This window comes from Oreochromis aureus, linkage group 3 (genome assembly GCF_013358895.1).
Source record: "Oreochromis aureus strain Israel breed Guangdong linkage group 3, ZZ_aureus, whole genome shotgun sequence".
Taxonomy (NCBI): Eukaryota; Metazoa; Chordata; class Actinopteri; order Cichliformes; family Cichlidae; genus Oreochromis; species Oreochromis aureus.
The window spans coordinates 36678576-36822754 of NC_052944.1; the positions used below are offsets into that span (position 1 = coordinate 36678576).

Genomic DNA, 144179 nt, shown 5'->3' on the forward strand with positions numbered 1-144179 from the left:
GTGGAAGAGAGAGGTGAGTAGCTTGAATAAAGCGATATCAATTCATTAACGGATTCCACACAAAGACGTAAACACACAGCGGACCCGACGCATCAGAATCAGCTTTGTCTTTCTCGGCTTTCTCACCCCACGGCCCGAACACGGACACGCTGTCGGAGCTTAGCGATTCTGATGCGTCGGGTCCGCGCTGTGTTTCCGTCTTTTTTGCGCTGATTCTGAGCTGCAGGTTTTGTCTCTCCAACCAAAATTCGCCGAGCCAGCAGCAAAGGAAGCAGCAAACTACGCTTCACATTTGATCAATGTCGTCATGAATTCCCTCTGACTTTTGCTGTTTTGCTTCCACCACGATAAAAATCACACTTCATGCACAGCTCTCTCTCTCTGTACTTCAAGAACAGTTTCCCGTCTCAAATCTCTGTTTTCTTATTCATTCGCTTATTACCCACCAGTCTACCGTTGTTTACAGCGCTGTCGGCCGCTGTCTTTTGCTTTTCTTTTTTTCACTTAAATCACCTCGGACTAGAAAGCCTAATTTCTGCTGTTCAGTACTGAAGAAATTTTAACTTCTTAAAATTATGCAGAATTGCAGAATATTGCAGAATATTTTTAAGGTTATCTGCTATAAAACGCCAGACCAGGAAAATCTCCTTCATGTTTTTCTGTGTTTTATTCTCAGTTACTTTGACACAAAGGCATCTGCTGTGATGTTCACAATTCTGATGAAGTCTCATGTGTATCAGTACTGATAAATGATCAGAATTTATATATTTCTGACTGTCTGAGGCTAAATTGAATCGAATCAGGACTTTGAGAACCGGAATCGAATGGATTATAGAAATCAGTGATGATACCCAGCCCTAGTGAGCAGCCTAGGCCTGACAGAAGTGGATGTAGCTGTGGGTAATAAGAAAAGATGAAAAGAACTATTGATAACTTTTGTGTTAAGTTAAGGACTGATCCGTCTGAAATTCATAGCCAGCTCTGACACGGTGCCATCAATATTTGAATGCTGAAAAAACAGCAGTGTATCCAGAAAACACATTATATGCTGCAATAAATGCACTGCCCAAGTGTCCCCTCTCCCCACTGCCTTTCAGCAGCAGGCAGCAGCAAACAGGTCATCAGAGGAGCCAAGATGATGATTGAGTTGACAAAGCAATTTAAGCACAAGTTTGTTAGTTAATAATTTAGAAATGAATATTGTCTGTATGGACTTCCCCCCAAAGAAAGTGCACATGTAAAACTGCGGTGTTAAGCGATGCGGTTGAAAAATTTGAGTGCGCCTAACTTTTGTGCCGGTACGCCTAAATTTTTAAAGTTAGGCGTACCGGTGCGCCCATGTCAAAAAGTTAGTCTAGAGCCCTGTACCTGAGTTTTTTCTTTCAAAGAAGCACCTTATATCCATTGTTGTGTTCATCAGTACATAACTGAAACCGATTTAGAGTGCTTTGTTTAGCCGTGGAGGGTAACAACTGAAAATATGAAATAAACACACATGTAAGCTAATACTCTAAAAAAACAGCATTGTTGTTCGGCTTTTCATTTCGCCATTTGTTGATTCACTTGAAGAGCAAGTAACGTAATATGGGTCAAGTGATCAGTTTGATATCAATCTTTTGTGATACACCGTCATATTTACATTATTTGTACAGTACGAATGATTTGCTGATTGAACTGTGACTGGACTGACAATGTGGATTAAAGTTTTGACTGACTTGATACTGAGACAAAGACTGGACCAAGGTTAGGATTAGTAACTGTTGACAAACAATTCACCACGCCAGTAAGAAAAGGATGGATGCTTTGTTTGGTGTTGTTTTTTGCAGGAGTAGGAGGACAAGAAAGACCAGAGGGGGAGACTGTAGTTTCATGTGAGACTGTGGAGCTGCAGACTGAACCCTTTGGCTGCTAAATTTGGGTTGCTGATGTCTGGATTAAGAAAACTGGGTTTATTGGCTGTGATTGGGTCTTTGTTGGGAAATGCTAAATGTTAAAATGGGAAAACAAAATGAAAAGAAAAAGAAAAACGGTGTTGCAAATGTGAAGTTCATATTAATCAACAGGTTTTGTTTTCAGGCATGGGCGGTGTGGAAGAAAGCTCGAGGAGTTGAAGAGATTTAACATGATAATTAAACTGATTTCATTTCTTAACACAGGTTTGAAGGCCCGGAGCAAATATACTCTGGAGGAGAATTGCTGAGGTTTTCAGACAAATAATATGACTAAACTTTTTCTTTTAATTTCGTAATGTGGTGAAGCCTTTTCATTCTTTGACACATGAGAATGTGTCAAAAGGGGGAATTTTAGGTTTAATTTGAAACAATGGGTTCCATGATCAGTGTATGACTTTCTGTGCGTTTGATAATTTAGGTACGGTAAAACTTACGCATAAATCATTATTTTCATGTTTAAGCTTAACTGATTAAAATAAACTGAATCCCGTTTAGAAGATAAAAGACCTGTGTTCATGAGAAGCTGAGTACCACACTGAAGGGGAAACTGTGGGACAGCAGGCTGAATGAAGCAAATGCTTTTGTGAAAGAAGGGAAGATGTTAAGATTGAAAATGTTTGATTTCTTTTTGATTTCTTCTACTAAAATAAGCGGTTATAATTATTTTCATTCACATATTGCAATCGTGAAGGACTTAGAGTGCTGAGAGGTAAATACAAACACGCTTACACACATAAATTATATTTAGACTAATCCTCTAGATCAGAGAGTCCCGAACATGATATTCTGAACTAACTTTGAATAACTACAAGAACAATGGATAACCACATTAGATTATTGAGGCTTCGCAGAGAGGTGTTTTCCTTTTCTGTCCTTTACAGAAGAAGGAGCAGATTCCAGAACCACAGCAAAACCACAAAGAGGTTGGCGAGAATCCAGGAAGCACCAGACCGAACGGATCTGGCCAAGAAAGGGGGACACGGATGTGACCCAAAAGAAGCATAGATCCCAGAGAATCACCCGTCCTAGAAGATTAGTTGTTTAAATTGTAATAAGGTCAAATGTTTGTTGGACAGAGGTTCTAGTGTGAGCACAAAGTAATGAAAACTAATGGGAGGATTAGCTTTAGTAATAGTTTGCATGATTTTTATGTTATGTCAATTGCCCGAACACAGTGGTCATGCCCGAAATAGTCTAGCCGTTAAAGGGGGACAAAGGGACAATAAAGGGAACTGAAAGTTGTGTGCTTAGAAACCAGAAGTGCTTTTTAAAGAGGAAACCGGTTAACTCTATAGAGACTGTTTCCACAGATTGACAAAAAGAATCTAGAACCTTTTACTAGGAAAAAGCTAATTATATCTGTTTGGATTTTACAGTGAGCAGTGAGGGAAGTCAGAAGCATGTTTAAACTATGATGCGGGGTGAAAAGGGGGTGTCAGGAAGTAAGGTAGGACAGCTCACAGCCCGGCGTAGACGTGAGGTGCTGTCTTAGAGCTTCACTTATTTGTTTGATTTATTTGTTGTGGATAGAAGTAGTAATGCCACAATAATAAGTGAACAATGAAAACACACAACCCGTTGAGGGGATGTATGACATCTTTGTTTGGGCAATGGAAAGGTTTCATTTTGTCTAGTATGGTTTCTCGTGCTAGATTGTTGGCTATTATTTTCACATCCAAGTAAAGTTAATGGGACAAATCAGGAATTATGTCGTCTCTCGCTAGAGAGACGAAAAGGGGAAAGCTGTTAAGGTCAAATATATATTCTTAGTGCTTATTTTCTGATTATATTGTTTTATGTAGGCCAGTATGGTGAAACAGGCCATCTTTCTTTCATAAAGTGGATGAAAGGTCTTAGTTGGCTGTTCAAGACAGGAAACTGTTCAGAATGAGACATTTTGTGCAGAGCTGCAGGGTACAGGATGTAGACAGGAAGCGAAACTAGGCAGAGTGCACTTCAGAGTTTTTTTGATCAAAACTATGTTTCATGTATAACAGAACTATATCATACGCATCCAGCTTACTGCTTCAGATCTGCAGAGGGTTTAGCCTCATGCACGTCCCTTTCCGGAAAGTAATGATTGAATAAAATAATTATAAAGCTTTGACCACACTGAGTCGTGTTGTCTCTGTCCAGTAGAAGAATAAAAGAATCGGGTCAAATAGTAGCTACAATGGCTAAACGCACTCAAGACCGAGTGGATTCAGTGCAAGCCGCCACACATGAGGACAGATGATCGGTTATCGATCTGAAGAAACAACTTGACCTACTCACGACAAAGCTCACAGATCTTGAGGACAGGGGTCGCAGGAATAACATCAGGCTTGTTGGCTTACCAGAAATGACGGAGGGCTCCGATACAGTCGGCTACATTACGGCTAATCTCCCCAAGTGGATTCTGTTGCTGGAGGGGCGCTTCATCGACATCGAACGGGCGCATCGGGTGTACGACGGCCGCAATACTAATACCAAGAAGCCTCGTACCCTAATCTTCAGATTGCTACGGTGGCAGGACAGATCGGCAATTCTCAAAAGGGGCACGCAAAGCATATCCAGTGAAGCATGCCACCAACACTACTCTTCTTTTCTTCCCTGACTTCAGTCTGACTACAACAGCAAAGAGGAAGAGTTTCTTTCCTGTCATGAAGAAGGTTACAGCTATGGGCCTGGAACCATTCCTCATTTACCCCGCCATGTAGTACCAGCTTATCATGGTCCAACATTTGCTTGCTATTTTATTGTACATATATAGGATATGTTTATATTACTTTATTTTATTTTTTGCTTATTTCTATATTCCTATATTTTATTTTCTCATTTTATAAGATAATTTCACTCAATTGGGAGGGTGTAGGATATACTTACCCACTTAATTTTTTGTTGACTATGTGTGCACATCTGACACTGTACTGTAGTTTTTGTGTTGGAGTGGAAGGACCGGTCACGAATCAATCAGAAGTTTATGTTCTAGCAGACCTATGGAGGGAGTTCTGTGCGGTCTGCGCCAGTTTTTGTATATAGTTTTTTCCTTCCCTGTCCCCTCCCTTGCAGACATATCTCTATGCAATGCTAAAATTCCAATAGTACTAGTGAAAGATTACAGTACCTGGCAGGAATATGGTGGCCTTATATTTTACTACGCATCAATGTTCCTCTCTTGCTATCTTCACATTGGGACCATTCTTGGACATTTGCCGCACTGATGCTACCATTGATTATTCTGTCACTTAATGTTAATGGTCTTAACTCCGCCATTAAGCGCACATGTGTCCTTGAGTACCTTTACCGCAAAAAGGCTGACATTGCTCTAATTCAAGAAACACATCTGAAACAAGGGATATAACTTTGGGATATAATAGGCTCACTCCTGCTTGGCTCATTTAATTTTGCAATCCGGAACAGGTCTTTCCACATAGACCAGAAAACAGCACTTATTACCCTTCTCTTAAAAAAGGGAAAGGACCCTCTTGAGTGCTCTAGTTTCAGACCAATACCTCTGCTCACAACTGATCTCAAAGTATTCACAAAAGCTCTCGCATTCCACTTGGAAAGAGTTATCCACGTTTTAGTCAATGCAGACCAGACAGGATTTATCCGAGGGTGGCTTGCATCTGATAACATAAGATGGCTGTTACATATCATAGATGACGCTAACGGTTATCAAAATCCATGTGCAGTATTCTCACTTGATACAGAAAGTCTTTGACAGGCTAGAGTGGGATTATATGTGGATGGTATTAAAACACTTTGGGTTTAAGCAGAAATTTGTTGCTATGATTAAGACATTATATCACTCACCCCTTGCTAGTGTCTTAACAGGGGGCCTGATTTCTCCCCCGTTCACATTGCAGCGTGGAACGAGGCAGGGTTGCCCTCTCTCTCTCCTCTCCTCTTCTGCCTCTCTCTAGAGCCCTTAGCGCAAGCCATTAGACAGTCCACAATTTCTCCCATCAGAATTAGTGGTCAAAATCATATCATGTCTCTATATGCAGATGATATTATTCTGTTTTTAGACAACTATGAGACGTCCATCCATCCATTAATTAAAAAGTTTGATCATTTCAGTTCTCTATCTGGCTACAAAATAAACTGGTCGAAATCTGCCTTGATGCCTTTGAACGTTAAAGCTACAGAAATTTCCTTACCCGGGTGTGTTCAGATCAAAAGCACTTTTACTTATTTGGGCATTTCAATTCATAATAGTATTCCAAAGATAAACAAGGACAATTTTACTACTATGCTAAATAAGATCAAATCCGAATTTCAAAGATGGGACAATTTAAAAACTTCCCTTCAGGATAGAATCAACACAGTAAAGACGAACATACTACCACGGCTTAATTTCCTTTTTTTTTTATGTTGCCACTCTCACCTCCTCCAACTTACTTTAAAGACATTATTTATTTGGAATGGCAAAAGGCCTAGGATATGTTTGTCAACATTGCAGAGTCCCAAATTGTTTGGTGGCCTGGCAGTACCAAACTTTGAGTTTTATCACTGGTCATTCCAAATCAGGGCGCTTAGTACATGGGTCAAACCAGAGGCTACTACTGCATGGAAAATGATCGAATCTGCCAAGGCAGCAACGCATAGACTACAAGATCTCCTGTTTTCTAATACACCTGCCAAAACGCTCTGCAACAACAACAAATTTGGACTTGTTATTGCCAACTCTATACAGGTGCGGAGGAAAATAGAACGACGGTTAGGTGCTCCAGTGAAATTTTGTAAAAGTTCACCATACTGGCATAATATGAAGTTACTATGTGGCAGCCGACCATTTGTTCAACCCTCTTGGTTTTCACTCGGGATAAACCTTTTTGATGATCTATTCAATGCCCAAGGCCTTTGTTCATTTCAGGACTTAAGGACGCGTTTTTCCCTTCCTGCATCTTCTTACTTTGTGTATCTGCAGCTCAGATTAGCTTTAAAAGCATATGGTGTCCCCTGGGACTCTCCTCTCCCTTATCATCCCATGCTGGAATGGATCTTGCCTAACTCTGGCAGACCCTTTGTTTCCAAAATCTATAACAAATTAGCCGAACATGGTATAAAGCCCCTGCCCATTGAATCTATTTGGGTCAGGGAACTGGGAGAACTACAGGTTAATATAGACTGGGATACAGTGTGGTCTAATCTGAGTTTGACTTCTAGGAACCTGGCGCATCAACTAATTCATTTCAAAACCGTACACAGACCATAAATTACACCCTATAAGAGATTCCAGATGAAACTACAGGCTACATATCACTGTCACATATGCAATGATTCGTCACCAGGCACGTTCTTACACATGTTTTGGGACTGTCCAGTTATATCCAATTTTTGGGTCTTTGTGAACTCTGTGTTATCTTAGGTGCTGGAAGTTTTTTATATTCCCAATCCTGGTCTTTGTCTCCTTAATGATAACTCTGAAATCTCCTTAAAACAAATACAATGCAAAATGTTGTTCACCGGATTCACATCTCCAAAGAAGACAATTGCAAAGCAATGGTTTAGTCCTGACGTTTGTATGGAATCATTCTGGATACAATGTCTTATCCGTATCATTAATCTTGAACATAACACAGCAAAATTAAATAAAGCTCAACCCACGACTGTCGAAGCTTGGAAAATCTTCTCATCCAAAGTTATCTCCTGGAAGAGGCAATAACTGGTTATAACTTTGTGTTTTTGTGTTTTTTCTTTCCTGTCCCCATACCTTGTGACCAATGTTTGCTTTACTACTGCAGTTTACAGTTGTGCTGTATATGTCTGTACACCCCCCTCCCCCCAACCCTGTTGTAAATCAATAAAATGTTGATCACAAAAAAAAACATTGAAGCATCCATGCCCAACTCTCCTATTTCTCTTAAAATAACACCAGTTACTGGTTTCCTGAAAACATCTCCTTCTCTTCCCATCAAGTACTTCTGAATAAACTGCAACCTGAAAGCAGCAGTTCTCCAGATGAACCAGTCCTTGTCCACCTTCTTCTTTTGGCAAAAAGAGCACAGCCTGGGGTATCCAGTGTCAGTTATCCCCCCAAAAATTGATCAACAAAGATTGAAGTCTACGGGGTGGCACCAAACAAGCTAATCGATGCAACAATACAGAAGCAACTTAGCTGTTTATAATCAGCACCCTCCCTCTATATGACGTCTGGGGTAAGAACCATCTCCACTTCCCTAATTTCCCCTCACCTTTCCCCAACACCCCTTCCCAGGTCTTATTTTCTGTATCTTCATCCCCCAAGTACACACCCAGATACTTCAAACTACCTCTTTTCCACTTCAAACCACCTGGAAGCTACGGGAGCCCAGCAAATAAATCTCCTAACTTATTGACATCTTGCTGACTGCTAACAAAAACAACAATAATATCATCAGCATATGCAGATGAGCTAAACAATATCTTAAAACCTGCTAAAGACATCCCAGCAATAGAACACCTAACATTATTTAACATTGGTTCAATACACAGAGCATATAACATACCAGACAAGGAAGAACCTTGTCTAATACCTCTGGTTACTTTAAAAGGTTTACACAAATAACCATTTATTTTGAGTACACGTCTTTGTACAACACCATAATCTTGGCAATTAAGTCAGTGCCGAGACCAGACCTTTCCAACACACTCCAGAGGTAACAGTGCTCAACTCTGTCAAAAGCCTTTTCTTGGTCTCGTACATCCCAATGAACTGGAGACCTCCAAAATATTTCTGACTAGTGACACATTACTGACAATAGACCTGCCTGGCACGCAATAGGTTTGTGCTTGGTGGACAACCTGATCCATCACCTTTTTCAGCCTGTTCGCCAGCACTTTTCAGTATTTTATCATAAGTGCACAATAAAGAGACAGGCCTCCAGTTCTTAATAACTTGAAGATCACATTTCTTTGGTCACAGTGTTAGAACTGCTCTCCTGCAGCTCTGAGGTAAAGATCCTTCAGCAAAGCTCTCTTCAAAAACCTCCAAGACATTGTAAGAATAGACTATCGTAGTATTAGGGATTTAGTTGTATTAACGATAGTAAAGCATTATATTAATTATTCATTTAAGTAGGCCATAGGTCAAGCTGCTAAACATTCACACATAGAGCACATAGAACTGGGAGAATAGGTCAGAGGTGTATGTAAGAAGCAGAGACGACAGAGCTGCCGTTAGTGGGATGAGGATTTGGTAAGCCAAAGCAAGGAGAACACTGTGTGCGGAGAAGTGGGCTGCAAGGGCACGAGATAGGGAGGCAGGAGATAGAGAGGGACCCTAGATTGGAGAGACAAAGGTTGTTGATTTCTGTGTGTCATTCTATGCTGCTGGAACTGCCCCAGTGGATTTTGATGTTGGATGCTGAGCTGTAAAAATCCCCAAGTACATGTAATAAAATTAATTGATTGTTTATTTATTTAAACAGGAATTGAATTGAATATCACACTTTTTTATGATGCATTATACTGCTGATTTATAAGAAATGCTGTTTGCAGAGAATCATGGCCTTATTTGTCTGATTAGAAAGAACAAAGCATACTGCACAGGAAGCCAAGGTCATAACTTAGGCTCACTGAGAGAGAGAAAAAATGTGAATGCTTAGTTTGGAGGGGGGCTGAAGCTATAAGAATGTGAGAAACAGTCAGACACTTCAAGATTTTGCTGGACCCCCTTCTGTGCAAACACGGTGATTTGCTTCTTCCCATCGCCTACTATTCTTCTAAGCTTGACCCAGTGGCTGTAGGCCTTCCTGGATGCCTGCTTGCGGTCGCCGAGTGTGAAAAGGAGTATTCCCCTTTGACCGTGCAGGTACCCCACGTAGTTTCTGTTATTTTGCTAGAGCAAAGAACCTCACACTTGTCTAAGGCTTGCTGGCTCAGGCATTTTTCTATGTTGCTTGATATGCGTAACATCACAGTGAAGCGCTGCACAACACTGAACCCTGCCACTCTCCTTCCTACACAGGAGGGTGGTGAGCCACACAGCTGCATTGCTGTGTTGGCCGAAACCTGTACACCTCACGTTGACTTGCTATATGCCCCTCTTGGCAATTCTGATATGGTGTTGTATGTGGATGGCCCCTCCTCACGTGATTCAGGAGGAACCAATTGTGTGGGTTTTGCTGTGTGTTCTGATCATGGCATTCTTGTGTCAGGCTCGCTGCCCAAGCATTTGTCTGCACAGACTGCGGAACTTGTGGCATTGATAGAAGCCTATAAACTTGCTGAGGGTCATTCTATCACTATCTACACTGATTCTCGCTATGCGTTTGGTGTGGTGCATGACTTTGGCACCCTGTGGGGGCTGTCTTTTCAGCTTGTTTTAGCTTCATTGCCCACTCCTGACCTTACTGACCTTTCTGCAGTGCAGTCTTTTGCCCCTCAGGCAGAGAAAGATCTCTGGCGTAGATTTGCCTGCACACTGATGCAATCTGTTTGGCATTTTTCTGACGGCCGCCCATACCTGCCTAAGCATTTTTTCCCTTGGTTTCTTAAGTGGGCACACGGGTTGGACCATGTGTCCAAAGGGGGGATTCTACAGGCAGTAACAAAGCTGTGGCTCACAAAAGGCTTTTCTGCAGCAGCTGGACACTTTTTTTGTATAAAGTGTCTCATTTGCGCAACCAATAATGTGGGACGTCCAGCTCATGTAGACATCCATGTAGACATGGATGTTATTGAACTAACACCATCAGAGGGAAAGAAGTATTGTTTAGTGGTGGTGGACATGTTTTCCAAGTTTAGGTTTAGGTTGCGAAACATTGTGCATATCACCCACAATAGGGAGGTGCTGTGGAAAGAGTGAATGGCTCTTTGAAAACAAAATTGGCAAAGTGCTGTGAAGAAACTGGCCTTTCATGGCCAAAAGCACTCCCCCTTGTGTTAATGCACATGTGGGCCAGACCTCCAACACATCTCAGCCCTTATGAGGTGTTGTATGGGCGCCCTGCTAGAGTGGGGGCAGAACCTCCAAAGTGCTGAGCCATGTCCACAGAACTGTGTGACAGTGAAATGATTGTGTATTGTCAAAATCTCTCTAAGACTCTCTCGCAGATACACCGAACAGTGAAGGCAGCCATGCCTAAACCAGTAGAAGGACTGTTGCACCCGTTTAAGCCAGGCGACTGGGTGCTGGTGAAAGATTTCAAGAGAAAGCACTGGAAGGCAAGGTGGTGGCTCGGTCCATTCCAAGTTCTGCTGACCACGCAGACAGCGGTAAAGGTTAGGGAATGAGTTACCTGGATCCACGCCAGTCACTGTAAGCTGTTTGCAGGGGAACCACCACGGGAGGAGGGAGAGCGACCAGGTGAAATGTATGGGGCAGAATGATCCCCCCACCTCATCCAGGCAGTAGGCAGTCCACCCTCTACCTGCAACAATGCGTCATACTGAGAAGCAGCTCATCATCGGAGTGGCCCTGCTGCTCTTCACTGGGCTGATGATTGCCCTGTTGTGGAGCCTCTGGGGCAATCCGCAGCTGGGGGCGACTTCTCAACCCAGACGAGCGCGAGCGGCAGGAAACGGCGGACCTCAGACCAAAGTGGTGGTCACCGCAGTAAAAGGACAATTGACAGTTGCAGAGTTTGATTTGTGTGATGTAATAGGATGTTATGGTAGCGCCAATGTGTTTGGCGAGGCCACAATGTGTATATGTGTAATACCCAGCATATACCGCAGCACAAGATTAGCAATTCTGATTACTGGTTTCCGACCTGGGATCGGGTTCTTTGGAGCATGGGACCAGGTGGTTGGACAGCGACCCCCAAGGTAGGTAGTTTCAGTGCACAGGCGCAGATGTATTTCTCACTGACTAGGGCTCAGGTGGGAGGAGAAGCAGCCACAGGAAAGGTAAAACCATTGATTTTAACAATAAAAACACAACAAAACTTTGTTTTGACATAAGTTGTGAGAGCAGCGGATGGACTTATTTCAACTTGGCGGTAGATGTCGGTGTGAAATTTGGGATGGCCACACCAAATGCAAAGGTAACCAAGAATGCCTCCTCAGCCCATGCACCTGTGGAGCTGTCAGGACATCAGTTAGTAACTTATTTAAACATAACTGGACCTGAGGACGTGGTGCAAAAAGAGACAGGTTATGTAGATAAGAATGTGTGGCTGGATTGGATAACTTACACAGCCAAGTCTAATGACATGACGGAGTGTGTGGTGGTCAGGAGCTTGTACTATTGTAAGATTGGCACTGTGGCTTGCTCCACAGCTCGCCCCACACTGTTCACGGTGCCGGCGCCTTTATTGTTCTGAGAGGATAGGCTGGGATTTGAATGCATGTTGCAGCTCCACATGAAGGAAAGGGTCCACACTGATGCATTTGAAACGTTAACCTTTTTTTTTTTTACATATTCCACTCTCCGTATTCCACATGTTGCATACGCAGATTCTCATTTTCACCGAACATCGTCTCTTTCCGCCTTAACTTTGTCTCTGTGCTTCTGTAACATAAAGAACGACCTGACATTTTCCTCAGGACACCAGCGATCAGCTCAACAGGACCTCACTTTACCTGCATGCATCCTCCTCCTCACCTGTCAGCGGTTGTTTAACACCTGCTGCTAATTCAAGAAACACGCCCACATTACCTGGTGATAGTCACAGTTTAACTGGGCAGCCAGTGCTCGATATAACGGCGCATTTTTCTGCACAAGATAAGTAAATATAGTTTTTTTCCCGAGCGCAGAGCTGCTGGAGCTTGTTTCCCTACAGAGCATTTTATAGGCGAACCAGCTTTATCAGCGGCTGATGTCCAATCACCGGCACAGAGCTTTAAAACCTCACCTGAGTTTTAGCTCTCAGTGGTTAAACGCTGGACTTAATTCACTCAGGTTTTGTCTGTCGGGTCACGTTTACTTCGCTGTTTTATTTACAACTCAGCAAATCGGTTTGGCTGAGGTTAAAGTTACGTTTCATAACCTCATAGTTTTACTGAAGTTTAATGGTTCATTGGCACATGTGTTAGACTGAACCGTTCGCTTTTCTTTATCTGGTGTGTTTTGGATTTAACAGTGAATTTTGAGATTAAACTGACTTTTAAAATGTTTTTATACAAAGAGGAAAGAGAAGGCGCATTTCCACCGAGAGGAGCAGAGTTTGCAACAGCATGTTCATCATGAAGACTGCAACCTGGACAGAAATATTACATCATCTGTTTTTTAATAGTTATTCAACTGTATTCTAAGCACCAGCTGTCTGTTAGAATTTTTAGAGTTTACTTAACTAAAAATAAATTATTATTTTTTTTGCTTTTTCGGTCATGTTATGTTTAACTGTCAAAGGCTTGTTAGAAACTATGAAACACATCGTGCAGACTTCTGGACGTTAGAAGAAAACTAATACTGCTCATGAATGAGACTAAAGGCAGGAAGGTGTCCTTTAAAACTAAACATGTTAATCAGACCTCCCTATTTATATCATAGTTTATGATATAGCACGTGTATTTCAGTAATAGCCTACTTATTTCAGTGTAGTGGTGAAAAGTCACACAGCTCACGTGGGCGTTATCTGTGATGCTCCTTAACTATAATTTTTCCAAGTTAACTTCAGTTAACCATTCAGACAGTTCCTTTGCAATGAAAAACATAAACACTCATGTCGCCGGTAGGTTTCCGCAGTGCCAGCTGTTTAAATTACAGCTAATTATGCAGTAACCATGGTAACCACGGACTCTGAGCGGCTGGATCAATGGCAATAAAAGTGTTTTGATTTGATTTGGAGGTCAGACAACAATTTTACATATATGATCTTAAAACAGGACACATCCACTATACGTGCTGGCCTCATATCAAATGTGAACGCAGACCGAGTCTATGTTTGACGTTTGTTTTATGTTGTAAGATTTTATGTTTTATGTGTTTTTATTCGTTGTTTTATTATCTTTCATTAACAAGCATATCATGAAGTGTTCATATATTTCACAAGGTTTGCTGAACTTTTCCACTGTTGTGCAAGCTGACATTTAACCATGCAACACAAATAAGTTAAACAGGAAACAGATGCAGCACCCAAACCACAAGAGTTCAAAAGTGCACCACGTTTCCTAGAGGAAGCAGCCAGACACACATGTGACTCACACACACCCACACACACAACCATTGGTTTAGAGGAACTTGTAAAAGAGGAAATGTGATGTACTTGCATACGCGATGTAACCTATAAATAAAGAACTGTTGCCTGCACTCAGGGTGTGGGTCTCGCCAGAGTCCTCAGCCGTGCACGGGGTCTCGCCAGAGTCCTCACCCGTGCACGTTGCTGTTATTATATTCTAACTGTCTGAGTGTCTTTATTCAACCTGAAGAATGTCTTATTAAAAATAAACTCTTGACATTTTATATCTGATCTTCGCTCTCAAACATTTAAACAGCAGCGAGTCTGCAGCTGAGGGAATACAAACTCAAATTGTTGGAACAGGTTTGATCGTTTCCTGCGTGTATTAATTTGGTGATTTATTAAATGTATAACTGTTATTCTAATCTGCTGCTGAGTCTCTTACGCTGATGAAAACGCAGATAACACAGATCACCAACACCAGTTCAGCCAATCACTTTCATTCCACTTTGATCTGTGACAAACTGACGGTTCATCTCTGTTACAGTGTTGCGTTAGACTGCTATATTTTTTTGTTCTTTATGCTGTAGATTTCCACGTCTCTGGAATAGTTGGCAGTAATAAGGATGATTTTCTGTAAAATTATATTGATATGACCCGTGACATATTCGTAGATGACCGTTAGATTAGTCCATCCATCCATCCATCTTCATCCGCTTTATCCAAGGCCGGGTCGCGCGGGCAGCAGCCTAAGCAGAGAAGCCCAGACCTCCCTCTCCCCAGCCACCTCCTCCAGCTTATCCGGGGGAACACCAAGGCGTTCCCAGGCCAGCCGAGAGATATAATCTCTCCAGCGTGTCCTGGGTCTGCCCTGGGCCTCCTCCCGGTGGGACATGCCCGAACACCTCACCCAGGAGGCGCCCAGGAGGCATCCTTGTCAGATGCCCGGACCACCTCAACTGGCTCCTTTCGATGTGGAGGAGCAGCGGCTCTACTCTGAGCCCCTCCTGGATGGCCGAACTTCTCACCCTATCTCTAAGGGAGAGGCCAGCCACCCTTCCGAGGAAGCTCATTTCTGCCGCTTGTATCCACGATCTCGTTCTTTCGGTCACTACCCACAGCTCGTGGCCATAGGTGAGGTAGGGACGTAGATCGACCGGTAAATTGAGAGCTTCGCTTTTACACTCAGCTCCCTCTTCACCACGACGGACCGGTGCAGCGTCCGCATCACTGCAGCCGCAGCACCAATCCGTCTGTCGATCTCCGGCTGCCTTCTCCCATCACTCGCGAACAAGACCCCGAGATACTTGAACTCCTCCACTTGGGGCAGGAACTCATCCCCGACCCGGAGTGGGCACTCCACCCTTTTCCGGCTGAGAACCATGGCCTCAGATTTGGAGGTGCTGATCCTCATTCCCGCTGCTTCACACTCGGCTGCGAACCGTTCCAGTGCGAGCTGGAGGCCTTCACCTGATGAAGCCAACAGAACCACATCATCCATAAAAAGCAGAGATGAGATTCTGAGGCCACCGAAGCGAAAGCCCTCCGCCACTTGGCTGTGCCTAGAAATCCTGTCCATAAAAATTATGAACAGAACAGGTGACAAAGGGCAGCCCTGGCGGAGCCCATAACCCACCGGGAACGAGTCCGACTTATTGCCGGCAATGCGAACCAAGCTCTTGCAAAGGTTGTATAGGGATCGAATGGCCCGTAGCAATGGGCCAGACACCCCATACTCCCGCAACACCTCCCACAGGACACCCCGAGGGACACGGTCGAATGCCTTCTCCAAGTCCACAAAACACATGTAGACTGGTTGGGCAAACTCCCATGCACCCTCAAGTATCCTTGAGAGGCAAAAGAGCTGGTCCAGTGTTCCGCGACCAGGACGAAAACCGCATTGTTCCTCCTGTATCCGAGGTTCGACTAGCGGACGAACTCTCCTTTCCAGCACCCTGGCATAGACTTTCCCAGGGAGGCTGAGGAGTGTGATCCCCCTGTAGTTGGAACACACCCTCCGGTCTCCCTTCTTAAAGATGGGGACCACCACCCCGGTCTGCCAGTCCAGGGGTACTGCCCCTGATCTCCACGCAACATTGCAGAGGCGTGTCAACCAAGACAGCCCCACAACGTCCAGAGCCTTCAGGAACTCGGGGCGGACCTCATCAACACCAGGGGCTCTGCCACCAAGCAGTTGTTTAACTGCCTCAGTGACCTCGCCCCCGGAAATTGGCGGGTCATTCCCCTCATCCCCAGACTCTGCTTCCTCCTCGGAAGACGTGTCAGTGGGATTAAGGAGGTCCTCGAAGTATTCCTTCCACCGCCTGATAGTTTTTTCAGTCGACGTCAGCAGCGCTCTGCCAGCACTATACACAGTGCAGGTAGAGCACCGCTTTCCCCTCCTGAGACGCCTGACGGTTTGCCAGAATCTCTTCGAGGCAGTCCGAAAGTCTTTTTCCATGGCCTCTCCGAACTCCTCCCACACCCGAGTTTTTGCTTCAGCCACTGCCCGAGCCACATTCCGCTTGGCCTGTCGATACCTGTCGGCTGCCTCCGGAGTCCCACAGGCTAACCAAGCCCGATAGGACTCCTTCTTCAGCCTGGTGGCTCCCTTCACCTCTGGTGTCCACCATTTGGTTCGGGGGTTACCACCACGGCAGGCACCAACCACCTTGCGGCCGCAGCTCACTGCAGCAGCTTCGGCGATGGAGACGCTGAACATGGTCCATTCGGACTCAATGTCCCCAGTCTCCCTCGGAATGTTGTTGAAGCTCTGCCGGAGGTGTGCGTTGAAGATCTCACGGACTGGGGCCTCTGCTAGACATTCCCAGCACACCCTCACTACAGGTTTAGGTGCACCGGGTCTGTCCAGCGTCCTCCCCCGCCACCTGATCCAACTCACCACCAGGTGGTGATCAGTTGACAGCTCAGCCCCTCTCTTTACCCGAGTGTCCAGAACATATGGTCGCAGGTCTGGTGATACGATTACAAAATCGATCATCGACCTGCAGCCTAGAGCGTCCTGGTGCCACGTGCACTTATGGACACTCTTATGTTCGAACAAGGTGTTTGTTATGGCCAAACTGTGATTTGCACAGAAGTCCAATAACAAAACACCGCTCGGATTTAGATCAGGGAGGCCGTTCCTCCCAATCACGCCCCTGCAGGTCTCGCTGTTGTTACCCACGTGAGCATTGAAGTCTCCCAGCAGGACAACAGAGTCTCCAGATGGGGCACCTTCCAGCACCCCCCACCCCCCAGGGACTCTAAGAAGGCTGGGTACTCTGAACTGCCACTCGGCGCATAAGCGCAGATGACAGTCAGGACCCATTCCCCGACCCTAAGGCGCAGGGAACAAACCCTCTCATCCACCGGGAAAAACCCCAACGTACCGGCAGCAAGCCGAGGGGATATTAGAATACCCACCCCAGCCCGCCGCCTCTCACCAGGGGCAACTCCAGACTGAGACAGAGCCCAAGCCATGCGTAGAGGTGAGCTCGACTATATCTAGCCGGTACCTCTCAACCTCACGCACTAACTCAGGCTCCTTCCCCACCAGAGAGGTGACATTCCATGTCCCTATTGCCAGTCTTGGCAGCCGGGGATCGGTCCGCCAGGGCCTCCGCTCCTGGCCGCCGCCCAACACACAATGCACCCGACCCCTATGGCGCCTCCTGCGGGTGGTGGGCCTCCGTGAATCGCTACCTTATCGTGGTGGAGGGGTTTGTGTGTCCCAGGGATCCCAGGGGCTATGTTGTCTGGGGGCTTTTGCCCCCTGGTAGGGTCTCCCATGGCAAATTGGTCCTGGGTGAGGGACCAGACAAAGAGCGATTCAGAAGACCCTTATGAAGGGCCTTAGTCCATGGGGCCCGGCTGGGCACAGCCCGAAGAGGAGACATGGGCCCGTTAGTTTAGTCAGCTGGGAAACTGTGTGTTAACTCAGAGAGCTGAAGATATCGTGGATATGCTGACCTCACTCCGTGGTGTACAGGGCCGTTTACCCTCATGATTAATGTTCACAATTAAAATATTAGCCCAACATCATGAAGTCTGTATGTGTTTCATAGTGTCGAACCACCTTTGTACAGTTAAAGCAGTTACTACATGACAGAAACACCAACGTTATCTCTTTTATGCGTTTATACGCAGGTCACGCTGACTACTGAACAAAAACCCAAAGATCAGCTGTTAATCGAATTTATTTGCTGTCTTTCCTCCTTAAACATGTTTTTAATGTTAGTTATAATTCAGAATTGGCGACTGAAACACGTAGGACACATAAGAACATCAGAAAATAAAAACCCGATAAATATAACCTCAGTAAAAGAAGTCAGTGTCAGCGGGGGTTATCACAGCTGTGTACCGGGGCCTGCGCTTTGTCGGTGGTAATAACAGCTCGATTGCTTGCGAGGTGAGCGGGTCTATCCCACACTTTGCCGTGAGACTGGGCTGGGCAGACATCTCCGAAATCATCGAAGCACTTTTGCAAAGAGGCTATATCTTGACAAACCGACCAGACATATGAAGATTAAACCGCTACATTCTCGGCTAAAAAAATATTAAAACGGTATTTGGTGACACACAAACAGGGTTTTTCAAAGTTCAGTTCTGTTAGTTTCCACATGCCGGTTGTTGTGTGCTAAAAACAATGGCCACCAGGCCAAAGCAATGGTTTTGACTCGATCAGCGTTAACCCCGCCCCCTGGGTTTGATGGGTGAGGTTGACAGATAAAATTATTTCATGGTGAGACCTGAAGGAGTCAACTGTGCCAAAATGAATTAATTAATTAAATACACCATTAAATAATTATGTAAATGTGGCAATAATTAATTAAAATGTGAAATAAATAAATAATTAATTAAATGTGTCAATAATTAATTACATGTGTCATTAATTAATTAAATATGTCAATAATTAATTAAATGTGTCAATAATTAATTAATTACATGTGTCGTAAATATTTATGTAATTAATTATTTCAGATTTTAATTAATTATTGCCACATTTCATTAATTACTTAATGGTGTATTTAATTAATTCATTATGGCAGTCCTGGCGTTCCATATTCCTAGAGGTGTTCCTGATGAGTATAAATTGGCCAACCAGGTCGCAGAAGGGTTTGAGTCCATCTTCCTATCGATAACCCCAAATAAGAATGTAGATTGGATAAAATATGTTCATTATAATGTTCAGCGACTGGCTAATTTGACACGGGATGCAGTGGCGGGCCTATCTGAACAGCTGGCTGCCACTTCCCTAATGGCCCAGCAAAATAGGATGGCCTTGTATATGCTTTTGGCTGAGAGGGAGGGTGTTTGTACTATGGTAGGTCCTCTGTGTTGTACTTTCATCCCTAACAACACAGCTCCAGACGGCTCTGTAACAAGGGCACTGGAAGGGTTGAGGACACTGTCCACCCAAATGACAGAGGACTCTGGTATAAATAATCCCTTGGATGACTGGGGTTTTTTTGCAATTATTTTGGTAAGTATAAAGCCATAGTGGTGTCTTTGTTGATGTCCATAGCCACATTTTCTGCCATACTTACATGTTGTGGCTGTTGTTTCATCCCGTGCCTTCACACCCTAGTGCATAAGTTGATCACAACTGCGCTGACAAAAGAGGATGAGTCTCCTAAATTTAATGGGGTTGTTATCACAAAGGGGGGAACTGTACTGGAAATCTCTTTATTTTATGTATTAATCGCATCACTTTAGTAATAGTAGTAATGCTTTCTCAACTCAATGTAGAATAATCACTCTTGACACCAGTTGTATGCATGTAAAATGTTATCAGGTGGGCCACAAGGTTTATTGCCTTCTCACAGTGAACCCATTGAAGACTTAAGGGTCTCCAGACATCCTGTTCTAAAGGAGGTGACAGTTGGTGACAGTTGATCTTTCTTAGACTAGGAGAGGGTCAAGGATGAGCTGGACTGAAGACACTGAAGAGGTATAAAAGGGTTCAGGGTAGTGTCTTTCCTCAGAAAAACTGGTTTGATCTGAACCTTTTTCTCCACTGCAGTGTTTTTCTTTTCTTTTTAATAAACCTAACTTCATGCTACATGCTCACCTGGTGGTGCAATTTTATATGAGATTTTCCGCGACAGCAGGTTTCCCCAACCTTGTAAACAGTACCCTTGCACAATTACTGAAACTTGCACCACTGATGAACAATCGCCTGCGAGTCCATGAGCATTGATCACCATTAATTTATCAAAGACCACTCATCAGTGACCATTGGGTGGAATAGTAGCTCATAGTCAAAGTAGTCATTTACTTTATTGGAATCTCTTCCTTCCTTATGTCGCCATCTATTTTCTGAGCACCCTAATTGCACAGCGAAGGTAAGGTAGAGGCCAGTGCCATTAAGAGATTTGATTGGGCATTCCAGTCTCAGTAATAAAAATTAACGAATTGGCTTATGTCAGTGCTCACTTGCGTCCGCCCACCAGGTACATGCCCAGTATGCCAGAAATTTTTTTTTTTTTTTTAAACCTGTATTTTAACAAACTCAAAATTCTGTAAATGAAAATACAGTAGATGAAAAATACTACAAATCTTGCTACTGTAGACGTTGTAAAAAAAAAAAAAAAGCTGTAAAAAAAAGTTACTGTAAAAATTTCAGTAAAGTTACTGTACATACATAAGAGCTTATTGCTCTTATGCATAACAGCAGTAAGCATGCAGCAGCTATCAGTAAGTCAGTAATCAAATTTACAACTCTAAATTACATCTGTTTACATTGTAGAGTTGGATCATTAGACAGATATATTGGCTAGGTGTGATGGTTTTTCAAGTACATTCTGGCTCTTATTTTACTCCAAAAAACATTATATTTGTAACAAATCTAACAATTCACTGTGATAATTTTTTTGCAAGTTGTTTTACTCATTACTTGTATTCCAACAAATAAGAGATGTCTAACTGAGGCAAGAATAAGCACTCCCACTAGTGTAGAAAGGCAATTTAAAGAAAAACGGGTACAGATACAACACGAAACAAACAAGGTTTAGCAAAGTCTTGCAAAATTGTTCTTGGATGCTTACCAGACCCCTGTGAATGACCATCTGAAAAATGGAACACAAAGATAAACATGATAAACCAGTATATTTAAAAAATATGTGAAAATTCAACTTGGACCTACTCTCTTGTCTAAAGTGATTTTGTTGTTGTTGTTGTTGTTGTTGTTGTTGTGAGCACTTTCGATTAGAGCTTGGTAATAAAGGGGTAATTGTAGGGTAACAAGGAAGAATGTAATAATGTGGTAATTTCTAAGTTATTACAACTGCCAAAGTAATAACCACTTAATATCCAACTTATATCATTCTAGCAACACTGGTTACAATTGAGTAATATTAGGCTGAAATGTATGTAATTTGATAACAACAGCTCAGAAACTCGGGGTTGTGAAAGCAGACAACAAAGCAGCAAAATGAAAAACTCCCTGTTTTTATTTAATAACATTTAATTTAACTTGGCCGCTGTTCAGCCCCTGTTGAAAGTTCAGACTTCAAAGTATACATCGCTTTTTAAATTTTAATGACAGAGTTCTGATAAAAAAAATTTACATAAGCCGTGCTTTTTTCTAAATACTATTGTTTTGTTTTTAAAGCATCTTTTAAGCACAGCGTGAAAACAGTAAAGAAAGAAAACAAAGTCACCTCTTTCCTATTGGTTGAAAAATGTACCATGTCAACCAATTTTTTAAAAAGTCAACATGTGGGTTGTTTAGGAAGAGGGGAAAGTTTTGGGAGTGACAATAACAGCAGTGAGACAGAGCAAGCGAGTGAGAGAGAGTTTTGAGATGTGGGAGATTTGTGACGTTTAGCGTGGAGTGTATAGTTAGTGTGTTGTGTAGTTGTTGTTTTGTTTTGTGTGTCGGTGAGGGCACTAATGAATGTCAGAAAGGCAGAGTGCAGTGCAAACACTGTCTCTAGGTGGATAAGAGGACTGATACACCTCCTTTTACTGGCACAAATAATTTATGGGGCATTTTATTGTGACATCTGATTGTTCTCTCATTTTAGTTAGAGTAATATTTTTTAATGGTTGTACCAAATTTTTATAGTTGTATATGTTTACTAAATGTGTGCATAAGTTTTCAAAATGCACAATTTATATTTGCATTTCAAGTAATAAAAATGATTTACTCAACATGTCTGTGGGTTTTTTTTAATGTTTTTTGTATGATTTCAGATCAGTTGTGTTAACACAGTATGTCAATGAAAAAACAACTAAATTTAGACACGTGAGGTTGAGCTGAAGAATGATACCAAACAAGGCAAGGAAAAATAAAATAAAATAAAACAATTTGAGGGTGAAATACAAATGTAAAATCAAAAGGAGTCAAAAATGTCCAGTTATATTTTGGACCTCAGAGGGTTAACCAAAGAAATCGTGAAAAATTAGGTTTAAATTTTTGTTTATGACAGTGCAGATTTCTGACAATTTGGGTAAATGTAAGCATTTCACACTTTTTTTCTAACAATAAAAGTATGAAACTTCAATTAGACTTGTTTTTGTAAAGTAACCACCCCATGTTGTGTAGCTTTCTAGATTTTAGACTTATTGGGCTACATATTTATTTATTATACAGGCTATACAGTACATAAAATCAGAATTTACATGTTTTATGTAACTAGTGTTTAATGATGTTGGCTACACAAAAAAATGAAAAACATGTATACTTACTGTATTTGAATCATTTTAACCATATGTAACCACCTGTGTATGTTTGAAAAAAAAGGCTTCGATTTTGCCACCCCATTTGATTTCCTTGCCACCCTAAGAAACTTTCTCTAGATCTGCCCATGAGACAGGACTCAAATTATGGCAAGCGCCGTAACAGGCGTTTTTGCATTTTGCAGAGCTGTTTCCTGCTTATTACACAGAAACTACTAGAGATATTTTCAGGTAATAACCACACTTCTTTAAGTTAGCTTTAATAGGTAATTAATATGTTATTAAATGGAAACAGGCGGTTTTGTACTTTGCAGTACAAAGATGGCGGCCGACCAAGATGGCGGCGCGTGAACAACGCGAGGCTCAGTGTCTCTCCAGAATCTGCTATTTAGCGGTTTTTTATCTACTTTTAACCAGATTATTCATCCAGAATTGCTGTGCGTTGCTGACCTACAGCAGACAAGAGCTTCTGGACATCTGGACTCATAACTCCAACAGTTTTATTGCCGATCTCCGACTCATCCCAGAGATCTCCAGAACACCGGAGGCTGCCCACTCTCCCCAGCCGGGCGGAAGTGCACGTAGACGGCGCCGAGAACGTAAACAAAGGAGAGGTAGGCGCGGAGGGCTACGGGCTAAGCTAAAGCTAACACCACATCGGCTGCCTTTACCCAGTATTTTCCTCGCCAATGTCCGTTCTCTGGCAAACAAAATGGATGAGATACGGCTCTCCATCACTAACAACAGACGGATTATGGACTCAAATGTCATGTTTTTCAACGAAACATGGTTGAACAACAGCTGCCCGGACAATGCTATCGAGTTAGCAGGACGCCACACACACCGAGCCGACAGGCTAGCAGATGACTCCGGCAAGACCAGAGGTGGAGGTTTGTGCATTTATATTAACAATGCTTGGTGCATGAACTCCACTACTACTGAGAGTCACTGCTCACCTAATGCGGAGTTTTTAATGGTCAAATGCAGACCTTATTATCTCCCCAGAGAGCTCACTTTGATCATACTCACTGCAGTATATATGCCCCCCGACGCTAATGCTAGGTTGGCCATGAAAGAACTTTCTGCAGCCATTAACAAACACCAGAATAAACACCCGAGGCTGCTTTTTTTATTGTTGCTGGCGACTTCAACCACACCAACTTAAAGACAGTCCTCCCAGATTCCACCAACATGTCTCCTGCCACTCCAGAGGAGACAAGACTTTAGACCATGTTTATTCCAACTTGGCTGGAGCCTACAAAGCAACACCCTCCCCACATTGGACAATCGGACCATCTCTCCCTGTTCCTCACACCTAGGTATTCACCACTCATCCAACGTGTGAAACCTGCTGTGAGGGACAAAAAAGTGTGGCCAGAGGGACAGACGCAGTGCTCCAGGACAGATTTAAAAACACAGACTGGAATATGTTCACCAACACAGACCTGGACCAGTATGCCTCATCTGTACTGGATTACATCTCCGAAACCACAGACAGTGTCACCACCCAGAAACGGATCACCATGTACCCCAACCAGAAGCCTTGGATGAACCGGGATGTTCGTCTCCTCCTGAAGGCCCGCAACACCGCCTTTAGGTCAGGAGATGCACACGCCTACAGTACAGCCAGGGCTAATCTAAAGAAGGGCATCAAAAAGCCAAACACCATTACAAAAAGAAGGTAGAAGAACACTTCTCCAACTCCAACCCCGACGCATGTGGCAAGGACTCCAGACCATTACAGACTACAGGACCACCAAACCCTCCCCACATCCTCTGATGCCTCCTTCCTCAACGAGCTCAACAACTTTTATGCTCGTTTTGAGCGAGGAACCCCACAACCACAACCATAACAGACATGACGCCAGACCACCAACCTCTGACTCTCTCCCCACCGATGTAGGGAGCGGTGCTGAGCAGGATCAATGTCCACAAGGCTGCAGGTCCTGATGGTATCCCAGGCGTGTTCTCAGAGCGTGTTCTGGGGAGCTTGCAGGAGTGCTCACAGACATATTCAACCTGTCCTTGGCCCACGCTGTGGTACCGGCCTGCTTCAAATCCACCTCCATCGTCCCGATACCCAAAAACTCCAACCCATCTAGCCTCAATTTACCATATTATGATGCTTTTCTTTCTTCCTTGTTACCCAACTATTATCACTTTATTACCGAGCTGTATTCCTATACTATAACCACCAGTTTTTAGGTTCTTATTATCCTATTCCATAAATTTCAGGGTAATATCACTCAACTGTAACCAGTGTTGCTACCATGATATTACTTGGATATTAAGTGGTTATTACTTTATGTTTTTTTAACACATTGTTACCTCTTTATTACAGAGCTGTAATAGAAAGTGGAACCTTTTTTTAATTAATATTTTACAAACTCTATTAAAATGACTACTATAATACCAATTTCAGCATTATAATATCTATTGAAATATTTTAGATGAACCACAAACAATTCTTAATTGAGAAAACTTTTAGTATTTCAACTTTACAGCAATCATTCAGATAACATTACTGATTTACAAACCAGTTCAAAGTTATAATAGCTAAAATTAAAAACGAAAAGAAAACAGATACCAATTACTTGCTGGTTAGATTCGAAAATATGTAGGGTGTTTCAAATAATAGGTTGCAAGCAATCCAGGGATGTTAACATATTTGCTTTTGGTGACAAATATAAAATAAAAATAAAAAATCATGTCTTCTCCTGGTACAGGAATGGTAACTCATTTTATATTGAGTGCCACATTCTACAAAACTCATCTTGCATATCATCATGCCACAGTATCAAGATATTATATTTATAAATATTACATTTTTAAGTATTCATAGTTTTTAAAGAGCTGAATGTAAACTTCCAAATAACATTGTACTCTCTCCATTCTTAGGCTAAGTAATAAGACAAATGTTTATAAATATTTACATTTCTTTCTCACCTTTGCAAAAGAAAATGATCATCACAGAGAAACAGCACACAAACCGCTGAAGAGCCATCACTAACTACCCCTGTTTCCATTTGACTACAGCTATTAAACACTGCAAACTTGCTCAGCTCCACCCCACACCACCCCCCACCTCCCAAAAAATGCCGACAGGTCAAAAGTCTTGAGGCCTGTGTTCATACATTCTTTATATTCTTTAATGTGCTAAATGTGAAAAACTAAAAACACTGGGAAATATGTTGTTTTGCTTCCAAAACATGTCAGACCCATGGAAGCAAGGATGCAGGAGCCTTTGAGAACTCAGTGGAGATGTCAAATGGCAAGTGGCTATGGGACATCAGTGGATCCTTTGTGTCCAGTGGGTTACAGGTTTGAAAGAGTTTTAAGAATGTGCCTTGGGCTCTATACTATATTTGGGAGCAGATGTCACAGGTTGACAGCTTTCATTAGTTTACATGGTTCTCTGTTAAGAGCACAAAATAATAATGTAAGATTAGCATCTCTATATAAACAGTTTCAAAACAATTAATTTTGAAAATAAAAAGAAATGTTTTATTATTTAGCCTTTTATTTAGTAGAGTGTTGGAGGAGCTTGTGAGTGATTCTGTTTTGTAAATGTGGACAAATGTACTAATGATAAAAGAGGGAAAATAATGGTTTGTGAATTTATGGTGAAAACTGACTTACAGCAGGAGGCTATGATGATAATTATGTGAGGCTGATTCTAGAAGAATATGCAGTACTCAGACATTTAGTAGCAACTCAGATGACTCATCCCTCTCAATCAAATATACTGGGATAGAGAAAGAATAGTGACTGGCAAAGAGTGATGAATGGGGACGTTTTTCTCCGTATATGTGTGTGTGTGAGATTTGGAAATAAATTTTAGTGGCATGTAGTATATAAGCCATTCAAGAACTGAATCTTTATTCCCATGGTTTTACCATCCTCTTGTCTTTTTTCTGTCACACAGTAAAATTTACGATTTACACATTTGTCCTGGAACTGAAACTCAGTTCAGCTGTACTTTGATTCATGATATATTTTTTCCCTTGCATTGATGGAAAGTGACAAATTATACCAACTTTGAAGAATTATAATTTCACCTTGTGTTGCACAGCAAGTTTTGAGATACAATATTGCACAAAAAATTGAGCATGTGCATTGAAACTCTGAAACTAATCAAAAATTACTTTGAAAGACTTGTTTGTAAAAAACAAAACAAAACAAAAAAAACCAAAAAACAGTGGGTAATTTTAAGCTCACAAAGAGCACTTTCATAACCTTTTGATTATGAGTTTCCAGCCTTGGGCTGTGTACTGTATTTTGCAACAGATGATGTAACAGAGTTGATACATTTCGTTAATTTGCATGTTCATTTGCAAATAAACATCTGATGTACTACCATCCTCTCTGATGCCCCTGGCATGGTCCAGATAAGCACAAAGCAAGATTATAATCTGGTTTATTTCCTGTAAACATGGCAGCCTCGTGGCCACTGCCATTTTTGATAATAGTGCTCTCTTCTTTTTTTTTTTCTCCAATGTCCCTTGCGGGGCTCCATAAAAACATGCTTGAAGAAATTTTTTTTATTTCTGAGTCTGAGTACTCAAACCTTCAAATGATAGTCTTTTTATGGAAGTAACAAGGCAAAGTATTAAAAGAATTCACACATACACACAAAAAATGAACAGGAATAGATTCAGCAATTTAGGCTGGAGATTGTTAAATATCAACACTTCGCCGAGTTCTTTTGATTCCTCAGAGGCATCCGATGGAAGACACAACACTGCTCAGTTGACCATTTAACACTTTATTCTCTTACACAATTGCTTCTAGAAGGGAGATGCGTCCTGCATGACACGTTGCCGCAGATCTCAAAATGGAGACGGCCCTTGACAGTTTTATTACCGAGCACCCTATTCTAGTCTAAACAACAGCATTTCAGTAAGTTTCCACTACAAGATGGTTAGTTCCCTGTTATTTACTGCTCTGCAGGCAAGCATGGGGGAGAGTCTACAAGTGAAGGCCACATATTCTAATGTCCAATGCCTTTATTATTCAGGGCTGTGTCCATTTAATACTACACTATATGATTATATGGCAGTTTTGATTAATATGAGATTAATGTAAGGCACAGTATTAAAGCACTTCAGGTAATATCATTGAGAGTTCAGGGGTCATATGAGTTTACATGTGTTTAATAGCGTTTTATTTAATGAAACCATTATGTGTTTTAATTAAACTGTTTTTAAGGATTGTATAGGTCTCAGCGCTCTGTTATTTAGACAAAGATGATTTAATTTAGCTAGTTTAGGGGTATTTCCCTTTTCTTGTGTGCTCTGAAACACACAGAGGCTAATAGTTTCAAACAGAGTGCCACAAATGCCACATCCCTCCCTGCCTGGGAGGGATGTGAGGTGGGCAAATGAACTGAATTATTTCTTCAACAGATTTGATTCAGCCATGAGGCAGTCTCCAACATCGGCTGCAGACTCACCCACCCCCACTGTTGCTGTTCCACCTCTGACACCTCAGACACCTCCTCTATTCACCCTGCTCGCTCCTCCCCACCCCCAACAACAGCATCCAATACACAATCAACACAAGGCTCCAGCCTGTCTCTCTCAACCACCCAGGTTAGGAGGGAACTGAGGAGGATTAATGGCAAGAAGGCAGCAGGCCCAGATGGCATCAGCTCGAGGGTCGTCAGGTCCTGCGCGGACCAACTGTGTGGGGTGATGGAGCACCTCTTCAACCTGAGCCTGAGGCTGGGAAGAGTCCCACAGCTCTGGAAAACCTCCTGTGTTGTTCCAGTGCCAAAGACTTCACGCCCCAAGGACCTCAACAGCTACAGGCCGGTGGCTCTGACATCCCACCTGATGAAGACCCTGGAGCGGTTGGTCCTGGCTCAGCTTCAGCGCCTTGTGAGCTCATCACTGTATCCACTTCAGTTTGCCTACCAACCTGGCATTGGAGCGGACGATGCCGTCATTCACCTCCTACATCGTTCCCTTGCTCACCTGGAGACCGCTGGGAGCACTGTGAGAATCATGTTCTTTGATTTCTCCAGTGCCTTCAACACCATTCTTCCCTCGGTTCTGAAGGACAAGCTGGAGAACTCTGGAGTGGACCATCACCTCACTACCTGGATTCTGGACTACCTCACCGACCGACCACAATATGTGAGAACTCAGGGCTGTGTGTCGGACAGGGTCGTCTGCAGTACGGGGGCCCCACAGGGAACGGTTCTGGCTCCGTTCCTCTTCAACATCTACACTGCAGACTTCTCCCACAACTCCACCCAGTGCTTCCTGCAGAAGTTCTCTGATGACTCTGCTATAGTCGGCCTCGTCACTGATGGGGACGACAAGGAGTACAGAGGACTGACTCAAGACTTTGTGGACTGGTGCCAGCTGAACTACCTCCAGATCAATGCCAGTAAAACCAAGGAGCTGGTGGTAGACTTCCGCAGGCACAAACATCCTCCACTGCAACCACTGAACATCCAAGGTATGGACATTGAGGCTGTGGACAGCTACAGGTACCTTGGTGTTCATCTGAACAACAAACTGGACTGGACTCATAACTCAGACGCCCTCTACAGGAAAGGGCAGAGCAGGCTACCTGCTGCGGAGACTCAGGTCATTTGGAGTGGAGGGCCCACTCCAGGAGACCTTCTATGACTCTGTGGTGGCCTCAGCCATCTTCTATGGTGTGGTGTCCTGGGGCGGCAGCATCTCTGCTGGGGACAGGAAGAGACTGAACAGGCTGATCCGAAGGGAAGGGCCAGCTCTGTTCTAGGACGCCCTCTGGACCCAGTGGAGGTGGTGAGTGACAGGAGAATGGCGGCTAAGGTGTCATCCCTGTTGGACAACATCTCCCACCCCATGCAGGAGACTGTGACAGCACTGAGCAGCTCCTTCAGTGGGAGACTGCGGCACCCACGGTGTGGGACGGAGAGATTTCGCAGGTCTTTCCTCCCCACTGCTGTCAGACTCCACAATAAAGACTTTTGCAGCTGATCAAACACACACATGTGCAATAAGACTGCTATATGTGCAATTCTTTTTCTGACAAGTTGTATTTTTGTATTTTCCTACTCAGTTGTATATAGTATTTGTATTTCTATTTTATTCTATTGTATATAGTATTTTATTTTATTGTATTGTATTTTATTGCATTCCAGTGTTTTCTAATTTCTGCTACATAACATTGCACTTTTGCTGTAACAAAACAAATTTCCCACCTGTGGGACTAATAAAGGTCATCTTATCTTATCTTATCTTATCTTATCTTATCTTATCTTATCTTATAACAGGTATCCCTTTAGAAATAAACTTTTCTTGTGATACTTCTAAAAAACACATATTCACACCTAGCCACACTAGCACTGTATCAACCCCCAATGTTCCTTTAATGCAACTAGCCCTATAATTATCTACTAGTCACAAAAACAGTGCACTGTTATTTAGACATAGATGATTTAACTGCTTTAGGGGTATTCCACTTTTCTTTAGCGCTCTGAAAGACACACAGGCTAATAGTTTTTTAAACAGAATACCACAAAAAACATGTATTCCTTTAGAAATAAACTTTTCTTGTGATACTTCTAAAACTACATATCACGCATAGCTACACTCTGCAACAGTAAGACTTGATGATTAGACAGAGGGGGTTACAGGTAGGGCCGCCAACAGCCAACAAAACAAGTCATAAAACAATAAAAGAGGCTTCCTTATCAAGAGCATCCCAGCACACACATCCCAGCTGTAGTTCCATAGTTTCCACCTTTTCCTTTACAAACAGTTCCGTTATCTGACAATTACACCTCCTACTGACTAACCGAACCTCCATAGTTTTTCCACCTTTTTCTTTACAACCTGCTCTTTATATCTGCATCTCAGAGGCCAACTGAAACCAAATCCACCTACAGTGGCTTGCAAAAGTATTCGGCCCCCTTGAACTTTTCCACATTTTGTCACATTACAGCCACAAACATGAATCAATGTTATTGGAATTCCACGTGACAGACTAATACAAAGTGGTGTACACGTGAGAAGTGGAACGAAAATCATACATGATTCCAAACATTTTTTACAAATAAATAACTGAAAAGTGGGGTGTGCGTAATTATTCAGCCCCCTGAGTCAATACTTTGTAGAACCACCTTTTGCTGCAATTACAGCTGCCAGTCTTTTAGGGTATGTCTCTACCAGCTTTGCACATCTAGAGACTGAAATTCTTGCCCATTCTTCTTTGCAAAACAGCTCCAGCTCAGTCAGATTAGATGGACAGCGTTTGTGAACAGCAGTTTTCAGATCTTGCCACAGATTCTTGATTGGATTTAGATCTGGACTTTGACTGGGCCATTCTAACACATGGATATGTTTTGTTTTAAACCATTCCATTGTTGCCCTGGCTTTATGTTTAGGGTCGTTGTCCTGCTGGAAGGTGAACCTCCGCCCCAGTCTCAAGTCTTTTGCAGACTCCAAGAGGTTTTCTTCCAAGATTGTCCTGTATTTGGCTCCATCCATCTTCCCATCAAGTCTGACCAGCTTCCCTGTCCCTGCTGAAGAGAAGCACCCCCAGAGCATGATGCTGCCACCACCATATTTGACAGTGGGGATGGTGTGTTCAGAGTGATGTGCAGTGTTAGTTTTCCGCCACACATAGCGTTTTGCATTTTGGCCAAAAGTTCCATTTTGGTCTCATCTGACCAGAGCACCTTCTTCCACATGTTTGCTGTGTCCCCACATGGCTTGTGGCAAACTGCAAACGGGACTTCTTATGGTTTTCTGTTAACAATGTCTTTCTTCTTGCCACTCTTCCATAAAGGCCAACTTTGTGCAGTGCACGACTAATAGTTGTCCTATGGACAGATTCCCTCACCTGAGCTGTAGATCTCTGCAGCTCGTCCAGAGTCACCATGGGCCTCTTGGCTGCATTTCTGATCAGCGCTCTCCTTGTTCGGCCTGTGAGTTTAGGTGGACGGCCTTGTCTTGGTAGGTTTACAGTTGTGCCATACTCCTTCCATTTCTGAATGATCGCTTGAACAGTGCTCCGTGGGATGTTCAAGGCTTGGGAAATCTTTTTGTAGCCTAAGCCTGCTTTAAATTTCTCAATAACTTTATCCCTGACCTGTCTGGTGTGTTCTTCGGACTTCATGGTGTTGTTGCTTCCAATATTCTCTTAGACAACCTCTGAGGCCGTCACAGAGCAGTTGTGGAGCTGTTTTGCAAGGAAGAATGGGCAAGGATTTCAGTCTCTAGATGTGCAAAGCTGGTAGAGACATACCCTAAAAGACTGGCAGCTGTAATTGCAGCAAAAGGTGGTTCTACAAAGTATTGACTCAGGGGGCTGAATAATTACGCACACCCCACTTTTCAGTTATTTATTTGTAAAAAATGTTTGGAATCATGTATGATTTTCGTTCCACTTCTCACGTGTACACCACTTTGTATTGGTCTTTCACGTGGAATTCCAATAAAATTGATTCATGTTTGTGGCTGTAATGTGACAAAATGTGGAAAAGTTCAAGGGGGGTGAATACTTTTGCAAGCCACTGTATATAAAAACACCCCATCAGACACACAGTATTTTCCTCGGCACTTCACAACTGCCGCAAGGAATAGCGTTTTAACTTTTTATTTTTTCGGATCCCAGACACAGCGGTGTGAGGTAGTTAGCACACAGTTAGGCCATGTAGAAAACATCGTTTGTTTGGAACACATCAGCAGAGAGGTAGAATTCATAGCTGTTCATAAGAGTTTAATTTAATCAAACCTCACTTTACGGATCTAAGTGGCTCCTCATCACTAGCCAATTCACCATTTTATTTAAATATCTGAATTTTCGGAATGATGATCCAAGCGGGACACAGAGGCTGCTAGTTTTAACGCACCAGAATGCAAATATAAATAAAAGCCTGACTATCCTGAGAGCCTAGCTGCAGCGACGCCTTTCTTTCACACGGATGCCTGGATGTGCGTTGGAGCTGACTTTGCTACCCGCACAGAGCGTTTCTGACCTACGGGCGTTGCTTATACAACAGAGAAAAGCAACAATACAGCGTGTTTCTCTGCTCCAAGACATCGGTGGGCCTTTCACACGGTAAGCATGTCTGTTATACCCAGCGCATAAATGTCTGTGTGTTAGCGCTGACTATTCAAACCCTGTTTAAAATGTGACACATATGTTGTCAGAAAACAAATCCTCTAAATTTGCAAAGTCACTGATTTAAAAATATATTTTCGAATTTTTAGTTGCATGTCAAACATACGATAGACTCTTGAGCGTATTTATTTATATAGCTACATTCACAATGGTATAACCGTGCTATATAAAAGGTGCCCAAGCACCAATGCGCTCTAATGCAAGCCTCTGAACTGTATGTTGATAAGTGCATGAAGTGTACCTCTACCTCTACAGCTGAAAACAGTTTGTATCCGCACTCTGAGGGTCTGCTGAATTGTTTTTAATATTGCGCTTTTTCACGAACTGCAGATGATGAATTCCTCTTTATTGGAGAAACTGTCCCTAAGCTATTGTTGCTCATACTTACTGAGTTCCCTAGCTACTTCTTTACTATGTCAGTAATCTCTTTTGAACAATAAAAGGTATGGTAGATTTAAAGAAACATCCTAATTGAAGCAAAGGCAAAAAATTGGAATTAATTTTATGTGACTGTTCATATTAAAGCCAACAACAAGTGAAAATCCAAAACCGACTCCAAGCTTTTGTATTAATGATCTCTCTCTCTCTCCCTGTGTGTGTGTGTGTGTGTGTGTGTGTGTGTGTGTGTGTGTGTGAGTGTGTGTGTGTGAGTGTTTGTGTGTGCGTGCCCTCACAGAAGGAAGGTCACAGCAGGAGCTTTTCTGAAACGCATTACCAATCAGTTTATTTTTTACAAGAAGTGTAGATCATACGATGGTATAAATGTATTCTTTGCGATACTTTATAAATATGAAACTCTAAAGATTTTGAGTTCATGCACATTGTGAAACAAGAATCTAAATATTTTGTGTCACAATAATTTCTGTAAAAGCATGTTGTTTATGGCCATAATGTGACAAATCTTTTGCGGGCCCTATTAATGATCAATGGTAATTGAAGAGGAAGCTGAACCCAGGCTCTGGACATTTTCATGACAAGTGACAGCGCAGACATCTACTAATAAGAGAACATGTTTTATCATCATAAACACTGTGATATGAAGCATTGTTAAAGTGTCACTTCAGTAATGTTGACTCATGTTTTTAATAGATGACTTTAAAACACTAAACTCTAATTTCTGTGGTTTATTTTAAGTTTACAGAATATAACATGTGGTAAGACGATGAGTTTTACTTCTCACAGGTCGTGTTATGTGTATCTATTTATCACGTATGCTACTTTGCTCTGTGGACTGTAAAATGTTTCATTGTATTCATAAAATAAACCAGACTTTCACTGTTTGCATCTTTTACTGTTTTTCTGCTTTTGTTCACTCCAAGTTTGACAAAACCTACAGACATCCAGAGTTAACTCACTAACAATGTGGAGCAGTCTCACTGTATTTAGCTGCTTTTTCCCTAAACACAACCAACCGAGAGAAACGCCTGTAGTCCTCACTTTGGTCATTTTGAACGCTGAAGGAGATTTGTTCCATAGACACCTTATACTAGTGTTTCCTGCATTTAATCCATCACTACTATGTTCTATTTAAACCCAGATTCCTTTTATAGTTTGCAGTGAAATTTCTTAAACCATTGCTTAATGGTACAGAAGTACACATCACTCTTTACTAACACATTTGTAGATAAGATTATTGCTGAACCACACAGCTAGCAGTCTCACACACTCTTTAGGTTTTTGAAGTTTTGTGTGTAATGGTTTAGTCTATCAAACCTTACCCTTTTCTCCCCAGTATCACAACAGTATGACTCCCAAAGTACAGATCAGTAAACAACCAATGATTCTAAAGCCAGAACAGAAAGATACAGTTGGAAGATGCATGATTGTGTTTTTATGATGCATAGTAAAACTACCCCCTCTTCTTCTTCGCTGTGTTGTTGTTGTTCTTGTGTGTGTGTGTGTGTGTGTGTGTGTGTGTGTGTGTGTATGTGTATGCCTTAGAAGTTAAATAATACATTAGCCACACTTAAAAAACATCTGAATTTCATTTAGAACTGAGATTCTAAGTTGTAAGCAGAAATCTTGTGCTCAGCCAGAAACATGTTTCCCCACTTTCACAATGCTGAGGTGTCAAATCCACAACCCCCAACAGATGGTTTGTTACACGCGGGTGTGAAGGGCAAGCTTTACTCACACAGCCTCACACACAGTAGATTTTTAAAGTTTTTGGGTACAGTGGTTTAGCCACAGATGTAACTTCTACTGTTGATAAAGATCACTCCACCTGTTTATTTCTTAAGAAATTAAGCTCTTATTTATAAATGTCTACACAATAATAGACACCGTGTGCTCTGTGACATTATAGTCTTCTACTGCTGCTTCCATTGGTTTGCATTTTAAACTCCCAACCTTTCAGGTTGTTATGAACGACTTATATTTCTAACATTTTGTGATATAAAAGTGAACCATGTGGGGTTTTTTTATTTTCTGTGTGATGGAATGACTTAAGACACGAGTTATTTAAACACTTCTAAATGACAGTGTGATGGCCATAGTACTTAGTGCGTGTCAAATATGTTAAGGATAATGTTTATCAATGTAAAATTGCAAAGAACCTTTGGATAGATTATAACATCTTGTAAACAGTTACCTCAGATCCTGTACTGTCAGATCTATGTATGTAAGGTGAAACTTTCCACAGTACTTCCACTTAAGTAAGTAACTAAACACATAAAGTCACCCTCACCAATATCCGACTGCTCCTTAAAAAAAGTAGCACAAACAGACAACTGACTCAGCAATGATGAGTAGAGCTACCCGAGGCCGATACTCAAGCGGAAGAAAATTAAAAGTTTTGGTTTTTGTGGCTCGAAAAATTAAAGAAAATATGTTTAATAATTCAACAAGACCCACACTTTCAACACGTGTACATTCAAATTTTGGATCAGACTAACATCGCTGTTGTTCAATAGTTTTAGCCTCTCTCAAAATTCATTTTATGACCTTTATTTTTCCAGCCCATAAGGACAATTACTGCATTTCAAATGCGCGTCCAATGGCTTTAAACATCCGTTTTGTCTGTAACGACAGCATCAAACTACAGTGCATTGTTTTCACTAAAATTCAACATTTTTCAGATTAAAATTTGGCTGCTTTTTTTTCTCACTGTAACACCCCCCTCAATGCCATTTTTGTGATATTCTTGGAGATTTCATTTTTTATATTTATGCTTTTGGTGTGAGGGTATCTAATATACACGTTGTCACAGTGTTTTTGTGCTACCAGCTGTGAGGGCTCTGCTTTTGCTTTGAGCAGTCTGTTTTGGTTTTTTTTATTTTGTCTCGTGAGTGCGTGTTTTTCAAACGAGATCCTCGTCAGTTTGATTTTGTCACCACAAACTTTGTGTGAAGTTCACAACAGAGGTAAAGAGATTTAAACACCCCAGTTTAAGGAGGCAGGCAGGGGTTGGACCAGCTGCACAGCACAGATGAAGCAGAGAGTGTCAGGGGAGATGTACAACAGAGGCAGAGGGAACATTTTACAAGATGATAAATGGCACATTTAGATGATTAAGGATTTGTTGACAAGATTAAAAGACACATCCGTCAGAGTTCAACAACATTACAGTTTGATTAAATAAAAAGTTTTTAAACTACACAGGGTTTATTTTCTCCTCTGATAGTAATCATATTAAACATGTCAAGAAAGAAAGAGTATAAAGAAAAATAGTAAATGTGTGTCTAATTAAACTCTTCCTGTGAACCTTATATCATCCCTTAATATGTTCGGTGTTACAAACTTGAAGAAGCACAGAAAAGATCATCAGACATTAATCTAATCAGTTTTCAGCCTTCATTCATGTTGAAATGTTGAAATCTTCCCTGCTAGACCAAAGTGCAGCGTTTAACACCATTGGCCATAACATTTTATTACTGCTATTATTAAATGGAGAGGCCTCTTCACACACTGAGGTTAATTATGAAGCTCCACAGGCTTCTGTGCAAAGACCAGTTCTGTTTACATTATACGTGCTTTAGAAGCCATAGCGTACATTTTCACTGCTATGCAGGTGATACCTACTTTTATTGGTTAAACTGCCGGGATGTCTTAGACACATAATGAGCTTTAATTTTCTGCTTATAAGTTCAGATAAAACTGAGGTTATTGTAACGGGGCGTAAAAATCTTAGAAACACTGTCTAACAAGATCCTTACTCTGGACGGCAATGCCTTGAGTCGTCTGTTGTAGTGATTTGGCACATTATAAGTAAAATTGAAGCACACAATCCCGTCGCACAACATCAACATTTATTTATATACAAAAATAAAAATGCTTTTAAACAGAAAAGAATTGTAACTTCACAATTCATCACCGATTACGTGGGTACAGAGTCCTCATCCTTATCCCATAGTGATTCAGGTAATTCCTCAGGGCCTTGGAAGGGTGGCCAAGCCCAGTCTATTGGAATTCCACGTGAAAGACCAATACTGTCTGGTGTCTAAATCCAATCGAGAATCTGTGGCAAGATCTGAAAACTGCTGTTCACAAACGCTGTCCATCTAATCTGACTGAGCTGGAGCTGTTTTGCAAAGAAGAATGGGCAAGGATTTCAGTCTCTAGATGTGCAAAGCTGGTAGAGACATACCCTAAAAGACTGGCAGCTGTAATTGCAGCAAAAGGTGGTTCTACAAAGTATTGACTCAGGGGGCTGAATAATTACGCACACCCCACTTTTCAGTTATTTATTTGTAAATAATGTTTGGAATCATGTATGATTTTCGTTCCACTTCTCACGTATACACCACTTTGTATTGGTCTTTCACGTGGAATTCCAATAAAACTGATTCATGTTTGTGGCTGTAATGTGACAAAATGTGGAAAAGTTCAAGCCACTGTAATTCAGACAAGTCAAGTTCCAGTAAGGATCTTATGTACAGTGACATCACAGCATAGCTTTTTTTACATTGCATTTTTTAAAGTGTTTGTCTGCCTTTAATGAGGAAATTTGCCTTTGAGTGATGCCAGAAACGTCTAATAAAATGCTAATTATAATGTGAGTTATGTGGCCACTTTAGCTTTCAAAGCACTCTCCCTGTCTACGTCTTGTGGGCTCTACAACACAATCATTAAGCAACTGAGACCTTTTCCTATCCACTACTAATAATCATCTTCCAAAAGCTGACTATAGTTCTAAGAACAGGGCCTTGGGCTCTTTTCAATTCAATTTTATTTATATAGCGCCAAATCACAACAACAGTCACCTCGAGGCGCTTTATATTTTAAGGTAGACCCTACAATAATGCATACAGAGAAAAACCCAACAATCATATGACCCCCTATGAGCAAGAACTTTGGAGACAGGTTGGGCTGAGAGAAGAAAGACCGGATAGAAGACATGCTGTGGAAGAGAGACAGAGATTAATAATAAGTATGATTCAATGCAGAGATCTATTAACACATAATGAATGAAAAAGGTGACTGAAAAAGGAAAAACTCAATGCATCATGGGAATCCCCCAGCAGCCTATGCCTATTACAGCATAACTAAGGGAGGATTCAGGGTCACCTGGTCCAACCCTAACTATATGCTTTAGCAAAAAGGAAAGTTTTAAGCCTAATCTTAAAAGTAGAGATAGTGTCTGTCTCCCGAATCCAATCTGAAAGCTGATTCCACAAAAGAGGGGCCTGAAAACTGAAGGCTCTGCCTCCTATTTTACTTTTAAATACTCCAGGAACAACAAGTAAGCCTGCGGTGCGAGAGCGAAGTACTCTTGTTGGATCTGCGCCTCAGCAGGCCCGCTAGTTCAGACTTATTCCCGTGAAGAAAGCAAGACAGAACAGGATCGATTGGTTTTACTTGCTAGCAAGGGAAGGATCTCAGAGCAGCCCTCGATCTCAGACCACTCCATAAAACCAGCCCCACTTGCAGCCTATTTATTCTGTGACACACAGTTTACACAAACACCCACTGTAAACACCCCCTATGGTGACAAAAGGTTAAAACACTGTGTGTGTGTGTGTGTGTGTGTGTGTGTGTGTGTGTGTGTGTGGGTGTGTGTGTGTGTGAGCATGTGTGTGTGTGTGTATGTGTGTATGTGCATGTGAGTGAGTGTGTGTGAATGGGGGTGCGTTTGTGTGACTTCCTGCTGAGGATGTGCCTACAGCTACACTATAGCCCCCCTCACCATTCAACAGGCTGGGGAGGGAAACAGAAACAGAAGACTGTCTTTGATCATACAGTTTAAGGCAAGACTTACAAATTTAAGTACAATAATGGCAACACTTAACAATTTCAACCTAACACTCTAATAGGGTGATATAGTACTACAAGGTCATTAAGATAAGATGGGGCCTGATTATTTAAGACCTTGTACGTGAGGAGCAGGATTTTGAATTCAATTCTGGATTTAACAGGAAGCCAATGAAGGGAAGCCAAAACAGGAGAAATATGCTCTCTCTTTCTAGTCCCTGTCAGTACTCTTGTTGCAGCATTTTGGATCAGCTGAAGGCTTTTCAGCGAGTTTTTAGGACATCCTGATAATAAAGAATTACAGTAGTCCAGCCTGGAAGTAATAAATGCATGAACTAGTTTTTCAGCGTCACTCTGAGACAGGATATTTCTAATTTTAGAGATGTTGTGCAAATGGAAGAAAGCAGTCTTACATATTTGTTTAATATGTGCATTGAAGGACATGTCCTGGTCAAAAATGACTCCAAGGTTCCTCACAGTATTACTGGAGGCCAAGGTAATGCCATCCAGAGTAGGAATCTGGTTAGATACCATATTTCTAAGATTTTCAGGGCCGAGTACAATAACTTCAGTTTTATCTGAATTAAGAAGCAGAAAGTTAGCGGCCATCCAGGTCTTTATGTCTTTAAGACATTCCTGCAGTTTAACTAATTGGTGTGTGTTATCTGGATAGATAGAGCTGGGTGTCATCAGCATATTCTAATTGCGCTAATAGGATATTATGGTCAACAGTATCGAACGCTGCACTAAGGTCTAGCAGGACAAGCGCAGAGATGAGTCCACTGTCAGAGGCAGGCACGTGCAGAGGGGGGGGCGGAAGGGGCTTGAGCACCCGCCCCTTTCCTGATGGGTGCCCAAAGTGCCCTTTTGTTGAGGCAATTTTTTAAAAAAAAAAAATTTTTTAAATGTGTGTGTGCGTGTGGAGTCCTGTCTGTGCCCCTCAACAATAATATTTAACTATTAATCACATTTTTGCTAAATAAAAGGATCTGGCTGGCATCAGTCACATGATCACCATTAACCAATGATCGCCCTTGACGGCAGAACGCGCTGGTTATGAGCCGGGAACGAGCTCACAAAGAGCACGCGCATTTTTTGCGGTCCGGAGCTGTAGGAGAAACACAAATTAACTCAGAGACACAGACTGATGCGACAAAACCAGTAAGCAGGTGTACAGCGCACACTGTAGTCTACAGCACACAGGAGTGTTAGCTTATTACGTACACGCTGGTAAGCTGTCTTGTGGCAACTGACGAACTGAAACAAACGAGCGTGCTGTGTGTGCAACAGCGCGACAAACTTTACCTGTCCTTTTATTAACTGCACAAGTGCTGGTCATAGCTGCTGGCTCACTGGGTAAGGCTGTCATGGGTCTGTAGCTCTGTCACCATTTTAGGGAACATATTTAGTTTTAAAGTAAGTTACAGGGCTTTTCCTGCCTTTCTGGGGGGCTTATATTTCACTAAAAACGATCTAATATGCATGTCCACATAATAATGGATTATTATAATTATAATATTTTAAAAAAACACGCTGTATTTTAAAGAACTTACATTAAGAAACAGATTATATTAGATTTATATTTTAAATAAGACAAAATGCTGATTTTACAGCAGCAAAATTATTGTATCTCTACAGTTTAAAAATGTAATAAGCTTTCTCCCTGCACAGAGTGGATAGTGAAACAATGGGAATCATCATAAATACATTATTTCATATTTATTACTTTTTTCCCCTAATTGCTTTATTATTGTAGCTCTAGTAATAAATAATAAGGGAAGGATTCTGGATCAGCACCATGATGGAAACTTGTGCCCACAGTATATACAGTATTCTGAAGAAGGTCTGTGTGTGCATGTGTGTGTTTTATGTATATGGATTTTTGAATTATTACTCATGATATAACATTGTCCAGACATGACTGGTAAGGACATGAGGAGGAAACAGTAGGAGCTGTGTGAGGCTACTAAAGGCAGTGGATCCCTCAGCAGCTGGATTACAAAGAGCACAGGTAACATTAACACATGTACCAGTTGTTGGAGAGGTATTCCAGTATAAAAATAATAATAAGCACAACTGGAATGTTTTGCTTCTATAACATTTTTCTGTCATCATTTTATTATAGATTAAGTGTAAGAGTTGTTAAGTGTGGATAATTAAATAATAGTTTATTGCAATAGCAAGTTGTGCCTTGTTCTCAGATGGACAGCAAGTGGAGAGTGATATATGAGATGAGAAGATGAAGGAGGAAGAGAAGCAAAGAGTGATTCACAGGCAGAGTCTAGTTTATTTCTCAGTTTTTTGTTGCCTTATGGTTCCAGGCACTGTCACCAATCTTTGCATTTTGTTATTATCTCATGACACTTGTTTAATCAGCTACCATCTCTCCTATGGACTTTTTAATGTCTACAGTCTCAGATCAACACAGCGCTGCCCCCCAGCACTATCAGCAGCAGGAGCAGCAGCAACCCCTCAACAGCAACATTGTACCCATCAGGTAAAACATAGGCTACGTTTGCTTTGCCTCACAACAGTGATATAGTATGATGCGATCCCATATTAGATTCTTGATGAATGTGTGTTGTTATTCAGCCTGGTTCAATGTGCCCCTTTTTAACTTTGAGCACCCGCCCCTATAAACGTCTCTGCACGGCCCTGGTCAGAGGCCATAAGAAGATCATTTGTAACCTTCACTAAAGCTGTTTCTGTGCTGTGATGAGCTCTGAAACCTGACTGAAACTCTTCAAATAAGCCATTCCTCTGCAGATGATCTGTTAGCTGTTTGACAACTACTCTTTCAAGGATTTTTGATATGAAAGGAAGGTTGGAGATTGGCCTATAATTAGCTAAGACTGCTGGGTCTAGAGATGGCTTTTTAAGTAAAGGTTTAACTACAGCCACCTTGAAGGCCTGTGGTACATAGCCAATTATTAGAGATAGGTTGATCATATTTAAGATTGAAGCATTAATTAATGGCAGGACTTCTTTGACAGTATTGTAAGAATGGGATCTAAAAGACACGTTGATGGTTTGGAGGAATTAATTATTGAAGTTAACTCAGAAAGATCGATTGGAGAAAAAGAGTAAATGAATATCAATGGTACTAAAAGTAGCTGTAGATAATATTACATCTGTGAGATGATTGTGGGTAATTTTTTCTTTAATGGTTAACATTTTATTTGTGAAGAAGTTCATGAAGTCATTACTAGTTAACGTTAAAGGGATGGTTGGCTCAGTAGAGCTCTGACTTTTTGTCAGCCTGGCTACAGTGCTGAAGAGAAACCTGGGGTTGTTCTTATTTTCTTCAATCAGTGACGAATAGTAAGATGTTCTGGCTTTGCGGAGGGCTTTCTTATAAAGCAGCAAACTATTTCTCCAGGCTAAATGATGATCCTCTAAATTTGTGACACGCCATTTCCTCTCCAGCTTACGAGTTATCTGCTTTAGGCTACGTGTTTTAGAATTATACCACGGAGTCAGGTACTTCTGATTTGAGGCCTTAGTTTTCACAGGAGCTACAGTATCCAGAGTCGTATGTAGTGAGGAGGTAAAATTATTAACAAGATAATCGACCTCTGTTGGAGTAGCATTCAGATAGCTGCTCTGCTCTATGAGCATTGAAGATGCTAACAGTGGGTGAATTATATTCTTAAACTTAGTTACAGCACTTTCAGAAAGACATCTACTGTGATGAAGTCTACTCTCCACTGCTGTGTGATCAATTATTGTAAATGTAAATGTTATCAGGAAATGATCAGACAGCAGAGGGTTTTCAGGAAACACTGTTAAATGTTCAGTTTCTATGCCATATGTTAAAACAAGATCTAGAGTGTGATTAAAGTGGTGGGTGGGTTCTTTTACATTTTGAGAGAAGCCAATAGAGTCTAATAACAGATTAAATGCCATGTTGAGGCTGTCATTTTTAGCATCTACATGGATGTTAAAATCACCCACAATAATTATTTTATCTGAGCTGAGCACTAAATCAGATAAAAAGTCTGAGAAATCAGACAGAAACTCTGTGTAAGGCCCAGGTGGACGATAGATGGTAACAAGTAAGACTGGTTTTTCAGTTTTACAGCTGGGGTGGACGAGGCTAAGCATCAGGCTTTCAAATGAATTAAATGTCTGTCTTGGTCTTTCGCTGATTAATAGGCTGGTGTGAAAAATTGCTGCCACACCGCCCCCTCGGCCTGTGCTTCGAGGTTTCTGGTAGTTAGAATGACTCGGGGGTGTTGATTCATTTAAACCAACATATTCATCCTGCTGCAACCAGGTTTCTGTAAGGCAAAGTAAGTTAATTTGTTGATCAATTATTAAGTCATGTACTAACAGAGACTTGGAGGAGAGAGACCTAATGTTTGTACTGTACTGTACTCTGTACTGTATTTGGCAGATGATGTCTGCAGATGAAGTTGCCATCTTTCATTAATTTGCATTTTTCTCTGGTTAGCAACCAAAATAACAGCCAGATTACGATCTTGTTTCTTATCTATGTAAACATCTTCAAATGAAACTATAGAAATGCTTCAGGTAATGGTACAAATGTTGCTATATATGTTGTGTTGCCCCCACAAAAGCGTTTCCATAAGGAATTCAAAAGTTGACAAAAAATGTAACACAACATAACGATCATAGTTTAGATTGTACCATAAAATTTTAAATATACACCCTTGGATCCAGTTTACAGAGAGCTTCAAATGGAGCTGTCATCTCAAATGCCCCTGGCATTTCCCAGATTAGCACTATGCAAGATAATCATCTATTTTCTTATCTCTGTGAACAAGGCATCTTTGTGGCCATAGTTAATTCTGGATACCAGTCATAGTTCACATTTGGAGGGAGGTGTGGCAATATTCATTCACGTTGCTTTCACGTGCTTATTTGTTTTGTTTGTAAATGGTAAATGGTCTGTATTTGTATAGCGCTTTACTTAGTCCCTAAGGACCCCAAAGCGCTTTACACTACATTCAGTCATCCACCCATTCACACACACATTCACACACTGGTGATGGCAAGCTACATTGTAGCCACAGCTGCCCTGGGGCGCACTGACAGAGGTGAGGCTGCCGAACACTGGCGCCACCGGGCCCTCTGACCACCACCAGTAGGCAACGGGTGAAGTGTCTAACCCTAACCCTAATGTGGCATGAACGAACCAACATAGTTCACCACTCTGCTAATCTACTGGTAACATGAAAAAAACAATATTTTGGACAATCCTAAAATTTGTATTCTGTATTATTTTTTTGTTGTGTTTTCTTTTTAGGCACTGCAATTATTTCAACAGATGACCTTGGCAGATGTCCAACTCAGGGCACATCTAATGGTGCAGACAACTGGTTTAAAGCAAAAATGAATGTTTGTTATTGAAAAAAATTAGGGCAGTACTGTCTGTTATGTGTATTTACTGTATAGCTGAGAGGAGGAAACCAACAGGGTTAACTTAAAACTTGAAGAACTTTTTCTTGGATGCTTACCATGTTGCTGTGAATAACTGTCTGAAAACTGCAAAATGAATTAAAAAACATTTTTCATTTGTGAAAATTAAAGTTAGACATACTCTCTTGCAGGTAATTATTTCATTTAGCTTCTAGAATTGCTGACTAGACTGTAGTAATTTGTCAGAAATGTGAAAGTAAAAAGCTTTTCATATAGAAAAATTACACTAAACAGCTAGTGAAAAACTAAACCAAACAGTGAGAAAAGCCATGCCTGCCTTCCTATTTATACTTAGTCATCCTTTATCTACACTGTTTAATATTGTGCTACTGAGGTTCAGCATGGCCAGTAAATATATAGTTACTCTTTACTGATTTTCCAATTCCAAATAAGTTGTGACACTTTGTAAAATGCAAATGAAACAGAATACAATTATTTGCAAACCTCATAAACCCATATTTTACTCACAGTATAACACAGAAAATATTTCAGATGTTTAAAGTGAGATATTTTACTTTGTCCTGAGCAAAACTGGCTCATTTTGAATTTCATGGCAGCAACATATCTCAAAAAAGTTAGGAATGGCTGGAAGGCTGGAAAACGAAGTGGTACTTAAAAGCTGGAAGAAAATTTACAGCTAATTTAACTGATTGTTAAAATGTCAGTAACGTGATTAGGTTTTTTTTTTTTAATATGATAGAGATTCAAAAGTTTCTCAGAAGAAAAGATGGAGAGGTTTGTCTGCAAAAATGCATCTACAAATAGTTGAACAATTTGAAAGAATAATGCTTCTCAATGAATAAATACAGTCGAACTTATTTCTGTGAATTAAAAATGAAAACTGAGTAACCCTCTCTGTGAATCGCTACCTTATCGTGGTGGAGGGGTTTGTGTGTCCCAGGGATCCCAGGGGCTATGTTGTCTGGGGGCTTTTGCCCCCTGGTAGGGTTTCCCATGGCAAATTGGTCCTGGGTGAGGGACCAGACAAAGAGCGATTCAGAAGACCCTTATGAAGAGAACATCGAGGGAACAGTTTACCCTGCCCGGGATAGGGTTACCGGGGGCCTCGCCCTGGAGCCAGGCCCGGGGAGGGTGCCCGAAGGCGAGCGTCTGGTGGCCGGGCCTTAGTCCATGGGGCCCGGCCGGGCACAGCCCGAAGAGGAGACATGGGCCCATCCTCCCCGCAGGATGTGCCGGGCGGCGGCCAGGAGCGGGGCCCTGGCGGACTGATCCCCGGCTGCCAAGACTGGCAATAGGGACATGGAATGTCACCTCTCTGGTGGGGAAGGAGCCTGAGTTAGTGCGTGAGGTTGAGAGGTACCGGCTAGATATAGTCGGGCTCACCTCTACGCATGGCTTGGGCTCTGTCTCAGTCTGGAGTTGCCCCTGGTGAGAGGCGGCGGGCTGGGGTGGGTATTCTAATATCCCTCGGCTTGCTGCCCGATGCGTTGGGGTTTTCCCAGTGGATGAGAGGGTTTGTTCCCTGCGCCTCAGGGTCGGGGAACGGGTCCTGACTGTCATCTGTGCTTATGCGCCGAGTGGCAGTTCAGAGTACCCAGCCTTCTTAGAGTCCCTGGGGGGGGTGCTGGAAGGTGCCCCACCTGGAGACTCTGTTGTCCTGCTGGGAGACTTCAATGCTCACGTGGGTAACGACAGCGAGACCTGCAGGGGCGTGATTGGGAGGAACGGCCTCCCTGATCTGAACCCGAGTGGTGTTTTGTTATTGGACTTCTGTGCAAATCACAGTTTGGCCATAACGAACACCTTATTCGAACATAAGAGTGTCCATAAGTGCACGTGGCACCAGGATGCTCTAGGCCGCAGGTCAATGATCGATTTTGCAATCGTATCACCAGACCTGCGACCATATGTTCTGGACACTCGGGTAAAGAGAGGGGCTGAGCTGTCAACTGATCACCACCTGGTGGTGAGTTGGATCAGGTGGCAGGGGAGGACGGTGGACAGACCCGGTGCACCTAAACGTGTAGTGAGGGTGTGCTGGGAACGTCTAGCAGAGGCCCCAGTCCGCGAGATCTTCAACGCACACCTCCGGCACAGCTTCAACAGCATTCCGAGGGAGACTGGGGACATTGAGTCCGAATGGACCATGTTCAGTGTCTCCATCGCCGAAGCTGCTGCATTGAGCTGCGTTCTCAAGGTGGTTGGTGCCTGCCGTGGTGGTAATCCCCGAACCAAATGGTGGACACCAGAGGTGAAGGGAGCCACCAGGCTGAAGGAGTCCTATCGGGCTTGGTTAGCCTGTGGGACTCCGGAGGCAGCCGACAGGTATCGACAGGCCAAGCGGAATGCGGCTCGGGCAGTGGCTGAAGCAAAAACTCGGGTGTGGGAGGAGTTCGGAGAAGCCATGGAAAAAGACTTTCGGACTGCCTCGAAGAGATTCTGGCAAACCGTCAGGCGTCTCAGGAGGGGAAAGCGGTGCTCTACCTGCACTGTGTATAGTGCTGGCGGAGCGCTGCTGACGTCGACTGAGAAAATTGTCAGGCGGTGGAAGGAATACTTCGAAGACCTCCTTAATCCCACTGACACGTCTTCCGAGGAGGAAGCAGAGTCTGGGGATGAGGGGAATGACCCGCCAATTTCTGGGGGCGAGGTCACTGAGGCAGTTAAACAACTGCTTGGTGGCAGAGCCCCTGGTGTTGATGAGGTCCGCGCCGAGTTCCTGAAGGCTCTGGACGTTGTGGGGCTGTCTTGGTTGACACGCCTCTGCAATGTTGCGTGGAGATCAGGGGCAGTACCCCTGGACTGGCAGACTGGGGTGGTGGTCCCCATCTTTAAGAAGGGAGACCGGAGGGTGTGTTCCAACTACAGGGGGATCACACTCCTCAGCCTCCTGGGAAAGTCTATGCCAGGGTGCTGGAAAGGAGAGTTCGTCCGCTAGTCGAACCTCGGATACAGGAGGAACAATGCGGTTTTCGTCCTGGTCGCGGAACACTGGACCAGCTCTTTAGCCTCTCAAGGATACTTGAGGGTGCATGGAGTTTGCCCAACCAGTCTACATGTGTTTTGTGGACTTGGAGAAGGCATTCGACCATGTCCCTCGGGTGTCCTGTGGGAGGTGTTATGGGAGTATGGGGTGTCTGGCCCATTGCTACGGGCCATTCGATCCCTATACAACCGTTGCAAGAGCTTGGTTCGCATTGCCGGCAATAAGTCGGACTCGTTTCCGGTGGGTGATGGGCTCCACCAGGGCTGCCCTTTGTCACCGGTTCTGTTCATAATTTTTATGGACAGGATTTCTAGGTGCAGCCAAGTGGCGGAGGGCTTTCACTTCGGTGGCCTCAGAATCTCATCTCTGCTTTTTGCGGATGATGTGGTTCTGTTGGCTTCATCGGGTGAAGGCCTCCAGCTCGCACTGGAACGGTTCGCAGCCGAGTGTGAAGCAGCGGGAATGAGGATCAGCACCTCCAAATCTGAGGCCATGGTTCTCAGCCGGAAAAGGGTGGAGTGCCCACTCCGGGTCGGGGATGAGTTCCTGCCCCAAGTGGAGGAGTTCAAGTATCTCGGGGTCTTGTTCGCGAGTGATGGGAGAAGGGAGCCGGAGATCGACAGATGGATTGGTGCTGCGGCTGCAGTGATGCGGACGCTGCACCGGTCCGTCGTCGTGGTGAAGAGGGAGCTGAGTGTAAAAGCGAAGCTCTCAATTTACCGGTCGATCTACGTCCCTACCCTCACCTATGGCCACGAGCTGTGGGTAGTGACCGAAAGAACGAGATCGCGGATACAAGCGGCAGAAATGAGCTTCCTCGGAAGGGTGGCTGGCCTCTCCCTTAGAGATAGGGTGAGAAGTTCGGCCATCCAGGAGGGGCTCAGAGTAGAGCCGCTGCTCCTCCACATCGAAAGGAGCCAGTTGAGGTGGTCCGGGCATCTGACAAGGATGCCTCCTGGGCGCCTCCTGGATGAGGTGTTCGGGCATGTCCCACGGGAGGGGCCCAGGGCAGACCCAGGACACGCTGGAGAGATTACATCTCTCGGCTGGCCTGGGAACGCCTTGGTGTTCCCCCGGATAAGCTGGAGGAGGTGGCTAGGGAGAGGGAGGTCTGGGCTTCCCTGCTTAGGCTACTGCCCCCGCGACCCGGCCTCGGATAAAGCGGATGAAGATGGATGGATGGATGGAACTGAGTAACAGGAGGAGGCTGCAAGTGAAACGGTGATTTTCAAAGGACACTGTTGTAGTAACTACAAAAATACTCTTGAACAATATCATTACGACACTTTACATCAAAATAATTTAAACAAGCATGTCTACTTAAACATTTTGTATTTTAATGATTGTGCTGGTTTTCCTATTTAAATTCCTTTTAATGCATAATGTCTGTTTTTGCATTTGAGATTTATGTAAGAAAATCATGTTTAGATTCGTCTTAAATCATTTATGATTGCTCTTATAGGCAGAAATCTGTGCCATCAGAAACTGAATTTGAATAAGTTAAATTTGAATTTGAATTGCTCAGATTGAATCTGAATTGTAACTTGAATAAATGCTTTTAAAAACTGAATTTGAATTAGCCTAATTTGAAATTCAATTTATTGGTTTGAAAATGATCATCACTAAATTGAAATTGAATTTTATATTTTGAAAATGAATTCATTTGCTTTGAAACTGTATTTTATCCTTTAAAATTTAGTTCTAAAATAATTTCAGATTCACTTCTCACCATTCAGTTTCAGTTCTACAATTCAATTTCAGTTCCAAAATTCAGTTTTTTGGGACTTACATCTGGTTCCGGTTCAAGAGTAATGAGCGCAGATTAATAGAACTACGTTTTATTAGCGGACCGAAAGTGTTACTGACGGGAATCTACAGCGTCTTGAGCTGAATTAAGACTTCAGAAGTCATTCGTCATGTCGAATGACCAGCGGATAAACTCTCAGGTTGGTAATAAATGTATTACATGTATAAGAACAAGCGTCATGTTAACAATTGATAGCCGTACAGTAACTTTTATGCTTATTGTAGCTGTTAGCTAAAAACGCTAATTTAGCGTAGTTCGCCCTGGATTCAGCTTTGACAAACAAATATGATCGACTGTTTCTAGTAGAATTCCAAAGTTGTCATCTTGTACCCTGTCAGAGCCCTGTATGCTTGCAGAGACCCCTACAGTAGGGAAACATGCAAAACAGTGTCCAAACCTTTGTATTTGAGCTTTATTTATGTCTTACACAGCATCCCAACTCTTTAGCTAACTTAATAACTTTAGCTAAAGTGAATAGTTAGTCTAATTCATTAGTGCAGCATTACTGGATCACCTCTGTTTGACGTGATATGATATGGTATACAACTATTACTGAAACAGCAAACTTTGTAAATAAACAAACAACACTACTCATTCTCTAAACGTTCGGCCACAGCTGTAGATTACACTATCAGTGCTTGTTCACTCTTGACAATAATTACATTTCTAAATTCTCTTTGTGCATTTACAGGTAAACAATATCTAATATTTTATCTAAATGACTGCTTTGTCTTTGAAAAGGTGAAGAGCCTGAAGCCGGTGACAGTGTGTTCACACCGAACGCGATAGGCGCGAGCGAAAACGCCCCAAACGCCCCTAATTTGACGCGTGCACATTCGCACCTCGACGCGTCAAAATTGCATATTTTGACGCGCGTGAACCGGAAATGTGGGCGGGATGTGGGAGGAAGTTGTGCCAGACGGTATCTTTGCAAGATGGCAGCTGTCGAGCTATCGCTTGAAGAGAGAGTTTCCCTGCTCTATCTACTGTGGAGAGCAGAGCAGCGGGGGAAAAGACGTCCTTGCCGTACCTGGGTCCATCAGGTCCTCCAGAGGCGTGAGCAGTTTGGTGAGTTTCACCACTTGCTCCAGGAGCTGCGCCTGGATGACGGCCGATTCCAGCGATATCACCGTCTTTCACTCGGCCAGTTTGAGGACCTGCTGTCCCGCGTCGGTCCCAGAGTCGCCCGCCTGGACACCAACTACAGGCGCTCAATTCCACCTGCAGAGCGCCTGTCCATCTGCCTGAGGTTAGTAAAAGTGTTTAATACGGTCGTCCTTTATAGATACCTGTGCTAATATATGCTAAACTATCGTTTATACACTGCTAACATGGATGTGCTATGCTAACAGTGAATGCTCTCGGTGTTTACTGAAAGCAAACTGTGGTACGGTGACGACTGTATTTTTAATATTTCTAGTGATACCGAAAGTTCTCATCAAGTCCCGATTTAATTCGATTTATGCTGTTATCAGTGTTTGCAATGATAGCATGGCTGTGGTGTCTATCAGTGCATGCTCTCTGTGTTTGCTGATATCAAACAGTGGACCACTGTGCGCTAATCTTTGTTGTGATACTCTCCTTTTTTAAATTTAGACCTGGTTTAATTCATGTATAGCTGAATTTTTATATAATCCCCGCAGACTGTTTTAGATATTATCTAATAATTATAGTGTATATTAGATAATATCTAATATATTTGTAATTGAAATCTAACATGACCAAAGTGTTTTGGAATCTGAATAATGTATTTTGTAACTGCAGTACACATCATACTAATTTTAAACAATTTTGTCCAGGTTCCTTGCCACCGGGGACTTCTTCAGGACCATTGCGTTCAGTTTTCGAGTTGGTGTGTGTCTCACCGTGAGCCAGATCATCCCCAGGTAGCGACAGCCATCTGGGACTGTCTAGTGGATGATTTCATGGCTGTTCCTTCACCAGGAGACTGGCAGTCCATTGCAGAGGAATTCCAGGAGCGCTGGCACTTCCTCTCTGCTGTGGAGCTCTGGATGGGAAGCACGTCCAGACGAAGGCACCCCCCAACTCAGGATCCATGTTCCACAACTACAAGGGAACACTCTCCATTGTTCTCCTTGCGGTTGTGGATGCAAGGTATCGCTTCCGAGTTATTGATGTTGGGGGTGCGGGAGGACCAGCGACGGGGTATTCTGGCCAACTCCACCTTTGGTCAGGCTCTTCGGGCTGGGACTCTCCATCTGCCTCCTGACCAGCCTCTACCTGGTGGAGAACACCGTGGAGCCCAGCCCCATGTGTTTGTGGCTGATGAAGCGTTCCCGCTTGGCGTGAGCTCATGAGGCCTTTCCTGGACGCCTCCCCTTTAGAGAAGAGGATTTTAACTATCGCCTTTCCAGGGCCAGGATGATAGTGGAGGGTGCCTTTGGTGTCCTCTCCTCACAGTGGAGGATGTATATCGGCGCCATGGAACTCCGTCCTGAAATTGCAGAGAAGTGTGTGAAGGCAACGTGTGTTCTCCACAATTTTCTGCGCTGTTTGGACGAGAGAGGGGCACCTGCTGTGGTGGAGCCGTTGCAAAGCCTGGGCCGTGTAGCAGCAAACAACTCCTCCAGAGAGGCTGTCCTGGTGAGGGAGAAGTTCATGGCCCACTTCTCGGCGGAGGGAGCTGTGACTTGGCAGCCAAAGGAGTAACCTTGTTTGAAGTCCGAGTGACTTCCCCACAACGGCTCTTTTAAGAGCCACCCACAAACCTGTAAAGAGTGTTCCTGCTTTTTTAACATTTTCTTAATAAATGGAGCTCTACTCCAAAATAAAATAACCTCTCTTTACTCTCTTAAATAACTTCACTATGTTCCTATATACTGTGTGATGCAAAATTTTGGGCAACCTTATTAATAGTAATTATTTTCCTGTATGAATCACTGTTACAATTGAAAATGTCACTTGCATATATCATATAGAGAGACACACATTGATATACACTAAATTTTCATTTCATTTGTCTTTTTAAGTTGCCAATTTATGCACCTGCTTGATTTTGTTTAAACAATTATTCCACACTTTATGTAAATCCAGTGAACTTAATTTCACTTCTCAAATATCACTGTGTGTGTCTTCCATATGATATATGTAACTAACAATTTTTATTGTAACAACCAACGATTTGTACAGGAAAATAATGACTTTTACCAAGGTTGCCCAAACTTTTACATCCCACTGTATTAGTATATTTTGTCATTAGTATAATAAGAAATACATTCTACATGTGTCAAGTCGGGTGCGAATATTTGCTGTGTAGTAAAACTGAGACATTAGTCATTAAAAATGTTTATTTGAAAAAATATATAAATTCAATAACAACAACATTAAACATAAATATATAAAATTTAACTATTTACAGAAAGACAGGAACAAAAAGGACCCAGCTTGGAGTAGAAGAGCCTCAGGGAGAATGAGGAGAAAAATAAGAACATTGTTTCTGCCCTGGAGAGCCTGCTGCCTCATCAGAAAACTACTGATCGCTAGGGTCCAATGTTTCCAAATTTAACACAGCTGTGCTGCTTTCAAAAAGTAATTTGTGCATTTGGAATTTCACGAATTCTCGTGTCTGAGGCGGCAGGAGCAAGGCCAAGGAGGAAATACTTCGTTGGAGACGGGCGTGGCCTCTTCAGTGACTCCAGGATGGCCAGCTCCACCGCCGATGGACCATCCTGGGACCCGTCCCTCGACCGCTTTTGAGCTGTCCTCCTCTGTGGGCCTGTAAAACACAGCACAAAACGCAAAGAATTGAGAAGGCTGCTACTAGATTTTCATTTTCAAAATTGAAAAAAAACAGGATATGAACAGATTGGTTGTGAATATTTAGTAAAGGTGATCACCAGGGAATCCAAGTGACTAAAAAGCTATCAGTGCTTGATGTACATACCTGTGGGTGCAGCAGCAGGAGTGGAGGGACCAGGGACTGGGGAGCCAGAAGAAGCATCAGGGGATGGCTCTGCTGCATAATCAGTTGACTCTATCAAGACAATATTAAATGTTAACAGGTTGAAAACAATAGTCATTCCGAAATTATATACAGTGGTCCCTCATTTATTGCAGCACATGAACAATAGTGGCAGTTCTCATAAGTTCATTCTCAAAGTGCAAACCTTTGTCGATTTTTAAACGTAAAAGTATTATTATGCCGCGCTTTTTCTCCGTCTGTGGCGCCACTTTTGTGCGCCTTTTTCCTCGCAGTGCAGGTGTCTATTTCGAATGAGGGTCATAGTTATGAGTGTCTTTGTGCTGTTTTTTCTATTGGACGTGATGGTTATCAAAACCAAACATGGTAAATTTGGCGCAGGAGACACGACACGGAGGAGATTTGTCAATCAGGCTGCAGAATGCAAGGCGCATTGTTGAAAGCTGTACGGTGCACTAAAAAAAAATCAGCAAAAAGGCGAGGCATTGACGGATGAACTGCGGGACTACTGTATACTGTTTATTAATAAACAAAATATATTCCTATATGACAACACGCATAAATTAACTGCCTACATTAATTCATTGTAAACATACCTTCAGACTGAAACTCCCCTGCTGCCTCTCCGGGCTGTCCCTCGTCCTCGGGGGCGAAGTTCTCCACGGTCCGCACCATATTGCCGCTAGTCTCCCGTGGGGTGAGGAAGGGGTCCAGAAACCCCATGACCGCGTAAAATTTCCATCTCCTCCCCGATCCTGCTGCAGACCCACTCCTCTTCTCCTTCCATGTCCTCTTCTCCTTACTATACGTGTCCCTGAGGCTCTTCCACTTTTTCCTGCAGATGTCCTCTGAATAAACACATTAACTTGTTAGCAGAAAGGTATTTGTACATCAGTGGGGAAAATAGCGGGACAGTAGGCATGCTTGCCAGCTTTTGCGCGGACTCATCAGGTCAGTCTGAAAATTAAAAAGAAAGAAAAAAGAAGAACAAATGAACTTACCAGGTTGCCCGATCTCCTCACTTATGTGCCTCCAAGCTAGGTCCTTTTTATTCCTGTCCCGAAGTAGCAGCTAGCATCGTATAATTCTGGATGATTAGCCACTGCGCTGATGAGTTTTTCCTCCATACTGAATGAAGAATGAAGGGCTTTGGTTTGATCTGCCCCTTTGACCTGGTTACAGCCACGTCACCAGGCTCCTGATTGGTTGACGCGGCGCGACTTGACGCTGGAGTTCAAATTTTTCCAACTCGAGCGGTGAACGCGAAACGCGCATATGCACAAAATGCAACACAAAAACTGACGCGCGTGGTTTTTTTCGCGAGTCAAACGCGCCAGACGCGGCACACTGACGCGCGTTTCACGCGTTTTGGCGTTTGCGCATGACGCAAATCTGCTTCCAATTTTTTCGGCGGACGGCGCAATCGCGTGTCATCGCGCTTTTCCATTGACTTTACATGTAAACCTGACGCTCTGGCCGCCTCTATCGCGTTCGGTGTGAACACACCGTTACGGTGGCTCACAGGACAAGGCCACATTCCTGTCCTGCCAGAAGAGAAGAGAAACTTCAGAGTCTTCATGCAGTTCAAGCACACCTGTCATATTCCGTATGACAGGGGTCTCAAACTCCAGTCCTCGAGGGCCGGTGTCATGCAGCTTTTCCATGTGTACCTGGTGCAACACACCTGAATACAATTAGTAGGTCATTAGCAAGAGTATAGAACTTGACTGCATGCTGAGGTGGCAACCCCTAACCCTACTCAAGTAAATTTAACTAAATGTATGTATTTGGAAACATACACTTCTAAAAATACTTTTATTGCACCATGTTCATTCACTCATGAGCTGCTGTAACATGAATCAAATGGCTGAATTGCCAACTCAGCATGCAGTCAAGTTCTATAGTGTTGCAACAGGGACACATGGAAAAGTTGCAGGACAGCGACCCTCAAGGACTGGAGTTTGAGACCCCTGCCGTATGGTGTTCGCGCAGTTTTCTACCCCATAGTTACAGCATGTCTGACTGCCTGTTCAGCATATGCAAAAATATATGAGAAGTTTAAGCATGTGATGACAAAGGCCTTCTATTATGCTGTTTGTCATCACATGTCACAGACATCTGGATGATCATTTGGAATAAACAAAAAACTAAAAGCTTTTTACTTCATCTTTTATCTTTATTATTATTGTTCTTATTTTACATTTTTCATTGTTAGGCATTAGGTTTATTTGTAGTAGTCCTTTCCAACTTCTTTCCCTCTTCCATGTTACTGTGTCAGCTTGTCAGCATCTGTGTGGGGTTGGGAGTGGAACAGAAAGTAAGGAAATCCAAAGTGCCATTAAAACCAGGAGAGGTTCTTATATTTCAGAAGAAGGGATTAATTCAAAAGAAATGACCTCAATGCCATATTTTATTTAGGAACCCAAGAGAGCACTTTGCAAAATAACACATTCTTATAATTTCACCCTCAGATGAGCCAAGCTACGACTGTCAGGAAAGGTGATGTAGGTACAGAGCATGTGAAGAGTGGTTAAGTTGATGTCTCTTGTCTAGATGAAGGCACAAGAGGGATCAATGGCAAGGCGTAGAGATTCAGTATCTTCAGTCTTCAGTGGACACTCCATTTCTGGCACAAAACACCTGTAAAAGACGGTTGATTTAGGAGGTGACCCGACAACTTCAGCCTGTCAAACATAGCAATGGAGCAGTATGTTTTAAAAAAAAACCAAACAACTAATTAAGCATGCACTCAGTACCCTAAGAATTATTATGATAGTTAAACACAGTGATAGTCACATATCATATCACGTCAAACAGAGGTGATCCAGTAATGCTGCACTAATGAATTAGACTAACTATTCACTTTAGCTAAAGTTATTAAGTTAGCTAAAGAGTTGGGATGCTGTGTAAGACATAAATAAAGCTCAAATACAAAGGTTTGGACACTGTTTTGCATGTTTCCCTACTGTAGGGGTCTCTGCAAGCAAACAGGGCTCTGACAGGGTACAAGATGACAACTTTGGAATTCTACTAGAAACAGTCGATCATATTTGTTTGTCAAAGCTGAATTCAGGGCAAACTAGGCTAAATTAGCATTTTTAGCTAACAGCTACAATGAGCATAAAAGTTACTGTATGGCTATCAATTGTTAACATGACGCTTGTTCTTATACATGTAATACATTTATTACCAACCTGAGAGTTTATCCGCTGGTCATTCGACATGACGAATGACTTCTGAAGTCTTAATTCAGCTCAAGACGCTGTAGAGTCCCGTCAGTAACACTTTCGGTCCGCTAGTAAAACGTAGTTCTATTAATCTGCGCTCGTTTACTCTTGAACCGGACCCGGATGTAAGTCCCAAAAAACTGAATTGTAGAACTGAAACTGAATGGTGAGAGTGAATCTGAAATTATTCGAGAGCTAAATTTTTAAAGGATAAAATACAGTTTCAAAACAAATGAATTCATTTTCAAAAATAAAATTCAATTTCAATTTAGTGATGATCATTTTCAAACCAATAAATTGAATTTCAAATTAGGCTAATTCATATTCAGTTTTTAAAAGCATTTATTCAAGTTACAATTCAGATTCAATCCGAGCAATTCAAATTCAAATTTAACTTATTCAAATTCAGTTTCTGATGGCACAGATTTCTGCCCATATGTTCTCTCCTGTTGCACATTTGAAAAGCAATTAAATCACTACATTTTGTTTTTGCTTGTTTATTTAATTGCTTCCCACCACACCGGTCAGCCCTGACAGTGCCATCGATGCCAACGATTAAACATGATCAACATAAAGTTAATACTGCCGGTGCTGGAGTGGATAGAGAGATATGCGGGTGTAGCTGTAGGTCCCAAATCAAATTCTGATTGGAGTCCTTTAACACATTTGGCTGACTCTGAATGTGAATATTTTAAAATTGTGCTATGAAAATCATTAAAGGATCTCGTTGCATTATTTTCACGCACACTCACGTGGCTTCCTTTCACGCACGTCCAAAGGTTTAATTGGGGTCACCGCCAATTTCAGGAAGTTGAAAAGTCCAAAATGGCGAGCGAGCAGGTGAGCCTGTAAATGACGCCTTTAGGCCGCGCGGAGGATGTTTGCCAACTCTAGCCTCGTCGGTGGAGCTCGCTAGCGCCAGAGGTTTTATATCCAACATGAGGGCGACCTGCGCCAAACGCAGCTTAGGCTTCCTGCGTGTCTGCGCCCTGTCCTGCTTCGTCTTCCTGCTCTGTTCCACTTGCGGTGGGCAGAACATGACCTCTCATCAGCCCGCGCTGAGGCGCACTCGTCGGAGTCACCAAAGCGCGAAGCACAGAGGTGCGCACCGCAACCACCACAGGCCGCTGACCGACGAGCAGAAAGCGGACCAGAACCTGCAGTTCATGCTCAGTTTGTACCACAGCGCAGCCGAACCGGACGGCAGGCCCAAACAGCCCCGGAAGTTCGGCTCCAACACGGTGCGCCTGCTGAGGCCCACGGCGTCATCGGTGCACTACCTGCCCGCGTCTGGAGGTAAAGAATAGCTTGTTAAAACTACGAGTGTATCAAACTAATGGCTAGAGAGTTTTTTATGTGGCCGCAGATTTACTGAATCCGAGGATTAGTTTCATACAGTGACTAAATTTAAATAAAGAAAAGAAATCATGCCAAATAAACTGCCCTTCAGTTAATTAATGTTACCTCTGTCTCCGGTGAATCGGAGCTCAGATGATGTGTAGTACTCGTGCTTATTTTAGCACCAGCCTCCCCATGATATTCATTAAAGTTTAGTTCGGGTTTCTGTGTGACTGAAAAAGCATTTTGATATATTCTTCAGTATTGTGGTAATCACCTGCGACCTTCCAGTGACCTCACAGGAAGCAGTTAAAACACAGCAAAGCTACTTTTGGCAGACATCGACCATGTAGAACTAAAACTAGTCAGATAGCTTACTCAGATAACTGAAGAGGTTTGTTTGGGAAATATTAATAAAAATATACCATTAATACAAAACAGCCAAACGCCATACAAAGTGTAGTGTGTCCACAGATGCTGCAGTAAGTAAATAAGACTGCCCACTTTTCATGCAGTGCATCTGTTGTGAGTCCCATGTGTCTGTGTGGGTTCTCCCCACTTACTCCAGCTTTCTCCCACAGTCCAAACACAGGCATAGTGTCAGGTTAACTGGTGAATCTAAATATGAGCAGTTGTCTATGTGTTAGGCTATGAAAGCTTGGTGATCAGTCAGGGTGAACCCTACTTCTCACCCTATGACAGCTAAACAACAATATGGACTTATACCAACCAGAAATTTAAAAGGAAAACATTGATTAGATTTTTGTGTAAATTGTTAAATAGGTGTTAGGTCACCAGTGAGTGTAGGGCCTGAAAAGTGAAGCTGCTACAGAAGAGTCTTAAATCTTCCTAGTGGCCAGCAGGGGCTGCAAAAAAGAAGTTTGACTGAACAGAACTGTCACTACATCCATGTTTTATATAAAGTAGAGTTAATTGGGTTCAATGATTGAGGGGTGGGGGGTTGTGTGGGGCGGTCACACAAACATTTTTCTGACAAACATTTTTAATATAAAGATATTTAAGTGATATTCAAGCTGTTTCAGCAGCTGGAACATCTTCAGGACACATTTAAGTACATTTTGTAAAAATCTCTTTAAGAACTCGTGAACCTGAAACTCAAATTTAAATGCTACATTGTTTTGTACTGCACAACAGCTTTTACATATATTAATGTTGGCTCTGCTTTGCTCAAAAGACTTGAAGGAGTCAGTGAGGGACAGATATGATTGATGCTGATTTATTTACTTTCTCTCCTCCTCTTTTTCTTCAGACCACTGCTACACCTTCACGGTGCAGTACAACCTCGACACTCTCCCCTCAGAGCAACTGGTGAGAGCTTCTTTTGTTCACCTTCGCTCTTCTCCGCCCTCTTCTTCCTCCACAAACTTGAGCACTGCCCAGGCCGTCCAGCCGCCCCGCTGCAGGGCTCAGATCACCGCGCTGGGTGCAGAGAGTCTGGTCACCTTGGAGCCCCACGAGCGGTGGACGGAGACGGACATCACCGCACACGTCCTGCATGGGAAGGATCGAGGCCGGGGGAGGCACTTGACCCTCACTGCCCAGTACTGGTGCACAGAACCTGAGCTGGCTGAAGAGAGCAGCGGCCTCTTGCGGTGGTGGAGGATTCTTTCTCGAGGGAGGACACGCTGGAGCGGTGAACCTCACCTCGAAGTTCCCTCTCTTCTTCTGTACCTGGAGGAGGAGAGGGAGGTGAAGGACTGGATGGGAGAACTGCTTGGCACGGAAGGGGAAGGCATCATGAGGCAAATTGGGCAGTGGCATCCTTCACTTCACCGCCGCCGTCGCTCCAAAGACTCTTCAGAGCATCAGGATTCTTCGCTGGACGCACTAAAGAATGCCCCCACTTCCTCTTCATCCTTCTCCACCCCCACCTCATCCTTGATCCTCTCTGATATCCCCAGCTACAAACACAAAACCAGCACACCTAAAAACCGCTGCAAGCTCCACTCTTTCCGCCTGTCTTTTGACGAACTCGGCTGGGGCCACTACTTTATCGCCCCGCCCGTCTACAACCCTCGGTTCTGCCAGGGCGACTGCCCGAGGGTGCTCCACTATGGCTACCATTCCCCCAACCATGCCATAATCCAGACGCTCATCAATGACCTTGGCGTCGGGGACGTCCCTCCTCCATCCTGCGTGCCCTACAAATACATGCCCATGAGCGTGCTGGTCGTGCACAAGAAGAAGGTGGAGTACAGGGAGCTGGACGACATGGTGGCAGAGTCCTGCACGTGTCGCTAAAGACTTGGAGGAGCACACCTGAGAGACTTAAATATGCTTATCCCTGAGGGGGAAGAAAAAGAGACTAAAATGGAATTTCTGATGGGACACTGTTTTGAGCTTCAGCTTGGCAGCTAACCACTGTTGTGGTTTCCGTGTGGTTTCATGGTCCCTGTTGAAGCACTTTAAAAGGTGGATGCTGAATGTGAATGCGGGATCTGCAGACAGAAGAAAGCCCTTACTTTCCAGTGTGGAATAACTGTACTGTAAACCCTCTGCGGCTAAAAGCACTTTGTAGGTGAATATACTGCTGATGAAATTATAGATCACTAAAAAGCAGGTTGGGTCACCCTGAATGATTATTATCCCAAACTTCCCAAAAATATAACAAATGTACAAATACATAAACTAACTTTGGGTAAACACTGGTCTACATATAAGATTTAAACAGAACAAATTTAAAATCTCAGTATTCAATCTTAATCCACATGACTTTTTCTTCCTGTGTGTCTGTCTGTGTGTTGTTATTTGTGTAAATCTGATCTGTTTCACAGCATTAAAAAATAAATCTGGATAATGTGATGGCACTATACCGGGCTGCATTCAGCAGGAAATTAGACGCTTGTTTAAAAAAAAAAAAAAAGGTAAATAAAAAAAAAATTTTAATGGACAAGGGGGTTGACCATGTTGGATATAACTGTAGAGGCATTGTGACGTTACGTTCTTGATGTTGAGTGTGAAAGAAAACAAAGTGTTGTACTGGAAAAGTGTCATTTTATATAAGCGAAAATGAATAATAAAGTAAAATGCATATTTTGTAAAGTGTTATTTATTGCTGGTTTTGGTGTTTTAAAAAAAATCAATTTCTTCGAAGTTGTTACTTAACAACTTAAACTTTTAAAAAGTTCAAAAGCTCCAAAAGACCTACAAACCTGCAAAGACAAGTGGATTTGATCATTTTGTTCTTTACAGTAAATACTGCTAGCAGATGATTAGGTTATTTCAGCATTAGAAGCTTTAAAAAATAAAATAAAATATAAAACGTAAAAAAATAAAAACCTAGTGTTGTTCTTTCCTAAAGCTCTGAAAACAGACCCCTGGAGCTGAAAGCTAACTGTTAGTATTAATGCTTCCTTACAAAACTGCTTAAAACCTTAAACTGCTGCTGCTCCTATTTTTAAAAATGTGCTTTTATCTGCTTTTAGCTGTTGAAGTGCATTAACCCACTGCGTCCAACAGATGGAGCTGTTTTCTTTTTTCTCCCAAATGCATGAAGTTTACAGGAACGGGCAGAAATTCTGACATGATTCTTTATGCTTGTATTGCCCACAGTAAAGTTAACAAACATATCTCTATAAATATGCACACAACACATAAGCAGGGGTGTAAGCAGGTTTAATTCTATTGGCTTTGCGTGCAGCGATCTTTGGGGCCTTCAGGTTAAGTTTTCCTTGACTTCACTCCAAGGGAATTCCTCTGAGGAAGGTTTTGAAATTTACATCGAGACAAGAAGGTCAGCCAATCACAGCATGCCCTGTACTGCACATACAGATCACCTCATGACACAGAATTGAGGACATTTGAGATCTATTTTCTTCATTGTTGGCATTTAGTGCTCATTCTCACATCATTTATATTCGACTTATTTTTCTTTGTTACTTGTAATGTCTATGACTGAACTACAAAGACTACAATTGAATTAATAAACTCTCTATTAATGCCAACAAAAAGTGTGAAACCAAAATTTAGACCTTATCATAGTTGTCCAAATAACACCCAAAAGTTCACTTTATATTTCCACATCAATGACCAGTTCTTTAAACACCGTCTTGGCCTGAAAGCATCCACTCATGGATGTAAATTACCTTTAATGTGGGTTTAAAGATCAGCAGAGGTCACATTCATAGCAAGCACACTAGACAAGGGCTCAAACTCAGTTTTACTAAGAGTCACAATCGGAAGATCACATCAAGAGGAAAACACATGTAGCCCATTAGCCTGCTTTAATGAATTAAAAATATATCCAGGATAATGATGCTCAGTTTTAAATATTTTAATATGTTTTAATTTGCACCATTTGTTCATTTAGTGTGAGGAGAAAAAACATGCTCATGAAAAGTTAAATAATCAACCTTTTTTTCTAGATATTTATTAACGTTGAAGGCCTTTCGAGAGTGCCAGATAACACAATAAAACTGCTATAAATTCGAAGTCTTGGTACCTGATATAAATCTTATTTGATATTTTAATGCCTCGGATCATGACCTTGTTTCAAGTCCTCTTCCCAGAAAGGAGTTCAGCCTGATTAGCCCCTGTATATTGAAAATTGTTATATATAATTGTTTCATATTACTTTTGTTACCAGTAAAGCAGAACAACTGGGTATTAGAGGAGAAAAATGTCAATAAAGGCCTCCTTCATTGGCTGTGATCCGTGTTTTTGCTATTGAATCAAATTAAAAGGAGCCTTCTTTGGTAATAAATCTTTTAGCAGCCTTATAGCTTTAAAAATATTAACAGTAAAAGAGTTTCAATTTAGTTTTGGCAGAAGTCACTGGAGCTTTGGCAGTAAAATAAATCTATCCCCTCTTAAATTCACTGTTTCCCCCTGTGACTTTACTGTTTACAGATATGGAGTTTATAAGGTGATTCTTGAGCTTTTTAGAGGTAAATTCATCCACACCGGTCACAAGAGAGGATGAGGTGGCAGGTAGTGTTAAGATTAAAACTTTATTTTTAAATTTAGGTTTATGGACTACAAGCTTTTATAACTGTAGAATGAAGTCAAATTCAAATGTAAAAATATGATTATTATCATCATTATTACTACGACTATTACATGTATCTAGACTTTACAATTCTTCTATAATAAGATTTCCATGACATATTTCCATACAAAAGCCATGTACTGTATATAATAATATAATATTATGTATATATGTATAAATCTAATCCTAAACAGGCCATCGGTGAGGTGATGGATTTTAAGAAGGAGCAATAATTTTATTTTAAACATCCTGTTAAGTGCACACAAACATTTCTGTTCGTCCGTGTCTGTTTGAGCAAATGTTTTGTAAGTGGGTCACAGAAAAGCCTTCATCACTGTTTACCGACACTCACACACCCACCTCAACGTGGATATTTATGTAGGTTGAGTGACGCACACACCACACACACAAATCTGGTACAATGTGACCCCTTTTAGAAAAAAACTCTCATTTTATTGTATTTTATGTTGTTCTCATGCCTGTTATTTTGTTTCTTATAATTTGTTTTGGAAGATAAGACATAAAATAAACTTTCCTAAACTGTGCAGCAGTTTCACTGTACAGTTTCCAAACACGCACATACATTTAGATCAAGTAGATTTAGCTCTTCCTGCAGTCCTTTAGGCTGACGAGCGCTGCACCTTTACCCCGTGTATTACACACGGACTCGTGCAGAGGGTGTTTCTTTTTGAACAACTGAAATTTTTACTTCTTTCAGAATCAGAATACTTTATTAATCCCTAAGGAGGTTCAGTATCACTTTAATAATAATATCTTCATGTGCCACTGACTCTTTGTCACATTCAGAATTTTCCATCTTTTTAAACTTAGTGTCACTTCCAGGAGTTTTAGAAGAAAACAATGCATCTCTGAACCTTGTTATTATAACCGTGTTATTGTATGTAATGAGTATTATTGACAGTAAAATTATTCACTTCCTCACATCTAACTTGATAACTATGAATTCCTCTAACGGGTGGGTGAATGTACAGAAAATTAAGGTCAGCTATGTTTTCATATATTTTTTTATTAAACAAAATATTTGTTGACAGAGAAATCATTTAAGTAGTTAAATAATTTAATTTACACCCTCATGAGTGTTTTAAAGCCATAAATAAGAAAATAGAAATGTAAAAAAATAGTTTTTTTATTTTAAAAAAGAAAACAAAACAAAAGTGTGACTGCTGGGTTAAAACTTGTCACTTAAAAGGCAGAAAATTATTTAATCTGTACCAGTAAGCAGTGATACTTCAATCACCAAATGTAATTAAATTTAAATGTAATTTAATCAAAATATTCAGGCAGTAGTAATGATCAGATTTCTTCATTATTGCATTGTTGTAATTTAGACACGTGTACACACTGTCTTTGCATCACTAACAGTCAATCAAAATTCACTTATAAAATATAGAATAATTTAACTTATTTATATGTTATTTATTTATTTGCATGGATTTATTAAAAATACACACACACACACACACAGACCCTGTGTGTGTGTAAAGAAAGATTAGTGCTGGTGGGATTGAAAAAGAAAAAACTCTGTAAAACATTATGTGACACATTAGCAAACAAAAATTATAAATATTTAAGAAGATTTTAAAACATTATATTAAAATGCAAACAAATACAACAACAACAATAATAATTCACTAATAAAATATAGATATAATAATAATTATTATTAGTAGTAGTAGTAGTAGTAGTATTATCATCATTATATATTTTAAATATTTTAGAAAAATAGAAACATATTTCCACACTCTATGGCTCTGCACTGTTCAGCAGTTCTGGACACAAGTAACTAGATCACTTTCCACCATGACTGGCTGTCTCATCCCATTATCACCATGTCTCTATCTGATAGGAGACACCACAACAATTATTAATGATGTCCAAAATCCCAAACAGTTACTCACAGCGTTAACTGTTGCCAAGAAGACAATCCCTGTGAACTTGAAAATAAAGACCACCATCATTCTGACACTGGAAAAACTTACTAGAGCATAGTCCACTGGAAAACAACTTTTATACATTCTGGAGGATCTTCATTTATATTATAATTAATATGTTCAGTTTACGTATCATGTTTACTGTCTTTGTTTTGTTCTTTCTTTTTCTTTTCTTCTTCTTCTCCCTTTTTTGTACTGTCCTTTCTCCTCATGCAATCTAATAATTCTTGTATATAATCCAACAAATCCACCCTGGTAGAATGAAAATTGCTCCTCTTTTCCTTTATATGTCCAGTGTATGTCTAGATGCGCTCGCCTCTCGCAAATAATTTATTGACTTGTTTAGCTAATGACTCAGTAAATGTAATGAATGGGGCCCTGTATTTTTATTATTATTTCTTTATTTATTGATGATAATGTCAGTCTTTATTGATTTCATTATCATTTACTTACACAAACACAAACACACATGATCACGCATGTTCACCCACCAACCCACAGTACTGCTTTTTTTCCATTAATGTACTTTTACCATGTATCTTGTACATAGTAACAGTACATATATTATACATTTTGAATCTCATTTGTGAATATAGTGTTATTTAATACAAACCATCATGGTTACATAAAATAAAATACAGGGAGAATTGTAAAATGTAAGGCATGTGTAATTTATTTACACTCATGTCTATAGTTGTTATTTTGCCCGAGGACCTGCAGCGTTGGTCTGTTACTGAAATATTTTATGACTCACTGACGGGAAATATTCATTTTTACAGGGCCTCCCCGTGAACTACTTTGGGGGATTTAGTGTGTGTGTGCAGTTTTGTCCTTCTCATCTTAACCTCCTTTGACAGATGTTGCACACTTTTGAAACACACGCATGAAGACATTCACCGTGATTCCCATAAACACTGCGCACACACACATACAGAGAACAAATAAACCTGTAAAGCCCAAAAAGGCTTTGAGGTAAAGTTAATGAGTTGTTGTATGTGTGTTTGTGAGTGCGGTAGGGATGAAGTGTGTCAGCAAGGTAGTCATATTGTGTGTTTACTGTGTGTCCTGTGTTCTTACATTGTACATAAAATTGGTGACACACCACACACTCACAGCAACAACATGAGAGAACGGTCTGTACTTGTTAGCTCTTTCACCTCCTATCAGACTTCTACAGGGCGGAGAACCAAATTACAGCTAATCATAACAGACCTGCTTATCAAGGTGTGCTAATAAACTGTAGAGGCAAATCTAAAGGTATCAAATAAAATACTAAAATTTCACTCAAAAAATCCCAAGTGCACACTTAAAATGCTCCAATAGGCACCGGCAGCATAATAACTGCAAATCGAGGGGGGGGTTCTTCATTCTTTTATAATAGCCTCCATACAGTTATTTTCAAGGAGTAAATTAGCTACAAAGTCTAAAAACTTGGCTGTAAATATGTTTATTTTATTGCTGAAGCTGGAAATTTTAACAGGACTGACTCGCTCAGGGAAGATCTGACATGCTTCGGCTTCACTTTTAAGTTCTCCGCTTGGTTAAGGTCAAAGATGTGAAGTGGACACAAAGTGTCTGAGAGAACTTTAGCTCAGCGCCATATTTTATTTTTAGCTTTCTATGAACAAATAAAGCTTCTTTTTTTTAGTTACAACTATACTCGTTATAGTTTCTGACTTCACTGACTAATTTTTTTTGCTTAAACTAAATGCTCATCAGTCTTTCTTTTAAGTTAGGGCTTGTTGCTCTTGAACTAAAACTTTGATGTTGTTTGTTTGTTGTGAAATTAAATGTCAGGGCATCACTGCAGTCAGCAGGATTTGTCATTTTGATGTTTTAAATGCTAGTGCCAAATGTCACGAATATCCCTCAATAACTTAAAACGTGTTTCTCTCTGTCTGTGCAGTTTTTGCACTCTGGTCAAATCAGCGAGGCTCATTGAATGAATCTGAACATAGAAACACATTTAGAAATGAAATTTACAGATAGTCTAAATACAAACAAGAACTATCTGTCTGGATTTGTGCCACCGAATCTCTAATCAATACACCAATTGTAGACGGTGTGCCACGTCAGACAAACAAAACACGAGAGTCAACAGTGTTCCTGCAGCACATTACTGATAAGCTAAAAATAAACGTGTTTAAAGATGCAGGGAGAAAAAGAAACCAAGGACTGGGTTTTATAAAAGCCATTGCTGAAGTAGGAAAAAAGAGAGCACAGCTGGAAGAGCCAGACAAGATTTTTCATCAGAACCTCCAGCCTCAAAATTAAACTGCTGCAAAAGCTGATTTATATGTGCTGTAGAAACATCAGAGAAATATTGTATCTGCTTTAATGTGAGACTTTCTCACAGATATCCAAGTCAGCGACATGTGATTATAATTTCTCTGTAACTGGTGCATAAAGCAAAACTAGGTTACAGCTGGTAGTGATGAACTTAAATTCAAAATTTATAGTTTTTACAAAAGCGTGACATTTAGCTTTTGTTGCATAACTCAATGAATAAATAAACTTTGTTTGAGTTTGTTTGAACATAATGGTCTCATTCTTATGCTAATACCAACACAAAAACATATGACCGGGGCCCTGTCACAGCAAAGTTACAAAGAATATTATGAACATGTTACATTTATGTTATTAAAAATATTTCATTTGGTAACAAAGTAACCACAATCTTATACAAAGTCTTAGTCACTTTAGCAAAAAGCATCGTATTTATGTTTGTTTTGAGACATGTTACAATGTCATGTATATGACATATACACATATAATGTTGCAGTTTAGTGAAATTAGGACTAGTTACAGTTGCGATTGTGTGTGTGTTTATAAGAGTACTGTCCACCTTCTGATCTCAGATCTTGTTCTGATATCGTTGAATGTAACAATGTGGGACTGCACTGAATTAAAAACAAATAATTCAATAAATCTGCATTCAGTGTTTAGTATTTTGGTTCACCTTTAAAAATGTCAAACTTACGGATAAAGATGTTTGTCTATTTGGCAGGTAGAAACATTAATCTGGACTAAGTCAAACTCAATGGATGAAAAAGGTTTTTTTTAAATAAAATATTAAGTGAAAGTTAATAACAATTATTGTTCTGTTAGCAACTTAGATTAGTCTCTTTTTCTAGTTGCTGATTGCATCAGTATAAAGTCATGCAGAGGACAAATCCGGGGAGCCAATCAGAAGACAGTTGGCTTGAACAGAGAGTGGTGTTAAAGGGAGGTAAACTCAAACTAAGAGGCTCCATCAAAGCCATTGAGAACCTAACGAGTTGAAACTGTGAATCATGCAAAGATCCTCTATTACAGTCTAGAATGAAAGTATGGAGCTGGGAATGATACTAACAGTTCCCCCGTGAGGAGCTTTTGTGTCGCAACTGTGATTTTTACTGATGAGCAGTTCTTAAACTACTTTATATTTTTGTAATATAAACTTATCAATTCAGGAAACAGGTGTTTTTTGTCCTTTAAATGCTTTAAATTTTAAATTAACTAAAGGTTTAAGACTCCATTTGGGCCAGAATTAAAAACAAACTATATTTAAATATGTATATAGATGAGTTGTCGATGTGACAGGTAGGTTTAAGAAAGAGCCTGATTTTTTTTTTTAAATTATCCTAACTCTGGCTCATTCTACTTCTGATTACTTTTTAAGAGAGAGATAAGTGATAAGCGCTGCCACTGCTGAACCTTCACCATATTTACTTATCAAGCATTTATTGACTTCCACTCAAGGCCTTCCCACATTTATATTGCCTTCTGGGTAACCCATTTCTGTGAACACCAGCCTCCACAGTCCACATGAGGACTGAATGCTGGTCAGATGAGGTCATGTCTGCAACCCTTCGATCAGGCTGTCCAGTGGAATTCAATCCAAGTTGAAAGTTCAAGTATCATTGCCTAGTCAGGCTTTTTTTTTTCCAGAGCTGATGACAGTGGCCTGCCTGTGCTGGAAGAAAAACTGGCACAGTCACACCATGAAGGCTGAAGCCAGCCGATGCGGTTTCAGTCTGCAGCACAGGCCACGCTGCAGCCTCCCACAGAGAGACCCTGACATGATGATTAAAGTTCACTGGATTTACTTTCCCTTTGTAAGAACAGTAAGTTATGTGGAAACTGTGTTTTTTGGCAATGAACATGAGCCAAAAAAGTCAAACAAACACATCAATTACAGCACTCATTGTATTGTTGACACTGCTGATCAGGAAGGACCTGACCTGCTAACAAAAGCCGATTATAGTTTCTCTTCTTGTGTAGCTTAAAGAGAGTGTTTCAGGGTTTTTCAGTGACAGCAAAAGCTGGACACTGTTTCACATGAACACAGGACACAATGAAAATGGAAATTATCACAGTCAGAAAAGAAATCGATGTTTAGCTTACATTTAGTTTACATTCATAGACATGGATGTCATGGTAATTTTGAGCTTTTAATGAGTTTTTGAGGGTGAGATTATTGTACAGCAAACATCTTTAATTACTGTAAAAAAATTAGAATTGGATGCACAAGTATATTTTATTTGTAATATTCAATACATTTAAAATATAGTCAATAGAAATTTGCTGTATCACTACCTTCAACACTTGAGGAAACCACAGGTGAAGTTGCAACAAAACGCCCCTGAAGCAGATGCAGCGACAGTGTTTGTTGGGTTGTGTGAAAGTGTCTGATTGCATGGTGGAGGCAAGGTACATTGAGGTGGAGTTGCATCATTCAAAATTGCAGGTGGGTCCTAACGATCGAATCAGATGAACTGATCATGCCATAGAGCAGGAATGTCAAAGTACAGCTGGTGACATTTCATTAAAGAAAAACCAGTTCATAAAAAGGCACAGAAATCTTCTCATGTAAGCTGTTTGTAAGCAAGTAACAGTGTTTTAACCCATTCAATCCATGCATTTTGTTAACTACTTATCCAATCCAGAGTTGTAGGGGGACTAGCGCCCGGCTGTTTTGCGGAGAGAGGTGGGGTAAACTCTCGACGGGTGGCCAGACTGTTTGTATTCTCTTTTTTCTTGTCTTTACAATTCAAATAATTTGTCTAGACTGAAAAATACCTTTAACTTTCTGCACATCCTCACTCCCTTGTAGAGTTATGATTGCCTTGTAGCCCACAACAAAGAACAGAGTTACACTACCAACTGGATAAGGCTCAGGAATGTAATATCTATGTGTGTGTGTACGATCTATGTAATACCTTCAGTGTGTGTAAATCTGTACAAACGTTGCAGTGCAAAATGGTACTAAACCAAGAATGCAAATGAAAAAAACCAAGGAGGCTGACCTGCAATCTCCACATAAGAGCTCCTGCAACACAAACACAGCAAGAAGGCCTGATGCTGAAACATGCAGTAACCACATCCACATATTCCAATGCATTGTATCCTAACATGTTGAGTAAGTGATTACTTTATTAATATTTGCACATTTTGTGACTCCAGTCAGTGAACTAAATTGTACCTACGGCGAGCAAATTGTGGCCCAGGCTGTAGGTTGAAATTTTGGCTTGCTATTTTGTGTCTTTGCCACAAAAAGTCTGAAAAATACTGCTTTGCACTACAGTATATACATGTAGGGGAAATTTTTGTCAAGTTGTAAAAATCCCCCTGGTAGCATGTATACATATTTGCAAAGTGTAATGCAGCTGGAAACAGTTTAGTGATGTATTATTAATAGCTGTAATATAATCAGAAGACAAAGGACACTACTTTAAATACAGTTTTTATCTGCCATGCTTAGGAGGAGAAATTTACACGCCGCTTTAACTTGTTCCTTTAAATATTTAAACCAGTTGCTGATAACCAACTCTTGGCACTGGTCCTGCATCAGCGCAGCACAGCCGACACAGAGCCGGCGTGGAATAACAGTCTTTACTGTTCTCCTCCAAAGCCCTCAAGAGCGTCATCTGTCCCTGAAGTTTCTCTGCTGTCAACACGATGAGTCACGCTTGGCGATAAATCACGACGCAGATGTTGTGAGTTTATGCCATACTGATTCCTGTCAGTCTTGTGGGCTTAATGGTGAACAGCATTACAGGAATCTGCACAGTAACTTTCCACTACATCTAACCTCAGATCCTCTTTATGAAATCCACCTCCACTTGTTCTCTTTTTGTTTCGTTTCAAAGTATTTTAATCCTGTTTCTGCTGTGAAACATACTCTGGATGGATTTACATTAAATGTTTCCAAAGGTCAGGCTTAGTGCAGTTTACCAGTGATTATTTGAATCCACATCCAGATGAAGATCAAGGAATTAGATGTTAATTAGGACTCTTTACCACTGTGTGATATTTTCTCATTGTTTATGCAGGGATTTTCAGCCTTGGCAGAAATACGTCTCTTACTTCTGTTTTGTTGCAGTATATCCCATAAGATAAGTAGTCCAAGGGTTGCTTTCGACACACAGGTAGAGACGCGCCTGCTACTTTGTACCTGTGTTAACACTAATTCAGTGAAAATACAAACTACAGACTAAGATTAGCTTCACTGACTGCACTTTAGAAGGTGGAGATCACAAACATTAAACTTACTTTTTTATTTATTTATTTATTTTTAAACAAAAGCTCAAAACCTGTTTTATATCCAAGTGATCATATACTGACACTTGGTTTGGACTCCACATTGTAACACACTAGATCAAACTGTAGTGTCATTTTCAACATCTAGTTCAGTACAATGGAGTTCATCTGGAACGCCTCCACATGCCATGTCACACATGGTTATAAAAGCATAAGCACATGCTGTAAAGCTGTCTACACAGTACGCAAAGAGACAAAAATGAAAGTAAGAGGAACAGAACGTCACATTTACACTTTCAATTTAAATTTCAGATATTTATCATTAAACAATTAAGTTTAAAACACTTCTGATAAAATTTATTTTAACTCCATTTAAACCTTCTTCTGATTATTTTTATGAGACTGATAAGTGATAAGCCTTGGCACTGCTGAACTTCCCCACATTTATTTATCAGGCATTTATTTACTTATTATCTCTGTGAGCCAGAAGCTCAGAATTTAGACTCCTCTAAATGCTCAGTTTTAGTCTTTTTATTTTTTTAAAATTGGATTTTATGATGTCAGCGAGAGCGTACGTTCTTAATACAGTTAGCTTAGGTGTATAGCTCTGGCTCAGAGCACAGAAGCCCACCCACCTGGTGGATAAACCTTCTGTCTTCAGCCAATCAGGGGAAGGTTTGTTTAGAGAGAGGAGAGTCGCTAAAACATCTTGTTTTAGACAGAAGAACTGTGTGAGAATCATGCACATCCACTTGATTAGACTCATAGAGGGGATAAAAGACAGGCACATCTTCCAAGGCTGAAAATGTGTTAATAGACCTCTCTGCTGAGTCATGCTTGTTATTAATCTCTGTCTCTCTTCCACAGCATGTCCTTAATCCTGTCTTCTTTCTCGCACCCCAACCGGTTGTAGCAGATGGCCCCACCCCTCCCTGAGCCTGGTTCTGCCGGAGGTTTCTTCCTGTTAAAAGGGAGTTTTTCCTTCCCACTGTCACCGAAGTGCTTGCTCATAGGATGTCATTTGATTGTTGGGTTTTTTTCTCTGTATGTATTATTGTAGGGTCTACCTTACAATATAAAGTGCCTTGAGGTGACTGTTGTTGTGATTTGGGGCTATATAAATAAAATTGAAATGAATTGAATTGAATAAATGAATCTATTATTTTGTAAGCTTCTATCATTTTTACAGCCAGAAAGATAGATAAACCAGGGGATGGCTTTTGGCTAATGACTTGTCAATTACAAGTTTTTTTTTAGATAGCTGTTCTTTATTCTGAGCTTAAATGTGTAAAAGATAAAGAGCGAGACCGTTTACATATTCTCTTTAAGTCTGATCTTTTGTCTTATAATGATGAATAAAATGTTCTCTTTTTGTCGTTTTAAGAAAATGAAATTTTAATTTTGGTGTTATTTTAATCTTGGCCGGTGTGGAGTGACTGAGAACATCTGCATACATCTGTCACACATATCACATGTGGCGCGTCCCTGCTTATGTAAACCCCACCCTCATAAGTTTGCACCAGCTACATTATATAAGGCCCTCTGTACGAGTGCATGATGTCAGTGTCCCTGGTATTCAAATATGTATTGCAGAACACAGATTGATAAAACCTTATCATCCTCAAAGTTCATTCACATGCATTGAAATAGAAACACACATAAATTTAGCAACCTCTATCAAATGAGTTTGACCCAGCTGTCCTTGTGTTACCGTCACGTGGGCCATGTATGGTGCCTCTGTGCTCACATTAGACACAGAAGGAAAAAAAAATGTGTTTGTCTTTGTAATAAGAAAGGACTTTCTCTGAACATACTGGACGCATCATGTGACGTTTAGACTGGATAAGAGAGGCAAAGAGATGAGATGAGGCAAATGGGGTGGACACTGCATGGACTGTGACTCCCTCTCCCGCCCTCACTGCTCTCCCTCTCCAGGGATCAGGCCCTGACTATATAACAGAGAGCCGAGCCCTCCTGAAGTTCGCTAAGTCAGGCTCACTTGCAAAGACTTATAGGTTCCAGATTCACTTCTTCTCACTTCTGGAAGTTGGTAGGGGAGCTTGAGTCCTCCACAAAGTCTTGGAAATCAGGGAAACCACCAGGTTGAGGCTCAGCAACATAGCTAAAGAGAAAGAAAGAAAGAAAGAAAGAAAGAAAGGACGATAAAAGCAAAGAATCTCCGTAGACTTACCAGCAAACACCCCGGTCCACTGGAAAGATGCAGAAGACAGGCTTCTTCACCCAAAAGAAAGCAGCAGCAGCACTGTGCATTGTCCTGTTAATGGTGGCTCAACAGGTGAGTGGAGTAAATTTAGTAATAACCACAGATGTGGTGTTAAATTTACCCTCTTCATTCTATGCTGTCATCAGGAAACATCCATAACCTGATTATGACTATAATTGTAATCTGGGCAATCAGAACGTAACTTTTGATTTTATTCAGTTGTTTCTCCAAGTGAGGAAAAACAAATCAGCTTAAAGTCCAGTTTCCCTTTCTTTAAAGTATAGAGTGATAAGTTTGTTAGACTATGGTTACATTAAGAAGCCTCTAATGTATTCATCTCTTATAAGTCTATCAGCAGCATCTTTCACTTCCATTAGTTTTGGATTTAAAGCCTTTTTGTGAAAGCCTGCTTTGAATTTGCCCACTTTTCATATCAGGCATGATTTCACCTGTCAATGATACAAGATACTGGATATCACTGACATTTCACCATGTCTCCTCCAAACTCATATTTTCCTCTGTGGAGCGTCCATAGTTAAGAACTAAAGTGTAACTGAAAGGGTTTTCTCTCCTGCTGGTTGTGTTTGATCCTCTCTTTCCTTTGCTTCTCCCTTATTTGACTTCCTGTCAGAAAAAAGGAGTTCTTCCTCCCCACGGTCACCAACACCAATGTCTTCAGTGTTCAAATGAAGTCACTGAGTCACTTAATAGTTGATGAAGCTTATGTCTTCCCACTGCTTTGAGTCAGAGTACACTGGACTACATCAGCATCAGTCATCAGTGGGGTTCCTTTTAATGAAGATTTGTATACCTTTCTATCCCATCTGTATTCCAGGTGTGTGCAGGTCCTTTGGTTTCACAGGACCTGTCCAGCTTCCTCCAGAGTGCAGATCTAAGGGGGTCAGATGTCGTCCATGCTCCAAGGAGGATAGCCCGGATGACCCCGCTGTGGCGGATCATGAACAGTAAACCCTTCGGAGCATACTGCCAAAACAACTATGAATGCTCCACAGGGCTCTGCAGGTAACTGTGCTGACAAAAGTGCAAAATAACCAGGCTGTGTAACAGAAGAAGCTCGAAATTTAATGTGGAAAGAAAAAAGGAAATGTGGAGATTTTTGTTAAGAAGCTAACTTCAAAAAATCCACTGGGATGATAAATCCTGCAAAATGAAACAGATCTTTTCTATGGCAGCTTGTATCTGCCACTCAGTATATTTATATTTTTTTTCCATAAGTCTCAAACTTTCAAAATGTTATTTTTAATAACGTGAACACTTAAATACACCTGATTGGAAATTTTGGCAAAAATAAGCTTTCATACTTTGTTAACATCTGCTTGTGTTTTGTTTTAGGGCAGGACACTGCTCCACGATGAACCGTTCGGCATCGCAGCCGGTGAACTATTAGACGTCCGAGGACACAACCAGCATGTTCAACTGACGGGTTCTGATAACTGGGAGATCAGCTTACCCAGGCTTCTTCTTCTCCTTCTTTTACTTCTTTATTTTAAATCAGAATTTGTATTTATTTTCCAGTAAAATGATATCTAAATTTTTTAAATGCACCTGTCAGGCAGCTACTGCTCCACCTGATGCATTTCAAATTGGGAATTGTCAGGCCTTTCAAACCTTAAGCATTTGATGACAGTTTAACCACACAGAAAGTTGTATTTCTGCAACTACTGAGCTTTTTTTTATTATTATCTCTTTGTCCTACTAGTTACCCTGGCCTTGAACTGATCCCACAGCTGATATAACGACGCTCGATAACGGCGTTTCATTTACAACCCATTCCTTCACAAATATCATAAAACAGCAAAACATTTTTAAAGGAAATTTGTAATTCTGTAACTCTGAGCAGATGCGTAGTTTCCACATTTTTATGACTGAGATGTAACTGGTCGTGTTTTCTAGCGTGTGATAAACTCAGATTTTTAATGATACAACTTTATCAGAAGTAAATTAAACAAGGAGCTGTGCAGCAATGCCTTCTAGAAACTCCTCACCCTTACTTTTTTTTAATACTCGTAGTCATAATTTCTGTCCCCTTAATAACTGGACCAGCCTAGTTTAGTCCAAGGTTAAATTAAAAGGTTAAATGTAAATGAAGGATAAACCAATAGAGAACAAATGACGTGGAGCTGACCTTTGGCCTTTGAACACTACTTACTGTTGGGCGTTTTACATAAAGCAATGTTTGTTTTAGAAATCTTAAAAATATGAATGAACATAACTCAAGCATTGGCCACAGAGCCAAACAGGAATGCAAAACAAAGTAGCGGAAATGGCATAAAAGGGGATGGTATAAAAACTGAGAAGAGGTGGAGCAATGTCTTTATGGATTCAAGATAAAAGTTATTTAAAGTACACTCAGGTTCTTGACAAAAGTTTTAAACACAGTTGGATTAACTAACAGTTTCTGTAATGCTGATTCTGGTATTTTATTTATTTTATCTTTTTTTTAAATGTCAAAATGTGCCCATTTTCATTTAGTATTTTAAACTCAGTTTAGGATATTTCACTTTTTTGTTTTGTCCCATAACTGTTTGGGGTTTTTTTTGTTTTGCTTTTTAAAAAAAAAAGATTTAAAGCAGGAACGTTATGACGTCTACATGCTCAAACAATCTTAAATCTGCAAAGTCTCAACGTTGAGCTACCTGATGGGCTGAGTGTACAAATACTGGGAAGAGATTCCTCACTATGAGCTGCACAGCCTTGTTTTTTTATTTGCACATCTATGAAATCCTGAAATTTAAGAGGCGGTTGTAGCTTTAGCTTCAACTCACCTGCAGTTTACTTCATGCACACAGCAGGTGCTTGCTGATATTTTGTACACTCAGGTTGCACTTTTAAACCCAAATTATCTTTGTACTGTGTATTGCTTACTGTACTGTTTTACTTGCATCTGAAGGGCCAAAGATGAAGTGAAATAAAAGCATCGGACAAAAGAATCAATGACTCAAACATGTACTTTTGTACGCCGTTGCTTCGTGTCTTCTCATATACCTTTCACCTGGGACATAATGTGGACAGAGCTGACATTTGAATCCAAGGTAAATAAATGAATCTGCTGCCAGCGTTCAAAAGTCAAACAGCTGCTGGTGCACAGATATTCAGTCTTTCACAACGAGAGAAGCCAGCCAAGCGTGTGAGTGGGTGTAGGAGATAAGTCATGTTCATTTAAGAGGAATGACGCCTCCTGAAGGAGTTTTCCACATTTTAAGAAAATCTGCAGAGTCATCAGAAATGTCTGTTTGCATGTTTGTCTGCACATTCCTGCTGAGTTCACTTACAAGAAAACAGAATTTTTCCAATATTAATAATAATACATTTTATTTGAAAGCGCCTTTCAAAACACTCAAGGTCGCTGTACACAGTAGAGTAAAAAGCAAGATAAAAGCAAGGAGTTTACACAATCATAAAAGCATAAGACATAAACAAATTTAAAATAGCCGAATGGAGAGGTTATGTGGGATAAGCTATTTTTGAACAAGTGGGTTTTGAGTTGGGAGAGAAAGTAGAGATATTTCTTAAATCAGGATTTAGGGAATTCCAGAGTCGTGGAGCAGAGCAGCTGAAAGCCCTGCTCCCCATGGTGACAAGACGGGGGGAGGGGACGGAGAGTGAAAGGGAAGAAGAAGATCTGAGACAACGAGATGGGGCGGTGATGTTAACCAGATCAGAGAGATATGGAGGAGAGAGATGATGAATAGCTTTAAATGTGAATATTCCAGCTTTCAGTTTAAGTTTGTAACAGAAGAGGAGCCAAGAGGACAGAAGACACAAATGGGTCCAAATTCATGCAGATGTAGTTTTTTTTTACATTTAATTTTCAACATTTTAAAAAATATATTTTTAAAAAGTTAATGTAAATAATAAGAATAAAAAATGAACAAGAAAACACTCCTTTTATTGATAGATGGTAATCCAAACTCTTGTCTTTTTAAAAAGTGCAAGTACATGTACTGGATCCAAATCCTTTAACAAGGATTGCCTTACCTTTTCAGACATTTTGTTTGACCTTTACTGTTTTAATAGGAGTTAAGAAGGGAAGGAGCAACTAAGTGCTGATAATTAAGTACACTTTATTGAGCATTTGTCAGAAAGTCGGAGCACCTCTATAGAAATCAGAACTTTTGGAAGTTTCCTCGCCTGGAGAATTCAAGTGTGTTAACACCATGATGCAATTTCACAAACTGTGCAACATTCTCGGACTCTACAGGCCTCAGTTAAAAGTTAAAGTTCATGACAGTACTGTTAGAAAAAGATTGAACAAGTATGATTTGTGTAGAAGGGTTGCGAGGAGAAAGCCTCTTCTCTCTAAACAGAATGAGGCAGCAAGGTTCAAGTTTACAAAACCGCATCTGAACAAATCAGAAGACTTCTGAAGCAATGTCATTTGAATGATGATGGCTGTAGCTCAGGTGGTAGAGCAGGTCACCTACTAATCGGAAGGTTGGTGGTTTGATCCTTGTCTGCTCCCGTCTGCAAGCCAAATATCTTTGGGCAAGATACTAACCCCAAGTCACTCTCAGATTCATCCATTGGAATATAAATGGGTGAAAGCTGTGTAAACCGCCTTGATTGCTCAGAGTAGAAAAGAACTATATAAGAACCATGAACCAAAGTATTCTAGAGTCAAATGTGAGGCCATCTGTCTCTCAACGTCCCAAGCAAATCTACAACAGGATGGCTGGCTGAAAAAAAAAAGAAAGTGGTGCAATGTCCCAGTTTAAGTCCAGACGTCAACCTGTGCATTAACAAATGTCCACACACCTCAATGTGCAGAAGCAATGCTGTAAAAAAGACTGAGACAAAACTTCTCCAAAGGTGAGGGACTGAAGAAGTCGTGCAGAAAACGATGGCAATGCTAAAAAGTGGTTCTACAAGCTACTGAATAAAGTGGCAGATTCAGCTTTTTTCACAGGACTGTATAAAAGATGGATGTAGATACCGTGACAACATCCACTGGTTTGGGAAGTCTGAAACTGAAGAAAAATCACAAGTTTCCACCCTGGATAATCCTCCTATTAGACTCTAAAAACAACCAAAATTTACAAAATGGACTTCATGCTTTTCAGAACGTCGTGAAATAAGTGAATAAATCAACCAGGCAGAGGTCTACTGAGGTCGGCACCCAAGACACTTACATTTCAAAAAAGTGTGGAGAGTGGAAAACCAGCATTGACTTTGTCCATGACTGATGTTCATTGGTGCAGTGTTGGAGTGTTGGCCACATGGAGTGCAGTATGAGCCATAAAATTGTGCTCATTGGGGTAAATTTGTGTGATTAAATCCTATAATTGGGTACGTTTGCTGATAGGAAGCCATACTGCCAGAGTACGACATCTGAGTTGTTTTAGAAACAGACTCCATCAAACAGATTGCTGGCACATGAGCGTAGCGCTTACAGCTGAAATGTGTTCATGTTTTTGGCAAACAATGAAGAACAAGAGAATTTATCACTGAGTGTTGGCATCAAGTTTTTTCAGACCACATCTGGTTTTGCTGTGTTTAATTAATCACATAATTCAGCGAGCAAGCTGAACAGATGACTAAGATAGAGGAAAAAAAAAAGAGGTTTACATGAAATCGAAGCTTTCACTGACCATCATTTGATTAACCACAGAGACAGATTCGTGCCTGGCATCGGACAAGTGATCGGTTTGCACGCGTCTAGAGAAAATGTTCAGGCCTGCCGAGTGCAGTCACTGTTTATCCTTGTCTGTTTGCTTTCCACATACATGTAACCCAGGTCATGTATTCTGCCCATGTAACAAGCCACACTTTAAAAAAAACCATGGTGTTTAGAGTTCAAAGCTCAGCAGCACTTAACATATTCAATCAGATAAATTAAGTATTTTCTCTTTTGAGGCTGTTTTATTTCAGGTAAAAAAAAAAAAAAAAAAAAAAAAAAAAAAGATCCTGTGCTTAAACCATTTATAACTCTTCTCAAATTAGCTAAACCTTTCAGCAGAATTTGAAGAAATTACATCAATAATATTATGGTTATGTCTGTGGTTTCTAACTCACTACATTCACTCACCCGATAGTTTTTTTTGGTATACCTTGTTAGTATTTGGTTGGATGCCCCTTTTTGCTTTAATTCTTGGTGACACCGATTCATTAAGGTGCTGGAAACACTCCTCAGAGATTTTGGTCCATATTGAAAGGACCGAAACACACAGAGTTGCTGCAGATTTGTTGGCTGTACATCCACGATGTGAATCTTTTGTCTCACCACATCCCAAATGTGTCCGGTGACTGTGGAGGCCATTTGAGTAGAGAACTTGAAACTAGTTTGAGATGATCTGAGTTTTGTGACACGGTGTGTTATCCTGCTGGAAGCATCTATCAGGAGGAGGTCATGGACATGGTCAGCAACAATACTCGGGCTATGGTGTTGAAAAGATGCTAAGGAGCCATAAATGTGCCAAGGAAATATCTTCCACACCACCACAAGCAGTTCTGTATTTGGCTAGGGTCAGTGTCACTACTGGTAGCATGAGGCGATATATGGACCCAACAGCGGGTGCACAGATAGTCTGTCTCCTTGACGATGGCAAATCAACACATGCCTTTGCCAGTGTCTCCCAGCAAAGTCTGAGGAGCATGGAGGAGATTCCAGGAGACAGACAGATACTCCAGGAGAGCTGGACAATGCCAAAGAAAGTACTTAACCCATCAGCAGGACCGGTATCTGCTCCATTGTGCAAGGAGGAATGGGGTAAGTACTGCCAGAGGTGCAAAATGACCTCCAGCAGGACACGGGTGTGAATGTTTTCAATTGTTTGGTCAGAAACAGAGTTCATGAGGGTGGCCTGAGGGCTCGGTGTCCTCTTGCGGGCCCTGACCTCACTGCTGGTCAACGTGGAGTCTGATCTGCCACTGAGTACATTACGTTTCAGTCCATCCGACGGTGCCAGGTTGCACCTCAGACTGTCCAGGAGCTTGGTGATGTCCTGGTCCAGATCTGGGAGAATCCCCCAGGACACCAGCTGTCATCTCAGGAGCATTCCCTGACAAGGTCAGGCGTGCATACAGGAATGTTGACCATACAAGCTACTGAGTACCCCTAAGTAAATTTAATAAGAATGGACTAAGCCTGCCTCATTATTTTTCACTTTGATTTTTGAGGTGTCTTTGAATTCAGCCCTCACAGTTTGGTTATTTAATTGCTATTAAACTCTTTGGCATCCTTTCAATCTCAACACTTCCTTACTTCTTCCCTGTTCCTTTATCTTTTGGTTTGAGCAGCATATTCATATATATGAAGTTAAACCAACAAAGCACATGTAACAGGCCTGAAAGTTCAGGCAACTGTAAGATGGAGAGTGCAGTTTAAAAAGACCTACTCAGTAACATGACTGATTAAAAACACTCATAACTGATTTTGATTATTTTATTACAGAATTAGTTTCAAAAACTAAAAACAGTCAACCACTGGCTTGCTCATCGACACTCGTTCTGATGCGATCAGCTGTAGTTCACGTGGAGTGTGCTGGAACGCCACAAAATAACTGACGTCAGCTGATTACTGGACATTTAAACAGGAGGCACAATCAGGTATGTTCTTGAATAACCTTAATAATTTATTCCAGATTTGCCATCAATATCATAAACAGTGAACTATCGAAGAGCCAACAGACAAAATGTGTTCAAGTTTATCTGCAATTAATCTAAAAACAGAAACAAAATTACAGTTTCAGCAATCAGAGGAGAAGATTAAGGTAAAGAAAAGCATTAATACACTACATGCTGAAGAAAACATTCTGAAAAATTAATTCAATTCATTTATAGCTTTAAATAAAACAGCACTCCTGAAGTTTAAGTTACGCAAACTTCTAGACTCAAAGTACAACCATGTTAAGGCATCATGGCCTGTTTAAGACACCTGCCTACAGGAGCTGACTTTAATTAACAGTTTAGACCTAAAAAAATAAATACTAGTTTTTTTGTTTGCTTTCCATTTGTAATACACCGTACAAGCACACAGGACTGGAGGTATACGAAGTCGGGTGAGTCTTAGTGGTTGAGCGACCAGGTGAGGTAATAAATTAGGAAGTGTTAGAAGATTAATTTGAATTTTACGAACTTCATGTTTAAGTCACACAGGTAACAGTGGTTGGAGGTGAAAATGTTTAAGGTAGTGATGAGCGCAAGAAAAAAAAAGAAAAAAAAAAAAAGGGGAAAACTGTATTTTCTGGCCATGTTGATTATAGCTGGGATACATTTACATTCATTTCCCCAGAGTGAATTAGCATATTTGGCTCATTTTTCCCATAAATACATGAAAAAAAATGAACAGGGGATGGAAATAACTGCAAATTAACTGCTTTAACTCGTTCCCCCTTTGAGAACTACTATGGATAACCCTCGTTTCTCTTGTCTGAACTGTTTGTCATATTTCAGGCCTGTCTTCAGAACAAAATGACTGGGTGTGCATCAGAAGGCAGTGGGTAGCTTACTAGGGCTACCCCTGGAAAACCAAATGTGCATTAATCCGCAGCTGAAAATAGCTCCCAACAACAAGATGCATTATTTACCACAGTTTTAGTAACATTTGTAAATAACTACTGTCCTATGATGTTTTAGGAAATTTATTTAAATATCTGACCAATTTTTATTTTGCATTAACACTGAAAGTTTAAGTACGGTTTATGAAACAAGACAAAGCAATCCAATTTTGAACCAGTGGATGATGCGAACTCATACTAGTTAAAATACTTCAGCTCTGGCAAGGGGTTAATCAAAATTGCTGATTCCAAATTTCACTTTTACTCTTCCTCCTCCTAACGTTTGCCATTAGCAGTGAACATCTGTGGATTTCCATCACAGCTTTTTTCAGGTGAGTAACACGTGGCATTTGAACGCACTGCCAGACTGGCAGAAAGTAGGAAACTGCTGGTGATTATTGAGAGTAAAAGAAACACAGGAAGTCACCACCCTGAAAAGAGAAGCAGACGAGGCTAGCTAATGTGGCTGCTACAGTTTGTGCGGCATTCTGTTGCTTCGGTACGAGCAATGGTTGAAGAGGACGACTCTTCACGTAAAACTTAAAAATGCACCAGCTGATCTATCATCTGCATTAACACAGACGTGGTGACAACATGAAGCGAGGCTGTTATGTTAGTTTATGTAGTAAAAAAACAACAACAACAACAAAAAAAAAAAACAACTAACTGTTGCACCATCTCGTCTTCTCACTGTACGGCACACGAGCCGCTGGGCAGGAAGTCCTGCACGTACACCGCCACAGCCTTTGTGAGGTAGGTCATGCTCCCGAAGCGGCCGCTGGGGGCGCTGTCATACAGCAGCCTGCATATTCCTGTGGACGGTTCCCTCTCCAGGATGTGCTCCTCTGCTCCAAGGTCCCTCTGCAGAACAATGGAAGGAGAACAACCTGCTTTAGCTGACGACAGGGATATGGACGCTGGGAGTTTAGAGCGACTGCTGACCTGGTCCTTGTCGAACATGTCGTTGGCCAGGTGGACGATCTTCTCCACGTGGATTATAGAGCCGATGCTCTGGATGTCCACGTCGGCCAGCATGGTGAGGACCAAGATGGCCTCCACCAGCAGCTGTCGGTACTCAGGCTGAGGGACTCTGTTCAGAACGGTCTCCACATGGACGGAGAACTTTATCTCCCCTGGGGTCATCTGGAGAAGGTGGAAGGTTATAGTTTTTATTTCATGAGTAGTTTGTAAAATTATTTAGTTTTAAGGTTTTTCTGTTTTGTTTTTAAGTTTGGTTTCAGTTAGTTGGATAATTTCAGTTCTTTTTGTTTTTTATTTTAGTTTTTATTACTGTAAAATATTTGATCAAACGTTTCGTTTTTATTCCTGGTTAACCAGGAGGTTTTTTCACTCCCAGTTTTAGTTTTGAATTTAGTTTTAATTTTAACGACCTTGGTGTGTAGATGAACAATAAATATGTCTGTAAAAAGAGTTTATTTAAACTTTACAGATAAAAAAAGGTGATTGTTTTGCATTTATGCAAAGCGTAAAACCTCTAAATAGCTATCAATGGAACAAAACAAACAAAAAAAACAAAAATTATGACTTTAAATGATAAAATTGTAGAAACAATCTTAATTAATAGCAAATAACAGAACAGAGGTTTTTTGCTTTTGGCTGTTTGACTGTGGCTGACCTGACTGACAACGCTGCAGACTGATGAAAGTTTTACTTACATTTTGAGGGGAAGTAAGCAGAAGAAGAGGTAAATAGGCTAACTACAATGAGACTCACATGTACAAGTAAAATGAACCAAAAATAAGCTCAAACTAAATGTATTCAAACTTAAACAAGTGAAAAAAATATTTCAACATGGCATATATTTTTGGTTTTCGTAAGTGGTCACAATAAAAAAGAAGTGATAACCCTGATGCAAAAATACAAAGTGCTAAATGCAGCATCTCCTCACTTATTTTTATCATTAATACTATTTTTTTATGTTGTTTTAAGTCTATCATTTAAAGTTATAGTTTTTGTTTTTGTTAGTTTTGTTCTATTGACAGCTTTATGAAGGTTTTAAACTAAAGCGTAAATGCAAAAAAACAAACAAACAAACAAAAAAAAAAAACATTTTTTAACTGTAAAGTTTAAATAAACTCTGAATTGTGAAGGTGACTAATATTTTAACAGTCATTAAAATTCATTAAAACTAAAATCAAAACTAAAACTAGGTGTGAAAAAACATTCATTTCCAGATTTCAAGAGAATTCATTGTGCAATATCATTCAAATGTTTGCTGATCAAAGCATTAGTGTCTTAACAAAACGACACAATATATTACTCAGTATCGGTAAAAACTAGAGTCAAGGTTTTTCATGCAAAGTGTAGTAGCAGTAAAAAAATTGAAGAATTTTTAGGAATTTGATGTAATTTGACAAATATCCCGGATTTCCCCCCCGCTTCTAAACATTTTCTGCTTTTTTATACAAGCAAACATCAATGTAAAATAACACAAATACCTCCAGTTCATTTATTCTAACTAAGTATGGACCTGTTATGAAATCCTGAGCTAACATCAATGTTTAAAACAACCTTTTTAAGGACGTTTTTTGTCAGTGTCATTTTCACCCTTTTTGCAATAGAAAAAAAGTCATTAATAAATAACTATGTTACTATTTTTAAAGACATTAAAATGATGGGAGACACCAGATCATCTCAACTGAAACTCAACAAACTGAATATCACCCAATAAATTAGCAAAAACATACTAATAATAATAATAATAATAATAATAATACTACTAATAATAATAATAATAATAATAACAATAATAATGATAATAATAGTAATTCTTGGCTCTTACAATTAAATTCTCAAAAGTGTCTTACCTAAAAATACTAACATGCCTAATCCGAAACTACAAGGGGCTCCAAAGAGCTTTACATTTAAGAAGTAAATACAAATAAATACCCAACGTAGCATTTAAATGATGAGAAAACAAACAAAGAAACAGGTTTAAAAAAAAAATAAAAATTTCTCTCTCAGTTTCACGTGAAGTGTGTAATCAGACATCACCTCTCTGGTGGTTGAAGATGGAAGAACAAAGCCCTCTATGGACAGACCGTGGCACTGCAAGAAGCACATCAGTATCACCACAACTACCACACAAGTCCAAGTGTGACAGAAACCTGTGGTTCATCTCGTCTTGTCACTTTACATTAAAGATTTACATTAAAGGAAACAATAATTATACTACAGTTTTAAAATGTAGAATGCAAATGTTTACTAATTAATCCAAGAAGTGAATAACATTAAAAAACACACTTTCATGAGTAAATATACATCTGGGTCATAACTCACCTTCTGCAGGATCTTCCAGACTTTCTGGTAAAAGCCGACGGGCACTCGGTTCAGCGCCCCGTCCAGACGCCTCCTACGCAGCCACTGACCGTGTCTGGTATCCTTAACAACCGGAATCTTGTCCGGGATGTCGAAGGATTCCATGGACGGCAGCCGGAACCTCTGAACAGATGGGAAGAGAAAAGCGGAGTCACTCGCTGTAACTGCGTTTATTCTGGAAGAACAGCGCCCTCTTCCTGTTTTGAGGCACAATGACACCAGCAGACTGCTAATCCACATCTGATGGAGTGGCTCATGTTAGAGGGCCACTACAGGAAAACAAAAAAACAAACAAACAAAAAAAAAAAACCACCAAGTAAAAACAAAAAGCAGGAGAATAACGCAAAACTTTACCCCAGACTCGATGCTTTCTACGTCCGGTGACTGCATGCCCTGAGAGGCAGAGAATAAAACATAAAAGAGGAGAAAGAAAAAAAGAAAAACAAACAAACAAAAAAAAACTGATATGAAAATAATTCTGAAGACTTAAGGATCGGTAAAAGCCAGCATGCATGAATCAAAAACAGGGCGTCAAGTGGGAGAAATTCTGTTAGAAAACCATGAATCACAGCACAGCTCCACCCAATCTGCATCATACTGTAACAGCTGGTTAAAGATCGGTGAGATCTTACACACGAGACGGACCTGTGGGCTCCAAATATTTGAGGTTTTATGGAATCGACCACTGTGACATTTTCCTACAAAGCTTACTATAAATAATTCACCTTAACTAACATAACTTTTCTTTTTCTTGCTTTAAATGGGAGTAAAATTAAATTTACAGTCAACTCTGGTCAGAGAAGCATTGGTTAATGATAATAATTATAATTATTGATTAATCAACAATAATTATTACTGATTAACAATTATTGGCAAATCAGTATGTGAAGCTGTGGTTAGCTGCTTAGATGATTACAATTGCAATGCAGTTTACTTGTTGAGCAGCCACACGTTAGAGTGTTAATCACTCAAACGGCCCTGAATGCTCAGTTATCGGACTTTAATGTCGTTATCACCGTCACCTTCAGGGTGGACGTCACAGAGTGGTCGAGCTGAAAGGAAGAGAAGAAGATCAAAGATGGAGGCTTTAATTTAACTTCTGCCGAAACGTTTTCCATTCAGATTCCATGAGAAACGGGTCGAATCACTGACACCACCACCATCATTACCCCCCACGAGAGTGTGGCTGGTATCGTTTTCACCCTGTGAGTCTGATTGGGTTTTTAAGCATTACGGCAGGAATCTACATGATCACATGGGGACAGAGGTTGCCAACTTTGCATCATAGTATAATTCCAGGTGTAGTTGAGCTCAAAGTAAAGGTTGAGTTTTAAGATGGGCATGGCCTGATCAGAGTAAAGGATTCAATATAACAGACTCACAGCTGTGAGCGATACAGCCACGGAAGTTCAGGTTTGTAGTCAACATGACGACAATAATAATAACCAGCCATGGGTTCTACTTTGATTCAGTTTGATCAGAAACTACCTTCAGCTCCACTTCATTTGAATGAAGTGTGAACTGAAAATTACAATTTTGAATTGAAATTTCAGCATCTAAATCTTCCTCACTCTTTCTTTATCATCGTCACCTTAACTGAGTCGGTCAAAGACACCCTGCGGTCTGTCTGTAATAGACAAAAACACATTAAACAAAGGCCAGTTTTTAAATCTGCAAACCCAGCTTCCTCCTCCACAGCAAAGCCAAAAGCACATTCAAATCTTCCTCCTCAATACTGCTGAACTCATCATCATCACCTCCTCAACTGGGTCTGTCAAAGACAGCCCGGGTTCCTGGGTTAAAGATAAAAACATACGAGCAGAATTACAGCGGCTGCCTGAACCATCACAGCTTGTTGTTCCAGAGCTTTCAACTGTCTCTCACAGTCTTTATCCTCCGGGAGCGTTTACACAGTCTTTAAATCAACTTTAAATACAAATATATGGAGGGTCAGTGAATTTGGGGTAGTTGAGTGATATAATTTAGGCTAACATAACAAAGCGACATTGCAAATCTCATCTACAGATTAAGGATGAGAATTAAATTGGTCTTAATAAAAGTTTGTGATAAGGGTCATTCTGTGAGGTTAACACCTGCTGGTGGTTTAACAGATACACCAAACGGCAGGAAGAAGTCACCCAAAATGGACACAATTATAGCTGGTGACTCAGGGGACACGATCCACACATCAATAGTTTGGATCATTTTATTACCAAAAAGTTCTGGTGTAACAAGTGTGGAATAAGGGAAATGTCTTACTGCTAATTATGCTTCTTATCATTATCATTGCATTAATTAACTTTGCATTAAGTCATGATCATTGCATTAAACCATATGATAATCATTTTATTGAAACAGTTATTGAAGCTGTCAACATTACATTAAAGTCTATATTGCAGGTGTTATCATAATCACATAATACTCTTTTATTGCAGGTGGAAAGGTAATCATTTTATATACACATTGCAATTTGGTGCTTATTAAAGAGTTGTGGCTCAGTCAATTAATTAGAAGGTTGAAAGCTCCGTTGGGTGTGAATGTCCCGGCGAAACATGGAGTAAGTGGCTTGGAGCTATGGAAGGTTCAATGCATGCACGCTTACAAAACACATATAATACATTTAATCAAGAAACAGGCTGGAGTGAAGGCCTGAATGTATTCAGCTTCTTGTTGTATTTGAGTTTGCCCAGTTACAGGTGACAGAAGAGGTGGCCAGATGACTGCCATCCCCAAGGACCATCTGGAGGATGCAGCGAGTGGCCTTATATGGAAAATGTGATAGAGACAGGAACTTCTATGTCTATTTTAGCTTATGAAAATGAATATTTACTGTATCTGATATATCACAATCTTTGTAAACGCATGAGGGGGCGTCAACCCTGATGAATCAAAAGCAATCTGAAGTGTCTTTTTGGGTGGAGTTCTACAACTGATGTTTGGCAGTTCGTACCTCCCCGCATGTGTATTCAATAAACTCTTCCGTTTGATTGCATCCTCCTGGGCCTTTGGTATTTTGTTTTGGATCTCAGTATTTCGAATCGGGACACAAGTTTACAGTACACACCCTCAGTTTTAAAGCATCTACAATAAACAATAGTGATATCAAACTCATCTCCCCTCATGGGTTAACTGCAGCCCAACCACTGAAACTACTTCTTTTCAAAGTCTATTTAAAGTTTATTTATAGTGTTTTTTTAATGGGGTCCCCGTGATTCCTTTTTTTGTTTTATGAGATGCTGTATAGTGGGAAATTAAAAAATATATATACACACATCTATGGTACTTTAATTTACATTTTTTGTATTGTTGTACTTTAATATATTTTGATGGGAAGTGTATTTTATCAGGTAAACTAGACCCAACTTTAGTAATAGTCTATAAAGTTTACAGTTAAATGACTGATGTATTTTAGGTAATCTTAAGGAAAATAATGCATATTCAAAAAATAAAATTACATTAATCAAGACTGCTGTCATTATGTGCACATTACAATTTAAGAATCATGGCGGAAAATCACGTAGAATTTTTGTTTAACCCAAAAAAACAAAACAAAATAGCCGTAAGTTTCTTTTGACTTAAGGACGTTTTGTTAGCTACTCTCCAAAATGTTGACAAAACTCATATAACACCTTGGATCATCATCATGATGAACACTGAGGAACGCAGCTGGAAGCTCTGGAGCAAATAAGCAGGCCTTGAGTTTTACAAATGAACAACCTCCCTAGTGGACCGACCGATCTGATCGGTGAGGTTTACACAGAAGGTAAATTAACAGCTACAGGTTAAAAAATAAAAATAAAACAACAACAACTAATGAACAGATGTCATTACTGTAATAGGTAATATTCTTTCATGTGATCATCACCTTAAGTGTGTCCATCATGGATAACCTGCGATCCACCTGCAACACAAGGACCAGGTTGTGAATGAACGACTGAGCTGTTTTAAAAGACAAAATGATTCAAATCGATCGAAAGTTTCGATCTTAAAGCCGACAATTTTCCATCAACGAGCCACCGCTCTCCTTCAGCGCATGCTTTCAGCTCTCTATGAATTACTTTATGTCCCACCAGCACCCTCCTCCAGGTGAATTAGCACCTCATTTAAATCATTAACATCACCTTGCTCGGATCCGTCAAAGACAACCTTTGCTCCAGCTGCAAAAACACAAAAGTCATTTGCCAAAAAAGCTCAACAATTTCAAAATAAGAGCCTCTCCTGCCTCCATCTCCATCTCTGTTTAATGGGATGCTGAGTTTACTCGTTTGATGACAGTCAAATGTTAAAGTTGACCCTGTGTGTGTGTCTGAAGAAGCACTTTGAGATGAGATTCCTATGTGGAGCAAGGTAACTATAACCTCACGGTCATGGCATCCTACCATTTTCATGTCGCTCTTCAGTTTGCTGATGCCGGCTCTCTCGCTTTTAGTGGCTCCCACATTCCCGAGATGATGGATGGAGATGGCAGGACTGATGCCAGCATCCATCTCCCGAACTGTGTGGAGGATTGAGGAAGAAGAAACAAACAGGACAGACACAGAGAGGAAAATAAACAGGAGTCAAACGGTGGACGTGTTGATTTTTGTTTAAAATGAAGTCTGGAACAATAATATTAATAACAACAATAAATAATCTAGAGAGGTCCTTGCTAGATTGTTTACCAGTCTCACTTAGTTTAACATCATGTGTACGATGTTACAGTTTATCTGTGGAAATATGAGGCCTGTCAGTGGCTTACTTATTAAAAACTGTTGCCCACCCTTCTTCCACAGGATAATGAAACAGATTACTTTGGCTACAGTCTTGTCAAACGTTTCTCTGTTGATGCAACGACTGCCCCATCCAATCAGAAAGCTTCACCGTCAGTGCAGATGAAGCAGCAGAGACTGCGTCAGAGTTGCAGCATATGACTGGTTCTCGTGTTACATGAGGTAAGGCGACTGACGGGGCGATCGTGGCTCAAGAGTTGGGAGTTTGCCTTGTAATCAATCGGAAGGTTGCCGGTTCGAGCCCCGGCTCGGACAGTCTTGGTCATTGTGTCCTTGGGCAAGACACTTCACCCGTTGCCTACTGGTGGTGGTCAGAGGGCCTGGTGGTGCCAGTGTCCGGCAGCCTCGCCTCTGTCAGTGCGCCCCAGGACAGCTGTGGCTACAATGTAGCTGCCATCACCAGTGTGTGAATGTGTGTGTGACTGGATGTGTAAAGCGCTTTGGGGTCCTTAGGGACTAGTACCCACGGTGTGGGACGGAGAGATTTCGCAGGTCTTTCCTCCCCACTGCTGTCAGACTCCACAACAAAGACTTTAACTGATCAAACACACACATCCACACATGTGCAATAACACTAATGTGCAATAATCTTTTCTGGCATCGTTGTATTTTTACTCAGTTGTATATAGCATTTGTATTCTATTTTTATCTCATTGTATATTTTATTCTATTTTATTCTATTCTGTACAGTTGTGTACTGTATTTATTCTTATTTTATTTTATTCTAATTTTTGCTTCATAACTTTTGCACTGTCCACTTCCTGCTGTGACAAAACAAATTTCCCACGTGTGGGACTAATAAAGGTCATCTTATCTTATCTTAGTAAAGCGCTATACAAATACAGGCCATTTTACTGACCACTGCGCTCCACTCCGAACTCCTTCCCGCTGAGGATGTGATGGAGCAGGTTCTTCAGTTCAGACGGACTCAGACTCATCAGGGTCTCCGTGGCCTCCTCTCCTGTTTTCACAAACACAAAGACAAACATGACACCTGAGGCCCGTACTATGAAGAAAGATTACTGTCGAGCTTTAAGTCAGAGTTTCCCTTCCCATGAAACCGACTCTTTTTATCTGGCTAAATCACCATGGTAACTTATGCTGAACGTATAACTTGGTTAATATATAACCTGATTAGGAGCAGGCTGTGTTTGAGTTTAAAATCTAGTTAAATAAATTAAATATTGTCTCTTGGTCAAAAATTAAATCTATAACTAACAACTTCTCATAAATCTTTTGCTGACAATAAATCAGTTACAAAATAACTTAAAATGCTGTTATTAAATCAAATAAACTGCAGTGAAGTTACAACAGAAACCCTTGTAGAAAAAGTTTAGTGAAAGAAGACTTCATTAAGATTTCATTTTCCACACATTTCTTTTCTTAACCTTACATCAAGAAAAGAGGCCAAAGAAACTATTTGGAGGGAAATCCAAGGAAAACATTTTACGATTGGAGGCAATATTTCACATTTAACGCACGTTAATAAATTTAGCAGCTGAACAAGATCTGTGATTGCGTTTACAGAAGTTTGATGATGCACTGCTTGCATACATTTGGGGTGTTTTGTTGTAGAGCTGTGATTTTGTGTCCAGGCGCTACAGCTGTAAATTAAAGTGTAACATGTACTTCATCCTTGTTCAATAAACAAATGCATGTTTTGTAACATTTAGGCTGAATTTGAGCTTTGGTTTGTTACTCCACTATGGGCATAAACTGAGTCTTGATAACGAGTCTTGGGACGTGGATTTTTAGAAACAAAATTGATTAATTTACTTCTTAAAGCCCAGCTTTAAACCACCTTCCCGCCTTACCTGAGCAGCCGAGTGACTGAGCCAGCTCGGTGGCCATCACCTGGATGATGAGACCGATTCTCAGCCTGAACATCTCGCTGAACAGACTGGGCTGAGTCCTGATGCTCATAGCCAGGTACACCACGATCTCCTGGTGGAAAGACATTTAAAGGATGAAGGACAGATAGAGGAGAAGGTTTTAAGCACATGATTGTGGTGGAGGTAACTCACCTGTGTGAGAATGGCAACGCTGATGTTGTTTTCGCTGGCCTCGTCGATGAGATTCGCCAGCTGGTCCGGCGGTATCGGAGCCGTGATGGTTTTCTCTCTCGGCTCAGGAGGGAGTCCGATCGTCAGGTGCTTCTGGTGGGCCAGCAAATCAGAGCAAGCCTACCGAGAGACCCACAACCAATCAGGAAAGAGCAGGAAAAGTTAAGGTCACCAGGTTTGCTGGTGGGAGATCTAACGCAGAATGGAGTCAACTGATAGCAGAGGGTTGGCATTTCAGAGGTATTTCACTCTAACTTCAGGAGCTTTTCTTTAAACCTTCTTAGAAGTTTGTAATTTGACCACAAACTGGGATCAACTCATTTCAAGCTTTTCGGACTCTGTGACTCGATATATGTGAAGATAAGAGATGAACGACTGAAGAGTTAAAGGCACTCGTAGAGTTCAAATCTGTACTAATAATGAACAACTGACCTACCAGTTGTTCGTATAGATTTTAGCTTTACATTATTTTTTTACTTTACTTAAAACTGTAGCTTCAGGACTTTTTTCATATGCATGTCTAAAACAGAAGATTCACTAGTAACATCACACCTGACCACTCTGGCAAAAGTATCGAGCTTCTGTACGCTGCTGCGTTATCTATAGCTGCACCGTACCGAGTCGAGCTCCTCCACCTTCTTCCTCAGCATGCCGGAGATCATCCTGATGAGACCCCAGTGTTTCAGTTCACCTGCCTTCTCATAAAGATCGGTCAGCAGAGACCTCACAGTGGAGCCTTTACCGTGCACGCCCGTGTCCCAGTCCATACCCCTGAAAAGGAAAGACAGCAAGGACTTTTCATTCTTTTCACCGCCGTTTTGACATGTTACAGCAGCACAGTCTGAATCCGGAGCGCTTAATGATTCAAGGGTGGTGACTTCTTTCTGATCCTGAGACTCACACTGATGAGCTAGCTTGATTGGTTGACTGTTTGCATGACGCAGGACAAACTAAGCCAGCCAAAGACGCAGCCATACACAGAAACAGCCAAGCAACAACAAGACTTCACTGTCTGTAAATATCTCTCAAAACTATGACTAAAAAATATTTAATAAACAGTTTCTGATGCATAAACAAAAAAACAAACCAAAACAAAAAAGGGAAAAACTGCACTATTTTGCTTCCACTCCAAGATGGCGACCTCCGCTCAGTCCAGCCAAACATGCCAAGCTCTACAAGTTGGCCAGTCAGCCGATGACCTGTAAAGACTTTTCTATCTTTAGGTCATTGTTTCTTGTAAACACAAAGGAGTTTTCAAATGAGCTACAAGTGAGCGTGTCACCATTACTAAATCACAATCATTCAAAGACCGGACATAGTTCGACACCTTTGAGTTACATAGAAAGCGAACAGAGAGAGATGCTTGTTAATAAGTTTTGAATCTGTAGGAAACATAAATGGAAAAAATGTAAACGTTGTAATTTAATCTGATTTTTCACAGGCTGCCTGATTCATTCCTATATAATTTACGAGGAGAGATATTGAATTAGACAGTACTATTTTAATCATTGTCTTCTGTTGATGCGACCCCCAAATGCAAATATCCATCAACTACTAGGCTGCCGGTGACTGGAAATACACGCTTCCCTAGCAACCAGTGGTTGCCGACGGTAGCTGACCAGTCTCTAGGCCTTTGTGACTGAGGCTTTAATATTTTAATACCAAAATTAACTCCGCTGCAGTTCCTGGTGTTCCATGGTGTTGTCGAACACACCCAGCCTTGTGTTTCTTACTTGTCTTTGTAGAGGATGTAAAGTATATCGGCCTGGTCCTGCAGAGACTGCGTGTCTTTCAGCAGCTGGGCCAAAGCGTTGTAGTCGATGGCTCCGCTGGCGTCTCTGGGAATGCCGCTCTGCGTTGTGACCCCCGCCTCAGGACCCTTGAGTGAAAACATGGAGAGACGGAGGAAAAGACGGAGCATTGAGGAGTCTGTAAGTGAGCAAAAAGCTGACATGAGAGGAGAGAAAAGAAAGAAAGGAGGAAGAACCTGGGCGTCTGGTGATGCAGGGGAGTCTGGAAGATTCAGGTTGAGCATTGGCTGAGGAGAACGAAACAATTTGCTCGGCAGGTACATGTTGACATCTGAGGGGGAAAAAATAGAAAACAAAGTTTTATTATTAATTTTGTGATTTAGTCGAGTTTGTCAGTCGGAGACGAAGCGCCAACTCACTTTGTATGTTGAGGTCCTGAGCTTTGTTCATCAGAGTCACCATCTCTTTGGTTTTGGTGGCCGCAGCCTTGAACCTGCTGAGACCTCCCATTGGACGCTTGGGCTTCTTGGGGGCAGAGTGGGCCAACAGGTGGTCAAGGTACTGCGCGAGGTCGTCATCCTCTGTAGGGAGGGACCAAGAGAACAAAACAAAGTAATGAAGTAGGGTGGGATGAGGAGAAGAACAGAAATGTGGAGAGGGAAAGGAGAAAAAAGATTTTTGATTTAGATTTTGAAAAATGAATAAGCAGAAAGAGATAATTTACTCACATAGAGCTAACTCACCGCTCTTTTTTTGTGCAGACAAGTGTTAAAACTGAGTTTAAATAGTTTAAATTAGTCCTTCTTTTTAAACTTTATAAAGTACTAAAAAGAAATAAAGCATCTGAAAACTATTTTGCATTTTATGCTAATTTTTAAACTCGCAGCTTTTAAAGGGTTTGCTCACCAAACCTCAAAAGAACAAAGCATATTTATTGTTGAGTATCTGAGCCAGGGTTTTAATAGTTTTGCAATTTTCATTAGTTTTTATTTTTATTTAGTTTTGACTGAAGATTTTCAACTTTATATCAGTTTTAATTAGTTTTTACCAATTGTTTGCTAGTTTAGTTTAGTTTTTATTTTTTTTGAAAATCCTTAGTTTCAGTTTAGTTTTGATTAGTTTCAGTTATAGTTTTAGTTGTGTTTGCAATAATGAAGTGTAACAAAATCCCAGTTTCATCATATCAGTCATTCTCTTCTGCTTATCCTTGGGTATGTTGCTATTCCAGCTACCATACCCTGCACCCTGGACAGGTCGCCTGTCTGTCGCAGGGATAACACGCAGAGACAGACAACTCACATTCCCACCTATGGGTTCTTTAAATAAATAAATAAATAAATAAATAAATAAATAAATAAATAAGGGCAGATGAACAACCATTGATACCAGGCAACTATAAAAGGTATATCTTGGCCCCAATGAGACTATTAACTCTTGCAGCACCGGGTGTTTGTAATTTTGGTTCAAGTGAATTGATAAACTTTTTGAAGGCAATTGACTCACACAGTTGTGTAGATATCCCAGTCCTGTTGTCTCGGGATGCATCACGCTGCCTTGCCTGGGGTTAGCTTCTGTTCTGGGGATGAGGGTTGGGCGTGCTCCCTTACCTTCTCAAGGTAAGCTAGGTTAGCCTTCTTGTGTGAGCTTTTCAAGTGCACTTTAAGGTTTGTGGGATTTTTTTCCCTTTAGAAATGTCCCTCATAATTTGTCTCTTTCCACTACAAGACACTTGCTTTATCCAAAACACAGTCATATTCAAAGTAATCCTAAATTGGACTCTGGCGCTTTCTCCCGACTTTTCCTGACATGAGCAGCGACACAGACGACTCGACTAACGTACTGCCACCTGCTGGCATAATGAGACACAGCAAGAAAAAAAACCTGGAAACTAAACTTCATTTTCACCCTTGACTATTGTGTGTGACACACACACATCAACGAAAACTAAACACATTTTTGCTATAAATTCAGTTAATTTTAGTTAGTTTTGTTAACACTCATTACAGTTTTAGTTAGTTTTCCTTTTTTCGCAAAGTCTCGTTTTTATTTTTATTTCCGTTAACGAAAATGTTTTTTCACTTCTTGTTTTCCATATTTCGTTAACGATAATAACCTTGATCTGAGCAAAAAAGATCTTCGTTCATTTCAGGTGGTTTACAACAAAATTAATATTGTTTTACAGGAATTTCTGTTTTTCGGAGAAACAAATTGCAAATATTCATAAAAAACCATTAAATGTGACAATTGTGTGTAATAATTATAATGGCTTTTGTGGGTGAGGCTTTGGGGTGAACTGACCCTTTAAACTGAAGACTTTATTGGTCACAGCCATGCTAGCAAATTGTGATGCATTTGGGGACCAACAGGCTGTAAACATGCATTTATGGCAAATCTAACCAGCCGTGCGTGAACACAAACAACACAATCAGAAACTGTTAATGTTTTCATTCTTCCACTCGTGTTAAGATTTTGAGGCGTTTAAATGCACCACAGTCAAAAATATACTTTTTATTTTTTTAAAGAGGACCCATTAACTTTATTTCCATATTGTCATTTTTCAATCATGGACTCTCCTACAGCAACAGTTCTGAAGCAAGACATTTTAGCTCCTTGCTAACTTTCGTCTAATTGGCTGCAAAGCTTAAACCAGGGGTGTTGAACTCCAGGCCTTGAGGGCCGGTGTCCTGCAGGTTTTAGATCTCACCCTGGATCAACACACCTGAATCAAATGATTAGTTCATTACCAGGCCTCTGGAAAACTTCAAGACATGTTGAGGAAGTAATTTAGCCATTTAAATCAGCTGTGTTGGATCAAGGACAACTAAAACCTGTAGGACACCGGCCCTTGAGGCCTGGAGTTCCCCCACCCCGGACTTAAACAAAAGATCTAATCTGCCAGTGGGCGGAGCTTCTGTGCTGTAATGTCCATATAAGGATTTTTTTTTTTTAATTTCCTTTCTTAATGCAGAGCAGAAAAATAAAAAACTAAATATTTTAAAAGTTTTAAATTGAGTGTTCAGATTGAACTCTGACTTTCTGGCTTGAAGGGATCATTCAATCTGAGTGTCTTTTATTAGAAGCTCCACAGGTATGAAATCACCGGTTACTGATCAATCAGTTCCCCAACTTGCAACTTTATACCTTATTTTTTTCTTGTTGACTGCAAATGATTTTACAATTTTATTGTATTACAAGCAATAATATCCGATTCTAAAACAGAGCAAATGATTTTACTTGAGGACTTTATACTAAATCTGAATATAGAGTACAGTTAAATCTGGTTTTTATTTTCCTTCTTTCAAACCAATAAACACCAGTTATCAACTCGCACTGAGCCATTAGATCCTCCTCTGTCCCAATGATAGACACAGGAGGATAGGCTTTCTTTCCAGGCTTCAAAAAGACTAAACTTTATTGATATAGTAGATTTTACCCCACACGCATACATTCATTTATTCAGTGCTTTTACTACTCGACTACTGTTCAGCACTACTTTCATATTTGCCCTTCCTTTGTAACACCAGCTGCTCTTCTACCAGTACATTTATCCATGTCTGTGATTGGTCAGACGATCATTAAAGAACTTCGCAGCAATGTTTAAAAAGTGCTGTAAAAGAAAAACAAAAAAACCCCATTATAATTACTTGTATATTCGCCAACCTCATTACCAACCTTTCCTGTGTTAAATATGAGCATCAACAAACTGAATGTACATCAAGTATATGACAGAAAATAAGGAAAAGCATAAGAGGTCCACTTTAAGGTCCATTACAATTCAAGTTTTGAGTTGTTTTATGTAATAATTTAGAGCAAAAGAAGAAAAATATTCCAAGTTGCCCAACAAGGCGCTCCAAAGCCCCGAGTGGAAGAAGTCTGATACACAGGGATGATGGGTGATGATGATAGGATGAAGGAGGAAGTGTTGATTAATGAAGTCATGGGTATTTGATTTTAGATTTCACAATGAGATGGCATGAGGTAAAAAAGAAATAAAATGTAGATGCACAGATGCAACTCAAAAATCAGCAAATGTTAAAAGAAAAACTGTCAGTCTGCTAATATCTGCTGGGGTCTGTGACTGTGTGAGTATTTTCAGGAATGGTCAAACCAAGCCTGGAAATCAAATGAGCTGTCAGTGTGAACTCCGGCTTTAAAAACGTGAATCCTCCCCCCTCCAAACAGCTGGTGTCACCATTCCTTCTCCACCCTCCATCCACGCAGTGTTTTTCTTACCAGCATCATAATGCAACTCATGCACGTATCCATCGCCGTAACGCTCATCATCATCACCATCATACTCTTCGTCGTGGCGACCCATGCTGCCAGAAGCCTTACCGTCCAGGAAGCTGAGGTGAGCACAGCAAGAAGTGGTCAGGAACTCCGACAGCTTCCCCGTCTGGATCCTAAAGACGAAGAACAGAAGAGGAGGCGATGATTATGAGAACTGGGAAACATTAATAAGCAGTTTGATGTATTTTATACACTCATGTTGTAGCAAAAGAGCAAATCTTGGCAATTAATCAATAAAAGAGGATTTTAAATTGTCTCTACTGTGCAGGAAAAACTAAAAGTCTTTAATTGGAAGCACAAAGAAAGACAAAATAAAACAAAACAGAACTTATTACAAGTTGCAAGATGTAATAATTCAAATTTAATGCAAACAAGGAAAAGAAATTCACCTTGCTCCTCCGTAATACCCGTCCTGTAATTTCTTGAGTGTTGCCAGAACTGCAGGGTCCAGGTTTGAATGATCTTCAGCTGAAGCACAAACATAAGATGAAAACATGCAAACACAGAAAATGTAAAAAAATACATTTTTTTTTCAATATTTAAAGAAGATTTCATTTCAAACTCTCTACCATTAGTAATGCAGGTACATTTGGACATTTAGCAGAAAAGGTCTTCTCACTCACTCAGCATCGTCTGTGAAACGGGAAAAGTGACCGTCGGTCTTCCTGTCATCCTCCATCTGCATGAGAGGTAGGCGATTTCTGTCCTCAGCATCTCCACGATCATTTTATTATCCAGAGCCAAATAGAACTGCTGATGGTCAATGAACTGAAACAGAGGAAATTATGTTTATTTAAGTTTATTTAAGTCATTCCCTTCACCAGAAGGGAATTTGGGTGATCTGAAAATCTCATTTTATCATTAATCTCATTTCTCATTTTAACCTGGATTTTATTCACAGTATATGATCACAAAGAACAACAATGGTGTGTAAATGTCTGGGAACTGCTGGACTTTTGGGAGAGGAATACTGTTCCCATATTTTGACACTGTTTCTGGAACATGTGCGCAGATGGTTTCGTCTTTCCATGATGGAGCTTTAACCTGCACATGTGGATGAAACAGTGAACAGAAGATGAAAGACCCCCAGTATTGACTGTTGGTCTTGTCTGCTGCGCAGAGATTCCTCCAGATTACCTGAATTCTTTTAGGATATTCAGTACTGAAGATGATGAGACATTCAAAGCCTTCATAATTTTATGTCGGGAAACATTACAAATGTGGAACAGCTTCAGTAGACAGTGATGAACTTCTGCACATCTTTACCTCAGAGAAACTGCCTCTCTAAGACGCTCTTTTTAAACCCACTCATGTTACTAACTTGTGGCCATTGAACCTCATTAGTTGCAAAATGTTCCTCCAGCTGGTTCTTTTCACTTTTCCCGCCTTGTGTCGCTCCTATCACAGCTTTTTTGCACTATGTTGCAATTCAGAATGTTTTACTGTTTCATGAAAAATATTGGCTCAGTCTTATCCAATATGGTGTCCTATGGTGGCCGGGTGCACCCAGGACAGGCTGCCAGACTGTCTTAGGACATTCACACCTGTGGACATTGTTAATAAATCTAACCCCACTAACTGCATGTCTGCGGACTGTGGGAGGAAGTCGGAGTACCTGGAGAGAGAACGGGGGACACGGGAAGAACATGTAAACATCACAGAGAAAGGCTCAGACCAGATGGTGGATTCAAACCCAGGACCTTCATGCGTGCCACCATTAAAATAAAAAGTGAGCTGCGTGTTATTCTGATGTTTTCTGTAGTTTTTTTTCTAACCTGAGGTGTGAATGTGAACATGGTGTTCCTGATGATGTAGAACTTGGAGGTTCCCAGCACTCCTATCCTCCTGTAGGGGCGTCCTGTCAGACCCAGCCTCGGGTTACGACCTGAAACAAAAAAATAAGCAGTTAAACTTGATTTCATGAATCCCCCCTGATAAAAATCTACACTCTACTCTTTGACTTTTTTGTGTCTTTCAGATCTGATGTTTTCTGAAGTTAGTCAGTCTCATCTAATTTAGGATGTACTGTCATAACTTTACTGCAAATGCTGATGGACTAAACAGCATCAACCCTGAACAGCAAACACTTCCATACCAGATAAAATAATGAATTTGATTTAAAAGAGTCAAATAGTCAAGAAAATCACACGTTCAGATCACAGACAGTCTATATAGCTTGTGATTAATTTTGAAGCCTTGACCTCAGCGTTTTTGCCGGCATCATCGTTTTTTGTTGTTGTTTTTTTTAAATCATAAGCAATAAGCAGATAATTCCTCACATTCACATGGTAACGATGGCTCAATCATAAGGTATGCTTGTCCTCAAGTATCTCTCTCTCTCTTTTTTTTTTTAAATGGTTTATTTGACTGTAAATAGTACCATTATGTACACAACTAACATCATGTTGTTAAAAAAAAAAAAATATATATATATATATATATATATCATGTGACTAGGACCATAACATCATCAGGAAAGTGTTTACTGGGGTCATGAATCTGTAGCAGGCTCCAGTCCATAACATTTGTGCCTGATGTATAAAATCTTGATGGGACAGATTAGGCCACAGCAGGGAGTTTGTACCGAGTCTGGCGTAGATATGGCTGAGGACTCTGGAGGGCTGCACATGGATGGGGTGGATGTCCGCCACGGTCTCCACCTCTATCCCTTGCTTAAACAGCAGCTCTTTGATCTCCTCCGTCTCGGCCAGAATCGACACTGAAGGGGGAGAGACGCACATGAAACCATACAGATCACTGACATTACTCACATCTACTGCCCAACCTGCATAGTGAATTATCCTTGGGCAAAATACCGAGCCCTGAGTTAACCCTGATGCAACCATCAGCATGTGAGTGCGTGATGAGGTGGTTAAAAGAGCTGGAGTACTCCATTTAAAATAATTAACACTAATCTGGAGCTCGGAACGTCGTACTGGGACCTGGGCGGTTAACTCACCCTGTACGACCACGTCAGGCTTGGGGATGGTGGAGAAACGCCGGTTAAGAGGGTCAATTTCTCCAGGCGCCAGAAAACCCTGAAAAAAACCCACCAAGACAAACGAAATGATCTCAAAATAACTTGCAGCTTGTAAATTAACGTTTAGCAGTAAATCTTAAGTGTGTGTTTGTTTTCTTCGACTCTTACGGTGTAACTTTGTTATTAACACTTATCTGAGCTGCAGAGCTACAGCTGATCATTCGTTTATGTAGCAGCTCACCTCAGCTAACAGGTTTCCCAGGATGTACAGACTCTGTCCCCACCTCAGGGGTAATTTTCCCATCGGGATCCTCTCCACGGTGTGAGGGTTCATGTACTCCTCCTCCACCTGTTTGAATAAGCAAACACGAGACAGGATAAAGACGTTTGAAAGACTGAACAAGTTTAAATATGGGGCATTAAAAGCCAGAGGTCATGAGGTCGCTTCTCCTCGTCTGTCGTTTTAATGGGCACGGGCGTATTGCATTTAAGAAAACACTTCAATCACTTCTCCTGTGAGTAAAAGAGAAGCAGATTACTGTTTCTGTTTTTTTCTACAGAGGAACTAAAACACCTAAAGATGAGAACAGAGAACAGGTTGAAACAAGTGGACTTGAAACTGATGCTACCCTCCACACTTACATTTTTAAACTGGGATTTTCCACTTTTTGTTTTTGTGTTAAAGACCCCGAGTCAAATGTGTGATTGTGGCAAAATGATGTGTGACACAACGGCCTCGGTGCTGACAGCTGTGTACATGTAATGAGCATATGATCAATATCACAAAGGGTCTGTAACAATGAAAGGTACATATATGAGCAAACACTGGAAGGACTTCCCAAGGGCCTGATGCCAGTATAACCAGTACATTTACCTGTCAACATAATTTACAAGCCCATCAGGTATAAGTAAGTATGTGCGACCACATGATTCCAAAGCTACTAAGAGCTGACAAAGTTACACACAGTTTATTGTTAGCTTAAATAACAACCAGCGTTTAAAGATGAACAGCCTTCAGGTTGTCAGTGATGAAAACTTCATTTAATGCAAACTGTTTTAAGCCTGCAGAAATAATAAACTGGCAAAAACTAAGAATCTTGTAGCTCACACATTAAAAATGAGTTAAAATCAGCCTCTAAATCATCAAGATGTCTGACCTTGTCTGCGGGGACGCTGTAGAGCTCCGGCAGCAGTCGTATCCCGTCCTTCTGTTTGATCAGGATTCCCTCCAGAGCCTCCTGGTACTCCTGCACCTGGATCACATCAAAACACTTCCTTTGTTAATAAAGGAGGTAAATACTGTCAAACACTGATGCACACACGCAGACAGAGTCTCTGAGATTTAAATTACCTGTTCAGGGCTGTTGATAAAGATGCCATCCAGTATGAGGTAGGTCCAGAACAGAGGCCACTCGCACTCGATGTTCTCAAACAGCTTCAGCTCTGCGGACTCGTAATACAGTCTGTTTGGATCCTTTACGGAGACAGTACAAACCATCAGCTGCCGGACTCAGATTACTGCAGTGCTTGAAAAATCAGATCCAGATCTGACTTCTTTCCTCTGTCAGAGTCAAACTGTCTCAAAAATCAACGTCTCTCAACATGAACCAGATACTTAAACAGAGATCCTAAATATGTCCACTTCTCTCAGGAACTGTTTGCAGGCTGTAAACATGTGTGTACTTTTATGATCATGCACAAAAAACATACATATAAGTAAGATTAAGAAGATTAATACGGAAAATTGTATAAAGTAAGAGTGTCTTGGGTCTTTTGTACTTTTGTCCCCCCCCCCCAAAAAAAAAAGTATGATCCCAATTTCCTGGTTTTTTATTTTCTTATCTCAAATGCTTCCCTGTCTCTACTTCCCTGACAAATCCATGTCTGTTCCCCTGTATCCCCCTGAAACAGGAGCGGGCAATTCCAGGCCCCGAGGGCCGGTGCCCTGCAGGTTTTCGATATCACCCTGGGTCAACACACCTGAATCACATGATTAGTTCATTACCAAGCCTCTGAAGAACATCAGGACATGTTGAGGAGCTAATTTAGCCATTTAAATCAGCTGTGTTGGTTCAAGGACACATGTAAAACCTGCAGGGACACCGGCCCTCTGGGCCTGGAATTGCCCACCCATGCAAGGAATTTCACTTTGTCCTGTCACAATGTTTGAGTTTTTCCATAACTTACATCTTTGGTTTGGAATTTTTTCCTCAGATTCCCAACCAAATCTGAGGAAAAATGAGCCTGACAGATATTAATGAGTAACATTTACAGATGATTCAGTACTACAAGATAAACTGTAAAGCTGCAGACATTTGACACACTCCTTTAACCAAACATGCTGTTTTCACAATCCCATATGTAACAACAAAGCAGCACAAGCCTGACGTTCGCCTCAGACGTGTTTGCATTCACTCAGTGGCCTCGGGCTACTGAGAGCCACTGAGCTTCATAACAGTGAACAGAGTTTAAGCCACAAAGTTTTACCACATAAAAAGCAACAAACAGATCAGACAGCTGTGCATTTACTGACTTCAGGAGACAAAACAGAAAAAAAAATGCTACATAGATGCAGTGGAATGTTTTTTCTTCTTCTAATCCAAACAAATAGGTAGAAATAGATTATCCGACAGGACAAATTAGACAGAGGGAGCATTGACCTTTACAGGTTGTTTACCTCTTTGGGGGTTCTGTGTCCATCTCTGAGAAACCTGCAGCAGCCGTATCGACCCTGAACAGAGACAGAGGAAATCAGCAAGAAAAAGGTGACCTCAAACATTCAGGAGCATAAATGCACGAGGCATATTCTCATAAAACAAGCTACATTTCAGCTACAAGTTGTTTCTTTTAAGCTGGTTGGATTTGTCACAGGAAAAACTACCTTTTGCCCTGTCTAACCTTCCTCTGTGCCCTGGCTGATGATCCAAACTTTCATTTAACATCGTTTCGTGAGCACGTTTACTGCTAAAACAACCACTTGATTCAGTGACTGTCTCGATCTGTCTTTGAGATGGTTGGTCGGCTGTCAGAAATCACGCATAATCAAAGAAAGTCCAATAGATACATTTTTTTGTAAAGTGTCTTCTTTAAATGTGGCAGATTGTTTGAATGAATCAGTTTACAGAAAATCAAACAACACGTCCAGCCATATGAATGTTTTCCTGCTTTTTAGTTGCTGTTTTCTCTGTTGGGAAACTTGCATTAAATCAATGTTCGCGCACAAATCAGCCAAAGTTTAGAAAATAAGTAGTCCTAGAAATAATGAAAATTATAACTTGAGCCTTAAATGTCTGCCACGTTGACCCTGCCTCTGTGAACTTGTCTGCACCTGCAGTTTGGAGATGATCTCCTCCTTGGTCGCGTTGACTATACTTATGTCCTCAACGGCAAAGGCGGGGTACGAGATGATGGCCAGCACTCCGGCATCCACTTCTTTAGAGATGGACGCTCTGGGTAACATGGATGTCAGGATGGACTGATGGGAATACAGACATATATTAAAATCAAAGGAAGCCGATGAGCTTCCCATCCTGATATTTAACTGTGTGCACATACCTGGCAGTGCTGTATGTCATCAGCCAGAGCGTGGACCAAAGAGCCCGGTCCTCCCTTTGCTCCAAACAGGTTGAGTTCATCCAGCGCCTCCAGAGCTGCCTGAAGGACACAAAGCAAACACGCTCATTAATAACAGTCACTGAAAAGAGGACAACTGTCCACTACTCAAGTCTGACTTCATTCACCATTTCAAACACTCTTTTAGTTCCCAAAAACAAACAACAAGGCACCGCTGACAGTTTAGAGGCTTACAGTTATTTCTGCTGTTTATCAGGCGCTACAAACCAGATATGGAGTTTGGTTATCAATCCAGATAACATGTAAATAAGTTATACCATGATGTGACTTGAGTATTTCTAAAAGATCTAAAACTTTGGTTGTAAAAAAAGACTAAATACTAAATACCAGCAACGTCTGGAGGCTCAGTGGAGTCGGGCTCCATCTGCTACCAGGTGACTGTAGCTACAGAGCTACTGTTAGGGTAATATAAACTAATTAGCACAGGGATGATGGAGGATGAGGGTTAAACATCAGACAAAAGAGCATTTGGGACCCACAACACGAGGTTAGTCTGTGATGTGCTGCTGTGTGAAGCCATCAAATATTACATTTTAGCTCAAAGACATGAGAACAGTGCAAATAAAAAGCTACAGAGGCTTTGCTACTGCAGATTCACTGGGAAAAATAGAGAATTAAAACACAGTTGGTGGATAAATACACTCTGGTTTGGTAAACAGCAGCTTATGGGCATCGGAAATAAGAGGCGCTTATTTACATTTTTAAAATGATGGGTCAATTTAAACCTTGTGGTTCAATGCATTGAGGAGCAAATCATGTTAAAGCTGCTCAGCTCGGGTCTGCTGTTATAAATAAGATTAACTTTACATAATTAACAGAGCAGAGGTCCTGCGGTGGTGCCTGTTTTCAAAGTCTTAAATTAAACTCTGTGTGTGTGTGTGTGTGTGTGTGCGCTGAGTATTATGTTATTTCTGAGTGAGAAGCCATTCTTGGAAGACCACAGAGAACATGATACCCCTCTTTTAATGCCAAATGAGGACAGAGCCGGACGCACAGAGAACAGGCCCGGCTGCTGCTGCTGCTGCATGAAAAAGCTCAACACAGTAATGTTTACCAGTGACCTTAAAGTTTCACTCTCACTGCAGATTTTTACCGACTGAGATCAAATGTGCTGCAGAGAATTCAATGAAATTAAAACATGTTGGAATTTTTTTTTTTAAAGAAGAAAAAAAGCAAATTTGTTCTGGAACAAATTTGACTTTATAGAGTTTATCTGAACATTTACTGACATGCTGCTGCTGCTAAGATACTTTCAGTACTGAATGTGATCCACACTTAGCTCTGTGGAGTCAGGGTCTTCTAAAGGTCAGCGTAAAGGCCGCTGTGCACCTTTGACAGTGCCAGACATTTTTACTGGAGCACCTGTTCCTCCTGTGCGTTGGGAAGCTCTGCTCTCACTTATTTTGTCCCCCCGAGCTTGTTAAAGTGTCGTAGATGTCTGCGTTTATTGCATGTTTGTGTGTCTGTGCCAACCTTGGCCATGCCGATAGAGCTGGCGTTCAGCTCGGTGATGCCCTGGTTGGTTTTGTCTCCTCTTTCCCACATCCCATAATCCTGAGGGAAAATAGAAACAAGACAGAATGAATACAACAAGAAGCAGTCATTTTCTGTTTAGCTGGAAAAGAATAAAGTTGACTTACGGCCACTTTGTAAGCCGCCTCAATGTAGAACATGAGATTCTGAACTACGTCCACTTCGTCCTGGGTGTAGATGATATGAAGACCTGGGACACAGACGTAAACAATGAAGACAGGAACCTTAATTTAAAACATTATCACAATCATTTTGTTTGGATGCAAATCACACACACACAACTGTAGACTCGGAGTTTCAGAGGTTCTCTGACAAAACATCACAGCTGAAGATGTCTCTTTGGTCTGTGGGAAATTATTTTTCTAGATTCTGGCAGGCAAAATGATACCACACAGAAAATAACACTGACAGCATATACGTTGAATTTTCTGCATTGATTTTGTTCTAGTTTTGGCTTTCCCTTGTGAAAAGGGGAGCATGAAAAAGTTGCTTTTTCCCTTTAAATTGTATAATGTCAATATTTTCACTGAGTTTAGTTACTTGTTACCTGTTGTGCTTTCCTTTCTTCCTCCATTTTGATGTTTTCAAAGAAATACAACCCAAAAAGAAAGGAAACAAACGCACTGAATCCATCCCCCTGTTGATTTAAGACATTTTAAATTTAACTCCCCTGGATTTCACTCCCCCCCCCAAAAGAAAGAACGCGTCTCAAATCTACATCTGCCCAAGTTCACATCTAGATGTGATAAGAGTTCCTCCAGGTCTGATGTTCGGCCAACTTCTGAAGGTCTCAGGCTACGTCCACACATTTTGGCTCAAGGAAAACACAGTGTTTTGAATACACTCTCAAAAACGCATACATTTGAAAAAGGTGCTTTCGCGTCGCAGTGTGGACAGCGAAAACAGACTTTTTGAAAACAATGACACATTTTAGTCATGTGATCCAGTCATGTGACCAATTAAACTAAGATAGCGGAGCAGTTGTTTTGTTTGCTCTCAATTTCGACAGCCCTATTAAAGATTAACATCAGTCTGTACATGCTCCAGATAGCTTTTCTTTAAATTCTTTAACTCTCACTCGCTTTTGCAACTTTGTACTTTTGTGTTACTCGCAGCAACAACTCCACCTCATTGTTAGTCCATTTAAAAAACTCGCGGCAATGTTTCAAACAGCTGGAAAGTAAATAAACGGCAGACAGAAATGAGGCAGGTCGAATCATCTTGCGTTTCACGGATGCGCAGGACTGGAACGTAAGCATTTTCGGCCGTTTCAATGTGGACGCACAACTCTGTGAAAACGACTGAAAACGCTAGTGTGGATGCGGAGCGTTTTCAGACGAAAACGCCATTTTCAAATCTATCTGGGCTAGCGTAGACGTAGCCTCAGTCAGCCCCAGCAACCACTGGTTGCTAAGAAAATTTGTACAGGTTGTCAAGAGGCCTTTCCGTGCAAACTGCTGGCAACCAGGACAATCTGCTACTTTATCTTATTTCTGTATAGTTGTATATATGTATATTTGAATTTTTTCGTTTTTATTTTTACAGTTTGCACCTTTGATCTGATATCTCGTCCCACTGTATACTTGAGTGCATATTGTTGGGGTGACAATAAAACGCTACCCGACTTGATCAAAGCAATCCTGACAAAGTTTTTGGTGCAGGGCTCTCTCTGTGACCAATTTCACCCAGTGACCGGCAGAAACCCTCAGCCGGTCAGGGATTTTTCCCTGTACGGCACTAATGTCTCTCTAGATCTGTGCAACTGAGGCCTTAGTCTGACCAACATGGTTTAAAATTCACTTAACAACTCCTTCAGCTAAATCAACACAAAATGGTAAAAAAAATATTAATGATTCTTCAGCAACAGAGAGTCTGATGCAGGCAGACTCAAGGTAACAACAACATCTATTAACACTGGTTCTGGTTTTCCTATAATGCTTTTTAGTCTAGTTTCATCTGTTTTAAAGGGGATTTTAAAGGTTCCCTCCTACCGGACGCAGTCATCTGAGCGAGGAACAGCAGGAAGAGCGAGGTGGCGTCGACCTGCAGGTGACCCCACTGATCGTCCCCGACCACCGTCGCGCAGGTCTTGGTGTTGTACTTTGCGTGGAGCGAGTCTGAGGTACTCCGGCTGTATTTAAACTTCTCCACCTTATCCAGCTGAGAACAAGAAGGGTGGAGAGATTTTTCTTTTAAAGTGTGTGAAAAGAGCAGGTCCAAAAAATGTGCAATGATTCCTAAATGTTAATATTGATTAAAATATCCAACAAATGTAATCACAGAACTGCACAGGTTATAAATATGGAATCAATGTTATTTAAAATTAAAACAATAATGTTCACATTTATATATAAACTGTGGAAATGACTGAGAAGATGAAACAATGCTGTTGTTCACAGTCACACTTAGAGTCAGCCGTCCCCGCTCTCAGACTCACAGCGAGCGCAGTTAAAGTAAAATAATAATAATCCAATCTGGCGACAGCACGTTCAAGTTTAATAAAAGTAATAAACATCACAATGAGAGCAACGAGAAGCTGGTAGGGAAACAGCTGACAGGGTTGGTGAAAGTCTTTTTTTTAAAGAGAGAGGGGAAGTGACGTGTATCTAACAGAGAAGTTAAAAGACAAACAGAATGGAGATATCCTACCTGCCTCATTATGCACTGCAGGACGCCTCTCATTAGCTTCACCACACTCTAGAAACACAGAGAGACGTTTAAATGTCAACATTTACACCTCAGCCTGCACATCTTTAAATAAACAACCCAACAAGCCAAGTCAGAGAATAAAAACATGACCTCTTGACCTCAACGCTCTCCACCCACAGGCGCACACCTACCTGCTCCAGCTCGTAGGCCTTCGCTTTGTCTTCGTCCCGGTCGGCGTTCTTCCTGTAGGCCAGACTGAGCGCCCACACGGACACGATGCTGTAAACATTGTCACGGACCCAGGCGTCAGGATGATCTGGGCTTCCCGGGAGAAGGCCTGTGACCGGATCCTGTGGGACACAGGCAGAGGTCAAAGGTCACAGGCACTGTAACCTTTGATAGGCACTGTAATGTAGAGGTAAATTTTGCGAGAGAAGTCAAGATTGGATTATTGGACATGCAGTGGATAAAACGTGTTTTCTGTGCAGCCCTTTGCAGGTTACAAAGGGCTGCACAGAAGAGAGGCCAACACAATCGGACAGATTCGGAGCACTTTGGCAAGAAAGACGGGGCAAATATTGCAAAGTCAAGATTGCTATGCTGATAAACTTTTACCCCAGTGTGTACACTTATGCAACCAACTTATTGTACGTTTCATTGGGAATGACTAAAAATAGACAGGGTTACATCAGAGGGACAGCTCAGGTTGAGCAGTCTGGAGACAAGGTTGGAGAGGTGAGGCTGAGATGGTTTGGACATGATGAGAGATGGAGGATATATTGGACAAAGGATGTTGACGATGGAGCTTGTTGAGGAACAGAGGAAGAACTTATAGGAGGTTAATGGTGTCATTGTGATGTCGTAGGGCAGGGGTCTCCAACTCCAGGCCTCGAGGGCCGGTGTCCTGCAGGTTTTAGATGTGTCCTTGATCCAACACAGCTGATTCAAATGGCTAAATGACCTCCTCAACATGTCTTGAAGTTCTCCAGAGGCCTGGTAATGAACTACTCATGTGACTCAGGTGTGTTGACCCACGGTTATATCTAAAACCTGCAGGACACCGGCCCTCGAGGCCTGGAGTTGGAGACCCCTGTCGTAGGGTAATGTACTGAAAAAATAAAAAGTGTGTGCTACAGCTCTCACGATACCCTTTCATATCCATATTACTGGATATGGTTTCTTCACATTTCTTTCTCACTGTCAACTTTGACCTTAGGGACTAACAGTGAAGGTCAAGTCCAAATGCTTAGCCAACCTTGGTACTCATGTCCCCCAGAGCCTAGTATATTGTTGTGAAGTCTGAAGACCATCTATAAAAACTTGTGGGTAACAAAGTTTTTGATCAAGGCCATTTGGTGTGGCCTTGATCTGATTTTGACTAAAATTAAAGCAGCTCGAGTTGTTATCGACATCTGCCGTCACACAAAATGTAAAAGATGGATTGAAAACTGGATGCTAAACTGATAACAAACAGACTGACAGACAAACAAACTGAACCAATTACACACTCCCTCCATTCTGAAAAAAAAAGACCATTATAGAAAATGTTGAGGCATTTTTGTCAATGTAAACTCTTCTTATTCCCACGAGGGGAATTTGAAGCATTTTGTATTTGAAGCATCTTGAAGACTGAGCCTGCATTTCCCCTTACTGCACGAGCAGCACAGCTGTAACTGTGCATGCTTCTCTTCATTTCCCCTAAGGTCGGTGTTTGCTAATAAAACCGGATCATTGCAAAGTCCTTTTCTACGAGTAGAGAGCCCATAAACCCCCTTTTCTTCCTGTTATAGCGAGGTTATTTGACAGCAAAATGCACTTTTCAGATCAGCAAATGTGAATCGCTGCTGTCTGTCTTGCTACCTGCTGCCTAAAGAATGTCTGAATGTCATTTTATCACATGCACAAGACATAGTACGGCTGTCAGAGATTTCAACATCAACACAGGTTTCATCACCAACAGAAATGACACTCAAAGTGTTTCGTGAATGTGTTGCAGAAATACAGCGAGGTGTTGTCAAGCTCTAAAAGTGAGAATGGTTCCGAGTGATTCGTGTGTGGAACAGCTTGTGTTTAGTTGCTTTTATAACAGGACAAACTGGTGCAGATCTTTTTCACTCGCATATCAGAGTCTCTCAGCTTGCAGCTGCAGCAAGGGCCTCAGCTCTCACTGAGTAACTGTGGTCCTTAGTGCACTGATCCATCTGAGCAGTGAACTGTATACAACTGCGGGCTGGCTAAGCAGCCACTTGGGACTTGTTCAAAAAGTGACCTCACACTGAATTTGTCTACAGGACTTCAAACTCAGCAGTGAGACAGTCCAGGATCACCCCTCCCCAGGCTTCTTACCCTCTTCCTCCAACTTATAAACTCTATAAACTCCAAAATCCAAAACAGTGCTATTACCAGAAGCTTTTCCAGGTGTTTTCCTCGTTAAGAAGGTGAACTGTCCTCTGTCCTTTCTGGGTGGAGTGGTTATGTTTGCTTTACTACTTTAACCTTCTCCTGACACTCAGCCTCTATTTTACTATCTTTTAATTCCTTTGCTCTGTTTTTGTCTCTAAAGCGTCACCGATCTTATCAACGTGCTCTTCAGCAGTAAACAGGACTCCCTAATCTCTGTAGCTTCTATGTAAACTGTGACAGGACGAAGACACACCAGCCAATACAAGTGTAGATGTGTGGGTGTGTGGGTGTGAGGGTTTATCTGCTGTTATTCTTCCTGCTCTTTGCTTTACTCTTTACCCAGATGAAGGAAAATGTTAATCCTGAAGCATGCTGGGATATTTTAAGCAATAATATGATTTGAGCTTTGTTGCTGCAGCTCATGTTGCCTGTACTGACGTAGCAACACTGCAGTGCACAAAGTCAGGGGTATCGAGATTATTTGTGCTGTTTTTGGCTGTGCAAAGAACTAAATTCAACACTTTCTGTGGGCTGGGAGGTATCGTACAACATCAGAGGTGGCCAGGCCATAGATTTTAAGTTATCATTGTAGTGGAGGGATGGCACACACAAATCTGAGCACATAGCACAAAGCACATAGACAGGTAACTAGCACTGTAGTTGCCAATTAATAAGCTGGATAACTCAAAGAAACAAAGTGTGGGAGATGTCTGATCACCCCAGAGTCTAATATTTTAGAGTCTAAAATGAGGCCCATGTACTCACTTGCCACAAATTTCTGTTTTAGAGGAACGCTGATGAACACCACACACCAGCAGAGATATTTGGGCTTCAGAGCGTCTCTGAACTGAATGCAGGCTCCGGCCACAGGAAAATGTCTCTCTGAGCCAAAAGTCAAAGGCACATTTCATGTTTATGTGCAGCCAGATTCACGGGAGCAGATCGGGCTGTATGACTCCTGTGCACAGCGACCAATTTGTCATGTTCAAGCATGTGAAACAGTCGAGGTAAGACTTGTAGAAATATGTGCACAAATAAAATTAAAGGCTTGTTACTTTCCGTTAACATCAAGATTAATTTGGTTGCCTTAAATGGCCCAAACTACCAGCGGCTCTCATATTCAGGTTTGTGAGACAGGCCAATTTGAGGTGGCTGTTTGTTTTAAAGCCTCTGAATAGAAATATGATGAGAACATCGTTCTGCTTGAATGAGTGAAGGAAACTAATAAACTGACCAAACTGAACATGAAACAGCTTAATGAGACATGCTTCATTAATTTAATTAAAAGCATGTTAATAAACAACGAGTCTGAACTTGCCTGGTGTGGCCTTTAGTGAAAGTGAATATGACACTCCTGTTGAAGGTCGACTCTCTCCCAGTGTATGCGACACAGGGAAAACACACTGACCCCCCCCAATTTTTAATGTACTGCTTATAAGTTGATCAAATTAAGTAAAGTCAATAAAAATGAATGACTGAAGAGAGGGGACAAGAAAATAAACTCAAGCAGTTATGATTACAAAAACCTTAAAAAAATAAATAAAAAAACAAAACAATACCAACAATACTAGTTTCCTCTATGCAGGATGATAGAGGGGTCTCTTAATGTCAGTAATCAGGACTCGTTCTAAGTATGGGCGACACCTGCAGCCCAATTATAAAATATTACATCAGAGACTGCAGCAGTTATTCAAACAGCCATATTACAGCGGTGTTCACACAGAATGCCTGGGGTGCCACTACCCCCTGTAAAATATGGCTGGCCACCCACCATATGTGAAATGTTACTCTAACAACCCCCATTGAATAAAGGGCCTTGTCTAATATTCATGCACACGCTCACTCTGATTAGGGGTTCAATACCTTGCAGGAGGATACTTGGACATGCATACTGGAGGAGTTATGAAATCGACCCCCTCTACCCCCATTTGCCTGAATGAAGCACTTACATGGGTACTTTTACATTAAATACTTCAAGCTTCTTTTGCATTTAAGACTAGACTATCGCCCCCAGAGTTTTTATGTAATATTGATTCAAATTTAAACGTTTGTCTTTATTTCTAATCAAACACTGTAATGTCCCGTGGGCCACCCCATTTAAAACACTCTGAAACCGCACCTGCAAGAGGATGTAAAACTTAACATGTCCGCATACTTTTGGCCTCTTCAGAAGACGTTGAAATAAAATGGCAAAAACTTCCCCAGTGCATCAAAGACCTCCATTGCACTCACAGCTGCACACTCACTGCCACACACACACTTCAGGGAAAGTGTGTGTGTGATTCAAAGAGGTCTGCAGCCTTGCGAAATATCGCCCTGCCTCACCTCCTGCATGCATGAAAACATCCGAGTTTATCTCGCAGCGGAGCAGCTAACACTGCCTGCACACATGACACCGCCTAAGTGTGTATTTTAAAGCTAAAGTTCGCTAAAATGCTGTGAAACAACAACGCTTCACACTCACTTGGTGCCGCAGGATAGTCTGCTGCACTATCCGGGCATAGTTGTCCAATTTAACGCCCGAGTTGCTCCGACTTCTCATGGTGACAAGTCAACGGTTCACTTCAGGAGGGCAGAAGGAAAACTCTCTAAAAGCTCCGCAGAAAAGTCATTTCCTCTGCCCCTCTCTGGGGTCCAACAAGCCGGAATAGAGGCCTGCTATCACGGTGACCGGAGGAGCTTCTGCCCGGCTGTCATAAAAACAGCTCGGCGGCAGCCTGGAGCTGTAACTTGAACCCAAAGCTGGCTGCGATAAGCTGGTTCCCGGAAGTACCAGTACCAGGAAAACACCGGAAATGTGGAGACTTCAAAATAAAAGCGTGGAAAGGGGGAAAGGGCTCTGCACTGTTATCCTATAGCGCAGAGATGTCAAACTCTGTCAGTGTAAAAAAGTTTAACTACACTTTTAGTTCTTGAGATATCTTAATATTAGAAAAAAAAGAAGTGCAATTTCGAAATCAGTCGTTACATGATAAATAAATGCTGCTGTAGTAAATTAAAGAAATCTGTCAGCAAGACTCTTTGGGCTTAAAATGCAAGAAATAATTGTGTAAAATATAGAAAAGAATGTCCTGTAATTATAAAACAGGTTTTTATTTTTAAAAAAGTTTTAATTCTGTAGTAGTGAATAAAAAAAACAGGTCACTTCTTCTTCTATTACTTAGTTATTTTGGTGTAGTATGAGTGACCTTAGGGGAGGTTTTATTAGTAGGAACAGCTGTAAAACTAATGAAAGTAGAGTTTAACTAGTTGAACTACACATCAATATAATTAACCCATTTTCTGCCAGTCCACCATCATGGGGGGCGGGGGCTAAAACCTATCCCAGTATGGTACTGGGATAGGTTCTTCATACTCATGGGCATTATAGAATTAGCAGTTAATCTAACTCAACTCTGGGCCTGTGGGAGGAAGCCAGAGTACCCAGAGAGAATCCATGCAGACACCGGAAAAACATACAAACTAAGCATCTGGCTGATGGTGGATTTAAAACTTTTTGCTGTGAGGGAACCACTGCACTGCCATGCTGCCTTATAATATACTTAAAGCCGATGTAAAGACGTTTTTGGTAAATACTGCCCTGTGCAATAGTCATGACTCTGAGGCAGACTGAAGTTGACTGGACTTTACTCCTCATCCACTGACAGCTGGAATAACCTGCAGCCCTGTGTCATTATTTGTAAATGTCTTCAGGATTCAAGTGGGAAAGCTTGTCCCAATTGTGACCAGCAGATGGCAGGAGTGCACAGTGAATAAGAGCTAGTTTCAGTTTTTATTTTAAAAAGTGTGCATGAAGATGTCTAATTTATGTGAAACCACCCTGTTATCTGCTGATTTGGAGCCTTGAGAAGGGAATGTTGGGCAGACACAGAAGCTTTCTTAAGATCCTTCCTTACCAAATGTATTTTGTTGAATTATTGTAGTATTGTAGCATAACTAAGGGAGCACTAAGTATATGCTTTATCAAAATAGAAAGTTTTAAGGCTAATCTTAAAAGTGGAGACAGTGTCTGTCTCTTGAATCCAAACTGGAAGCTGGTTCCACAGAACCACAGAGCAAAGTTCTCTCTTGGGGTGATTTGGTATTATGGGGTCTTTAAGATAAGATGAGGCCTGATTACTTAAGGCCTTGTATATGAGGAGCAGGATTTTAAATTTGATTTTGGATTTAACAGGGAGTCAGTGAAGAGATGCCAGTATATAAGAAATATGCTCTCTCTTTCTAGTTCCTAGTTCTAGTTCTGCAGCATTTTGGATTAACTGAAGGCTTTTCAAGAAGTTTTTAGGACATCCTGATAATAATGAATCACAGTAGTCCAGCCTAGAAGTAATAAAGAGAAGAAGTAGTAATACAAAAGTAATAAATGCATGAACAAGTTTTTCAGTGTCACTCTGAGGTATCACTCAGGATATTTCAGAGTTTTCAGTCACTGACTTTTTTCTTCTCTACAGAACTTTGGGATAGGCTCATGGCTCAGACCTCACAGAGTTAAGTCTCATACGTACACAGTATCTAGATATTACAATTAGTTAAGTTTATTTAATCAAAGACAGCACATGATCAAAAAGATTTTCACTGTCTTTTCTCTCTGTTTCTCTTCTCCTCTATTCTTCTCTCCCTGTCCTTCCTTTTTTTCCTTTCTCGTCCCCCAGTCCTGTGCCTTCTGACTGTCATAACTTAAAAGCAATAATAATAATAATAATAATAATAATAATAATAATAATAATAATAATAATAATAATAAAGATCAAATAAACTATGAAATTCAAGTGGACCAGTATAGCAAAGCCAAATAAATCTGTTGAGCATTTATCTTGACCTTCAGACAGTAATTCTGATTGCTGCAGTGCCGGACAGGACAGGCAAGAAAAAAAAAAAAAATCAAGGACAGAACATAAGACAATATTACATAATAAAACAATGCAACCTTTGTTTTGTAAGGCAAGGCAAGGCAAGGCAAGTTTATTTACATAGCACAATTCAACAGCAAGGTGATTCAAAGTGTTTTACAGGGACATTAAAAAACAAAAACAAATAAAAAGCATGATTTAAAATGGAAAAAAAGGAACAGTAGATAAAATCAGTAGTTAAAATGTAAGTTTTGAAATTTAAGCTTAAAAGTAAAACTGTGCAGATTTGGTGCTTTATTCAAATGCAGCTGAGAACAGGTGAGTCTTCAACCTGGATTTAAATAAACTGAGTGTTTCAGCTGATCTGAGGCTTTCTGGGAGTTTGTTCCAGATATATTGAGCATAAAAGCTGAATGCAGCTTCTCCATGTCTGGTTCTGACTCTGGGAACTGATAAAAAAACAGGATCCAGATGACCTGAGGGATCTGGAAGGTTCATACTTGTACAAAGGGTTTCCAACCCAATCCTTGGTTGGACACTCAGATTTATTATAACTAATAAATGCATGTTAGGAATAGCCTGTTATCCAGCTACAGCAAAGCAGCCTGGTTTACGTCAGTGTCAATAGGTTTGTTTTTGTTTCAGCCAAAATAGGTATTGTTGAAACAAAACCTAGTTTTAGATTTTAGTTTAGTAACCTTGATAAAGGCACACACTTTAATTCTCTGTATGGTCCTGCTGTGCACCAATGGGAGGCATCTCAGTCGTTTCCGGTGACTGACTTTCTGAAGCCTCACCTTTCTCTGAGATAGAGCAGAACCTGGTACACACTGCTTTTCCCCCTCACAGTAAAGCAGCTTGGCATTCACCTTTATACACAAAATAACACAGCAAGAATAGCAGTAAGACACATTATCACTCAGTGAAAACACGTTTATCACAGCACATAATGTTAAAGAAAGTTGGCAGTTACAGCAACAGCAGATATGATCTCTTCTTTCCTCTCAGAGATGTTAATGACATGAGTCTGCTTATTATTCATTCACAAGAGTAGTGTGTGTGTGTGTGTGTGTGTGTGTGTGTGTGTGTGTGTGTGTGTGTGTGTGTGTGTGTGTGTGTGTGTGTGTGTGTGTGTGTGTCCAAAGTTGTTAAGTAGCAGCACTAAAATCTGGGACTCTCCACCATTTGACCCTAGAACTGAAGAAGCTTCTCGGATGAGAGGTGAAACGTCTTCAAGCAACTTCAAGAAGTCCAGACACTTTTCTTTCCAAGCTCCTTAGACTATGATGACCTGGATGACTGAGAACCTTCACAGACATATAGCAGCACTAATATATTACATGTTTTAACATTAAAAACCTACATGTTCATTGCAAAGTTTGTATGACAGCTTTTTGCATTTGAATATGCATTAGTGATATGTCATGAAGTGTGGAATGATCTTTTAATCTTTCAAACAGAGTATATTTGTGAAATTGTGCTAAATGCATATGTTAAATTTGCATCTGTGTTTTTACAATATTTTTATGTGGGGAAAAAAAAGTAAATTTCCATTACAAAAAATCATGTTTTTTTACAGTTAAAGATTTTCCATTTATTTTAGAATTATTGTTTAATACCCTCTCATAGCCGATTACCACACTGCACATGAGCCTCACAGCTCAATAGCCAGAGAGTGTTTCTCCTGGGTGTTTTGATGCAACACTTCTGGTAAATGGACTGATTCTTATTCAACCACCCAAGCACTTTTTCTATGCTTAAGTGCTTTCCACCATTCACCTACATTCATACTCTGATGGAGGCAACTGAGAGCAACTTGGGTTCAGTATCCTGCCCAAGTATATTTGGCATGCAGAGTGGAGCAGCCAGGGATCAAACCACCAGCGTTCTGATTAGAAGATGACCTGCTCAACCTGCGTTACTATAGTAACCATGAAGACTTGAGTTACATATTGGGTCAGGTACAGTTTGGACACGTTGTGCTGATTAACCTAGCTGGGCTGTTTAGTTGTACCTGAAATGTCTTATTATCATACATTGAACTTTAAGGGGGATACTGCAGAGAATCAGCGGTGTTCAGCGACTGCTTAGAGTTTATTTTAGGTGTTCAGTAGCTGTTTCTTTTTTAGTCTGCTGGTCTTGCTCTTTAAGCTCTGTACCTACTTTCAAAGGGCAGCAAAGAGAAGATGTCCAGGATAAGAGTGGCCTCTGAGTAGCCTTTCACTCTGGAGAGAAATCAGGAGCTTGTAAATGTCACTGACAGAAAGAAGACAGGGGCCAATTATGTTTTTCTGTTGTCCTTACTACCCTCTGTAGTGTGTGTTTCTCTGTTGTACACAGATACCACACAGATACCAACACAGTCTCTATGGTGGAGCTGTAGAATGTCAGCAGCAACTTCACCTCCAGTTCGTTCCTCCTGCAGAACTTTCAAGAAGCGGAGATGCTGCTGGGCCTTTCTCAAAAGCACAGCTGTGTTGTTTGACCACCTTCCATGATGTACATCCCCAAGAAATTGAAGAAGGAGAAGACCCCATCCACACAATTTCCTTTGATATGAAAAGGAAAGGGGCCCAGTTTTGTTTTTGAATTCGACGATGACTATTTGGTTTTCTTGTTGTTGAGGCAGAAGGTGTTCTTCGCTCTCCCCTCTGCCAGCCTTTGAGCAAGCCTTTACTGAAACATACTCCAGTTATAGATATAATGGACATGGACAGCTTTCATTTTAGAGTATCCACATTCAAACTGGATGAAGAGTTTAGGAGTTTGAGCTCTTAACATGTGCCAATCTCTTTTTAAAAGGACCAGAAGTAATTTGACAATTAACTCAAAGGCTATTTCATGGGCATTTCCTTTGTCATGTCATTATCAGTTAAGCAGATAAAAGGTGTGGAGTTGTTTTGAGATTGAGAGTTGTTTTGACAGTTTTAACAAGGTTTACTTAACTTATACAAGGGTAATATTTGGCAGTGGCAAAATAAACAGTGACTTGGCTAACGTGGAGTGGTAACATGGCTATGAGCAAACAGGATCCCGAGGGCAACTGGCTGGTATGTAATGGTCACACTGGGGAGAGAGGAGGACGGAGTTAGAACAAGAGCCAAGAGGGGGTTTTGGAAAAGGTGAGGATGACAGTTTTTCCCAGCTTATTTGCAGGAGGACTGATAGAGGCATTGAGTGAGAGGCGGCATGAGTCCAGGAGAATTCGAGGGTGTGAGACGACTGACCCGAGTTCCGTTGGTTCCGAGGCAGTGAGAGGGCAGGCAGGTGAGGCACAGAGAACAACATGAAACATGGGAACTGGTTACTGACATCAAGTAGTTGACAAACTAGCGGAAAAGAAACGTCAGCGTAGAGCTTAAATCTCCCCAGCCTGATAGCCCCAATTAGCTCCAGGTAAGTGGAGCTGTGGTGGCCCTGCCCATGGGCAGATGCCAAGGAGGCTCAGGAACCTGGTGGAAATTTCCAGCCACTCACCCAGACCATGACAACATGTGGTCCAACTCTCCATGAAACAAGCCAATCTTCAGCTGTGAAGACAGAAAAAATGCATCCAAGAACCTGCTACAATAGTAGGAGTGGCAAAAATCTACAGTTTGGTACATCCTGAGAAAGAAAGAAAGCACTGGTGAAGTCAGCAACACAAAAATACCTGGACGTCCAATTATATTTGAGCCCCGGAAACAAAGTGATTATGTTAAAAAATGCTTTAGTTCCTCAGGTTTTTATTAAATTGTTTTGTCCAAATGGTGGAGGTCTGCGAATCAACTGCAGCAGAGTTGTTTAATTTAAAATTCACTGTGGTAATGTACAGAACCAAAATGAGAAAAAAGTTGCCTCTGTGACCTACACCGATATGTGACTTTCTCAGACCTCATGCATTCCCTAAACAAACTGTAACCTGATATATCCTACTCGTCTGCTCACAGTGAAACTGTTTGCCATTCACCTTCACGAAAAGTCACACACGTCACGCCTATCAGTTGCAATGGAACGAGGAAGACTCCGTTGTGCTCTCTGTCTGGATCTACTGAAGGATCCAGTGACTATTCCCTGTGGACACAACTACTGTATGAGCTGTATTAGAGTCCACTGGAATAAAGAGGAACCAAAAGGAATCTACAGCTGTCCTCAGTGCAGAAAAATCTTCATACCGAGGCCTGCTCTTGTGAAAAACACTATGTTAGCAGGGTTAGTAGAGGACTTGAAGACACCTGGAATCTAACCTGCGTCAGCTGATCTCTGCTATGCTGGACCTGAAGATATTTCCTGTGATGTCTGCACAGGAAAGAAGCTGAAAGCAGTAAAGTCCTGTCTGGTATGTTTGGTTTCTTACTGTGAGCAACACCTCCAGCCTCACTATGACTCCTCTGCCTTTGACAAACACAAGCTGGTCAAACCATCCAACAGGCTGAAAGGGAACATCTGTTCAACTCACAATGAGGTAATGAAGATGTTCTGCCGTACTGATCAGCAGTGTATCTGTTATGTCTGCTGCATGAACGAACATACTCACCATGTAACAGTTCCAGTTGAAGAAGAAAGGATCGAGTGTCAGAAAGAGTGCAGGGTGAGTCTGCAAAAACTCCGGCAAAGAATTCAGAGAAGAGTGGAGGAAGTGAAAGTGCTTGAGAAAGAGATCAATGGGATCAAGCTGTCTGCTGATGAAGTAGTGAAAGACAGCGAGACAATGATAAATGAACTTGTTAGTTTCATTAAAGAAAAGAACTTGAGTCTGAAGCAGCAGATCAGATCCCAGCAGAAAGATGAAGAGAGGCGAGTCAAAGAGCTTCAGAATAAGCTGGAGCAGGAGATCACTGAGCTGAGGACGAAAGGAGAGGAGCTGAAGAAGCTTTCAGACACAGAGGACCACACTGAATTTCTACTCAGTTACTCTCTGATGTCCACACTTAGTGACTCTACAGACTCACCAAGCTTTAAAATGCACCCAGTCAAATACTTTGAGTGTCTGCAAACAGTGATGTCAGAAATCAGAGATAAACTCAGAGAATATCTAAGTGAGGAATGGAGCAAAATCTTTTTAACAGTGAGATCAGTGGATGTTTTACTGCCACAAGATGAACCTAAGACCAAAGATGAGTTTTTAAAACGTTCTTGTAAACTTACATTGGACCCAGATGTAGTTCACACAAAAATCTTTCTGTCTAATCAGAATAGAACTATATCAAATAGTTCAGATTATAATACATGGCCTCAAAAAAAAGCCAAGTTTACCATTAAGCAGCAGGTTCTGAGTAAAGAGAAGCTGATTGGACCTTGTTACTGGGAAGTGGAATGGAGAGGAAAAGGAGTTTCAGTGGTAGTGTCATACAAAAATGAACACAAACTGGATCAAAGTGGCTTTGGATACAATAATGCTTCCTGGGCATTAGAGTGTTACAAGAAGACCTTCACATTCAGACATAACAACATCACAACTCCCGTCTCAGGCCCTCTGTCCTCCAAAGTAGGAGTGTACGTGGATCCCAGAGCAGGTGTTCTTTCCTTCTACAGTGTCTCTGACACCATGACCCTCCTACACAGAGTCCAGACCACATTCACTGCACCGCTCTATGCTGGACTGTGGATTTGGGGGGGGGGGGGGTATTTTACTTCAACCACTGCTACATTAAATGAGATGAAGTAGTCTGTGCTTATCAAACATCTGATGAGAAATCTGTGAATTAAAGTTGTCTCTTTGTTTTCATTTCCTCTGTGATGCGATATTAACTATTTGAGTATGAATATGACATCTACTCTGATTTCTTCTGATGTAATGCAATATTTTAGGCACGTGGCTCTTCTTTCTTTACCTGGAACAGCAGGATGACTGCCATTTATAAACGTCACCTTCACATCTGGTCACCTCATGTGACGCTTCAGTCATAGAGATTCCCGTCGTACTGGAAGTCTATAAGAGCTGTTTTAGAAGAAAAAGTATTTCACCTCTACCGCATGTTTTTCAAAAGTACTTTTCTAATCAGGTTAAACTACGATATGAATATAAATGTGTTTTGTTTTGTTTCTTTTGGGGGTTGTTTCCATGTTACATTATATAAATAAGTGCTATCTTCAAATTCTTCTCTCCAGAAAATGAATGACTTTCACTAAGGAGAACAGTGGAAAAGGAGCACTGGGCATATTTTACGGCTTTTCTTTATACTTTCTATTTATACTGAAAGTGAGAATCTTAAAAAAAAAGCAAAAAAATCTGTTTTTAAAAGAGGAAATAGTGCTAGCTTCAATTGAGGGTAAAACAGTCCTGTCTATGTTACTAACAATCATGACAAGGTCTGTCATGAAGGTGTTTTAATGATGTGATGTGGGCCTATTATTGACTGATTCGGGGAATAACTGAGGGAGTTACATGAAGACAAAACTGCATCAATCCAGGTTTTCTAACTAAGAAATGGGCTCTTCAACTGGGCATGCATATAAGTTTAACTTGTGAAAGCTTAAAAAAAAAAAGAAGATAAAATATCAATGCAAAATATTTGTATTTTGACCAACTCTTGACTTGAAAGTGAAATACGTTTCTGGAAGACTGACTGTAGTGACAGCGTAGAAATATGGAGTAGTACAGGACCATGAAGAGAGAGTATGTGAACTTCACAAATGACCTGGAGAATCCAGAAATTATAGAATAAACAAACAATAAATAATCAACTAAAGTCCATGCAAGAAAGAAAGAGAATGAAAAAAGCAAAGAAAAGTGATGAAGTTCTGCAAAATCAAAATGTCATAAATTAATAAATATGAAACGTTTATAGGCTAATTGTATGTCCCCTTTCACATTTTTCTCATTCGCCACACATATGTTTACTTGATTTACTGAATTCTTACTTTATAACTTTCATGGAAAGGGGCCCATCTTGATCATTGCATCATAGCAGATCATAGATACATTGTATCCTATACATGAAACCTCCTCTTTCAACCTTTCAGAGATTGAAGTCCTCCCAAGGACATTGCTCAGTATCTATCACATCACATATGTTTACATTTAAAATGTGCTTGTCTGAGTTCATGTCTTATCTGCCTCATAGCTCCAGTTTAAGAAAGTATTTTCATTTTCACCTTGGGCTGTTAAGTATGTCCTGTAGTTTCTAACACTGTTGCTATGGTTTCATTCATATTTCTGATGGTGATTGCAATAAGAATAAAACCTGTTTCCCACATCGCTTTTCTTTTCAGTGAAATCGTTAGGTACTCGTGTCTGTACACAAGATGGCACAGAAAAGACAGAAGCCAAGAGCACCATGAAAACTCTGCTGTGCTGTCTTTTTGGATCTACTTGTTGTTGTTGCTAAAGGGAGATCTTTAAATTCAAAGCTAACACAAACAAAAGTCCCATCGCAGCACCTCTGTCTTTCAAAGTAGGAGTTTACGTGAATCCCAGGACAGGTAATCAGTCCTACTACAGCATCTCTGACGTCTCTGAACGTGCAAATAGCATGTCATAAGATTTTACATGTTATTCCTGTAACATGAGTAATCCACATTATTACTTTTTCAGTAATTAGCAGTCTATGTATTAATTGCGCATTTTATTGTGTAACTGCTTTTTGTATTTGATTAGATTGTAGAAGTGCACAGAGGGGAAAATTGAAACCAGCGAGTGGATGTTAGCAAACAGTCTGTAAAACAAATATGAAAGTAGGCTATAAATACACACAAGGGAATGAGGGGGACATAGCCGGGGAACAAGGCACAACACCTTTTCACAGTACCCCTTGAAGCCAAGAAGTCATACAATGAATTTGCTGACAAAAAGAAAAACAAGTCTTTGTAAGTGCAGGGGACACTTGAAAAGATAAATCTGTCTACATCCCAAAAAGCATGTGTACTGAACGCTAACTATTGTGTGCAGGTAACTAACTATAAAGGTAAAACCATAAACATCACCTTAGTTATTAGATTTGCTCGCTAGCCCACTCTCCTATCAGCGTCATGAGAGGAATTAGTTGGTGTAACAGTTAGGTGACATCTCTGTTAACTATATGCAGTTTGAATGGTCATAGAAATGTTGTGCAAAGTAGGATTAAAAACTGCATACTATATTTGCGAGCTAATGCTACTGATCTGGAATTTGGTATACTTGCCTTACAGATGCAATGTGTACGGTTCTGCCCTCTGCTGAATGTAAATGGTCCCGTCCTCCTACCATGAAATTAGCTATTGTTGCTTTAAGAACAACAATTAGGATGTACTGCCCTCTTGCTTATGTTACCAATATTATAATTACATTTGCAGATGATACAGATGCAGAGGAAGTAAAAATAAAGTTTTAATACAAATCCCTCAATAACTTCTTGATTACTAGAATATAGTAATATAGTAATAGGTGGACCAATCTAAATATCAGTCATATTGATACCATACTAGTGTGGGGACTGATACTTAAGTTTTAGATTCTCTCTCCTATGCTCTGTACATTGCTCCCATTTCCTCAGTAAGTAGACATGTCTTTGCATGTCTCTGCAAAACACTACTCCTCTCAAAACTTACATGCACAGCTTGCTCCTCCTGTGCTCTACTGTGTTTTGTTGTTGTCATGTGACTCAGTTCTTAAAAGTGTCTGTATCAGTACTTGGTAACAGTGTTACTGGCCCTGTATTCACTTGGTATCAAACAATACTAAAATTAGAAAGTTGGACAACTGTAAAAACCAATCACATTACTTCTGAATTTTGAACTTCATTGGCTCTTTGTTGCCCTATCTTGTTTTACCTGCTCTTCTCTCTGTCAACAGACCATTTGTCCCACCCCCACACATGCCATTGGTCCCACCTGAACAATGCTTAGTCCTAATTGGTTATACATAACACCAGTGTAGTGGAGTCAACCAGGAGTGGGTAATTGAGACAAGTAAAGCTTACTGAAAGAAATACAAAATAAAAGCATGTACAATAAAAAAAAACACAGAAATACATAATCAAGTAAGGGGGAAAAAAGGGAACTGTGAAATAATTCCACTGAATGACATTTGTCTGCTGAAACATCCTACTGTCAGGTGTGACTTCCCTCATGATTTCCTGTAACAGAGTGTAACCCGATACACACCACTTTTCCCTCCACAGTGAAACTGGTTGACATTCACCTTCACATACAAAGATTCACACGGGACATTCACACAGGACAGAAAATGGATCAGGAAAAACTCTGCTGTTCAGTCTGTCTGGATCTACTGAAGAAGCCGGTGACTCTTCCCTGTGGACACAACTACTGTATGAGCTGTATTAAAGTCCACTGGGATAAAGAGGATCCAAAAGGAGCCTACAGCTGTCCTCAGTGCAGAAAAGTCTTTGCACCGAGGCCTGAGCTGGTGAAAAACACTATGTTAGCAGAGTTAGTAGAGGACTTGAAGACACCTGGAATCCAACCTGCTTCAGCTGATCTCTGCTATGCTGGACCTGAAGATATTTCCTGTGATGTCTGCACAGGAAAGAAGCTGAAAGCAGTAAAGTCCTGTCTGGTATGTTTGGTTTCTTACTGTGAGCAACACCTCCAGCCTCACTATGACTCCTCTGCCTTTGACAGTCACAAGCTGGTCAAACCATCCAACAGGCTGAAAGGGAACATCTGTTCAACTCACAATGAGGTAATGAAGATGTTCTGCCATACTGATCAAAAGTGTATCTGTTATGTCTGCTGTGTGAATGAACACAATCACCATAACACGGTTCAAGTTGAAGAAGAAAGGAAACACAGGCAGAAAGATCTCAAGCTGATTCTGCAAAAAATCCAGCAGAGGATTCAGAGAAGAGTGGAGGAAGCAAAAGTGCTTGATAAAGAGGCAGAGGGAATTAAAGTGTCAGCTGATGAAGCAATGAAGGACAGTGAAACCATCATCAATCAGCTGGTGAGTTACATTAAAGAAAAGGGGACAAGTCTAAAGCAGCAGATACAACTCCAGCAGAAAGAGGAAGAGAGTCGAGTTATAGAGCTTCAGAAGAAGCTGGAGCAGGAGATCACTGAGCTGAAGAAGATGGACGAGGAGCTGAAGCAGCTTTTACACACAGAGGACAACACAGAGTTTCTACTCAGCTACTCCCTGCCTTTCAAACTCAATGATTATACTGACTCACCAAGCTTCAAAATGTGTCCAGTCAAATACTTTGAGGATTTCCAAACAGCACTGTTAGAAGTCAGAGACAATCTCAAAGCAATTCTAGCTCAAGAATGGAGGAAGATCACTCTGACAGTGAGATCAGTGGATGTTTTATTGCCACAAAGCAAGCCTAAGACCAGAGATGACTTTTTAAAATATTCATGCCAACTGACGATGGATTCGGATACAGTGCACCCTAAAATATTTCTGTCTAATCAGAATAGATCTGTGTCAAACACTGTTCAACATCCAACTAATGACTTTTATTTTCATAGAAGGGACAGGTTTTCCAACCAGCAGCAGGTCCTGAGTAAGGAGAGTCTGATTGGACCTTGTTACTGGGAAGTGGAGATGAAAGGGAGAGGTCTGTCAGTAGCCGTGACGTACAAGAATAAAAATAACCTGGATCAAAGTGAATTTGGAAGTAATAATAGTTCCTGGGCATTAGAGTGTTATGGCGACTGCTACAAATTCAGACACAATAAAATCACAACTTCCCTCTCAGGCCCTCTGTCCTCCAAAGTAGGAGTGTACGTGGATCCCAGAGCAGGTATTCTTTCCTTCTACAGTGTCTCTGACACCATGGCCCTCCTCCACAGAGTCCAGACCACATTCACTGCACCGCTCTATGCTGGACTGTGGATTTGGAAGAGTTATTGGACTGACACCACTGCTACATTTAATGAGATAAAATAGACCGTCTTCATTGGTTTGTGAACCCATCTTGTTCTTGTGTTGTTCTTTTCTTTACTCACTGATCAAATGCCATCATCTTAAGCCAGGTGTCATGGAGAAATATGAAATATGGATTAAAATCTCATAGATTTCTTTGTGCACAGGAACAGTAGCATCTAGGCATGATGAGTGCCAGTGTTTGCACATGTATCATTAATCAAAATGTGAGATTTGTTTTGTACGGCTTATACTGTTGCTGTGAGGTTTTCTGTCTCACTGTATGAATCATTCATGAACTTTCTCAATCATTTTCGATTTCTTTTTTTTTTTTTTTTTTTTACCTTTTTTGCATTTTAAGAAAATAACTGTAATGATATGTATAGTACACCCATAATAATATAAAATCAGTTGTACATTCTTAAAAAATTATGTTTAACAATAATTATTGATTGTTAAAAATAAACTAGTGAGGGCAGTAGGTTAAACAGGCTGACTAATTTTAATAATATCTGCAGTATTTATTGTGTCAGTCCAGCTGTTACATGATGCCATTAGTTCTGAATTTGTTCACTGTTATTGACCCGTTGTCATGTTTATAACATTTATGATGACCACAGATATGACATAGTTGTCTAATAAACACAAATTTAGTTTTATTACATCCATCTTTTCACACCTTGAATATTTATATAATTCAGTAGAACTGTGTACAGTGAGCATCTTGGAGTATAATGCAGGATTTTCTCTCACAACACAAAAAACAAATACAAATGTTGAGTTTGTTTTTGTTTAATTGTACTTTTTAAGGATCCTTTTAACCCTTGTATGGTTTTTGTTACTCAGCCAGTGTTCATGGGTCTGGTGGACCCGCTAGAGTTTTGGCTTTCCAATTAACACTATCAAACAATTTTATGTTAAATTACTCAACAGATGTTTACTTTATCCCCATTACGAGCCATGTGAACAGCAAACATGGTTAACTTTTTCCTTTTACCTTTGTTCGATCACATTTATGAATTAATGTGCTTCTCGTTTTTTGTCAATAAAATGTTATAAAAAAAATAAATTCAGTTCTAATCAAGTGTACATATCCTTACACCATATTTTGCAGGTTTTGATGGTATATACTGCCTAAAGGGGCAACAGCCTCTAAATGGTATGGGTCTCACAGACCCGAACACCATACAAGGGTTAAACAGCTGATTATATGTCGTGCCCTTTTGTACGTTTTTTTTCTTCAAAATACCAATTTAGGTTTCGAAACTGTTGAAATATATATATGATAAGAAAGGCTTTATAATTCCCATTGTTGGGAAATTCTCATTGAAACAGTAATTAACATTTAGATGAATTGAATTCAAACAGAAGTGTCAAGCAGTGCAAAAAACTGGGAATTACAGGGTATCAGGGTCAAAACGTCTACTAAAAAAAGACAGTTCATCAACCCAATGTGATGCATGTATAGAGTTCTTCCCAGAAAGTATCACATTTTCCTTTTTTCAGTCTTAAGCAATAGACCCAGGAGTCTCCTGTGTTCAGCCCCCCCCCAGAAATTAAATTCCAGGACAGCAAGATGGTCTTTGTTTTCTCCATAATCTATCGCTTTGGTTCTCACAGCTCTAAAGCAAATGGGCTTTTTCACCAGTTCTCCCCTGATGATGAACCAAAACCATCTTACTACACATCTGAACTTTCAGAACTGTGATGTGGAAAATCAAAGATATAGTCCACCTAGCCTCATAAGATGTCTTGTCTCTTTTCTTTGTGCTTGTGGGTGATCCACTGGGCCCACACTGCCACCAAACCACCCGTATCCTTACTCAGGTAAAGATGCAAATTAGTATGTTGGAGCTTGTTTAAACTGTTTCAGAAGCAAGAGCAGCTCAAAGCAGACTGTGGGTTTCCTCCAGCCTTTAGCACTTCCTTGTAGGTCCTGGTTTCATATGACTGTTCTTACTGGCCTGGCCCACTCCAAAAGCAGTCATTCTGTTAGTCACGCCACCTAATTGCCGTAGATAACTCCTCACAGCTTCTGAAGCAGATTTAAGAGAAGAACATACATTTGGTCTCATGGTATTTCCAGTAAAAGAACCTCTCTTACAGGGTGCCCCTGTTGATAACACATGTCTGTAAAGCCTTCTGCTCAGCTTTAGATAAAAGCACCACTGGGACATGAAGTCGTAGATAATCAGCTAGGTGCCATCCTTTGTGGAGGATTTAAATAAGTAAAAGATGGCCATTTAAATGTGAGACAAGCAAAATTATTATGTTACTGTTTTGAAAAAGATGACAGATGTAAGAATACGATCACTGAATGTTCAAAATGGCACGTTAGCTGGTTTTACCATATTTAGCCATTTATTTTGACCCTATACCAATAAATACAGGAGACTAATGCTGGTTAGTAGTTTCATTTTAATGTTACATGTTCTGTCATAGACTGTCATAAAACTGTGAGATGTTCTCTAACACCTCTGATGGGCTCACCAATAAGACAGTTGCCTGCCCTCTCAGCCTGGCCATACCAAATAAAAATCAACCACTAAGTTTGACAGGTTGCTGAATTAAGACATAAAAATCCAACTGCCCTGAAGAGGAGAAAAGAACGAAATCAGTTTAGTCTAAAATTAGGTTTATAATGTCTATTTGTGTAATTTTGGTATTGGATCTGTTTTAAATGCTGCACATACAGTACAATACTTGTTGCTCATACACAACAGGTTTTAAAGTTCATTTCCTTCACTGGGCCCAATCTGGCAACTTCTGTGTCTCAAAGGAGGAGTCTCGAGGAAGGTATTTGTCAGACACAGTCAGTCCCATCAGACCTGTCGAGAAAGCAGGACGCAGGATTTCTGGTAAGTAAATAATTCTATGTAGTTGTTTCAAACATTGTTTAATCCACAGGTCAAATGCACAAATCTAACCTTTGTTTCAGAGACAAACAGCCAGCAATACTTGATTACCAGCACTTATTAAGCATATTTAATTTTTGTAATAATATATGATATTATTAGATCATGATAATATTGAAAGATCTAACCTGTCATGAATAAATCAATGTTTTGGACACTCAATGATTCTTGTGTCAATGCAACAAGTAGATGATCTATGAAAACTCTTTCTGCTTCCCCCCCGTTTGTTACAGGAGTTGCCACAACAGGTCGGTCCACATTTTATTATTTATCAGATTTTTACACTGGTTGCCTTCCTGACTTCCTGCTTATCTGGCAAATGTGTAAAACACCACTTAAAAGAAACATTAAGTTTGACACATTTATCTATTATACAAACTGAAAAATATGGTCTCTTCTTTTATGTGGACTGAAAATGATTGATTTATTCCACCACAGTCCATCATGTGGCAATGCAAAGCTATTAATGTTTTAATTATGTTTTATTTGATAAATATTAGCATCAGAGACCCATGAATACTACTACTTTTTTACTTTAAAATTTATGCTTTTTTTCAATTAAAACAAGCAGTTCATCACTTCAGTCTGCTTTCGCTTCTGCATGATATCAAATACTGGATGAACACACTAGGCGTGGCTCAGGGTGATGTACCAAACCCATAATGGTGTTTCCTTTTGTTTTAATATTCATGTGACCTCAGCCCCATGGAGAACGGAGCGGGTAGTATTCACACTAAGGAAAACTTGGCAAAATATGAGAATTGTTCATTCTAAAATTGGTGCTGCACTTTTACTGAGGTGCCCAACAAAACACCTGCCAAATATGCAAAAGTGAATCAGGTAAAGAGTTTTTATGGGTTTTCTGAATGACTGTGATGAGAGTTGATATTCATTTCCCAGCTAGTTGCTGTAGTTTGAGTGCATATCCCAGATATGAAGCATACCCGGCTGTGGAAAGCCAGTTTTTCAAACTTGCAAAGTATGGTGTATGGTTTTTAGGCTTTCTGGAACCAGAACCTGTTGGAGAGACTCTTGTTTGGCCTGAGAATACTTTGGGTGCCCACAGGAGGAACTGAACTAAAAGTGCTGCTTGAGAAAATGACACCTGGAATAGCCTGCTGTCACTTTGGACTAACTTTGAATAAGTAGAAGATAGTGGGTGGATGGCATACATGCCAACCCTCCCGATTTTTCCGGGAGAATCCCGAATTTCAGTGCCCCTCCCGAAAATCTCCCGGAGCCACCATTCTCCCGAAAGTTGTTCTGATTTTCCACCCGGACAACAAAAATGAAAAACCATATCCTATAGCGCGGCCCAGCCAATTCCAGTTTCAAACAATGGCGGCAGCTACTTAGTTTTAATATTACTTTTATTACTCTTTCTGGGTCGCAAAATAAACTTTTAGCATACTTTCAGGCGAGAATGTAGCTATGGAAACTTCAAATGTCTGAGCCGGCGAGAACAGTGAACTATCGGCACATCGTTTTCAAACCCCGCGGACTTTCGCTACTCAGGTTAAATGTGAAGTCACTTAGATAACCTAAAGATGTTATTGTTTGACTTTTGTTTGACTTTTTTCAGTGTTTTATTTGTTCCTGAGTAAATCGGTTTGGCTGAGATTAAAGTTATTAGATTTGATTAGATTAAATCAAACTTTATTATTCCATCGGAAGGGTTCATCCAGGGTTTTCACACAGCTGAATAAACGTAAAACAGAAACTTGATTAAACAGAAGTGTGAGATGGTGAAAATTTACGCCAGCGCCCGGTTATATTTAGCAATAGATAGCAAGGAGCAGACGGCAGAGTTTCACTCCACCGAGAGAACTCGTGACATAATTCTGAAGGCCAGACCGTCACAGACGCTCACTTCCGACCTACCCGGCTTTTGGAGGACCAAGCCCACTTAGACCACGAAGGCCGGGTCCTTGGGTGGATCCAGCCTCTGAATTTGGACAGCCCTGGCTGAGGGACAGTTATAACGGTGACATTTAACTTACTTTAAAGAAATAATTTTAAATAAATAAACACTGTAAAAATTCAAGTTTTTTCTATATGTATTTGTATACCCCCCACCCCCTCCCTTTTGAATGTCTCCCTAATTCTGAGGTCTCAAGGTTGGCAAGTATGGTGGATGATTGGCTAACTGGATAAACAGTTGCTATGAGCGGTGAACCCCAGATGGACAGACATACAGAGATTTTGGAAATTATTTGTATGAAAGTGCATTTAAGTTTTGTTTCTGATTTTTTTTTTTTTTACTTTTTATTTTATACTTCTCTTTGCTATTTGATGTTTCCTTTATTTTTCAACTTGTACAGTTTTAGTTTATACCTATAATTCTACTGGTGTATCAAATACTTATTGGTTCCCACAGCTTAATTTCCTGCATATTCTTGCAGTTCAATGACAAAAATTAAGAGTGAGACGTATGCCTTTCTGGAATGACACATGACCTGATACACACATCCTCTTTTCACAGTGAAACTATTTGGCATTCACCTTATCACACAGAATGGCACAACAAGGAAGCAAGTCAGTAAAATTCCACTGTTCAGTCTGTCTGGATCTACTGAAGGATCCAGTCACTATTCCCTGTGGACACAACTACTGTATGAGCTGTATTGAAGGACACTGGGATAAAGAGGAACCAAAAGGAGCCTACAGCTGTCCTCAGTGCAAAAAGAGTTTTATATTGAGGCCTGAGCTGGAGAAAAACACCATGTTAGCAGCGTTAGTAGAGGACTTGAAGACATCACCTGAAGATGTTTCCTGTGATGTCTGCACAGGAAAGAAGCTGAAAGCAGTAAAGTCCTGTCTGGTATGTTTGGTTTCTTACTGTGACCAACACCTCCAGCCTCACTATGAATCCTCTGCCTTTGACAAACACAAGCTGGTCAAACCTTCCAAGGGGTTGAAAAGTAACATCTGTTCAACTCACAATGAGGTGATGAAGATGTTCTGCCATACTGATCAGCAGTGTATCTGTTATGTCTGCTGCATGGACAAACATAAACACCATGTAACAGTTCCAGTTAAAGACGTAAGGGCAGACAAAGAGAAAGATCTTAAGATGAATCTGCAGGAAGTCCAGAAGAAAATTCAGACCAGAGTGGAGGAAGGTAAAGTGCTTGAGAAAGAGATGGAGGGGATCAAACTGTCTGCTGATAAAACAATTGAAGACAGTGAGACCATCATCAATGAGTTGGTGAGTTTCATCAAAGAAAAAGGCTCAAATCTAAAGCAGCAGATCAGATCCCAGCAGAAAGATGAAGAGAGGCGAGTCAAAGAGCTTCAGAATAAGCTGGAGCAGGAGATCACTGAGCTGAAGAGGAAAGAAGAGGAGCTGAAGCAGCTTTCAGACACAGAGGACCACACCGAATTTCTACTCAGGTACTCCATGATGTCAAAACTCAGTGAATATACAGATTCACCAAGCTTTAAAATCTGTCAAGTTAAGTACTTTGAGGATCTGCAAACAGCACTGTTAGAAGCCAGAGAAAAACTCAAAGCATTTCTAAGTGAGGAATGGAGGAAGATCACTCTGACAGTGAGATCAGTGGATGTTTTATTGCCACAAATTGAACCAAAGACCAGAGATGAGTTTTTAAAACATGCATGTCAACTGACGATGGACCCAGACACAGTCCACAAAAAACTCTTCCTGTCTAATCAGAACAGAACTGTATCAGACAATGCACCAAAACCAAATATCTATCCTGCATATGCAAAAACGGACAGGTTTTCCATCCAGCAGCAGGTCCTGAGTAAAGAGAGTCTGATTGGACCTTGTTACTGGGAAGTGGAGATGAAAGGGAGAGGTCTGTCAGTAGCTGTGACGTACAAGAATAAAGATAACCTGGATCAAAGTGATTTTGGAAGTAACAATAATTCCTGGGCATTAGAGTGTTACGGCGACTACTACAAATTCAGACACAACAAAATCAAAACTTCCCTCTCAGGCCCTCTGTCCTCCAAAGTAGGAGTGTACGTGGATCCCAGAGCAGGTATTCTTTCTTTCTACAGCGTCTCTGACACCATGGCCCTCCTCCACAGAGTCCAGACCACATTCACTGAGCCGCTCTATGCTGGACTGTGGATTTGGAAGAGTTTTTGGACTGACACCACTGCTACGTTTAATGAGATCAAATAGGCTGTTTTCATTATTTTGTGAACCCATCGTGTTTTTTTTTTTCTTTCCTCACTGATCAAATGCCAATCAAACATCTTAGGCCAGGTGTCACAGAGAAATATGAAATATTGATTAAAATCTGATATATTTCTTTGTGCACAGGAACATGAAATCCGTAGCAGCTTGGTATGATGAGTGCCAGTGTTTGCACATGTATCATTAATCAAAATGTGAGATTTGTTTTGTACAGTTTATACTGTTGCTGTGAGGTTTTCTCTTTTACTGTATGAATCACTCATTAACTTTCTCAATCATTTTTTATTTCATCCTTTCACTATTTAAACATTGTAAGAAAATAACTGTAATGATGCGTTTGTACAGTCATAATATGAAATCAGATGTACATTCTTAAAAAAAAAATTCTGTTTAACAATAATTATTGAATGTTAAAAATTAACTAGTGAAGATAGTAGGTTAAAAAAGTTGACTAATATTAATAATGTCTGCAGTATATTTTGTATCAGTCCAGCTGTTACATGATGTCATTAAACTTGTTCTGAATTTGTTCACTTTTATTTGCTCCTTATCATCTTTGGAACATTTTTTATGACCACTGTGGTCTATAAACAAGAATTTCATTTATTCCAACAATTTTTTCACACCTTGAATATTTATATAATTCAGGGGAACTGCGCATAGTGAGCATCTTGGAGTATTTTACAGGATTTTTCTCTCACAACACAAAAACTGAATACAAATGTTGAGTTTGTTTTTGTTTAATTGTACTTTTTAAGGATCCTTTTAAGCAGCTGATTATATGTCGTGCCCTTTTGTACGTTCTTTTTCTTTAAAATACCAACTTAGGTTTCGAAACTGTTGAAATATATACGACAATACAGGCTTTATAATTCCCATTGTTGGGAAATTCTCATTGAAACAGTAATTAACATTCAGATGATATGAATTCAAACAGAAGTGTCAAGCAGTGCAAAAAACTGGGAATTACAGGGTATCATGGTCAAAACGTCTACAAATAAAGACAGTTCATCACTTCTTCCCACAAAGCATCAGTTTCCTTTTTTTCAGTCTTAAGCAATAGACCCAGGAGTCTCCTGTGTTCAGCCCCCCCAAGGAATTAAATTCCAGGACAGCAAGATGGTCTTTGTTTTCTCCATAATCTATCGCTTTGGTTCTCACAGCACTAAACCAAATGGGGTTTCTCAGCAGTTCTCCCCTGATGATGAACCAAAACCATCTTGCTACACATCTGTACTTTCAGAACTCTGATGTGGAAAATCAAAGATATAGTCCACCGAGCCTCATAAGATGCTTTGTCTCCTTTACTGTGTGCTTGTGGGTGATCCACTGGGCCCACACTGCCACCTCATGGTAAGTAAGAGTATTTGCTTTCTAAACCACTACGTCTCATGTCCTTCCTCAGATAAAGATGGAAATTAGTATGTTGGAGCTTGTTTAATCTGTTTCAGAAGCAAGAGCAGCTCAAAGCAGACTGTGGGTTTCCTCCAGCCCTTACCAGTTTCTAGTAGGTCCTGGTTGAATATAACTGTTCTTACTGGCCTGGCCCACTCCAAAAGCAGTCATTCTGTTAGTCATGCCACCTCATTGCCGTAGAAAAGCTTCTCACAGCCTCTGAAGCAGGTTTAAGAGTAAAACATACATTTGGTTTCATGGTATTCCCAGTAAAAGAAAGAACCTCTCTGACAGAGTGCCCCTGTTGATAATACAGGTCTGTAAGGCCTTCTGCTCACCTTTAGATAAAAGCACCACTGGGAGATGAAGTCATAGATAATCAGCTAGGTGCCATCCTTTGTGGAGGATTTAATTGTTTGTTTTTTTAGTTACAAGTAAAAGATGGCCATTTAAATGTGAGACAAGCAAAATGATTATGTTACTGTCTTGAAAAAGACGACAGCTGTAAGAATACAATCACTGAATGTTCAAAATGCACTGATTGATCTCTAAAACGACACGTTAGCAGGTTTTACCATATTTAGCCATTTATTTTGACCCTATACCGATAAATACAGGAGACTAATGCTGGTTAGTAGTTTCATTTTAATGTTACATGTTCTGTCATAGACTGTCATAAAACTGTGAGATGTTCTAGACACTCTAACACCTCTGATGGGCTCACCAATAAGACAGTTGCCCGCCCTCTCAGCCTGGCCATACCAAATAAAAATCAACCACTAAGTTTGACAGGTTGCTGAATTAAGACATAAAAATCCAACTGCCCTGAAGAGGAGTAAAGAAAGAAATCAGTTTAGTCTAAATTGAGGTTTGTAATGTTTATTTGTGTAATTTTGGTATTGGATCTGTTTTAAATGCTGCACATACAGTACAATACTTGTTGCTCATACACAACAGGTTTTAAAGTTCATTTCCTTCACTGGGCCCAATCTGGCAACTTCTGTGTCTCAAAGGAGGATTCTCGAGGAAGGTATTTGTCAGACACAGTCAGTCCCATCAGACCTGTCGAGAAAGCAGGACGCAAGATTTCTGGTAAGTAAATAATTCTATGTAGTTGTTTATTTGTTTCAAACATGTTTAATCCACAGGTCAAATGCACAAATCTAACCTTTGTTTCAGAGACAAACAGCCAGCAATACTTGATTACCAGCACTTATTAAGCATATTTAATTTTTGTAATAATATATGATATTATTAGATCATGATAATATTGAAAGATCTAACCTGTCATAAATAAATCAATGTTTTGGACACTCAATGATTCTTGTGTCAATGCAACAAGTAAATGATCTATGAAAACTCTTTCTGCTTCCCCCCCGTTTGTTACAGGAGTTGCCACAACAGGTCGGTCCACATTTTATTATTTATCAGATTTTTACACTGGTTGCCTTCCTGACTCCCTGCTTATCTGGCAAATGTGTAAAACACCACTTAAAAGAAACATTAAGTTTGACACATTTATCTATTATACAAACTGAAAAAATATGGTCTCTTCTTTTTATGTGGACTGAAAATGATTGATTTATTCCACCACAGTCCATCATGTGGCAATGCAAAGCTATTAATGTTTTAATTATGTTTTATTTGATAAATATTAGCATCAGAGACCCATGAATACTACTACTTTTTTACTTTAAAATTTATGCTTTTTTTCAATTAAAACAAGCAGTTCATCACTTCAGTCTGCTTTCGCTTCTGCATGATATCAAATACTGGATGAACACACTAGGCGTGGCTCAGGGTGATGTACCAAACCCATAATGGTGTTTCCTTTTGTTTTAATATTCATGTGACCTCAGCCCCATGGAGAACGGAGCGGGTAGTATTCACACTAAGGAAAACTTGGCAAAATATGAGAATTGTTCATTCTAAAATTGGTGCTGCACTTACTACTGAGGTGCCCAACAAAACACCTGCCAAATATGCAAAAGTGAATCAGGTAAAGAGTTTTTATGGGTTTTCTGAATGACTGTGATGAGAGTTGATATTCATTTCCCAGCTAGTTGCTGTAGTTTGAGTGCATATCCCAGATATGAAGCATACCCGGCTGTGGAAAGCCAGTTTTTTCAAACTTGCAAAGTATGGTGTATGGTTTTTTAGGCTTTCTGGAACCAGAACCTGTTGGAGAGACTCTTGTTTGGCCTGAGAATACTTTGGGTGCCCACAGGAGGAACTGAACTAAAAGTGCTGCTTGAGAAAATGACACCTGGAATAGCCTGCTGTCACTTTGGACTAACTTTGAATAAGTAGAAGATAGTGGGTGGATGGCATACATGCCAACCCTCCCGATTTTTCCGGGAGAATCCCGAATTTCAGTGCCCCTCCCGAAAATCTCCCGGAGCCACCATTCTCCCGAAAGTTGTTCTGATTTTCCACCCGGACAACAAAAATGAAAAACCATATCCTATAGCGCGGCCCAGCCAATTCCAGTTTCAAACAATGGCGGCAGCTACTTAGTTTTAATATTACTTTTATTACTCTTTCTGGGTCGCAAAATAAACTTTTAGCATACTTTCAGGCGAGAATGTAGCTATGGAAACTTCAAATGTCTGAGCCGGCGAGAACAGTGAACTATCGGCACATCGTTTTCAAACCCCCGCGGACTTTCGCTACTCAGGTTAAATGTGAAGTCACTTAGATAACCTAAAGATGTTATTGTTTGACTTTTGTTTGACTTTTTTCAGTGTTTTATTTGTTCCTGAGTAAATCGGTTTGGCTGAGATTAAAGTTATTAGATTTGATTAGATTAAATCAAACTTTATTATTCCATCGGAAGGGTTCATCCAGGGGTTTTCACACAGCTGAATAAACGTAAAACAGAAACTTGATTAAACAGAAGTGTGAGATGGTCGAAAATTTACGCCAGCGCCCGGTTATATTTAGCAATAGATAGCAAGGAGCAGACGGCAGAGTTTCACTCCACCGAGAGAACTCGTGACATAATTCTGAAGGCCAGACCGTCACAGACGCTCACTTCCGACCTACCCGGCTTTTGGAGGACCAAGCCCACTTAGACCACGAAGGCCGGGTCCTTGGGTGGATCCAGCCTCTGAATTTGGACAGCCCTGGCTGAGGGACAGTTATAACGGTGACATTTAACTTACTTTAAAGAAATAATTTTAAATAAATAAACACTGTAAAAATTCAAGTTTTTTCTATATGTATTTGTATACCCCCCACCCCCTCCCTTTTGAATGTCTCCCTAATTCTGAGGTCTCAAGGTTGGCAAGTATGGTGGATGATTGGCTAACTGGATAAACAGTTGCTATGAGCGGTGAACCCCAGATGGACAGACATACAGAGATTTTGGAAATTATTTGTATGAAAGTGCATTTAAGTTTTGTTTCTGATTTTTATTTTTACTTTTTATTTTATACTTCTCTTTGCTATTTGATGTTTCCTTTATTTTTCAACTTGTACAGTTTTAGTTTATACCTATAATTCTACTGGTGTATCAAATACTTATTGGTTCCCACAGCTTAATTTCCTGCATATTCTTGCAGTTCAATGACAAAAATTAAGAGTGAGACGTATGCCTTTCTGGAATGACGCATGACCTGATACACACATCCTCTTTTCACAGTGAAACTATTTGGCATTCACCTTATCACACAGAATGGCACAACAAGGAAGCAAGTCAGTAAAATTCCACTGTTCAGTCTGTCTGGATCTACTGAAGGATCCAGTCACTATTCCCTGTGGACACAACTACTGTATGAGCTGTATTGAAGGACACTGGGATAAAGAGGAACCAAAAGGAGCCTACAGCTGTCCTCAGCAAAAAAAGAGTTTTATATTGAGGCCTGAGCTGGAGAAGAACACCATGTTAGCAGCGTTAGTAGAGGACTTGAAGACATCACCTGAAGATGTTTCCTGTGATGTCTGCACAGGAAAGAAGCTGAAAGCAGTAAAGTCCTGTCTGGTATGTTTGGTTTCTTACTGTGGCCAACACCTCCAGCCTCACTATGAATCCTCTGCCTTTGACAAACACAAGCTGGTCAAACCTTCCAAGGGGTTGAAAAGTAACATCTGTTCAACTCACAATGAGGTGATGAAGATGTTCTGCCATACTGATCAGCAGTGTATCTGTTATGTCTGCTGCATGGACAAACATAAACACCATGTAACAGTTCCAGTTGAAGACGTAAGGGCAGACAAAGAGAAAGATCTTAAGATGAATCTGCAGGAAGTCCAGAAGAAAATTCAGACCAGAGTGGAGGAAGGTAAAGTGCTTGAGAAAGAGATGGAGGGGATCAAACTGTCTGCTGATAAAACAATTGAAGACAGTGAGACCATCATCAATGAGCTGGTGAGTTTCATCAAAGAAAAAGGCTCAAATCTAAAGCAGCAGATCAAATCCCAGCAGAAAGATGAAGAGAGGCGAGTCAAAGAGCTTCAGAATAAGCTGGAGCAGGAGATCACTGAGCTGAAGAGGAAAGAAGAGGAGCTGAAGAAGCTTTTACACACAGAGGGCCACACCGAATTTCTACTCAGGTACTCCATGATGTCAAAACTCAGTGAATATACAGATTCACCAAGCTTTAAAATCTGTCAAGTTAAGTACTTTGAGGATCTGCAAACAGCACTGTTAGAAGCCAGAGAAAACCTCAAAGCATTTCTAAGTGAGGAATGGAGGAAGATCACTCTGACAGTGAGATCAGTGGATGTTTTATTGCCACAAATTGAACCAAAGACCAGAGATGAGTTTTTAAAACATGCATGTCAACTGACGATGGACCCAGACACAGTCCACAAAAAACTCTTCCTGTCTAATCAGAACAGAACTGTATCAGACAATGCACCAAAACCAAATATCTATCCTGCATATGCAAAAACGGACAGGTTTTCCATCCAGCAGCAGGTCCTGAGTAAAGAGAGTCTGATTGGACCTTGTTACTGGGAAGTGGAGATGAAAGGGAGAGGTCTGTCAGTAGCTGTGACGTACAAGAATAAAGATAACCTGGATCAAAGTGATTTTGGAAGTAACAATAATTCCTGGGCATTAGAGTGTTACGGCGACTACTACAAATTCAAACACAACAAAATCAAAACTTCCCTCTCAGGCCCTCTGTCCTCCAAAGTAGGAGTGTATGTGGATCCCAGAGCAGGTATTCTTTCTTTCTACAGCATCTCTGACACCATGGCCCTCCTCCACAGAGTCCAGACCACATTCACTGAGCCGCTCTATGCTGGACTGTGGATTTGGAAGAGCTTTTGGAATGACACCACTGCTACGTTTAATGAGATAAAATAGGCCGTCTTCATTGGTTTGTGAACCCATCGTGGTTTTTTTTTTTCTTTCCTCACTGATCAAATGCCAATCAAACATCTTAGGTCAGGTGTCACAGAGAAATATGAAATATTGATTAAAATCTGATATATTTCTTTGTGCACAGGAACATGAAATCCGTAGCAGCTTGGTACGATGAGTGCCAGTGGTATAAACATGTATCATTAATCAAAATGTAAAACGTGCAATTTCTTTTGTACAGTTTATACTGTTGCTGTGAGGTTTTCTCTTTCACTATATGAATCACTCATTAACTTTCTCAATCATTTTTTATTTCATCCTTTCACTATTTAAACATTGTAAGAAAATGACTGTAATGATGCGTTTGTACAGTCATAATATGAAATCAGATGTATATTCTTAAAAAAAAATTCTGTTTAACAATAATTATTGAATGTTAAAAATTAACTAGTGAAGATAGTAGGTTAAAAAAGTTGACTAATATTAATAATGTCTGCAGTATATTTTGTATCAGTCCAGCTGTTACATGATGTCATTAAACTCGTTCTAAATTTGTTCACTTCTATTTGCCCCTTATCATCTTTGGAACATTTTTTATGACCACTGTGTTCTATAAACAAGAATTTCATTTATTCCAACAACTTTTTCACACCTTGAATATTTATATAATTCAGGGGAACTGCGCATAGTGAGCATCTTGGAGTATTTTGCAGGATTTTTCTCTCACAACACAAAAACTGAATACAAATGTTGAGTTTGTTTTTGTTTAATTGTACTTTTTAAGGATCCTTTTAAACAGCTGATTATATGTCGTGCCCTTTTGTACGTTTTTTTTCTTCAAAATACCAATTTAGGTTTCGAAACTGTTGAAATATATACGACAAGAAAGGCTTTATAATTCCCATTGTTGGGAAATTCTCATTGAAACAGTAATTAACATTTAGATGAATTGAATTCAAACAGAAGTGTCAAGCAGTGCAAAAAACTGGGAATTACAGGGTATCAGGGTCAAAACGTCTACTAAAAAAGACAGTTCATCAACCCAATGTGATGCATGTATTGAGTTCTTCCCAGAAAGTATCACATTTTCCTTTTTTCAGTTTTAAGCAATAGACCCAGGAGTCTCCTGTGTTCAGTTTTCCCAAGAAATTAAATTCCAGGACAGGAAGACAGTCTTTTTCTCCATAATCTATCGCTTTGGTTCTCACAGCTCTAAAGCAAATGGGGTTTCTCACCAGTTCTCCCCTGATGACGAACTTTCAGAACTCTGATGTGGAAAATCAAAGATATAGTCCACCTAGCCTCATAAGATGTTTTGTCTCCTTTTCTATGTGCTTGTGGGTGATCCACTGGGCCCACACTGCCACCTCATTGTAAGTCAGAGTATTTGCTTTCTAAACCACCACGTCTCGTATCCTTACTCAGGCAAAGATGCAAATTAGTATGTTGGAGCTTGTTTAAACTGTTTCAGAAGCAAGAACAGCTCAAAGCAGACTGTTGGTTTCCTCCAGCCTTTAGCACTTCCTTGTAGGTCCTGGTTTCATATGACTGTTCTTACTGGCCTGGCCCACTCCAAAAGCAGTCATTCTGTTAGTCACGCCACCTAATTGCCGTAGATAACTCCTCACAGCTTCTGAAGCAGATTTAAGAGAAGAACATACATTTGGTCTCATGGTATTCCCAGTAAAGGAAAGAGAAACTCTCTGACAGAGTGCCCCTGTTGATAACACAGGTTTGAAAAGCCTTCTGCTCAGTGTAACTGGCCTCGCTAGAAGTCTGACTAGCTATCCAAACAGCTAAACATGAACTCAGGAACTCCAGACAGTAGATGAGGTCTTATGAAGTTTACAGGACTTTTCATTTTGTGAAACTGCAACAATAAAGAGTATATGGAAATGTACATTACTCATCTGTACTGTTAACAATATGTGCCTTAAAACAATGACCTAACAATGCATTTAAGAAGCTAGCATGACGATTAGCACCGTAAATTAGCATGTGAATTGGCGATCTCATTAATATATGAATAGCGCATTGAAAATGTGCTAACTGTGACATAAAAACAACACTTTGTGTGTCTCATGCTTTCTACCATTAAATACTTACAGACAATGCTTTAACAAACACCCAAAACAAAGAAATGAATGTGGAGCGGCCATCTTTAAACAGCATAGCAGGAAAACATCAACTTCCTGTCTTGCTCTTCTTCTACTGTCATAAAATATCGACTTAAAGCAACCACTGGGTAGCGCATTTTACTAACATTTAAAACGTAAAATTAACCAAACAGTAACATAACACTTACCTGTAGATAAAAGCACCCCTGGAGGATGAAGTCGTAGATAATCAGCTAGGTGCCATCCTTTGTGGAGGATTTAAAATTTTTTAGTTACAGGTAAAAGATGGCCATTTAAATGTGAGACAATCAGAACGATCATGTTACTGCATTGAAAAAGACGACAGCTGTAAGAATACGATCACTGAATGTTCAAAATAAACTGATTGATCTCTAAAACGACACGTTAGGTGGTTTTACCATATTTAGCCATTTATTTTGACCCTATACCGATAAATACAGGAGACTAATGCTGGTTAGTAGTTTCATTTTAATGTTACATGTTCTGTCATAAACTTTCATAAAACTGTGAGATGTTCTAGACACTCTAACACCTCTGATGGGCTCACCAATAAGACAGTTGCCCGCCCTCTCAACCTGGCCATACCAAATTGTTGGGTCTGTTCCCACAAACCCCGCTAATTCTAGAGACTTATTCATCATGAATGAAAACAAGACAGTCAGCGATCGATCGATTACTTGCGCAAGGGAGGCCTCATCTATGTCCAGCATGGAAATGACCTCAAATCCGGCCTCCTCTCGCTGCCTTTTATTGAGAGACAGTTCACACAAAACACAGCAAAGCAACGCCCACATGGTTCTAAGGCATTGTATGTATATGTGTGTGAACCTTTATATGCAAGTAGGAGTGTGTGTGTGTGTGTGTGTGTGTGTGTGTGTGTGTGTGTGTGTGTGTGTGTGTGTGTGTGAGACCTCCTGCTGACCAAAGGGTCGTAAAAGCAGGAAGCTTACAACACAAGAAACAGATCTTTCAGATAGGATGTATCTCCAATAAAACCTCCCCCAACACAGAGTGGTTAGAGGTGCTCAGGATCAAAGGAATGGCTTTGATAATACTGCTTGAACTAAGACTGTACAAATTTAAGAAACACAATGGCAACATTCAACAATTAGACCTAACACAAATAAAAATCAACCACTAAGTTTGACAGGTTGCTGAATTAAGACATAAAAATCCAACTGCCCTGAAGAGGAGAAAAGAACGAAATCAGTTTAGTCTAAAATTAGGTTTATAATGTCTATTTGTGTAATTTTGGTATTGGATCTGTTTTAAATGCTGCACATACAGTACAATACTTGTT

General features: G+C 40.7%; 4 protein-coding genes across 20 annotated transcripts; 3 read left to right on the plus strand and 1 right to left on the minus strand.

Moving 5' to 3' along the window:
• The first annotated feature begins 57153 nt into the window (after nucleotides 1-57153).
• Nucleotides 57154-60571, plus strand: bmp15 (bone morphogenetic protein 15). Its single transcript, XM_031735977.2, has 2 exons — nucleotides 57154-57645; nucleotides 58958-60571. Exons 1-2 carry the CDS (start codon nucleotides 57288-57290, stop codon nucleotides 59947-59949), a joined length of 1350 nt encoding a protein of 449 aa, XP_031591837.1. The 5' UTR covers nucleotides 57154-57287; the 3' UTR covers nucleotides 59950-60571.
• A 12478-nt stretch (nucleotides 60572-73049) lies between these two features.
• On the plus strand, nucleotides 73050-76344 carry leap2 (liver-expressed antimicrobial peptide 2). The gene is made up of 3 exons (XM_031735978.2): nucleotides 73050-73465; nucleotides 74229-74416; nucleotides 74747-76344. The coding sequence occupies exons 1-3, from the start codon at nucleotides 73388-73390 to the stop codon at nucleotides 74799-74801; spliced, it is 321 nt and encodes a 106-aa protein (XP_031591838.1). The 5' UTR covers nucleotides 73050-73387; the 3' UTR covers nucleotides 74802-76344.
• Nucleotides 76345-80962: 4618 nt separating this feature from the next.
• Nucleotides 80963-114096, minus strand: phka1a (phosphorylase kinase, alpha 1a (muscle)). 17 transcript variants are annotated; one of them, XM_039610111.1, is made up of 36 exons: nucleotides 113784-114096; nucleotides 109108-109266; nucleotides 108917-108964; nucleotides 108259-108427; nucleotides 106375-106457; nucleotides 106208-106288; nucleotides 104657-104755; nucleotides 104430-104576; nucleotides 103779-103832; nucleotides 102453-102575; nucleotides 102259-102354; nucleotides 101343-101450; nucleotides 101081-101159; nucleotides 100706-100840; nucleotides 99897-100006; nucleotides 98745-98889; nucleotides 98511-98589; nucleotides 98167-98234; nucleotides 94251-94412; nucleotides 94068-94162; nucleotides 93814-93959; nucleotides 92698-92851; nucleotides 92042-92200; nucleotides 91832-91961; nucleotides 90877-90978; nucleotides 89628-89743; nucleotides 89370-89405; nucleotides 89114-89149; nucleotides 87006-87041; nucleotides 86840-86875; nucleotides 86271-86300; nucleotides 85603-85641; nucleotides 85210-85371; nucleotides 84925-84978; nucleotides 82852-83052; nucleotides 80963-82770 (listed from the first exon to the last, which is right to left on the minus strand). In XM_039610111.1, exons 1-36 carry the CDS (start codon nucleotides 113859-113861, stop codon nucleotides 82597-82599), a joined length of 3729 nt encoding a protein of 1242 aa, XP_039466045.1. In that variant the 5' UTR covers nucleotides 113862-114096; the 3' UTR covers nucleotides 80963-82596. The 17 variants fall into 17 exon arrangements, with proteins under 17 accessions (XP_039466045.1, XP_039466036.1, XP_039466040.1 ...); XM_039610102.1 differs by having other exon boundaries at nucleotides 98065-98234; nucleotides 113784-114095; XM_039610106.1 differs by lacking the exon at nucleotides 89370-89405 and having other exon boundaries at nucleotides 98065-98234; nucleotides 113784-114095.
• Nucleotides 114097-125314: 11218 nt separating this feature from the next.
• Nucleotides 125315-127616, plus strand: LOC120433699 (tripartite motif-containing protein 16-like). The gene has a single exon (XM_039600431.1). The coding sequence runs from the start codon at nucleotides 125315-125317 to the stop codon at nucleotides 126974-126976; it is 1662 nt and encodes a 553-aa protein (XP_039456365.1). The 3' UTR covers nucleotides 126977-127616.
• The last annotated feature ends 16563 nt before the right edge of the window (nucleotides 127617-144179 follow it).

Excerpts from the sequence above, each read along its gene's own strand:
- bmp15 (XM_031735977.2), top strand. The coding sequence starts at position 57,288 with ATGAGGGCGACCTGCGCCAAACGCAGCTTAGGCTTCCTGCGTGTCTGC. Across the intron at positions 57,646-58,957 it reads CTACCTGCCCGCGTCTGGAG|ACCACTGCTACACCTTCACG; the intron begins GTAAAGAATAGC and ends CTTTTTCTTCAG.
- leap2 (XM_031735978.2), top strand. The coding sequence starts at position 73,388 with ATGCAGAAGACAGGCTTCTTCACCCAAAAGAAAGCAGCAGCAGCACTG. Across the intron at positions 73,466-74,228 it reads TGTTAATGGTGGCTCAACAG|GTGTGTGCAGGTCCTTTGGT; the intron begins GTGAGTGGAGTA and ends TCTGTATTCCAG. Across the intron at positions 74,417-74,746 it reads TGCTCCACAGGGCTCTGCAG|GGCAGGACACTGCTCCACGA; the intron begins GTAACTGTGCTG and ends GTTTTGTTTTAG.
- phka1a (XM_039610102.1), bottom strand. The coding sequence starts at position 113,861 with ATGAGAAGTCGGAGCAACTCGGGCGTTAAATTGGACAACTATGCCCGG. Across the intron at positions 108,428-108,916 it reads TGCAGTGCATAATGAGGCAG|CTGGATAAGGTGGAGAAGTT; the intron begins GTAGGATATCTC and ends TCTTGTTCTCAG. Across the intron at positions 106,458-108,258 it reads CGCTCAGATGACTGCGTCCG|GTCTTCATATCATCTACACC; the intron begins GTAGGAGGGAAC and ends TCTGTGTCCCAG.
- LOC120433699 (XM_039600431.1), top strand. The coding sequence starts at position 125,315 with ATGGATCAGGAAAAACTCTGCTGTTCAGTCTGTCTGGATCTACTGAAG.